Below are 144179 nucleotides of genomic sequence, written 5' to 3' on the forward strand. Positions count from 1 at the left end.
AAAGCCAAAGTCCATTGCCCCAGTTTTAAATCCTGTGGCTCCCGCCGATGGGGTTAACGGCGACATCTTAGACCAATTGCCGTCGTCTTGCCTCATTATCCTCCCTGCTTACACCATATTTAAAACGATTGGACTCTTATACTGTTCGATCACAGATTTCATTTTATCTGTGATCAATAAACTAACTAGCAGACATCTCGACTGCATGGCTTCAACGTGAAGCCAAGTCGACTTCAAATCCCCCCAAACCCAGTCAGTGATATATGCCAACAGGGCGCTTATTTGATATCTCTTCAAGTCTGGCAGGTCCACCCCTCCCTCAGTCTGAGAGCTGCAATTTGGTAAATTTAATTAGGGGATACGTGTGACACCAAACCATTGAGCCTCTGTAACATTCGTCTAGGTAGCAACAACGGGAACATTCTCATGGGGTATAACAGGTGAGGAGGAACATTCATTTTTATCAGGGCTCTCCTGCCTAAACATGCTATTGGTAATCCCTCCCACCACTGCAAATCTTGTTTAACCCTGTCCAGTAATTGTACATACTTAGATTTATACAGCTGGTGTAAGGCAAGGGTAATAATAATTATCAAATATTAAAAAAATGCAACGACCATCTAAACGGGAACGAATTCCATACTTCAGATCAAGAACTTCCACTAGTCCCCTCACTGGCATGCCACTCGATTTTGTAAAGTTGATCATGGATCCTGAAAAACTGTCAAATAAATTAATAGTTTGAATCAGTCGAGGAACGGACGCCTTCGGACTGGCCAAGAATAAAAGGATGTCATCAGCATATAGGCTGAAGTTGTACTCCCTTGTTTCTACCCCGGCCCCACGATTTCAAGTTTACTTTTGATAACCTCTGCTAACGGCTCCATTGCCAATGTAAATAACAGCAGTGAAAGAGGACAATCCTGTCGACGACTTCTCACAATTCTAAAGTTCTCTGACTTCATGCTGTTTGTGATGACCGTCGCCTTGGGATCATTATACAATACCGCCACCCATCTGGGAAAGGATGGCCCCCAACCCAACCCAAGCCAAAGCGGTCTCGGACTTCAAATAGGTATTGCCATTCTATCCAGTCAAACGCCATTTCTGTGACCAGCGAGCCCATCAAACGCTGAATCAATCTTCGCTGGCATACCTGTATCATGTTCAGGACCCTCCTGATATTGTTCCAGGAGGTTTGACCTTTGATATAAAATCTTCTTTTATAATAAGGGGCAACACCTTTTCCAACCTCGCAGCCAGAATCTTGCGTAGAATTTTAAAGTCTCCATTCAACAGTGAAATTGGTCTGTATGAAGCACATGCTTCGGGATCTTTTACCATCTTTAAAATGTGGGAGATATTAGCCTCCCACAGAGAAGGTGGCAGACAATCCTGTGTATATGAAGAGCTAGACATCCCCATAAACGGCTCCACCAACACATTTGTGAATTCCATGTAGAATTCACTTGGGAATCCATATGGTCGCAGTGATTTTCCACCTGGAGATACTTTATTTCTTCCTGCATATCCTGTTACACGTTTATGCTGGGGAGGTCCAGGTTCGCAAAAAAGGACTGCATTCTCACTGCACCGTATTCGCCTCCCTCTGACCGATATAGCTCTGCGAAATATTCACGAAATCTTCTTCAACTCACAGGTAAGTGTGCCAGCCATCTCTCTAACAGGCATAATAGATTGGGAAGCTTTATTTCTTTCTGGCCAGACATGCCAGGTATCTATCTAGTTTACCTCCAAATTCAAACAGTCTTTGTTTAGTGAAGGAGACCGCCTTTTTTGCCACCTGTGTATGCAATGAGTTGCGAGCAGATCGGAGGTCTGTGATCTGCTGCAGCTTGATCAATGAAGGCCTATTATAATAAGCTTCTTCAGATATTTGTCGCCAGGTCTCCACCATCTGTTGTTGCTCCTCCCTCTCCATCCTTCCAGTTGTTGAATGCGAAATAATCAGGCCTCGAAAATATGCCTTAGGGGCGTCACACAGTGTTGCCAGGTTGCTGGCAGTACCTGATTTGATATCCCAGAAGGTTCTGAACTCTTTTATGATGTACTCAATTAATTTGCGATCCCTGAACAGGAATGGGTCTATGCACCAGCGCCGTGCATCCATTCCACCACCCTTGAATTTAACATCTAAATACACGGGCATATGGTCCGAGAGAGCTATATTCCCAAATTTGCTCGCCAATGTTCCGTTCAAACAATCCAATGGCATAAAAAAGATGCCAATTCACGCGTGACACTTGTGTAGTTTGTAGAAAGTAAGGTGTGTTCCATGAGGGTGGAGGCGCCTTTACACGTTCACTAATCACAACTCCTCATACATGTCTACCAGCTGCTTTGATTGCATGGAAGTACCTGCCAAGTCCCTTGACACCCTGTCTACCTTGGGTTCCTTTCGGTGATTTAAATTCCCCCCTCCAAACCATGATCGTTCAGTGCACCCCAAAGCTCATTAATTTATCGACTGCATCAATTAGAAATTTAAGAGTGTGCACAGTGGCACACAACACATTCAGGATGCCATGCTCTTCTACATGAATAACAGCTTTAAGAATGATAAACCGTCCGTGTGCGTCCTTAATTTGCTCAGTTAACTAGAAAGGGGGGTTACTTCTTACCAGTACAACCACTCCTCTACTCTGAGAGATAAAGGTGGAGGAGAATACCCTATTATAACCCCCTGCTGCACCTTCATATCTTCCTGATCAGTTAAGTCCGTCTCCTGTATCAGGGAAATGTCAAAACTTTCCTTCCTGAGGCTTGACAACACCTTTCTTTTAATGGGGAGGGAGGTGGGATGGCTCCCTTTTACATTGCAGGTGCACCCTGAACAAATCATTCGCGATGTTCATCTCGGCAAGCCTGTGATTTCCCAAGGGGAGAAATCTTACCTGTGGTGCGGCAAATGATAAAGAGATTATCTTTATAAGGTCTAAAAGGTTTTCCTATAAAATCTACTGCAGCTAAAAAAAATTAATCACGACATTTGACTTAAGCAAACACCCAAATAACCCCCAATTCACTAGAGATCTCCACCCTTGCACATAGGAGGCACTCCTCTCAATCCTTGCTATCATCTCTCTCTAGCTGAGTCCGTGTCCCAGTCAATTCACAAATGAGGAAAACTAGTTATTTGCATTCTGAAAGTTCACACGGGATGCCCATCACCCCACCCATATAGCTTTAACACAAATATAGCCACCGCAATCCAAAAACAAACAAAAGGACAGCTGTTAAACAAATGTCGCAGATAGTACCCTTGTGACCAATATATGAAATAATTCTGTTTTTACAGCAAGGCAGTATGCAATAGCCGCTAACCACAGAAAAAGGGGGAAAAGGAGAAAAGAAAGGGTTTTTTTAATTTTCCGTAACAATGCCTCCTCCCCCCGCCACCCCGACCAGAGTCATTTAATTCAGACAAATGACAAAGTCTTTCGCTTTTTCTGCAGAATCAAATGTATATACCGCCCCTCGATGAGTGAAACGCAACATAGCCAGGTACCTCAAGGAATATTGAATGTTCAGGTCCCTTTATTTTCCCTAAACTTCATTAAATGCACTTATCTTCTAATTGTGACTCCTGAGAAGTCCTGGATAAAAAAAAGTGGGCTTGAGCTTTTGTATGTTAAAGCCTGTGGATCTCTTCCCAGTCTTCTTGTTTTTTTCAATCATGAATTGTTTTTCTGTATAATGCAGGCGTCGCACGAGGACGCATGTTCCTCCCAGACCGGCCCATTGTGACCCAGTGGGCTCCCTCCATACTCAACAGGCCCGACTCCAACACCAGCCCCAGGAACTTCGGGAACCCCATCTCCAGGAAGCCGACGATGTCTTCACCTCCCTCGTTCCAAAATACTCACAAGCCATACGTGTTTTTTCTCTTCTATTTTTATTTACCAGGTCATCCACTTGCTCCTGAAGGACCCGAACCTTGTCTTCCAGCGTTTGCATCCTTCCTCTTGAGATCTTCACCACCGTTTCCAATACTGCAGTCCCATTCTCCCCTGCCTCCACTCTTCACTCCAGTGTTTGACTTTCCTGCTCATGCATTTTCCACTGTTGCTTCTATCTTTTTCATAGTTTGGCAAACTCCAAGACAAACCGCTGCTGCCCCATTAAATCCAAAGTGGCCGCCGTGAGAGTCTGAGCATTGTTGCAGGCACCCCCGATGCAATATGGGACTGCCCTGCCTGCTGCACTACTTTCGGCCCCTTTCCTTCATTAAAAACCATAGAGTCAGAGATGTACAGCACGGAAACAAACCTTTCGGTCCAACTTGTCCATGCTGACCTCATATCCCAACGTAAACTAGCCCCACCTGCCAGCACCCGGTTCATACCCCTACAAACCCTTCCTATTCACATACCCATCCAAATGGTATTTAAGTGTTGCAATCGTGCCAGCCTCCACCATTCCCTCCAGCACGTCATTTCATCCTAATACCACTCTTTGTTTGAAAACGTTGCCCCTTATATCTATTTTATATCTTTTCCCTCTCACATTGAACCGATGTCCTATAGTTCTAGACTCCCCCACCCCACGGAAAAGACCTTGTCTGTCGTATGCATGCTCTTAATAATTTTTTAAAATCCCTACTACGTCACTCCTTAGCGTCTGAAACTCCAGGGAAAGCAGCCCCAGCGTGTTCAGCCTCTCCCAAAGCTCAAATCCTCCAACATGGCAACATTCTTGTCAATATTTTCTGAAACCTTGCAAGTTTCACAAAATCTTTCCGACAGGAAGGAGACAAGAATTGCACACAATATTCCAACAGTGGTCAAACCGATGTCTTGTATAACCGCAGTATGACCTCCCAACTCCTGTACTCAATACTTTGACCAATCAAGGAAAGCATACCAAGTGCCTTCTTCACTATTCTATCTACCTGCATCTAGACTTTCAAGGAACTATCAACCTGTACTCCCAGGTCTCCTTGCTAAGCAACACTCCGAAGGATCTTACATAAAGTGTATAAGTCCTGCTAAGATTTACATTCACACAATGCAGCACTTCGCATTTATCTGAATTAAACTCCATCTGCCACTTCTCAGTGCATTGACCTATCCGATGAAGACCCCATTGAAATCTGAGGTAACATTCTTCGCTGTCCATTTCACCTCCAAATTTGTTGTTCCCTGTAAACTTACTAATTGTACCTCTTATGCTCACATCCAAATCATTTATATAAATGGCGAAACGTAATTGACCCAGCACCGATCGTTGTTACACTGCACTGGTCACAGGGCTTCATTCTGAAAAGCAAACCTTCACCACCACCCTCTGTCTTCTATCTTTGAGCCAATTTTGTGTCGGAATGGTGCGTTCTCCCTGTATTCCATGAGATCTCAAAGTGCTAACCAGTGTCCCATGGGGAACCTTGTCAAAAGCCTTGCTGAAATCAATATAGATCACATCTACCACTCTGCCCTCATCAATCCGCTTTGTTACTTCTTCAAAAAACTCAAATTTGTGGGATCTGATTTCCCATGCACAAAGCCATGTTGACTGTTCCTAATCGGTCCTTACCTTTCCAAATACATATGCATCCTGTCCCTCAGGACACACTCCAACAACTTGCACACCACCGACTTCAGGCTCACCGGTTCATAGTTCCCTGGCTTTTCTTCACTACCTTTCTTAAACAGTGGCACCACATTAGGCAACCTCCAGTCTATAGCACCTCACCTGTGATTATCGGTGATACAAATATTTCAGCAAGAAGCCCAGAAATTATTTCCTTTGCTTCCCACAGAGTTCTAGGTTACACCTGATCAGGTCCTGGCGATTTGTCCACTTTTATGCGTTTCACGACATCCAGTATTTACTCCCCTGCAATACGGACATTATTCAAGATTTCACCAACTATTTCCCTACATTCTATATCTTCCATGTCCTTTGCCACAGTACATACTGCTGAAAAATGCTTGTGTAATATCTGCCTCATCTGCTGCGGCTTCCTCCTTTATCCTTGAGTGGTCGTTGGTTGTACCTTCTCCCGACTTATTCCCTTAATGTATGGATTAACTGCCTTTGGATTGTTTTTAACTCTAATTGCCGAGTTAATTTCATGATCCCTCCTTGCTCTCCTAATTTCGTTTTTAAGTTTTTGTAATGTTCTCCTTGCTCTCCTCATGCCCTGTTTGAGTGTTTGTCCTCTTGTCTTCATATTCCTTATCAACCTTGTTCAATTTTATCTTCCTCAAATTTGCATATGCTTATGTTTTCCTTTTTGACGAAATTCACAACCTCGCTGTTATCCAAGGCCACCATACCTTACAATCCTTATCCTTCCTATATTCTGGAACTTCCAGGACTCAATATTGAACCCCTGGGAACTCCACTCCAAATAGTTCTCCAGCTGGAAAAAACCTTCTATTGGTCATTACTTTCATTTTCCTTACTCTCAAGTCAATTTTGTGTACAAATAACCACTGCAGCTTGTACCATGACCTGTAACATTCCTCACAACTCTTATGGAAATCCATGTGTACCACATCAGTAACACTGCCATCATCTAGCCTTTCTGTTAATTCAAAAGGTGCAATAGTTACCAATATACACTTTCCCTTGACGTTTTCTAATCAACGCACCTTTTACATGTGACTCCAAATTAACCCTAAATAACTGTTCACAAAAGCTCTCCCATCAACAGAGTTAAGTGGCAGGGCTGTAGCTGCCAAGAATGAGCTTGCAAACCTCTTAAGATCAAAGCTATAATGTCAATCCTCCAGTCTCCTGACACCTCCTCCCAATGCAGGGGGCACTAACGTTGATCTTCAAATCTCCCGGTCCCTGCTCCCATTCCAAGGAGTCTGTAATATCAATCCTTCCGTCTCCTGACACCTCCTCCCAGTCCACGGGAGACCGTAATACAATCCTCCAGTCTCCTAATACCTCCTCCCAGTGCAGGGGAGACGGTAATGTCAATCTTACAGTCCCTTGCCACCTCCTCCGAGTCCAGGGGAGACTGTAATATTTATTCTCCAGTCTCCCGACACCTCCTCCCAGTCCAGGGGAGACAGTAATGTCAATTCTTCAGTCTCCTGACACCTTCTATCAGTCCAGGGGAGACCGTAATACAATCCTCCAGTCTCCCAATACCTCCTCCCAGTGCAGTGGAGACGGTAATGTCAATCTTACAGTCCCTTGACATTTCCTCCGAGTCCAGGGGAGACTGTAATGTTAACCCTCCAGTCTCCTGACACTATCTCCCATTCCAGGGGAGACTGTAATGTCAATCCTGCAGTCTCCTGACACCTCCTCCCAGTCTATGGGAGACTGTAATATTTGGGCCAGTGCCCCCACAGTTTCCCCTCTCACTTTAATCAGAATGCTTGGGAGTGCGTATTCTTGTCCTGATTTCCCATAATCCCCGATTAGCGACATTATTTGAACAGTTACATGGATAGGAAAGTTTCCCTCCTCAGTACCATACATCAGTTTGTTGACCAATATCGAAGCTGTTTTCTCACCTTCATCGGAAAGATTTAAAAATAAACTTCTCCCTGCCCAGCACGAGGCCCCGCATCCCGCTAGCTCACACACAATCCTCGAGAATCTGCGTGAGCCCTCAGGGCAGGCCTCAGCTCTCCATCCAGCTCTGATTGGTCAGAAAGTCTGTCCATCTCCTGGTTATGTCCAATAGGAAGTGAGTTGCCGCCCTGGAAATGTCGTTTAGATTAGATTACTTACAGTGTGGAAACAGGCCCTTCGGCCCAACAAGTCCACACCGACCCGCCGAAGCGCAACCCACCCATACCCCTACATATACCCCTTACCTAACACTACGGGCAATTTAGCATGGCCAATTCACCTGACCCGCACATCTTTGGACTGTGGGAGGAAACCGGAGAACCCGGAGGAAACCCACGCAGACACGGGGAGAACGTGCAAACTCCACACAGTCAGTCGCCTGAGGCGGGAAATGAACCCAGGTCCCTGGCGCTGTGAGGCAGCAGTGCTAACCACTGTGCCACCGTGCCGCCCTTGTCGTCTAAAGGTGATTGCTGGAGAAAAGAGATATAGCTGGAGAATCTTGGCGGTTTTGGCAGGATCTGTGCAGTTAAAGCAGAGATAAAGTTTCCGATTCAGAAATGTGGGATATATGCTGAAGATGGCCATATGTGGGGAATGGTGAGGTCTGTTACTCCTGCAGTATGTGGAGGTGGAGTTCAGGAAGAGAGAGAAAAGCGGCCAGACACAGAAAGAGCTGGATCATTGTGAGGTAGGACGAAAGAAAAGGTGATCATGGGGCTGGCTGTGCCTGAAGCAGACAGTGTCATGACAAGGGCCTGGGCTCTGGGTAAAGGACATTGCAGAACTTGAAATTGAGCCCTGAAATCTTCAGGGAAAGTGCCTTGGAGTGTTGTGTTTCAGATTGTGCTGAGCCTGCTGGAGCCCTGCACAGGCCCTGACTCAGATGCTGGGGAGAGGGAAAACAGTGCTGGTGTGCAAGTGGCGGAAAAACCCGGAAGCTCAAGCTCATTACTCCGAAACGTGGGTGTTCCCGCAAAGGGGTGCCCCAGTCTGTGTCCCGTCTCCCTGGTGTAGAGGAGGTCGCATTGTGAGCAGCGAATATAGTAAACTCTACTGAGCACAAGTCAGAGTGGAGATTGTAGTGTTGGGAAAGCACAGCAGGTCAACCCACATTACAGCACCAGGAGAATCAAGCAAGAGCGCTTCGCCTGAAACGTTGATTCTACTGCTCATCGAATGTTGTGCTTTTCCAGCATCACACTCTTGACTCTGATCTCCAGCATCTGCTGTCCTCAATTACTGCTGAGCAAAGTGCACGTAAAACGCTGCTTCACCTGGAAGATGTCAGGGATCTTGGATAGTGAGAAGGGATGAGAAGAACGGGCAATTGGTGATTGTATGGGAAGTTGCCATAGGAAATGGGCTGGGAGTGGAGAGTGCCCATGGTGTCCCTGAGTGCACGATCCCTGCAGGATGCTGACAAGGCAGGGAAGGGAAATATGTGTCTTGTGTTGGCATTGCACTGGGGGGTGCAATGGAAAGAGCAACTAATTATCCTTTGGATAAAGATAGAAAGCATCTTATCAGGTTGCATTACAGCGGTCTGTAGCAGTTGCTGTGCCCAAGACCGCAAGAAACTGGAAAGAGTCATGAACACAGCCCGTTCCATCACTCAAACGAGTATTCCACTTAAAATTCCCGCTGCCTCGGGAAAGCAACCGACATCATTAAGGATCCCTCGCCCTTGATTGTACTCTCTTCCACCTGCTTGCATAAAGCAGGATATATAAAACTGTATACACACACGTGCAGATTCAAGACCAGCTTCTTACCCACTACTATTAAACTTCTAAAGAAACCTCCCAAATTGTACATTCACTGTTAATCTCACTCACTGTTCACCTTCTCTCTGCAGCTGAAACATTGTATTCTTTAGTCTGTTCTATTATCCTCATGGATTTTGTATGGTATGTGACGATCTGCCTGTACTGTACACAAAACAAAACTGTTCACTGTGCCTGAGTAAAAGCGAAAATAATAAATCAAAGAGGTTGGTGGCATTGGAATCCACATTTAAGGTTAAGAAGTGGATCTTTCTAGGGCCAGCTGGGATTGACAGGGCATTAGCCATGACCCATCCATTTCCTGAACTTCTGCCCTCACCACCATCTTCTCCTCTCTCACAACACTGATAGAATTCCTTTGGTCCTCACTTTGCACTCCATAAGTATCCGCATCTGAAGAATCATAAGCTACCATTTCAGCCACTCCCAATGCAGTTGTCCCATGGCCACTAGCCAACAGAATTGGGCCACTGGCCAAACGAACACAGTGTAGGTTACCTGCCCCTGGAAATATTGTATAGTAATAAGATCTTGTGCAGAGGGCAGTTCTCTCCAAGGGCGGTTCTCATCTCGCAGACCTTTTAGGAGGTACATCTCATCAGTTGTTCCCCAGAGAGCAGTCTTCATTGAACAGTCCTCACCAGGCAGGTAAAGATAGACCAGAAGAAGAAGAGGAAGACCTAGAGATGAGTTCACTACCACGACGATCTTGTCCCCAATACTTGAATGAAATTGGAATTTTTCATGTCGATAGTCTCTTTGTCCTCTGGTAACAATTGTCACTGTTGTACACTTCCTTTATCACCTTCCTGCACAAAGGATGTTGTGAAATTTGAAAGAATTCAGATAAGATTTACATGAATGTTGCCACGGTTGGAGGTTTGAGCTGTAGGAAGTGGGTGAATTGGCTCAGGTTATTTTCCCTGGAGTGTCGGATTCTGAGGACTAACTTTATAGAGCTTTATAAAATCATGAGCGGCATGGATAGGGTAAATAGATAATATATTTTTCGTTGGGGCGGAGGAGTTCAGAACTGCAGAATAGAAGTTTAGGGTGTGAGGAAAAAGATTTAAAAGTCACTTAAGGGGCAATGTTTTCACAATGCGCGTGTGGAATGAGCTGCCAGCTGAAATGGTGGAGTCTGGTATAATTACAACATTTAACCACATCTGGATGGATATATGAATAGGATATGTTAAGAGGGATATAGGCCAAGTGTTGGCAAATGGGACGAGATCAATTGAGGATATTTGGAAGGAATGGATAATTTGACCGAAGTGTCTGTTTCCGTGCTGTACATCGCTGTGACTCTATAATTAACTAATGCATCATACTGAAAGTGATGCTTTGCAAACTCAATAAAGCATGAAAAATACTTAAAATTGTCGACTATTTGTCCTAGCTGCCTGTGATCACGAACTCCCCCCAAAAATCAATAAGAGTGCATCATTTGGAAGAATTGTGTTAGATGTCAAGTGAGGCTTTTCTTGCCATTGAGACTATCAAGTCGCCTGACCAAGTAAATCTTGGTGGCTGAGATGAGATTATTACTCGTAAATGGCAAGAGACCCATTCTTGGGCATTATTGCTCATTCCGATGCTCATTATTACTTAATCTTGTCTCATTAATACACAGGATCCTATTGTGCTATCTGCTGAAAGGAAACTAGATGTCAAGAATGTCTGATGCAAATGTTAGTGAATCCCTGCGATACCAGCTCACCACTTACTTCTCTGGATATCTACCTTGGACACCTGGCATCACCATCTCAGGGTGTGCTCAATTGGCATCCAGCATGTAGTATCAGACATGTGCTCGCATTTCTGCATCATCACAGCACAGCAACAACCTCCTTACAATACACGTTTGTATGCCAGGCTGCTAGGGCAATTTATGCAAAAGAATAGGTACCCAGCTCACAAACCAGATGGGCATGCATTTCTGTTGATGTCTTAGTGTTCAGTTTCTTGTGCATCCCTGGTGTGTTGCTTTGCCTTTTTGCATTTTGGCCCCTCTGCTCGACCTTAAAGGATCACAATATGTTGTCTTGTTGTGCTGTTTAGTGAAAGCAGCTTCGGCAGCAACGGTAGGGAGAAAACAGAGTTCGCGTTTCAAGTCTGGTGACTTTTCATCAGAGTGCCAAATATGCTGCATGCTTTACAAGCAGTACATCATGTTTCAAAAACTAATGAGAGTAGGCCTCAGTCAAGTCTGGGATGACCGCCTTCAGTCAAGAAATACACTAAGTCAAAAACAATATCTGATATCTGTCCAGCAGTTTGGATGTGGTCAGAGAGCTAGCTGGTCATCAACATTCAGGATAAGGGAATCGCACATCTTCTGTGACTTTCAGTGGGTCAGAGTCTGCCTTCTGGATCCAGGTGCAACCGTCATGGAACACAGCTGGGGAGTCCTTTGTCGAGCTAAGTGCCGCTTGTGGGCGGCACGGTGGCACAGTGATTCGCACTGCTGCCTCACAGTGCCTGAGTCCCAGGTTCAATTCCCGACTCAGGCGACAGACTGTGTGGAGTTTGCACGTTCTCCCTGTGTCTGCGTGGGTTTCCTCCGGGTGCTCTGGTTTCCTCCCACAGTCCAAAGAAGTGCGGGTCAGGTAAATTGGCCATGCTAAATTGCCCGTAGTGTTAGGTAAGGGGTAAATGTATGGGTGGGTTGTGCTTTGGCGGGTCGGTGTGAACTTGTTGGGCCGAAGGGCCTGTTTCCACACTGTAAGTAATCTAATCGAAAAAAAAGTCTCTCAAGAGAATGAAACCTGATTGGTCCTTGAGCGCCATTCACTAAAAGTCAAGAAGGGTGATCAGGACTGCTGTTGCAGGAAGGAAAATACGAATTTAACTGTGGGATGAGAGTCTAAATGTTGGGATGCAAAGGAAATTACAATGCTTAAAGGGGATACCTATATATAATGTGGAGAGATGATAGAGAGTGGGAAGGGATTATGCGAGGTGAGGAGAAAGGTGGAATCCAACGTGGATCTTTGGCTAACCACTGAGCCACCGGGCTGCCATTTGTTTGAGAATGCATCAAAAATTGAATTCTATCACATTGCACGACTGTTTCATGTTTCAAATAATGTCCTTGGAGATATAGAGCAGTTTTTCTAATCCCTTGTAATGTCGACCTTGAGGTATTCCAGAAAGAGATTGACATGCCCAGGGATGACCAGCCTCCACCACTGCGTATGATTAAATAATTTCTAACTTATTTCTTGCCAGAGTGCATCACAACAAAGCTGTAAGTTGCAATTAAAATTCATCTCCTTAAGTGATGGTTCACTCGGAAACATCTGAGCACAATTGCCATAGAAATACATCTTAATCTATCCACTATGTATCAGGAATACTACGCAAAGAAAAATCTTTTCCAGATTGCAGAGGAATAGGGTTGTTGATTTTACTTAGCATCCTGGCTTCCATGGGGAGAGAGTACACTTCCAGACCTGGCATGTTTTCTTCATATGTGTTGCTGGAAAAGCGCAGCAGGTCAGGCAGCATACAAGGAACAGGAGATTCGATGTTTCGGGCATAAGCCCTTCTTCAAGAATGAGGAAAGTGTGTCCAGCAGGCTAAGATAAAAGGTAGGGAGGAGGGACATGGGGGAGAGGCGATGGAGATGTGGTAGGTGGAAGGAGGTCAAGGTGAGGGTGTTAGGCCAGAGTGGGGTAGGGGCGGAGAGGTCAGGAAGAAGATTGCAGGTTAGGTAGGCCGTGCTGAGTTCGAGGGATTTGACTGAGACAAGGTGGGGGGAGGGGAAATGAGGAAACTGGAGAAATCTGAGTTCATCTCTTGTGGTTGGAGGGTTCCTAAAAGGAAGATGAGGCGCTCTTCTTCCAACCGTCGTGTTGTTATGGTCTGGCGATGGAGGCATCCAAGTACCTGCATGTCCTTGTTGGAGTGGGGGAGAGTTAAAGTGTTCAGCCACGGGGTGGTTGGGTTGGTTGGTCCGTGTGTCCCAGAGGTGTTCTCTGAAACGTTCCTCAAGTAGGGGGCCTGTCTTCCCAATATAGGGGAGGCCACATCGGGTGCAGCGGATGCAACAGGTGTTGTGTGTGGAGGTACAGATGAATTTGTGCCGGATATGGAAGGATCCTTTTGGGCCTTGGAGAGAAGTATGGGAGGAGGTGTGGGCGCAAGACGTTGGGTCAAGACACTGTTCAAAAGGGCCACAACACACTGCAGTACGCCAGAACTGCAAAAAGTGGAAGAAGAACACCTATACAATGTATTCGCCAAAAACTGTTACTCCCACAATTTCATCAACAGATGCCCTAAGGGAAAGACAACGGAATGAGGACATGACACAACCTAAAGGACTAGTCAGACAACCATACATCAAAAACCTTTATGACCTGACAGCCAGATTACTGCGACCACTAGGACTCATAACCGCATACAAACCAACAGCCACTCTCAGACAACAACTCCCCAGGACGAACGACTCGATAGCCAGCATGAGCAAAACCAATGTAGTGTACAAAATCCCACGCAAGGACTGCACAAAACACTACATAGGACAAACAGGAAGACAGCTAACGGTCCGCATGCATGAAAGTCAACGAGCCACGAAACGACATGACCAGCTATCCTGAGTAGCCACAAACTCAGATGACAAGCAATATGAGTTCTACTGGGACAACACTACTGTTATAGGACAAGCCAAACAGAGAACAGCCAGGGAATTCCTAGAGGCATGGCACTCATCCACAGATTCAATTAATAAGCACATCGACCTGAACCCAATATACTGACCACTGCAGCAGACAGCTGGAAATGACAACCGGAAGCGGCAGGTACAAATTAATCGCAATGCCAGAGGAAACATCACAGAAGCGCTTCACAGGAGGCTCCCAAGCACTGAGGATGTCACGTGGACAGGGGACGAAACGTCTGCAACACAAATTCCAGCTCAGTGAACAGAACCACAACAATGAGCACCCGAGCTACAAATCTTCTCCCAACCTTTGAAGAACATTTATATTTACAGTTCATGTACCCATCGAGCGGGATTGGTAGTAAGTTGCGGCCCCTGACTACAGGCATCAATGAACTTCCCTTCTTCATTTTCCAGATGAGTGTGTGTGTGTGTGTGTGAGAGAGAGAGATTTTACAGCACTGTGTGATGTGAGTGTGACAGTCTGTGTATATCTATGTATGTGTATAAGACAAGGAGAGAGAGCGTATATACAACAGTTGAAGTGTGTGATTGAGCTTCGTGCTTAATGCGTATTGTCAGAGACGCTCATCTTGGAAAGTTGCTGCAAATGGACACAGGGCACATTTGCTCTGTCACTGTCGAAACATCTCTGTCACCGGCTCTCTTCTTGACATTCCATGCCACGTCTTAGTGCCCCTCCACATCCTTTCTCATGTCTCGATGCCTCTCTTTCAGCTCCTCTCCACATCTATCCTTCCCCCCTTCCCGGGAAACGCAGGGAAAAAGAATAAGCGCATTCACCCTTTCTATCCCTCTCATGATCTTACACACTTCTGCAAGATCCCCCTGCAGTCTCCGATGCTAGAAAGAAAACTGTTCGGGCATATCCAACCTCTCCCTATTACTCAGACCGTTGAGTCGTGGCAACATCTTTATAGATAATTTTCTGCACTCTTTCCGGTTTAATAGCACCCTTCATATAGCAAGGTGAACAGAACTGAACACAACATTCCAAGTGCGACCTCACCAATTTTCTGTACAATTGCAACATAACTTCCCTGAATGATGAAGGCCATTGTTCGAAAAGCCTTTATCACTGCCCTGACTACCTGGGAATGCACTTTCAGAGAACAGTGCACCTGAACTCCAAGATCCTTCTGTTCCATTACACTCCTTAAGGCCTTACCATTCACCATAAAACTCTGACCACAATTTGACTTTTCAAAATCTAACACCTCAGACTTACCTTTATTAGAATCCATTTTCAATTTCTTGGCGCATTTACCCAGCTGATCAAAGTCCTGCTGAAATTTCTGATAATCTTCTTCACTGTCCACGGTACCGCCTATTTCAGTGACATCTGCAAACTTACTGATCATGCCTTCTGCATTCTCGTCCAAGTATTGATATAGATAACAAACAGCGATGGGTCCATCAGGAACCATTGAGGTACACCAGAAGTGACAGGCTTCCAATCCGACAAGAATCCTTCCACTATTACCCTCTGCTTCCTACCTTCAAGCCAATGGTGAATCCAATTTGTCAGCTCCCCAAGGGTTCTATGCAGTTTAACATGTGGAACCTTATCAAAGGCCTTACTCAAATTCACATAGATCGAGTCTACCACCCTTCCCGTATCAACCTTCCTGGTCACTTCAGCAAAGAACTGTCACAAATTTGTGAAGCACGTTGTCCCACGCACAAAGCCAGGCTGACTACTCCTAATCAAACCCAGTCTTTCCAAATGCATGAATGTCTTTTCCTTCAGAATCTTCTCAAGTTACTTACCCACCAAAGATGTTTAGCTTACTGGTGTTTAATTTCATTTACTCACAGCGTGTCAGCTTTACTGGCGGTCAAGCAGTTATCCACTATTTCCAATCCTTGAGAAGGTGGTAGTGAGCTGCCTTATTGAAGCACTGACAGAATTGCAGAGTCAAATTAAGTTTTTGGGAAAATGAAATGCAGCAGAAATTAAACTGCAGCTTTCTCTGTTTGTGCTTCAGATTTCACATTTATCCAGCTAGTGTGTGCTGAGTCTTCTCAGACTATTTTATAAATAACATCACTTCACATCTCACAGTATTTCAGTTATGTAGATGTTTCTTTCTCCCTGGACTACCTGAACATTCCAAAATTCAAGTAGCATATCATTTGCAAAATCTGAAACTTTGTCTGGGAACCCAAGTCCAGTTTTTTAATATGCAAAGCAACACAGCATACGCAATCTGAAACTCAATGTAATATCACTGTGCAGATCCCTCCAATAATTTCCAGAGATGCTCACGTTGAAAATGTCCATTGAGGGGGGGAATTGAAGTTAATTTGTATCAGTTTAGAACGGTGCTGGACAAATTAATGCGAACTAATATATTACTAGTGTTTAATCTGAAGTCCAGGATGCTGAAGTTTGTGTGTGTTTGGAAGGAAGAAGTGCTGGGCGGGGGAGTGTTGGCTGGGGAAGCGCGGGGGTGTGGCGAGGGCAGGGAATGTCAACTATGTCGCTTCTTCTCCCACCCCTAAGATTTCTGCTGAGGTTGGACAGGGCAGGTGGCCTGGCTTCCTATGCAGGACCTCGAGACACAGGTACTGCAGGAGGTAGGGCTGCAGGAGCAGGTTCCATGGTGTCAGAGCTGGGGCCGGAAGAGTAGGACAGGGCTCAGGCTCACGTTCAGGGATCGCAGGCCCAGGTGCTGCAGATTGAGAGTCGGGCACAGAGGCAGGCACATGCAGGCCGAAATGACGATGGCCAGTGGGCAGACCACACCAGCACTTTGCAAGCCTCAATGGTCTTGCTTGTGTGGGGATAGGCCATTATCCCCAAATGTTTAGTTAGGTGCCTGAAGGGGGATGGGGTCGTAGGCTGTGATGGAGCAGTCGATCCAAAGGCAGTGGTTTCCCAGACATAGGTACTTCTTGGGTCTGCCATTTTGAGTCTTGCCGTTGTGTGCTGCTGGATCGTCTCAGGTGGTTCTCCTTTTCATGGGGCTCAGGCAATGGTGATCAACACTAGACTGAATGGTGCATACAACAGCAGTGACCAACCCGAGACTAATGACTCAGTGACCAACTCAAGACTGGATGACCCAGGAAACAGCAGTGACCAACCCTAGACTGGACGTGCGAGGAAACAGCAATGAGCAGACTGGTTGGCCCAATGCAACAGCCATAATGTTTATTCATTCTCCAGCACCCATCTTGTGCATGTGCAGCTGTAGGACACAATGAAAAACAATGAGTGCAGAAATCTATATTTATATTCCACAAACAGAAAAAAAGGAACCACCTGAATGGCCAGTAACATGCGGTGCCCTTCTTAACAAAAGGCAATGCTACGTGATGAAGAAAGTAAAATAGGAGGGCTGGGATCAAATCAAAATAGAGACATAGGGAGAAGTAAATCACTCCACACCATGTATTGCTGAACAGCTTCTCTCTGAACAGCTCCAGCGTGGACACCACGTGCTTTTTTTTCCAGAGGAACACAGGCTCTAACGTAACCGCAGGAGAGGGGCAGGCAATCGGCCCGAACGACCCTCTTCTCGGCCCGCTGCCTGGGCGTGTGTATGGCCAGTTTGGCCAGGCCCAGGAACAGACCAACACCGAGATCCTGTGACCTACCCTCCAACTCCGCACCGGGTGCCCAAAGGACAGGAGCATGTGGCTGAAATGCAACTAAAAACATAAAAGGTGTCTAAGGAAAGCAAAAAGGCGGAGTAAATTCCCACACCTAAAATATACATGGTCCACGGACTCCACAGCGACACAGGACAAACTGTTGTTCTGGGAGTCCATGAACCTCGCAATCTGCCATTGCAGGGGACTGCTGTATGCAGCACCCTCCACCCGAGATCCCGGAGAAAATCAATTTTTCTGGCCAATGTTCCTAAGACGAGGTGAGGTAAACCCCAGCTAGAGGAGATGGATGGTACTCCAACTGAGCTCCTGTAACTCCTCCGGCAGAGAGTCCACCCGCCACAGACCGGCCGGTTGTCTCGAACATTTAGCTTATCTGATGCTGTCAAAGATGCTGCTGAATGCACTGTCTGGCACTCGTGCATCCTCTTCAGGTCAGCCGGGTCGGTGAAAGTGAGGTGCACGTCGTTGGCGTCAGCCGAGAGGACCACCTCCTTGCCCGCGGCATGCAGAACCAGCCCTGACAACCTCTTCCGCATGACATACAAGAATGGCTCCACGCATAGGGAATACAGCTGGCTGCACATGGACAGCCTTGACGTACTCCTCTCCCAAAGCAAGGGGGCGCCTTCATGGACCCATTAACTTTAACCAGACAGTCGGATTCAGAAGTCAGATCTTGGTGACGAACTGCGTCCTGAACCCAAATGCTCACAGAGTCCAACGAAGATACTCATGGTCGACCCTATCGTTCGCCTTATCCTGGTGGAGAGACCGGAAGGCTCTTGGCAGATAAGCCTGTTGTCAGAAATGGATCAGGTCCCGGATCAGGTGGTCACTGATGTGAATCCTCTGGCTCAGGAGAGTGTAGGACTGGTCCGGGTGAATCATGTGGGTCAGCTCGGAAGACAGTCCAGAAGACTGAAGTCCAGTGGGCGGCACGGTGGCACAGTGGTTAGCACTGCTGCCTCACAGCGCCTGAGACCCGGGTTCAATTCCCGACTCAGGCGACTGACTGTGTGGAGTTTGCACGTTCTCCCCGTGTCTGCGTGGGTTTCCTCCGGGTGCTCCGGTTTCCTCCCACAGTCCAAAGATGTGCAGGTCAGGTGAATTGGCCATGCTAAATTGCCCGTAGTGTTAGGTAAGGGGTAAATGTAGGGGTATGGGTGGGTTGCGCTTCGGCGGGTCGGTGTGGACTTGTTGGGCCGAAGGGCCTGTTTCCACATTGTAAGTAATCTAAGACAACACCTTGGCGAAGATTTTGTAGTCCGTGCTGAGGAGGGAGACATGATACCAGTTCTTTGAGGAACAATGCTCCCCTTTAGTCAGCAGCAGGACGATGACCGCACAGAGCCAAGAAAGAGGCAGATCTCCGCCAGTTAGACACTGCCCACGGCCTGTGCATTATCGCTCCCCAGGACATCCCAGATCGCCCTGAAGATCTCGACAGTCAGCCCGTGCAGCATCGGGGACTTTCCCCTCGGGGAGCCAGTCGAGGGCGCCAGTAAGTTCTTCTAAGGTGATGGGACCATCGAGCCTTCCGGTGTCCTCTGGGCTGACTTGCGGCAGGTCCTCCGACAGAACTCTGCGAGAATCTTTGCTGGGCAGATCCGGAGAGAACTGAACCGGGTAGAGGAAAGTCATCCTTGTGTCCTCATGACACGGTTCATTTAGAGGTGCATGGATACAATTGCAGTGGCAACACTAATGCGTTGTTGTGTCATCATACCCTTGCCAGATCATATTGGCTGCTCTCTCATTAGAGAGAAGAGACTAATAGTGATTTCATCTGAGGGCCACCAGACCTCAGGCGAAGGACGAGAGGTTAAGAAGGAGAGTCCTTCATGGTAACCTGACACCAGTGATGGGAATTGAACCCATGTTATTAGTGTTACACTGCTCTGAAAACTGACAATTCAGGCAAATCAGATAAACTTCTATTCTGTATAATGCCGGAATACTGCTCAAAGTCAAATCATTTCCACATTCCAGAGAGAGAGAGAGCACATTTCTCCACATGAGCATGTTCCACCTTAGTCAACTTTGAGCCTTTCCACATCGGCCTTGTGTGTGTCTCTGTGTTAATGATGCTGTCAGTTTTGGATGGTGCTGTGAGCTGCTGCCCTCCCTCTCTCCCTCGCTGACTGAAATCTTGATGTGTTCCCCTTCCGTGACCCCCAAACAGGGGCGTGGGCAGGCTTGCAGAGTGTGACATTGTATCACGTTCACCACAAGGATGCTCCATTTCATTATTATGACTCTGCTCCCCAGAGCAAAATCACAGCTTTCCATCTCTGCATCTCTGTGATTCGCTCGTTTGCTCTCACCCTTCAGCCTCTTCCACACTCGATTGATTACCAAAATGTGTCGCACTGTCAGAGCATTGAGCAACCGAATTAAAGCGAATGGCAGTAAAGGAATCAATGCCGTGTCAAACCAATCCAAAACCAGCCACAAGGTCTCCGTAAAGTAGCTTGATTTTGTTCTACAGTAGAATGGAACATTGTTGATTATCGTCTGAGACTCATATTGAAAATAGAAGGAGGTGTTTTTCAAACAGAATAGTATGCACGTTGTTACTAGAACCACAGACATAGTTTTCTAAGTGCAATAATTGGTTTTCAGCTTCTCACAACTAACGGTCACAAATCGGAGAAAGTGACGATGAACCAGACAGAGTTGCCTTGGCTGCACGGGACAAGACCCCAGAAACACTGCATACAAGAGTTATGTCCAGGAAACACCCCGGGAAAGAATAACAGGGAAATCTCCATAGTACAACCACACCGATAATGACCAGCAGATCGGAGCTGCCATAATCACCAGGTAGTGTGAAGTGGAAAGGGTAAGTCCACACTTTCCCCGGCAAAGAATTCCAATCGCAAGACAATTCCAATCGTGAGACAAATTGAAAAAGATGCAGTGATGTACTGTTCATAATTCCTCTCGCCTCTCCCAGGGAGCAACAATAAGATTCTAACGAACAAAATTCAGTGCACTGTGCGTTGGAAGTGGTTCGGAGTTTGAATGCTGATGGTTTCAATCGCAACTCAGATTGCTCTCCAGCCCAGTCTTCACAGAGATTATAGAATTTGGACAGAGAATGAGCTCGCAGTTCCTCTTAAGAGAGCAGAGGGACGTCTGTAATTTTGTTTGTTTGCAAGGTCACTATTTAAATTATTGTAAGAGATTCTTCCAGTTCTCAGCTCCAATTCTGGCAGCTGCAGAACCCCATGTGAAACCTCGATCCCAACTCAGTCACACCCTGGAGAATGGACTGTCAATAATCCAACCTCTCCCTTTCTCCTTCGATCTGGTCATCTCCTGCTCTTAGCATTGAAACCAAATCCTGATCACAGCCACAACAGGAAAAGGAAACAGGTCATCAGAAACTGTGTAAAGTTTCAAACAAGACTATTCCATCTGTCTGACACAAGTGCACCATATCAGAACCTGCAGTTCTCCCTGAGTGGCAATGTATGAGTGTTAGGGTTGCTGTGATGTTTACCCTATAAATCTAAAAATTACACAGCAAAAGTTTATAGTCCAACAGGTTTAATTGGAAGCACTAGCTTTCAGAGCGCCGCCCCTTCATCTTGCATCTCCAAATCACGACACTGATAAATTTACACATCTGTACATCACAAATGTCTCAACGTGCAGGGATCAGGAGGGTAATCTATCAATGCTTGAATTCCCTGACCAAAGAGGTTGAGGCGGAGAGGATTTCCAGAAGGGATGGTGGTTTGATGAAGCTTTACAAAACACACAGTGCACATATCCCATAATTCCGTTGCTTAACGAAAAAAAAACTGCATCATTTAAACTGACCAACCAATCCAATATCCACTGCATTTGTGAAAGAGAGTTCCACGTCTCTCCCACCCTTTGTGTATACAAGTGTTTCCCAGCATCTTTCCTGAACATTGTCGAACTCTCATACAATGCTCCCTCATTCTAGAATCGACAACGTATGAAAATAATTTATATTTTCCTGTTAATGTGTTGTAGGACTTTGCTCAGATCATCCCCTAACCATCAAAATTCTCAGGAAAACAGGTCACATTTGTATACCAAAAGCAAAGATTGCTCAGCAGGACTGACAACTTCAGTGGGAGAGAAAGCAGGGACTTGGGTCCAGTTACCCTTCTTCAGAACTAACTTGCTTGATCTCCCCTCAGACCTTCATACGTATGAAACTGGAAAAGATGACAGAACGTTGAGATCAGAGAATGCTGCAGCAGCAGTGACATTGGGAGTCTCTGTCAGTGGAGAATTTTACCGAGAATGCTACTCAGTAAATTTCTGTCACTGTCCTGGTGTCTGGATGAGGCTGACCAGTCAGTGAGCTCGAGACATTATTGTTCAAAAGATAAAACCAGAGAGTAGATAAGCATCAGATTAAAACAAGTTCACTTGTCATAGTACCGTACCACGGATGCCTATAAAAGCAAGTGTGGTGTAGAATGCCTTCGCCATGTGTTGAATTGGTGACTGCATTTTCCCATGCAAGGAAATCTGTACCTTCAGGCAGCTGACAAACTCCTTGTTGTAACTCTGAGCTGATGTATTCCCAGAGACATTGTGTGGAAGCTCCTTGGGGAGATCGAGGTGGCAGCATTACTCACCTTTGCTGCTGTTTTTCAATTTTCTGTAAAAGAACAAACTAATGACAATAAAAAGTTTAATCCCAAAAAATGAAGGAATGTTGCTGCTCATAAATCATAACGAAATAAAAAGAAAACAGAATCTGGAACCTACCCGTAACACACTGTCCACTTAAACACCATGGGCCCCATCCCGAGATCAGAAAATATTTCAACTGATGCTGTACGGAGACAGTTTACTCCCAGTGTGAAAGTTTGTCTCAGAGCTGTGATTCTACACTCTATGGTGGCAACTGTCCTTTATAAACAAGAACATTTTCCTCAATGACTGAAATGTGAAAATTCTCACACTCTGAATGCGTGCGTTGCTGTTGAGGTCAGCATTTATTCCCTATTCCCTATTTCCCAGGATCTAGAGTCACATGAAGGACCATGGGATGAGAAAATACTGCCTTTCTTGAGGGAAGGGAACTCAATGAATAAGAGGGGTTTCCAATAATGGAGACATCACTTATCTCATCTTACTGTCACTGTCCAATCAGATACACCACTGACCTCCAGCTTACTGTCACTGTCCATCCAGATACATCACTAATCTCTTTGGCCTTATTGTAACTGTCCATCCAGATAGATCACTGACATCCTTCTTACTGTCACTGTCCATCCAGCCATGTGGATGTTCATCTCTTCCTACCACACCCTCGATCATGACCCCACACCGATCACGAAACCATCAACTCCCAGACCATACAATAGACAATAGACAATAGACAATAGGTGCAGGAGTAGGCCATTCTGTCCTTCGAGCCTGAACCACCATTCATTAATATCATGGCTGATCATCCTCAATCAGTATCCTGTTCCTGCTTTATCTCCATAACCCTTGATTCCACTTGAGAGCTCTGTCCAACTCTTTCTTAAATGAAACCAGAGACTGAGCCTCCATTGCATTCTGGAGCGGAGCATTCCACACACCCACCGCGCTCTGGGTGAAGATGTTTCTCCTCATCTCTGTCCTAAATAGCCTAGCCTTATTTTTAAGCTGGATCCTCTTGTTCGGCACTCACCCATCAGCTGAAACATGTTTCCTGCCTCCTGACCCTCATCACCTCCGGAGATCTCCCACCCTCAGCTTCCAAACTCATAATCCGGGAATACCGCACGGCTATGTTCCACCTCCTTCCCAAGTCCACAAGCCTGACCAGCCTGGCTGACCCATTGTCTCAGCATGCTCCTGCCCAATGAACTCATTTCTACCTACCTCGACACTGTCCTATCCTCTAGTCCAGGAACTCCCCACATATTAGCCTGGGCAGGAAGCCTTTACGCATCATTTTCTCATTGTGCTTTCACTATGATTTCATTTAACCATTACTGCATATGAGACATAGGTTCAGAAATTAGGCTGTTGGGCCCATCGAGTTTACTCCGCCATACAATCATGGCTGATAGGTTTCTCAACCCCATTTTCCCTCTTTCTCCACGTAACCCTTAATAATCAAGAACCTATCGATCTAAGTCTTAAATATATACAATGACCTGGCATTCATGGCCTTCTGTGGCAGTGAATTCCACAGATTCACCACTCTCTGAGTGAATAAGTTTCACCATATCTCCATTCTAAAAAGTGTTACATTTATTCTAAGGTTGTGGGTCCGGTGCTGCTCTCTCCTATCAATAGAAACTTCTTCCTATCATTCACACTGTCCAGGCCATTCAGTTTACTGTAAGTTTCAATTACACGCCCCATCCTTAAAAATTCCATCGAGTATTAACCGAATGTCCTCAAACGTTCCTCATGTATTCATCTTTTCTTTCCTGGCACCATTCTCATGAAACTCCCCTGAACACGTTCCAGGGCCAGGACTGCCATCATGTGAAATGAGGCCCCAACTAAACACAATGCTCCAAATGTAGTCTTACCAGACCGTTATACAGCTTACGAAATATGTCATGCTTTTGGATTCAAGTCCCCCCCAAACTAAATGCCATCATTGCATTTGCCTTCCTAACGACTAAATCAACCTGCAAGTTTACCTCGAAAGAATACTGGACTAGACCTCCCAAGTCTCTTTGCACTTTTGACATCTGAATTTTCTCCCCATTTAGCAAATAGCCTATGCCTCTATTTTGCCTATCAAAACAAATTTCCCACATTGTACTCCATCTGCCACTTGTTTGTCAATTCGCCTAAACTGGCCAAATCCTTCTGCAGCCTCCCTGCTTCCTCAATGCTACATTACCCTCTCTCTAACTTAACGTCATCTGCAATCTTAACCAGAATGCTCTCAGACGTTTTACCTTTTAATTTATAATGTCAAAAGATGTGGCCCCAGCACTGAGTGTTCCTGAACACCACTTATCACCACCTTCCAGCCTGAGAAGCACCCTTGTTATCCCCACTTTCTGCTTTCTGCCAAACAGATGAGCTTCTACCCATGTTAGCTTCTAGCGTCTGACACCATGGGCCCTTTCCGTCCGAACTAACCTACTATGCAGTCCCTTGTCTAAGGTCTCCTTGATGCCCAAAGATGAAAAATTACTCCTTCCTCAAACTGTTATATGAAGTTGTATTCATTTAGTTTGAACCTGTGAGTAATTATTTACTGAAACACACTAGTTAAGAGATTGAGATTCTGAAAATTAAATTATCGACCACTCAGTTGAAATACACAGGTACACAGATGTGGAATTGAGATCACAGGATTATTATTGGGGATTACTGCTAAATATCACCCTCATTAACTGAAAATCCCAACTCATTACAATCAGTTTCCAATTCCCTCATCTGTCTCATACAATCTGGAACTCCTGACGTGTATGTCACAGCAGACTCTAACTGATTCCAGCTCACTGCTTGTTCCTCCAGACCTCTGTCATGGTCGCCAGATGTGCTTCATAATTATCGACCCCATGCGCTCCACGAGACTTGGTGCTGGTATGTGACAACAGTCAGGTTGGATACTCATTGGAAGTTCGCTGCAGACTCTCTTGTTCGAAAGGCCTATTGTGCACTGTTGGGATTCGATGATTCCATGTTGGATGACTGCAAGAGGTTAAGATCCTCTCCTGGCATAACTAGAGGAGGCAATGGCCTCGTGACATTATTGCTGGTCTGTTAATATAGTGACTCAGTAAATGTACTCGGGGCATTGGTCTGAATCACGCAAATGGTGAAATGTGAATTCAGTCAATATCTGTAATTAAGAGTTTAATGATAACCAAGAATAAATTGTCGATTGTCATAGAAAAAACATCTGACTCACTAATGTCTTATTGTAAAGAATCTGATATCCTTAGGTGGTCTGGCCTACATATGATACCAGATCCATCGCAACACGGTTGACTCTGAACTACCATCTGGAAAATTAGCGATAGGCAAGAAATGACACCTCATCGTGTGATTGATTTAAAAAAAAATACAGGGCCAAAAGTATTTTGCTGTTCACGTTCACAGAATCTTTGAGGTAGCAGGACAGCAGAATAGGAGACAGTACTGTGGCTCAGTGATTAGCACCAGGGTCCCGGGCAGGGTTTCACCGTCAGGTGACTGAATGGAGTTGGCACAGTCTCCCCATGTCTGCGTGATTTTCCACCGAGTGTTGTAGTTTCCTCCCGGTCAAAAGATGTGCAGTTATGTAGATTGGCCAAGCTAAACATATCTCAATTTCCAACGAGGTGCAGAGTCTCTGGATTAGCCAAGGGAAATTCAGGGTTACAGAGGTAAGGTGGGTTTGAATACCATGCTCTTCGGAGAGTTGTTGTGGAGTTGATGGACAGGCCTGCTTTCACACTGCAGGGATTTTCTGTTTCTGTTTGATGATAAGGTGGTGGCAAAAGCACACAGGTTACTTTGCTTTCTTCATTTATGCATACAATACAAAAGCTGGAAGGTTATGATGGAGCTCTATATGATGTAAGTTGGTCACGGTTCATGTACTGTGTTGGGTTCTGGTCACCAAGCTCTAGGAAGGATCTAACTTAAATGAACAATTGAACAAATAATTTATTTGAAAGTCACATAATACCAGGTTATAGTTTAGCAGGTGTATTTGGAAGTACAAATGTTTGGAGCACTGCACCTGTATCATGTAGAGAGTGAGGCAGGGTCGTAGGACACAGAGTTTATGGCAAAAGATCAGAGTGATAAAACTAATTCGATATATTAAAGATTTCTTGAATCTTTTAGAATGGGTTGCAACTTTTGATTCATTAAGATGTAAATCCCAGAAATTCTTTCAAGCCACATTCCTGAGAAAACTTAAGATTTTATAAAAGAAGTGACTTCTCATCTTGGACAATGTGTGAAATGAGAGTCTGTATGCATTCCAACATTGCATTAGACTGATCCCACTTTAAAAGTATGAATTTGTAAAATGTCACATGAATTGACTGCCTGCAGATTGCGTACTTTTGAAAAAAAATGTATCTGCAAAAAAAAATTCTAAAAATAGAATTGTATTGTACTTATTGCATCCTACAGAGAGGAATGCCAAAACTAGTGTGGGCCCACATTGCCACCGTCGTGCAGGCGCCAGCATGCCACAGCGACTATTCCAGTCCAGTCCCATCACTGTAACTGCAGACAAATTTCTGATCCAAGCCCACTACACCACTGCAGCCAGGAGTCCTGGTCCAGGTCCTCCACACCGCTGCAGCCAGGAGTCCAGGCATAGGCCCATCACACCACGGCAGATGAGAGTCCTGGTAAATGCCAACTGCAACACTGCAGCCAGGAGTCCCTGTAATGTCCCACCAGACCATTGCAGCTGGGAGTACCAGTCCAGGCCCCCACCAAACCATTGCAGCCAGGAGTACCAGTCAGGGCCTATCACACCACTGCCGCCAGGAGTTCTGGACTGGGGCCACCGCAGCATGGCAGCCAGGAGACCCAGTCCAGGCCCAACACACTGCTGCAACCAGGAGTCCCGATCCGGGCCCACCACTCCACTGCAGCCCGGATTCCCAGTCTGGGCCCACCAGACTGCTGCCGCCAGGAGTCCCGGTTCGGGCCCATCACAACGCTACATCCACAAGGGCCAGTCTGGGCCCACTGCACCACTGCTGCCAGAAGTCCCAGTCCAGGCCCATCACAATACTGCAGCCAGGATTCCAAGTCCAGGCCCACCACACCACTGCAGCAAGGAGTCCCGAACCGGGCCAATCACTTTGGTGCAGCCAGAAGAGCCAGTCTGGGCCCACTGCACCACTGCTGCCAGAAGTCCCAGTCCGGGCCCATCACAATGCTACAGCCAGGATTCCAATTCCAGGCCCACCACACCACTGCAGCAAGGAGTCCCAAACCCGGCCCATCACTTTGCTGCATCCAGAAGGGCCAGTCTGGGTCCACCGCATCACTGAAACCAGGAGTCACAGTCTGGGCCCACCACACTGTTGGAAACAGAAGCCCAGAACGGGCTATTCATCCCGGTGCAGCCAGGAGTCGCGGTCAGGGCCCAACACAACACTGCAGCCGGGAGTCCCATTCAGGGCCCACCACATAGCTGCAGCCAGATTTCAAGTCCAGGCCCACCGAAATATGCAGCCAGGGGTCCCGGTCTGGGTCTATCACACCGCTGCATTCAGAAGGGCCAGTATGGTCCCGCCAAACCACTGCAGCCAGGAGACCCAGTCTGGGACCACCACACTGTTGCAACCAGGAGTCCCAGAACGGGCCATTCTTCCCGGTGCAGCCAAGAGACCCAGTCAGGGCCCACCACACAGCTGCAGCTAGGGGTCACGATCAGAGCCTAACACACCACTGCAGTCAGGAATCCCAGTCAGGACCCAACACATAGCTGCAGCCAGGAGTTCCAGTCCGGGCATATCGCAGAGCTGCAGTCAGGTCTCTAACTCGGCGCCGACAACACTTTTGCAACGTGGAATCCCGTATAGGCCCACCGTACTGCTGCAGTCAGCAGTATCAGTGCAGGACGATCGCATCGCTGAAGTCAAAGGGCCAGTTTGGGAACATCACACCAATGCAGCAAGGAGTCATCATACTTCTGTAGCCAGGATTCCAAGTCCAGGCCAAGACCCAGCTGCAGCCACTAGTCCCAGTCTGGCCCCACCACACTATTGAAACCAGGAGTCCCGGTGCGAGCTATTTATCCTGGTGCAGACAGGAGTCCCAGTCAGGGGCCACCACACAGCTGCAGCCAGGAGTCCCAATCTGGGGCCATCACACCGCTGCAGCCAGGATTCCAAGTCAGGGTCGACCAAACTGCTGCAGCATGGAGTCCTAGTCCAGGCCAAACACACTGCTGCAACGAGGAGTCCTGATCCAGGCCCATCACACCGCTTCAGCCAGGAGTCCTGGTCTGGGCCCATCACACTGCTGCAGCCAGGTGCCCCAGTCTGGGCCCACCACACCACTGCAGCCAGGAGTCCCGGTCAGAACGCATCACACCACTACATCCAGGAGCCCCAGTCTAGGCCCACCACAAAGCTGCAGCCTGTAGTCACAGTCTGGGCCTCCCACACCGCTGCAGCCAGGAGTCTCAGTCCGGGCTCTTCATCCCAGTGCAGCCAGGAGTCCCAATCAGGCCCCACCACACAGCTGCAGCCAGATGTCCTGGTCGGGGCCCATCACACTGCTGCAGTCAGGATTTCTGGTCTAGGCCCTTAACACCGCTGCAGCCAGGACTCCCACTCTGGGCCCACCACACCGCTGCAGCCACGAGTCGCAGTCTGGGCCCACCACACCACTATTGCCAAGAGTCTCGGTCCAGGTCCATCACACCACTGCGGCTAGCAGCCCCAGTCAAAGCCCATCACACCACTTTGGCCAGTCGCCCTGTTCTGGGCCCACTGCACCGATGCAGCCAGGAGTTCCTGTTTTGCCTCAACACACTGCTGCAGCCCGGACTCCCGGCCCAGGTGCACCACGCCACTGCAGCCAGAAGTCGCAGTCTGGGCCTACCACACCACTGCAGCCAGAAGTCCCAGTCTGGGCCTACCGCACCACTGAAGCCAGGAGTCCCAGTCTAAGCCCACCACACTTTTGCAACCAGGAGTCGCGGTCAGGGCCCAACATACCACTGTAGCTAGGAGCCCCAGTCAGGGCCCACGACACGGCTGCAGCCAGGAGTCCCGGTCAGGCCCCAACACACCACTGCAGCCCGGTGTCCCAGTCAGGGCTCACCACATAGCTGCAGCCAGGAGTCCCAGTCTGGGCCCACCACAGCACTGTAGGCAGGAATCCTTGTATGGCCCCACCAAACAACCGCAGCCAGGAGTGCTGGTCCAGGTCCATCACTCCACTGCAGCCCTGAGTCCCAATCTGGGCCCAACCACACTGCTGCAGCCAGGAGACCCAACCTTGGCCCATTGCACCGCTGCAGCCAGGAGTCCCGGTCAGAGCTCATCACTCCACTGCAACCAGGAATCCTGGATGGGGCCCACCGCACCAATGCAGCCAGGAGTCCCAGTCCAGGCCCAACACACCGCTACAGCCAGGAGTCCCAGTCCGGGCCCACCACCCTGCTGCATTAGGATTCCCAGTCTGGGCCACGACACCGCTGCAGCCAGGAATGCCAGCCTGGGCCACCAAACCACTGCAGCCAGGAATCCCAATCCGGGCTCACCACATCGGTGCAGTCAGGACTCCTGGTCCAGGCCCATCACAATGCTGCAGCCAGGAGTCCCGGTCAGGGCCCACCACACCCCTGCAGACCGGAATCCTGGTATGCACCCACCACGTGACCGCAGCCAGGAGTGCTGGTCCAGGTCCATCACTCCACTGCAGCTCTGAGTCCCAGTCTGGGCCCAACCACACTGCTGCAGCCAGGAGACCCAGCCTTGGCCCAATGCACCGCTGCAGCCCGAGTCCCGGTCCGGGCCCATCACACTGCTGCAGCCAGGAATGCCAGCCTGCGCCTCCAAACCACTGCAGCCAGGAGTCCCAATCCGGGCCCAGCACTCCTCTGCAGCCAGGAGTCCTGGTCCAGGCCCACCACACAGCTGCAGCCAGGAATCCTGATATTTGCAAACCATACAACCGCAGCCAGGAGTGCTAGTCCAGGCCCAACACTCCACTGCAGTCCTGAGTCCCAGTCTGGGCCCAACCACACTGCTGCAGCCAGGACTCCCAGTCTGAGCCCATTGCACCGCTGCAGCCAGGAGTCCCGGTCGAAGCCCATCACTCCACTACAGCCAGGAATCCTGGGCTGGGCCCACCGCACCACTGCAGCCAGAAATCCCAGTCCAGGCTCATCACACCGCTGCAACCAGGAGTTCCCGTCCGGGACCACGACCCTGCTGCAACCAGGATTCCCAGTCTGAGCCCACAACACCACTGCAGCCAGGAGCCCCGGTCCGGGCCCATCACACCAATGCAGCCAGGAATGCCAGCCTTGACCACCAAACCGCTGCAGTCTGGAGTCCCAATCCTGGTCCACCACACCGTTGCAGCTAGGATTCCAGGTCCAGGCCCATCACAACGCTGCAGCCAGGAGTGCCAGTCTGGACCCACCACACCGCTGCTGCCAGGGGTACCAGTCCGTGCACACCACACTGCTGCAGCCACGAATCCAAGTTGAGGCCCACCAGACCGCATCAGACAGGATTTTCAGTGTGGGCTTACCACACTGCTGCAGTCAGGAATCCTGGTTTGGGCTTTTCACCCGCTGTAGCCAAGGAGTCCCAGTCTGTGCCCACCAAACAGCTGTGGCCTGTAGATCTGGTCACTGCCCATTACATCCCTGCAGCCAGGAGTCCCGGTCAGAGCCCAACAGACTACTGCAGCAAAAAGTCCCAGTCTGGGCCTATCACACCACTGCAGCATGGAGTCCACGTCCAGAGACGCCAGGAGTCCCAGTCTGGGCACACAACACTGTTGCAATCAGGAGTCCCGGTGCGGGCTATTCATCTTGGTGCAGAGAGGAGTCCCAGTCAGCGGCCTTTACACAGCTGTAAACAGTAGTACCGGTCAGGACCGAACTCATCATTGCAGCTCGAAATCTCATCCGGGCCCATCACACTGCTACAGCCAGGAGCCCCAGTCAGGGCTGACTACAACTCTGCAGCGTGAAGTCACAGTCTGAGCCCACCTCACCACTGCAGCCAGGAGTCCCAGTCAGAGCCCATCACACCACTCCTGCCGGGAGTCCTGGTCTGGGCATATCACACTGCTGCAGCCAGGAGACTCGGTCAAACACCAACACACTGTTCCAGCCAGGAGCCCTAGTCAGGGCCAAATACATCACTGCAGCTCGGTGTCCCAGTCAGGGCTCACCACATAGCTGCAGCCAGGAGTCCCAGTCCGGGCCCATCACAGAGCTGCAGCCAAAATTCCAACTCCTGGCCAACCACAACTCTGCACTGTGGAGTCCAAGTCCAGGTCCACCACTCTGCTGTGGCCAGGAGTCCTGGCCCTGGCGCATCAAACCGCTGCAGCCAGGAGTCACGCTCCAGGCGCACCACAACACTGCAAACACGAGTCCTGGTCCAGGTCCATCACACCACTGCTGCCAGGAATCCGGGTTTGGGCCCACCACACAACTGAAGCCAAAAGTCCTAGTCCGGGCTCACCACACTGCTCCAGCCAGGAGTCCCGGTCCGGGTCCATCACATCACTGCATCCAGAAGTGCCAGTCTGGGCCCACTGCATCACTCAGCCCGGAGTCCCAGTCTGGGCCCAAAACACTGCTGCAACAAAGAGTCCCGGTCAGGGCCCAACACACCACTGCAGCCAGGAGTCCCAGTCAGGACGCACCACACAGTTGTAGCCAGGAGTCCCGGACAGGGCCGCATACACCACTTCATCCCGGTGTCCCAGTCAGGGCCCAACACATGGCTGCAGCCAGGAGTCCCAATCCGGGCCAATCACAGAGGTGCAGCCAAGATTCCAAGTCCGGGCCGACCACACCGCTGCAGTGCAGAGTCCCAGTCCAAGTCCACCACACCGTTGTGGCCAGGAGTCCTGGTACGGGCCCATCTCACCACTGCAACCAGGAGTCCTGGTCCAGGCCCTTCACACCACTGCAGCCAGGCATCCTGGTATGGGCCCACCACACATCTGAAGCCAGAAGTCCTAGTCTGGGCCCATCAGACCGCTCCGGGCAGGAGTCCAGTCTGGGCCTAACACTCTGCTGCAACAAGGAGTCCCGGTCAGGGCCCAACACACCACTGCAGACCTGAGTCCCATTCTGGGCCCAACCACACTGCTCCACCCAGGAGACCCAGTCTGGGCCCATTGCATTGCTGCAGCCAGGAGCCCTGGTCAGAGCCCATCACACAACTACAGCCTGGAGTCCTCGACTGGGCAAACCGCACAACTGCAGCCAGGAGTCCCGGTGCAGGCCTACCACTCCGCTGCATCCAGAATTCCCAGTCTGGGCCCACCACACCGCTGCAGCCAGGAGTCCCAATCCGGGCCCACCACACCACTGCAATGTGGAGTACCAGTGCAGGTCCACCACACAGTTGTGGCCAGGAGTCCTGGTCCGGGCCCACCACACTGCTGCAGCCAGGAATCCAAGTCGAGGGCCACCACACCACTTCAGCCAGGATTCCCAGTCTGGGCGCACTACACTGCTGCAGCCAGGAATCCCAGTCTGGGCTTTTCACCCCGCTGCAGCCAGGAGTCCCAGTCTATGCCCCCTACACACCTGCAGCCAGGAGACATGATCAGGGCCCAACACACCGTTGTGGCCAGGAGTCCCGATCAAGTCCCATCAAACTACTGCAGCCAATTTTCTGAGTCCAGACAAATCACACTGCTGCTGCAAGGTTTACAAGTCCAGGATCACCACTCCGTTGCAGACAGGAGTAAGAGTCTGGGCCCACCACACTGCTGCAGCCAGGATTCCAAATCTGAGCCCATCACAACGCTGCAGCCAGGATTCCAAATCTGAGCCCATCACAACGCTGCAGCCAAGAGTCCCAGTCAAAGCCCACCACACTGCTGCAGCCAGAAGTCCTCGTCAAATCCCAACACACGACTGCAGCTAGGAAACTTGATCTGGGTCCACCACACAACTGTAGCCAGGAATGCTGGTCCAAGCCATCACTCCACTGCAGCCCTGAGTCCCAATCTGGGCCAACCACCCGGCTGCAGCCAGGAATCCCGGTCCGGGCTCTTCAACGTAGTGCAGCCAGGACTCCCAGTCAGGGGCCCACAACACTCCTGCAGCCAGGCGTCCCGGTCAGTTCCCAACAGACCACTGCAGCCACGAGTCGCAGTCATAGAACATGGAATATAGAAAAGTACAGCGCAGTTCAGGCCCTTCGGTCCTCGATGTTGCACCGATGCAAGCTCGCCTAACCTACACTAGCCCACTATCCTCCATATGCATATCCAATGCCCGTTTAAATGCCCGTAAAGAGGGAGAGTCCACCACTGTTACTGACAGGGCATTCCATGAACTCACGACTCACTGAGTAAAGAATCTACCCCTAACATCTGTCCTATACCGACCACCCCTTAATTTAAAGCTATGCCCCCTCGTAATATCTGATTCCATACGTGGAAAAAGGTTCTCATGGTCAGCCCTATCTAAACCCTTAATCATCTTGTACACCTCTATCAAGTCACCCCTAAACCTTCTTTTCTCCAATGAAACACAGCCCCAAGTGCCTCAGCTATTCCTCATACGATCTTCCTACCATACCAGGCAACATCCTGATGAATCTCCTCTGCACCCGTTCCAGTGTCTCCACATCCTTCTGACCGTATGGCGACCAAAACTGCAAACAATACTCCAGATGCGGCTGCACCAGTCTTACACAACTGCAACATGATCGCAGGACTCCGGAACTCAATTCCTCTATCAATAAAAGCCAGTACGCCATATGCCCTCTTCACAGCACTATTTACCTGCGTGGCAACTTTCAGAGATCTGTGTACATGGGCACCAAGATCCCTCTGCTCATCCACACGACCAAGTATCTGACCATTAGCTGAAAATGTGTTGCTGGTTAAAGCGCAGCAGGTCAGGCAGCATCCAAGGAACAGGAAATTCGACGTTTCGGGCATACACCCTTCTTCAGGAATGAGGAACGTGTGTCCAGCAGGCTAAGGTAGGGAGGAGGGACTTGGGGGAGGGGCGACGGAGATGAGACAGGTGGAACGAGGTCAATGTGAGGGTGAGTGGGTGGGGGCAGAGAGTTCAGGAAGAAGATTGCAGGTTAGGAAGGCAGTGCTGAGTTCGAGGGATTAGACTGAGACAAGGTGGGGGAGGGGAAATGAGGAAACTGGAGAAATCTGAGTTCATCCCTTGTGGTTGTAGGTATCCCAGGCGGAAGATGAGGCGCTCTTCCTCCAACCGTCGTGTTGTTATGGTCTGGCGATGGAGGAGTCCAAGGACATGCATTTCGTTGGTGGAGTGTGAGGGGGAGTTAAAGTGTTGCGCCACAGGGTGGTTGGATTGGTTGGTCCGGGTGTCCCACAGGTGTTGCCTGAACCGTTCCACAAGTAGGCCTGTCTCCCCAATATAGAGGAGGCCACATCGGGTGCAATGGATGCAATAGGTGAAGTGTGTGGAGGTGCAGGTGAATTTGTGGCGGATATGGAAGAATCCCTTGGGGCCTTGGAGAGAAGTAAGGGAGGAGGTGTGGGCGCAAATTTTGCATTTCTTGCTGTTGCCGGGGAAGGTGCCGGGAGTGGAGGTTGGGTTGGTGGGGTGTGTGGATCTGACGAGGGAGTCACGGAGGGAGTGGTCTTTTCGGCACGCTGATAGGGGAGGGGAGGGGAGGGAAATATATCCCTGGTGGTGGGGTCCATTTGGAGGTGGCGGAAATGATGGCGGATGGTACACTGTATATGAAGGTTGGTGGGGTGGCAGGTGAGAACCAGTGGGGTTCTGTCCTGGTGGCGTTTGGAGGGGCGGCGCTCAAGGGCGGAGGAGCAGGAAGTGGAGGAGATGCGGTGGAGGGCATCATCGATCACATCTGGGGGGAAACAGCGGTCCTTGAAGAAGGAGACCATCTGGGCTGTACGGTATTGGAACTGGTCCTCTTGGGAGCAGAGACAGTGGAGACGCAGGAATTGGGAATAGGGGATGGCGTTTTTACAGTTGGAAGGGTAGGAGGAGGTGTAGTCTAGGTAGCTGTGGTAGTCAGTCAGTTTATAGTAGATGTCCGTATTGATTCAGTCATCCGAGATCGAAATGGAAAGGTCTAGGAAGGGGAGGGAGGAATCTGAGACGTTCCAGGTGAATTTGAGGTCGGGGTGGAAGGTGTTGGTAAAGTGGTTGAACTGTTCAACCTCCTCGTCGGAGCACGAGGCAGCACCGATACAGTCATTGATGTAGCGGAGGAAAAGGTGCGGGGTGGTGCCAAAGTAATTGCGGAAGATGGACTGTTCCAAATATCCTACGAAGAGGCAGGCATAGCTGGGGCCCATGCGGGTGCTCATGGCAACTCCTTTGGTTTGGAGGAACTTGGAGGATTGGAAAAATAATTTGTTCAGGGTGAGGACCAGTTCAGTCAGTCGAAGGAGGGTGTCAGTGGAAGGGTACTGGTTGCTACGGCGGGAAATGAAGAAGCGGAGGGCATGGAGTCCTTCGTGTTGGGGATGGAGGTGTACAGGGACTGGATGTCCATGGTGAAGATAAGGCGTTGGGAACTGGGGAAGCGAAAATCATGGAGGAGGTGGAGGGCTTGGGTGGTGTCCCGAATGTAGGTGTGGAGTTCTTGGACTAAGGGGGTCAGGACCGTGTCGAGGTATGCAGAGATGAGTTCGGTGGGGCAGGAGAAGGCTGAGACAATGGGTCAGCCGGGGCAGTCAGGTTTGTGGATTTTGGACAGGAGGTAGAAACCGACGGTGCGGGGTTGTGGGACTATGAGGTTGGATGCGGTGGATGGGAGATCCCCTGAGGTGATGAGGTTATGGATTGTCTGGGAGATGATGGTTTGGTGGTGAGAGGTGGGGTCATGGCCCAAGGGGCAGTAGAAGGAGGTGTCCGCGAGCTGGCGTTTGGCCTCAGCGGTATAAAGGTCGGTGCGCCAAACTACTACCGCGCCTCCCTTGTCTGCCGGTTTGATGGTGAGTTTGGGGTTGGAGCGGAGGGAGTGGAGGGCTGCACGTTCCGAGGGTGATAGGTTGGAGTGGGTAAGAGGGGTGGACAGGTTGAGGCTGTTAATGTCGCGGTGGCAGTTGGCCATAAAGAGATCGAGGGCGAGTAAGAGGCCAGCACGGGTTTCCAGTCTGATGGGGTGCGTTGGAGGCGGCAGAAGGGGTCGTCAGAGGGTAGGCAAGAATCTTGATTGAAGAAGTAGGCACGGAGGCAAAGGCGGCAGAAGAATTGTTCAATGTCTCGCCGCGTGTTGAACTTGTTAATCCGGGAGTGTAGGGGAATGAAGGTGAGGGCTCTGCTGAGGACTGATCTTTCATCTTCAGAGAGGGGTAGTTCTGGAGGGATGGTGAAAACACTGCACTGCTGGGAGCTAGGACCTGCTGTGGGGCTGGAGCTGGTAGTCGGGCGGGGTTAGGCGCGTGGACGGTGACGGAGTTAGGCGTGGGGACGGAGTTAGGCCTGGGGGCGGGGTTAGGCGTGGGGGCGCAAATCGGCGTGGGGGCCGAGATCGGTTTGGGGGCGGGATTTTCGCGTGGTGACCGATCCTATCCGACCATAAGCCCAGGACCCCATTTTCTTGTTACTTGCAGTCAGGGCCCACCACACAGCTGCAGCCAGGAGCCCCAGTCAGGGTCCATTACACTGCTACAGCCAGGAGTCACAGTCTAGGCCCACCACAACACTACAGCCACGAGTCAATGTCCAGTCCCACTACACCACTGCGGCCAGGAGACCTGGTCTGGGCCTATCACACCACTGCAGACAGAAGTCCCGGTCAACGACCATCATGCCATTATGGCCAAAAGTCCTGGTCTGGATCCCACTGCATCACTGCAGCCCGGAGGCCCAGTCCAGGGCCTGCATACTGCTGCAGCTAGGAGTCCTGATTCGGGCCAACCACACCACTGCAGCCAGAAGTCCCATTCAGGGCCCACCACACTGGTCCAGGATTCCAAGTCCAGGCCCACTGTACCGCTGCAGCTAGGAGAACTGTTTCTGGCCCATCACATAGCTGCATCCAGAAGGGCCAGGCTGGGCCCATCACACCACTGCAGCCAGAGGTCCCAGCCTGGGCACACCACACTGCTGCAACCAAGAGTCCCGGTCAGGGCCCAACATACAACTGCAACCAGGAGTCCCAGTCAGGGCCCAACATACAACCGCAACCAGGAGTGCCGGTCAGGGCCTAATGCACCACTGCAGCCAGCAGTCACAGTCAGCTGCAGCCAGAATTCCACGTCTGGCCGTCCACAGCGCTGCAGTGTGGAGTCCCAGTCCACGCGCACCACATCGTTGCGGCCAGGAGTCCTGGTCCGGGCCGATCAAATCGCTGCAGCCAGAAGTCCTGGTCCAAGCCCACCACAATGCTGCAGCCAGGAGTCCTTGTCCAGGCCCACCACACCCCTGCCAGGAATCCTGGTCCCATTCCACCACACAACCGCAGCCAGGAGTGCTGGTCCCGGAAAACCACTACACTGCAGTCAGTAGACCCAGCCGGAGCCCATTGCAACACTGCTGCCAGGAGTCCTCGGTAGAGCCCATCACAACACTACAGCCAGGAATCCTCGACTGGGGCCACTGTACCACTGCAGCCAGGAGTCCCAGTCCAGTCCCAACACACTGCTGCAGCCAGGATTCCCAGTCCGGGACCACCACATTGCTGCAGCCAGGATACCCAGTCTGGGCCCACCACACTGCTGCAGCCAGGATTACCTGTCTGTGCCCACCATACCTTTGCAGCGAGAACTCCCAATCTGGGCCCACCACACTGCTGCTGCCAAGAGTCCTCGACAGAGTCCATCACACCGCTGCAGTCAGGAATGCCAGCCTGTGTCCACAAAACCACTCCAGCCAGGATTCCAAGTCCAGGCCCACCATACCGCTGCAGCCAGGAATCCCATCTAGGCCCACGATACTGCAGCAGCCAGGAGTGCTGGTCTGGCCTCATCACATTGTTGCTGTATGCAGAAGGGCCGGTCTGAGAACTCCAAACCTAAGCAACCACGAGTCCCAGTCCGGCCCACCGTCCTGCTGCAGCCAGGATTCCAAGTCCAGGCCCACCACACAGCTGCAGCCAAAAGTCCCAGTCTGGGCCCACCACACGGTTGCAACCAGGAGTCCCGGACAGGTCCCAACACATCACTGCAGCCAGGAGTCGCAGTCAACGCCCACCACACAGCTGCAGCCAGGAGTCCCAGTCTGGGCTCATCACACCGCTGCAGCCAGGAGTCCCGGTCTGGGCCCACCACACCACCGCAGCCAGGAGTCCCGGTCAGAGCCCATCACACCATTATGGCCAGGAGCCCCAGTCTGGGCCCACCACAAATCTGCAGCCTGTAGACCGTGTTTGGGCCTACCACACCGCTGCAGCCAGGAGTCCTGGTCCGGGCTCTTCATTCAAGAGCGGCCAGGAGTCCCAGTCAGGGCACACCATGCAGCTGCAGCCAAGAGTCCCGGCAAGGTCCCATCACACCGCTGCAGTCAGGATATCTGGTCTTGACCCAATACACCGCTGCAGCCTGGAGTCCCGGTCAAAGCACATCACTCCACTCTGGCCAGGAGCGTTGGTGTGGGACCACTGCACCACTGCAGCCAGGAATCCCACTCCAGGCCCAACACACTGCTGCAGTCAGGATTCCTGGTGTAGGCCCATCACACCGCTGCAGCCACGAGTGCCAGTCTGTGCCCACCAAACCACTACAGCCAGGTCCCCCACTCTGGGCCCACACACCACGACAGCCAAGAGTATCGGTCCAGACTCACCACACTGCTGCAGCCTGCAGTGCTGGTCTGGGCCCATCTCACGACTGCAGCCATGAGTCCCGGTCAAAGCCCATCACACTACTATGGCCAGGAGTCCTGATCTGGGCCTACTGTATCGCTACAGCTAGGAATCCCAGTTCTGGCCCACACACTGCTCCAGTCAGGAGTCCCGCCCGGGCCCACCACTCTGCTGCAGCCAGGATTCGCAGTCTGGGCCCACCGCACTGCTGCAGCCAGGAGTCAGGGTGTGTGCCCATCACGGTGTTAAAGTCAGGAGTCCCAAACATGGCCCACCATACCGCTGAAACCAGGAGTCCTTGTCCGTTCCTATTTCATCGCTGCTGCCGGGAGAACCAGTCTGGGCACACGACACCACTGCAGCCAGGACTCCTAGCCCATGTCCATCACACCACTGCAGCCAGGATTCCAAGTCCAGGCCCACCACACCGCTGCAGGCAGGAGTCCCGTTCTGGGTTCTTCACCCGTCTGCATCCAGGAGTCACAGTCTGGGCCCACCACACAGCTGCAGACAGGAGACCCGATAAGGGCCCATCACACCGATGCAGACAGGACTCCCGGTCAGGGCACAGCAGATTACTTCAGCTAGGAGTCCCAGTCTGGGCCCACCACACCGCTGCAGCCAGGAGTCCCTGTCTGGGCCCACCATACCACTACAGCCGAAAGTCTCGGTCCAGGCTCCCCACACCTGCTTCCAGGAGTCCCGGTCTGGTCCCATCACACTGCTGCAACCCGGAGTCCCGGTCAAAGCCCATCACACGACAAAGGCCAGGAGTCCTGGTCTGGGCTCACTGCACCGCTGCAGCTAGGAGTCCCAGTTCTGACCCAACACACTGCTGCAGCCAGGAGTCCCAGTCCGTGCCCACCACTCCATTGCAGCAAGGAGTCCTGGTCAAAGCCTATCACACCACTATGGCCAGTAGTTCTGGTCTAGCTCACTGCACCTTTGCAGCCAGGAATCCCAGTCCCGTCCCATCACACCACTGCAGCCAAGAGGGCCAGGCTGGGCCACCACATTGTTGCAGCTAGGAGTCCCAATCCTGGCCCACCATGCCGCTGCAGACAGGATTACTGGTCCAGGCCCACCACACCGCTGCACCCAGGAATCCCAGTCCATCCCCACCAAACCGCTGCAGCCGGGATTCCATGTCCAGGCCTACCACACTACTGCAGCCAGTAGTCCCGGTCTGGGCTCTTCACGCCGCTGCAACCAGGAGACCCAGTCTGGGCCGACAACACAGCTGCAACCAGGAGATCCGATAAGGGCCAATCACACTGCTGCAGCCAGGAATCCCGGTCAGAGCCCAACAGATTACGTCAGCCAGGAGTCCCAGTCCGCGCACACCACACCACTGCAGCCAGGAGACTCGGTCCAGGCCCACCACACTGCTACAGCCAGGAATCCCGGTTAGGGCCCATCACACCGGGGCAGCCAGGAGTCCCACTTAGGGTCTATCACACTGATGCTGCCAGGATTTCCGATTCGGGCCCAGCACACCACTGGAGCCAGGATTCCTCGCTTCGGCCCACCACACCTCTGCAGCCAGGATTCCATGTCCGCGCCCACCACATGGCTGGAGAGAGTAGAGCCAGAGTGGGCCCAACACAACACTCCAGCCATCATTCCCGTTCAGAGCCCATCACACTACGTCAGCCAGGAGTCCCTGGCAAGGCCCACCACATCACTGCAGCCAGGAATCCCGGTCTGGGTGCAAAACACAACCGCAGCCATGAGTCCTGGTTCAGGCCCATGACTCCACTACAGCCCTGAGTCCCAGTCTGGGCCCACCACATCGCTGCAGCAACGATTCCTGGTGCTGACCCACTTTACTGCTGCAGCCAGGAGACCCAGTCTGGGTCCATTGCACGCCTGCAGCTAGGAGTCCTGCTCCAGGCCCATCAGGTCGCTGCAGCCAGTAGTTCCAGTGCAGGCCCTTCACACCACTGCAGCTAGGTGTTCCGGACTACCCCCGCCACAACGTTGCAGCCAGGTTCCGGATCCAGGCCGACCTCACCAATGTAACCAGGAGTCCCGGTCAGGGCCCACCACGCTCCTGCAGCCAGGAGTCCTGGTCCTGTCCGACCACACCACTACAGCCAGGAGTCCAGGTCCAACATCGTCACACCGCTGTGGCCAGGAGTTCCAATCAGGGCTACCACTTTGCTGCAACCAGGAGTCCTGGTCCAGGCCCATCACGCCGCTGCAGCCAGGAGTTCCAGTCGAGGCCCACCACACCGCAGCAGCCAGGAGTCCCGGACCACTCCCACCACACTACTGCAGCCAGTTTCCGGATCCAGGCCGACCACACCAATGTGACCAGGAGTCCCAATCTGGGCCCACCACACCGCAGCAGCCAGGAGAGCCAGTCCAAACTCACCACACCACTACAGCCAAGTGTCCCAGGCTGGGCCCATAACACCACTGCAGTCAGGAGTCCCAGTCCAGTCCATTCACAACGCTGCAGCAAGGAGATCCAGTCCAGCCCATTCACAACGCTACAACCAGCATATATAGTCTCCAGGGTATAGGTTTGCTCGCTGAGCTGTAGTTTTCATATCCAGACGTTTCATGACCTGGCTCGGTAACATCATCAGTGGAGACCTCCAAGTGAAGCGAAGCTGTTGTCTCCTGCTTTCTATTTAAATCTTTCTCCTGGATGGGATTCCTGTGGTTTCTGGTGATGGCATTTCCTCTTCATTTTCTGAGAGGTTGATAGATGGCATCGAGAGCTATGTGTCTGTTTATGGCGTTGTGTTTGGAGTGTCAGGCCTCTTGGAATTCTCTGGCATATGTTTGCTTAGCCTGTCCCAGGATAGATGTGTTGTCCCAGTCAAAATGGTGCTTTCTTTTCATCCGTGTGTAGGGCTACAAGGGAGAGAGGGTCGTGAAGTTTTGTGGCTAGCTGGTATTCGTGTATCCTGGTGGCTAACTTTCTTCCTGTTGGTCCTACGTAATGCTTGTGGCAATCCTTGCATGGAATTTTGTAGATGACATTGGTTTTGTCCATGGGTTGTAGCCAGGAGTCCCAGTCAGGGCCACCACTTCGCTGCAGCCAGGATTCCCAGTCCAGGTCCATCACGCCGCTGCAGACATGAGTTCCGGTCCATGCCTATCACAGCACAGCATCCAGGAGTCCCTGGCCACTCCCACCACACCGCTGCAGCCAGGTTCCTGCTCCATGCCGGCCACACTGATGCAGCCAGTCGTCCCAGTCTGGGCCCACCACACCACTCTCGCCAGCTGTAATGGTCAGGGCCCACCACACTGTTGCAGCCCGGAGTCCCGGTCCCAGCCTTTCTGATAAGCTGATACTCAGTCACTCACTCGACAAGCAAACTCCCGTGATTTACTCACAGTTCACTTTGCATTGCCAGACCGTTAAAAGCCTGTTCTCTTTATTTCACAAATTTTAGCTAACGGTCTGATGAGATTGATTTCCCAGCCCAACAATTCGGATCAAGGAAACGAATAGCATAGGGATTCTGACTAATCTTTCTGTTTCTGATTTCCCTTTGTTTTAGCTCAGTATGATGTTTAACATCAGTCAGATTTTAAGGTACGTCACGCACAGTTTTATCCATTATTATTATCATTGATATAAACACAATCAAATGCAATTTGGTTTGCTTTTGATTAGATTACTTACAGTGTGGAAACAGGCCCTTCGGCCCAACAAGTCCACACCGGAGCGCAACCCACCCATACCCTATATCTACCTCTTACCTAACACTACGGGCAAATTAGCATGACCAATTCATCTGACCCGCACATCTTTGGACTGTGGGAGGAAACCAGACACAGGGAGAACGTGCAAACTCCACACAGTTAGTCGCCTGAGTCAGGAATTGAACCCGAGTCTCAGGCGCTGTGAGACAGCAATGCTAACCACTATGGCACCGTGTCGCCCATTTTGGCGTTCCTTCAGAAACTAGTATTTAATCTTTTTTATCATCCAGAAATTTGACTAAAATTATTTGTCAATAAATGTGCTCTTGTGTCGTTAGCCATCCGATATTCTGGATAATATTCACCATAGCAATTAGGGAATGATGAGCAAAAGTTTGTTATTTTAAAGATGTGCCATCACATGATTGCATGACACTTGTAATATATAAAAAAACAAAGATTGGTAGCTAACATTAAAAGGAATCCAAGGGTCGACTATAAACTGACATTCAGCATTATCAGTACAAACTTATTTGCTCTATTCTCTCATATCAGGTTGGATCTGAAGTAAACGTTGTTTCATTAATATTGTAATGCTTGGACAATTTCGTGAGATTCACAGAGTAAACCATCACCTCCGTGCATGGTGAAAGTAATGATTTCTCCAGAGTCAGTTCTAGGTTTTCCGACGTTCAGGATATCTCCTGAAGCTGGGTGTCATTCTGAATATTGCTTTCATTATCCACCGTTTCATAAATGTATTAATTAACTCTCAAAGCCTAAATTACAGGAATGTGCAAAGTCCAATGTTCATTTCGGAGATTTAGAGACCAAAGGAAGGGCATACAGTTCTTTGTTTACGATCAGCAGGTTTTTTTCCACTGCCAGTCATATACCTATATATATGAAATTATTGAGCAAATATGTTGTGATTACTATGACAGATTTGCTTATTGTACTGGAATGACAGAGTTGAATAACTGGGCAAGGACGAGTCGGATCCTATCTGTACTAATCTTAGTTTTCAACCTTTTTATCCATCACAGATTATGTTTTGATTAGGAACAGAACAATGAGCCAAGTAGTCTTATATAGAAACAGTACGAGTTTCTCTCAGAGGATCACCAGTAATTGGACCTGAAGGATGCTGGATGCAGAATCCTTGAGTAGTTTTAAGGCAGACATAGTTTGTCATGCAGAGGAGTGGAAGGTTTTCAGGAGAAGATGTGAATGGGGATTTGAGGTTAAAATCAGATCATTAGATCTTATTGAATGGCTGAGCAGGTTTGATGAACTGAATGTTGTAATCCTGCTCTATGTTCTGAAGTATGTTTTAACATTAGTAACTTCTGGGTTTATATTCTCTGCTTCATAATCAGCAATGCAAACTCTGTTTGGAATGGTTACAGCCATTCATTTCAGACTGTAAACATTTATCAACAAAACGTTTGAAAATGAAATCCATATTAGTAAAACAATTATTCGGCTGAGCAACAAGCTTCAATGCAACATTTTCTCATTGTTTTTTTTGTTCTGATTTCATTGGACAATTACTGCATATGAGACATAGGATCAAAAATTTGGCTATTCGGCCAATCAAGTCTACACTGCCATCGAATCATGACTGATACGTTTCTCAATCCCATTCTCCCGCTTTACACATGTGCTCCTTGATCCCCTTGATACTCAAGAATTTATCTGTCTCAGTCTTAAACATAGTCAATGATCTGGCTTACACCGCCTTCTGAGGCAATGAATTCATCAGATGCACCACTCTCTGACTGAATACGTTTCACAACACCACTGCAGCCAAGAATTGCAGTCTGGACTCATTATACCGCTGCAGCCATGAGTCCCAGTCAAGGCCCATCACACCGCTGCAGTCAAGAGTCACGGACAAGGCCCAACGCACCACTGCAGCCCCGTGTCCCGGTCATGGCCCATCACACCGCTGCAGCCAGGACTCCCAGTCCGTGCCCACCAAACCGCTGCAGCCTAAATTCCAAGTCCACGCCCACCACACCGCTGCAGCCAAGAGTCCCAGTCTGGACATTTCACCCCGCTGCAGCCAGGAGTCCCGATCAGGGCTCCAGATTACTTCAGCCAGGAATCCCATTCGGGGCACACCACAGCACTGCAGCCAGGATTCCAGGCCCGGGCCCAATACACAGCTGCAGCCAAGAGAGCCAATCTGGGCCCGTCACAGCACTACAGCCATCATTCCCAATCAGAGCCCATCACACCACTGCAGCCCGGAGTCCTAGTCTGTGCCCATCACACCGCTGCAGCCAGGATTCCCGGTCAGGGCCCAACAGATTACTTCAGCCAGGAATCCCAGTCCGGGCACACACACCACTGCAGCCAGGAGACTCGTTTGAGGCACACCACATCGCTACATCCAGTAATCCCGCTTAGGGCCCATCACACTGCTGAAGCCAGGAGTCCCGCTATGGGCCGATCATACTGCTGCAGCCTGGAGTTCCGATCGGGGCCCAGCACACCACAGCAACCAGGAGTCCCGTCCAGGCCCACCACACCGCTGCAGCCAGGATTCCAGGTGCAGGCCCACCACATGGCTACAGCCAGGAGAGCCAGTCTGACCCCAACACAATGCTACAGCCATCATTCCCAGTCTGTGCCCATCACACCACTGCAGCCAGGAGTCCCCGCCCATGCCCACCGCATCACTGTAGCCCAGAGTCTCTATCCAGGCCAACCACATCGCTGCAGCCTGAAGGCCCGGTCAGGGCCTACCACACTGCTGCAGCCAGCTTCCCGGTCGAGGCCCACGACACCGCCGCAGTCAAGAATCCCAGTCCAGGTCTATCATTATGCTATCGCCAGGTGTTCCAGTCCGGGCGTTGCTTAGCAACACCGCCATAGCAGCCTTGCTGCCACCATCACTGCCATTGATACCAAGAATCATGCTCGAGGCCCATAATGCATACACAATGTTCCTCTCCTGTCACCTCTGAACGGAAATGAAGGTGAAGATGAGAAAAAGGAAGTCCATAAGAAAGATGAATGATATTTAGAAGTATACTGTGCCATGAGCTGAAACTCTGCCTACCCTGCTGCTACTGCCATCTTAAAAATAATTCATAAGGAATGGCGCTCGGCCAGAATGTTTAACCTGAGAACTGAGACTAGAGAGGATGGAATTGTTTTCTTTAGAGCAGGGAAGCTGAGGGAAATGCTGACTGAGGTGTACAAAATTATGCATCGATTGAGTAGACAAAAATAATCCTTTCCCCTTAGAAGTTGAGACAGTAACCGGGACACATCCATTTAAGGTAAAGGATAGAAGATGTTGGGAGACGTGAGAAAAATATTTTTCACTCAGAGGATGGACGAAATCTGGAAGTCACTGTTTGTAAGGGTGATCGAGGCAGAAATCGTTGGAAATTTTAATCAGTACAGAGATATGCACTTGAGATTCCAAAGTATACAATGCCATTGGCTAAGACCTGGTAAATGATATGAAAATAGGTAAGTGGGTGTTGTTGACCAGAGCAGATGGAATGGGTTGAAGGACCTTGATGTGTGCTGTAGATCCCGATGACGGCATAACTCTGAATTCTAATTTCAAACTGACTCCCTGTACACTGGACTGCCCACTATTCTCTACCCTGGATTTCCCACATTTCGCCTCTCCTGGAACTCCCTTCCCCTTCCCCAGTCTCTCTCTCTTGCCCACTCCGCCTGAACTCTCCTCCATCCTTGTTCCTCTGGATTCTCCCCCGTCCTCTGGATTACACCCCTTTCCCTTTCTTCTGGACTTCCCCGGTTCCTCTGGACTCTCCTTACATCCCCTGTCCACCGCACTCTCCTCACTTCCCCCTTCCTCTGGATTCTCATCCCCATCCTTTTCCACGTTCTCCGGAGTATCTACCCCTCTTCCCACTTCCTCTGAAATCTCTCCCTCTTTCCACGTCCTCTGGACTGTCGCCATAACTAGTGGACAGTGACGATGGTTGCCTCAGGCAACAATGGGATCTTGTTCGGATGGGCCAATTGGCGAAGAAGTACCAGATGGATTTTAACTCAGATAAATGCGAGGTACTGAATTTTGAGAAAGAAAATCTTAGCAGGACTTATATACTTAATGATAAGGTCCGAGGGAGTTTTGCTAAACAAAGAGACCTTGGAGTGTTGGTTCGTAGCTTCTTGAATGTGGAGTTGTAGGTAGATAGGTGAGTGAAGATGGCGTTTGGTATGCAAACTTTTAATGACCAGAGTACCGAGTGCAGGAGGTTGTAGGTCATGTTGCGGCCATACAGAGCATTGGTTAGGCCACTGTTGGAATATTGCGTGTAATTCTGCTCCCCTTCCTATCGGAAACACGTGGTGAAACTTGAAAGGGTTCAGAAAATGTTTACAAGGATGTTGCCACTGTTGGAGGATTTGAGCAATGGGGAGAGGTTGAACCGGCTGGGGCTGTTTTCCCTAGAGAGTTGGAAGCTGAGAACTGACCAGATAGAGGTTTATAATTTCGTGATGAGCATGGATAGTAGTGGGGGAGACCTGAACTAGAGGACATGCATTTAGGGTGAGGGGTAAAGATTTAAAAGTGAGCGGAGGGGTAACTTTTTCACTCAGAGAATGGTACGTGCGTAGAATGAATTGCCAGATTAACAGGTGGAAGCTGGTACAGTTGCAACATTTAAAAGCAATCTGCGCGGGAATATGAATAGGAAGTGTTTGGAGGGATAGGGGTCAGGTGCTGGAAGGGGGGACTATATTAGTTTGGATTATCTGGTCAACATGGTGAGGGTCTGTTTCCGTGCTTAGGTCTCGATGACTATAATTCCCCCTTTCCACTTTCTTAGGAATGCACCTTTCCGTTTTTGTTCTCCACCCTTCTCCCTCCTCTGGAGTCCACACCCTTTCCCCGCCTTTGTATTCCACTTACTAACTGTACCTCTTATGCTCGCATCCAAATCATTTATGTAAAATGACAAATAGTAGAGGATCCAGTACTGATCCTTGTGGCACTACATTGCTACAGTCCTCTAGTCTGAAAAACAACCCTCCACCACCATCCTCTGTCTTCTACCTTTGAGCTAGTTCTGGATCCAAATGTCTAATTCTCCCTTCTATTCCATGAGGCCTAACTTCGCTAATCAGTCTCCCATGGAGAATTTGCCGAATGCCTAACTGACGTCTATATAGATCACATCTACCGCTCTGCCCTCTTTAATCCTGTTTGTCACTTCTTCAAAAACCTCAATCAAGTTTGCGAGATATGATTTCCCATGCACAAAACTATGCTGACTATCCCTAATCAGTCCTTGCATTTCCAAATTCATGAACATACGTTCATTCAGGATTCCCTCCAACAACGTGCCCACTACCAAGGTCAGACTCACTGGTCTATAGTTCCCTGTCTTGTCCTTACCATCCTTTTTAAACAGTGGCACAACGTTTGCCAACCTCCAGTCTTCCGGCACCTCACCTGTGACGGCCCTGCAATCACTTCTCTTGCTTCTCACAGAATTCCTGGGTACACCTGATAAGGTCCTGGGGATTATTCACCTTTACCCGTTTCAAGCCATCCAGCACGTCCTCCTCTGTAATCTTGACATTTTGCAAGATGTCACCAGCAATTCCCTGCAGTCCAAATCTTTCGTATTCTTTTCTACAGTAAATACTGATTCGGAATACTCATCTTCTTCGGTTCCACACAAAGGCCACCTTGCTGATCTTTGAGAATCTCTATTCTCTCCCTCGTTACCTTTTGTCCTTAATGTATTTGTAAAAACTGTTTGGATTCACCTTATTTCTATTTGGCAAAGCCACCTCATGTCCCCTTTCTGCACTCCTGATTTCCCTCTTAAGTATACTCCTACTTTCTTTATACTCTTCTAAGGATACACTCAATCTGTCCTGTCCATACTTTACATATGCTTCCATCTTTATCTTAACCAAATCCTCAATTTCTTTTGACATCCAGCATTCCCTATAACTACCAGCCTTTCCTTTCACCCAATCAGGAATACTTTCTCTGGCTTCTCGTTATCTCATTTCTGAAGGCTTCCCATTTCCCAGCCATCCCTTTACCTGCGAACATCTGTCCCCAATCAGCTTTCAAAAGTTTTTGCTTTATAATACCAGCTAAATTGGACTTTTTGTCCAATTTAGAACTTTAAGAGTTAGATCTGGTCTGTCCTTATTCCTCACTATTTTAAATCTAATAGAATTATGGTCATTGGCCCGAAAGTGCTCCCTCACTGATACCTCAGTCATCTGTCCTGTCTTATTTCCCAACACGAGGTCAGGTTTTGCATCTTTTCTAGTAGGTACATCCATATACTGAATCAGAAAATTGTTTTGTATGCACTTAATAAATTCCTCTCCATCTCAACCCTTAACACAATGGCTTTCCCAGCCTATGTTTGGAAAGTTAAAATCCAAAACCATAACCACCCTATTATTCTTACAGACAGCTGAGATCTCCTTACAAGTTTGTTTCTCAATTTCCCTCTGACTGTTAGGGGGTCGAGAATACAATCCCATACATCCCTTTCTTATTTGTCAGTTCCACCCAAATAACTTCCCTGGATATATTCCTGTGAATATCCTACCTCAGCACAGCGGTAATGCTATCTGTTATCATAAACGCCACTCCTCCTCCTCTCTTGCCTTTCTTTCTATCCTTCCAGTAGTGTTTGTATCCTGGAACATTAAGCTATTGCTGATTTTTCTATTTCTTTACTTTTTTCCATTCTTGCCCTCAGAATTTGTACGTCGGATTGTGTACCTCGTTACCTTTGTATCGAAGTATAACTTTGTATACGTGATAACTGATGAACTTTCCACTGGATTCATGTAATGTACAAATGATAATAAAACTAATTCTTCCCCTTGGCAGGGAGTGGCCTTTCAGACCACTGTCTCGTCTTTAACAGGTATTTCGGCTGCATATTGGCTGGTCCAAGTTAATTGGCAGTTGTTCTGACGAATCAGAACAGGAACAATACCGAAACCCCGCCATTGGCTTCGCGCAGCCTTGGTCACAAGGGGGATGGCCGTTCAACCGACACTACACGAGCCGCACAGCTCATGGGTAAAAATCGGGGATGTGTAAACAGCGCATTCCCACAAACTCCACCTTTTGGGAGAAAGAGAGAGACAGAGAGGGAACCAGCGGGAAGCACACACCACTGAGCATGGCGGAGATCAGAGGCAAAACAGTTCAGTGCTGATAGTGGAAATATTCAGCTTATAAATAAAGGATGTTGTAAATCAGAAATCAAAAGTTCGTGGGAACGTTCAGCAGGCCTGGCAGCATCTGTGGAGTGAAATCCGAGTTAACATTTTTAATGGAGTGATGAGGAAGGGTCTGATTTCTCCTCATTGATGCTGCGAGACTTGTGTGAGCTTTTCCAGCAATCTCTGTTTTTGCTTCTGAATTTTTTTTGTTCGTGAAGGTGAGAAGTTTATGAAATTTTCACAATTGGAGCGTCGAAGAGGAGTGTTCATTGCATTGATTGAATTACCTCTTTTTGCGAACTGAATAAAATTCAAAGAAGATATTCACTTTTACAAAGACAGGTGAACTTTTTCCCATATAAATGAATGCTTCTTCGCTTCTTCGCTTGGACTTACGAAATGTTTCATGAAATGCTTCACGTTTGAACAGTGGAGTTACCTGTATTGACTTCAGAATAAAGGGAGAACGTACTCCCTTCTATCTCAATGGAATGGAGGTTCATAGAGTGGACAACTAACAACAACTAGTCACCACAAGACATGACCCACTATCACCGGTATCCTTATACACTGACGAATAAGGACACTACTGTGATTGGGACAGCACTTCCATACTAGGACAGACAAAATAAAGGCATGCACAAGAATTCCTAGAGGACTGGCAGTCAAACTAGAACTCCATGAATAAACACACCAATTTTGAGAGAAAGCACTGAAAATGATTACACCCACCTAAACAGACGGAAACACATAAACAGAAAGTGGGACCGAACACAAGCGCTTCACCAGATGCTCACTAATGATGTCTCTGAGTATGGCGACGAAATATCTAAGAACAAACCTTGCAGTTCAACTAGCAAACTTACAACCTGTACCTCAACCTGAGCTGCAAATCTTCTCAAGAATTGCATTCTCTGTCACACCTGACGTTTGACCACATATCGCAGTGATTGTGCCTAGATTAGACTCACCCCACATGGATGCCGATTCCAGTTTCATCCCTTGTGGTTTGAAACCACACAGGATCACAGCTGTCTTCGTGATGTTCAATGTTCTCCAAGCATCAGTTCTCTCCGTGTTCTGAGATCCACACTCAGTGCCATGTGGTGTCACGTGCGCACTCTCAACTCCTGTATCCAACTCCACCACATCACACTGGCTCAAGGCTGTGCCACTCTGCAGTTCCACTTCATCCTCCAGCTCATTCACCCTGCTAACAGTAACCCTTTTCTTTTCCTTTCAGGCATCAAGGCACTTTGATAACCAAATATAGAATGACAATGGACCATCTTATTCAATTAGAAAATTTCTGATTTGTATATGAATACCCAAATATTCTGAAACTCACTAAAGCCATACGTACACCTCACCAGTGGAAAAACTTTAGACACTACCAATGCATACACACTTAATTCTCTTCAGGAAAATGTCTAACTTACTCTATACCCTGGTGAATAATTTATCATGCAATCTCATGTGATTGCTATGATTTGGAGGTATCAGTGTTGGACTAGGGTGAACAATGTTTCAAAGAAAATCGCACAACAACAGGTTACAGTCCAACAGGTTTATTTGGAAGCAATGGCTTTCAGGAGCGCTGCTCCTGATGAACCTCATGTTGAACCACCTGATGACGGAGCAGTGCTTTGAAAGCTAATGCTTCCAAACAAATCTATTGGATTACAAACTGAAGTTGAATCATTTCATTGCCACCTTAGTTTTCCCTTTGTTAGTGTGGTGGGTGTCACACCCACCACATATGAATGCTAATGGGCCACGTTGCAGTCCAGTAAATCGCACCGATAGGACTTAGGGGATTAGTTAGCTCAATTGGCATTTCAAATAAACCAAATTTGGATATTCTCAGTTATTGGTCTGGTCCAAGGGTGAGCCGGACATTATGTCCTGAGAGTAACTGGATAGTTTGTGAATGGGGCAAAATTGACAAGCCAGACTCTATTAGCACAATGTGTCAATGGGGTAAGTGTGTCTTTTCAGGGGCAAAATACCGAGATGTTTGTGATTGATGTATGGAGTTGGATTGACAGAGCTACAGTCAGTTCTGCTATAATGCGGTAGTTCCTTTATTATGCCATCTCATGCTGTTTCAAATTGTGTAATAGCAGTAAAACTTCAGCAAATGGGACCGGAAACATATTATAAACAATGCATGCTTTAAATTTGACACTTGAGAAACAGTGACCCAGTTTGCCAATCGTGTTATGATTAATTCATGTTAACAAAAGACGCCTTAAGGCAGAACAATCTATAATTAATTAATTTGAATGGGATGTCTTCCATTCAGTTGTGGGTTGGGGGATCCGTCTGATTGTATGTGGGCAGTAATCGGATAGTCCATTTGGCCAGTGTGCATCCGCAGTTTCATTTTAGGGTTAGTCAGGAGGGTAGAAAGGCTGGGTCTGTGGAATAGCGAGCTCATAGTGTCACTGGATGTTTAATAAGTATTGCGTTCGTTTGGATGTTAGTCACATGGACAAATGAACAAGATGTAAGATGTTAAGAGGGACTCAGTCCATGCAATGATGGTTTCCCGAGCTTAGGTACCCAAGGTGTGGTTGAAGCTTTCATTCAGCCAACAGGTCCTGGGCATACCTATCATGAAACTAATTAGGACTTTGCAATGTCTGTGACTCAATCTCAGAGCAGAAGACATGGATTGCTTCGACATTTCTAAAGAAACTAAGGTAGGATACTGCGGGCTGCTGAGCTGGTACATTATTGAGCTTGTAGTTAAGTTTTGGGTGTATTCGATTGTTAGGAAGAGAGGTCATAGAAATTTGTAACTTTCAGTCATTGCATCAGAATTTTCGCATGTATCTTGCAGTTATGTCTCATTTTCAGTAATCCAGAGACCACAATAGTTTGACAATAGTTTGACAATATCTCCGTTCGTTTCCATCTGTATTTCAAAGGTCACCACAGAAAACCTTCACTGTCCTGTGCCCTCAGAATAATTTTATTGCTCACTATAAAATGAATCATCGAAATTTAAAAAAACGACACACAGGTGCATTGTTCACTGTCATTTTATTATGTTCAGATGGAAGTGTAAACTGAAATTGAAGATGAAAACTTATCAATTTATTGCTGTCTGTTTGCCCTTGGAATTTGCCCAATGGAAATGCAATATTTTCGATTGTACCATGATTAAGCTTGGTAGACGAGCTTTTATTACACAAACCTGATCTTTACTACCGAAAGTTGCACAAGTTTTATTGCTTAATCTACAATTGTGTAAGTAGGACCAGCCCTTCCTATAAAACATGAACATGCTGAGATGCCAGTGCAGAACTCACGAGAGACATTTCATTCAGATGCAATGTTAAATTGTCTCAAAACGTCCATTCATTTAGATGAGATATTAAATTGTCTCAAAGAGTGATTGGATTCTAAATGGTAACTCTGTTTTGCCCTCCAGAGATATTGCCAAATGCACTGTGTCTCCAGCACATTCTGGTTTTGTTTGTTCTTAATTGTCTCACACCTGCGTAGACAAATGTCTTTATTTTTTAATATATCAGCCATGGATTACTTGCTAACACAATTTTTTCACACAGATGTCTGCAGCTTTGATTTCCGACCTGACTAAAGGCAAGATGCTGGTCATCAGAAACAAACGTAGAGTACGCTGGGGAAATGTAGCAGGTCTTACAGCACCTGAGAAAAGGGAATGAGTTAATATTTTGAATTCAGGATTTCTCTTCTCCCGAACTCAGAAAATGCAGAAGAAATAGAGTAAACATTTTGAATTCAGTATGACTCTTCTTCAGAACTCTGTTTCTTCTCTCTGCCAAAGCTGCCAGACTGGCTGAATTTCTCCTGCAAATTCGGAATTTAGTTCTTTCATATCTCCCCCTCCATCTGCAGTTCGTTGTTTTACTTTCTAAATGCAATATAGTACAACATATTTCAAAACACATGCCATTCAACAATTACTATTCAAAACTTGCACTTTACAGTCACTTATCCTGCATCCCTTGAAAACCCAAACCGTCCAGTATTGGTAACATCCTTGAGAAAGATTAACCACATGTAATTAACCAAAATTCTCTAGGAAAGTATGCAATCAGAATGTTTCGCATTTATTCATGGGATGTAGGCAAAACTGTCCAGGTCAGCACTTATTACCCATCTCTAATTTCCCAGGGGTCAGCTAAGCACCACATTGCTGTGATTCTGAAGTCACATTAGGCCAGATCAGAGAGGGACAAAAGTTTTCATCTGTCAAGGACATTTGTGAATCAATTGTTTTTTTTTTCCTGACAAACATCAATGAATTCATGGTTATCATTTGAACTCTAATCCTAGACATTTTTTGAATTCTAGTTCCACAAACTGCCATGGCAGGATTTGAACCCAGGTACCCTGAAATTTACCAGGGTCTCTGGATAAATAATCTGGTGAAAATACCACAATGTCATGCCTCACCTTCTCAGGCATACATAGCAAAAAATTCCAGCAGTGGGCCAAAGGATTCGAAATTGTCTTTTAGGAATATGAGTAAGTAATTCATAACTTAGAAGAAAACTGGTTATGAATATAAATTGACAAATAATATATAGTCAAACAGCAAAATCTGCTATTTATAAACAATACATAGGTGGCTTGGACAGGCTAGGTGAGTGGCAGATGCAGTTTAATGTGGATAAATGTGTGGTTATCCACTTTGGTGGCAAGAACAGGAAGGCAGATTACATATAAATGGAGTCAAGTTAGATAAAGCGGCAGTGCAACGGTACTCAGGTGTTCCTGTACATCAGTCAATGAAAGTAATCATGCAGGCTCAGCAGGCAGTGAAGAAAGCTAATAGCATGCTGGTCTTCATAACTAGAGGAATTGAGTTTAGAAGCAAAGAGGTTCTTCTGCAGCTGTAGAGGGCCCTGGTGAGTCCGTACCTGGAATATTGTGTGCAGTTTTGGTCTGCAAATTTGAGGAAAGACATTCTGACTATTGACGGAGTGCAGCATAGATTCAAGAGGTCAATTCCCGGAATAGCGAGACTATCTTATGTTGAAAGAACGGAAAGACTGGGCTTGTATACCCTTGGGTTTAGAAGGCTTAGAGTGGATCTGATTGAGATATATAAGATTACTAAATGGTGGGACAGTAAGCATGTTTCCGCTGATGGGTGAGTCCCGAACCAAAGGACACAGTTCAAAAGTAAGGGGCAGGCCGTTTAGAACAGAATTGTGGAGAAACCTCTTCACCCAGAGAGTGTGTGGTGTGTGGAATGCTCAGCCCCAGAAGACTGTGGATGCCAAGTCTCTGGATACTTTCAAGAAAGAGTTGGATACAGCTCTTAAGGATAATGGAATCAAGGGTTATGGGTATAAGGCAGGAAAAGGATATTGTTTGAGCCATGATCTCAATGAATGGTGGTGCTGGCTTGAAGGGCAGAATGACCTATTCCTGCACGTATTGTCTATTGTCCATTGTCGATAATACCGAAAAAGATTGGTTAAAATATATTTAGTATCCTTGGAATATTAATTTTGGAATTGAATAAGTGTAGTGGGGAAATGTTTTGCATCATTTTTTACTGCAGGGTAGACTACAAATATTCGGAAGATAGGAGATAAACTCAAGGAAGGAAAATATTGCAATGGTGTCTGTTCTGATGGATAACATATTTGACAAACTTATGAAACGAAACCCAGGCCAGGTTAACAGGGCCTGATGGACTACATCCAAAGGGAGGAACTGAAGAAACAATTGGTGTATTGGTCAAAATATCCCAAAATTGACTGGATTCTGGGTTCATGGAGAGTGGAAAACTGATAATGTCAAAACCCTGTTCAGGTACGATGGAGAAAGAAATCAAAGGCTAGTTAGCCTTACATCTGTTGCTTTATCAATCGTTCTGTCTGTTCCAAATACTGTTAGCACTTTGATGCCGATCTTGTAGTTTCATTAATTTATTATTTGTGCAAGATTTGGACTTGTATTTTATTTTATTTTTATATGCTATTCTTTCCTGGTTTGATTTGTTTAGCATTTCTCATGTTTGGAACATTCTCTGCCACCGTGCTTTTGTTCCTTGATTCAATATATTACTCCAGATTTGACTGCTTGTGCCAACATTTCGTTAAAATGTCACTCTCTTGCCTGAGTTACTTAACTCACCAGAATATAGACAGTAGAAAGTTTTGTTGGAGACCGTTCCAATTACCTCAGTAGCCTGAAGACACGTTTGTACAATTTTTTTAAGCAAAAATTATTTTTCGTTTTAGTTACCGATTTCAACTTGTTGTTTTGCGAAATTATCATTACTTTCTGGTTTTGCTTCTTGATTTCGTGCCTTGTTCATTATACTGACAATGTAGCAACTCTTTATTTGTCCTATCTATGTAGTTGGTAAAAAATGAGGTCTGCAGATGCTGGAGATCACAGCTGCAAATGTGTTGCTGGTCAAAGAACAGCAGGTTAGGCAGCATCTCAGGAATAGAGAATTCGACGTTTCGAGCATAAGCCCTTCATCAGGAATAAGAGAGAGAGCCAAGCAGGCTGAGATAAAAGGTAGGGAGGAGGGACTAGGGGGAGGGGCGATGGAGGTGGGATAGGTGGAAGGAGGTCAAGGTGAGGGTGATAGGCCGGAGTGGGGTGGGGGCGGAGAGGTCAGGAAGAGGATTGCAGGTTAGGAGGGCGGTGCTGAGTTGAGGGAACCGACTGAGACAAGGTGGGGGGAGGGGAAATGAGGAAGCTGGAGAAATCTGAATTCATACCTTGTGGTTGGAGGGTTCCCAGGCGGAAGATGAGGCGCTCCTCCTCCAGCCGTCGTGTAGTTGTGTTCTGCCGGTGGAGGAGTCCAAGGACCTGCATGTCCTCGGTGGAGTGGGAGGGGGAGTTAAAGTGTTGAGCCACGGGGTGATTGGGTTGGTTGGTTCGGGCGGCCCAGAGGTGTTCTCTGAAGCGTTCCGCAAGTAAGCGGCCTGTCTCACCAATATAGAGGAGGCCACATCGGGTGCAGCGGATGCAATAGATGATGTGTGTGGAGGTACAGGTGAACTTGTGGCGGATATGGAAGGATCCCTTGGGGCCTTGGAGGGAAGTGAGTGTGGAGGTGTGGGCGCAAGTTTTACATTTCCTGCGGTTGCAGGGGAAGGTGCCGGGGGTGGAGGTTGGGTTGGTGGGGGGTGTGGATCTGACAAGGGAGTCACGAAGGGAGTGGTCCTTGCGGAACGCTGATAGGGGAGGGGAGGGAAATATATCCTTGGTGGTGGGGTCCGTTTGGAGGTGGCGGAAATGGCGGCGGATAATACGTTGTATGCGCAGGTTGGTGGGGTGGTAGGTGAGAACCAGTGGGGTTCTGTCTTGGTGGCGGTTGGAGGAGCGGGGCTCAAGGGCGGAGGAGCGGGAAGTGGAGGAGATGCGGTGGAGGGCATCGTCGATCACGTCTGGGGGGAATCTGCGGTCCTTGAAGAAGGAGGCCATCTGGGCTGTGCGGTGTTGGAATTGGTCCTCCTGGGAGCAGATGCGGCGGAGACGAAGGAATTGGGAATATGGGATGGCGTTTTTACAGGGGGCAGGGTGGGAGGAGGTGTAGTCCAGGTAGCTGTGGGAGTCAGTCGGTTTATAATAGACGTCTGTGTTGAGTCGGTCGCCCGAGATAGAAATGGAAAGGTCTAGGAAGGGGAGGGAGGAGTCTGAGACAGTCCAGGTGAATTTCAGGTCGGGATGGAAGGTGTTAGTAAAGTTGATGAACTGTTCAACCTCCTCGTGGGAGCACGAGGCAGCGCCGATACAGTCATCGATGTAGCGGAGGAAAAGGTGGGGGGTGGTGCCAGTGTAGTTGCGGAAGATGGACTGTTCCACATATCCTACGAAGAGGCAGGCATAGCTGGGGCCCATGCGGGTGCCCATGGCAACTCCTTTAGTTTGGAGGAAGTGGGAGGATTGAAAAGAGAAGTTATTCAGGGTGAGGACCAGTTCAGTCAGTCGAAGGAGGGTGTCAGTGGAAGGGTACTGGTTGGTGCGGCGGGAAAGGAAGAAGCGGAGGGCTTTGAGTCCTTCGTGATGGAGCGGAGGGCTTTGAGATTGGTAGTTGGTACCTGCATGGACAACCATGATTCGATCCAACCACCATGTCTTCCTATTCAACTTCATTTTCAATGTTGAGCAGATATCCCAAACTCGGATACCTGGTAAGGAAAACAGATTCACTAATTCTCACTTCTTTGATGAAGAGACCATTGTCAATCCTGAGCAACAATGTATTTATATTTTCCTTTTCATTACCCCCACCCCCCCACACCACCTAGCCATGACTTGAATGCCATCCTTGCCTGCAATACCAATATCAATATTTTACCCTAGCCCCCTCTATCATTTGAGCAATCGGAAATCACCCGAAATATGTCTCTCGGAAGACTTCGCGACGGCTGGTGGGTAAGTTTGGTCGTTTATTTAATAGTTGTAAATTTAAAGTTTTCCTTTAAAAAAGCGGTAGCAGACCCGGAAGGCGCGCTAGGTTACCTGGGTAAGGTTATTTTTTCTCTCCCCTTATTTAAACGCGGGCTCCGAGTTTTAGGCCTCAGTCTCTCGGAAGACTTCGCGACGGCTGGTGGGTAAGTTTGGTCGTTTATTTAATAGTTGTAAATTTAAAGTTTTCCTTTAAAAAAGCGGTAGCAGACCCGGAAGGCGCGCTAGGTTACCTGGGTAAGGTTATTTTTTCTCTCCCCTTATTTAAACGCGGGCTCCGAGTTTTAGGCCTCAGTCTCTCGGAAGACTTCGCGACGGCTGGTGGGTAAGTTTGGTCGTTTATTTAATAGTTGTAAATTTAAAGTTTTCCTTTAAAAAAGCGGTAGCAGACCCGGAAGGCGCGCTAGGTTACCTGGGTAAGGTTATTTTTTCTCTCCCCTTATTTAAACGCGGGCTCCGAGTTTTAGGCCTCAGTCTCTCGGAAGACTTCGCGACGGCTGGTGGGTAAGTTTGGTCGTTTATTTAATAGTTGTAAATTTAAAGTTTTCCTTTAAAAAAGCGGTAGCAGACCCGGAAGGCGCGCTAGGTTACCTGGGTAAGGTTATTTTTTCTCTCCCCTTATTTAAACGCGGGCTCCGAGTTTTAGGCCTCAGTCTCTCGGAAGACTTCGCGACGGCTGGTGGGTAAGTTTGGTCGTTTATTTAATAGTTGTAAATTTAAAGTTTTCCTTTAAAAAAGCGGTAGCAGACCCGGAAGGCGCGCTAGGTTACCTGGGTAAGGTTATTTTTTCTCTCCCCTTATTTAAACGCGGGCTCCGAGTTTTAGGCCTCAGTCTCTCGGAAGACTTCGCGACGGCTGGTGGGTAAGTTTGGTCGTTTATTTAATAGTTGTAAATTTAAAGTTTTCCTTTAAAAAAGCGGTAGCAGACCCGGAAGGCGCGCTAGGTTACCTGGGTAAGGTTATTTTTTCTCTCCCCTTATTTAAACGCGGGCTCCGAGTTTTAGGCCTCAGTCTCTCGGAAGACTTCGCGACGGCTGGTGGGTAAGTTTGGTCGTTTATTTAATAGTTGTAAATTTAAAGTTTTCCTTTAAAAAAGCGGTAGCAGACCCGGAAGGCGCGCTAGGTTACCTGGGTAAGGTTATTTTTTCTCTCCCCTTATTTAAACGCGGGCTCCGAGTTTTAGGCCTCAGTCTCTCGGAAGACTTCGCGACGGCTGGTGGGTAAGTTTGGTCGTTTATTTAATAGTTGTAAATTTAAAGTTTTCCTTTAAAAAAGCGGTAGCAGACCCGGAAGGCGCGCTAGGTTACCTGGGTAAGGTTATTTTTTCTCTCCCCTTATTTAAACGCGGGCTCCGAGTTTTAGGCCTCAGTCTCTCGGAAGACTTCGCGACGGCTGGTGGGTAAGTTTGGTCGTTTATTTAATAGTTGTAAATTTAAAGTTTTCCTTTAAAAAAGCGGTAGCAGACCCGGAAGGCGCGCTAGGTTACCTGGGTAAGGTTATTTTTTCTCTCCCCTTATTTAAACGCGGGCTCCGAGTTTTAGGCCTCAGTCTCTCGGAAGACTTCGCGACGGCTGGTGGGTAAGTTTGGTCGTTTATTTAATAGTTGTAAATTTAAAGTTTTCCTTTAAAAAAGCGGTAGCAGACCCGGAAGGCGCGCTAGGTTACCTGGGTAAGGTTATTTTTTCTCTCCCCTTATTTAAACGCGGGCTCCGAGTTTTAGGCCTCAGTCTCTCGGAAGACTTCGCGACGGCTGGTGGGTAAGTTTGGTCGTTTATTTAATAGTTGTAAATTTAAAGTTTTCCTTTAAAAAAGCGGTAGCAGACCCGGAAGGCGCGCTAGGTTACCTGGGTAAGGTTATTTTTTCTCTCCCCTTATTTAAACGCGGGCTCCGAGTTTTAGGCCTCAGTCTCTCGGAAGACTTCGCGACGGCTGGTGGGTAAGTTTGGTCGTTTATTTAATAGTTGTAAATTTAAAGTTTTCCTTTAAAAAAGCGGTAGCAGACCCGGAAGGCGCGCTAGGTTACCTGGGTAAGGTTATTTTTTCTCTCCCCTTATTTAAACGCGGGCTCCGAGTTTTAGGCCTCAGTCTCTCGGAAGACTTCGCGACGGCTGGTGGGTAAGTTTGGTCGTTTATTTAATAGTTGTAAATTTAAAGTTTTCCTTTAAAAAAGCGGTAGCAGACCCGGAAGGCGCGCTAGGTTACCTGGGTAAGGTTATTTTTTCTCTCCCCTTATTTAAACGCGGGCTCCGAGTTTTAGGCCTCAGTCTCTCGGAAGACTTCGCGACGGCTGGTGGGTAAGTTTGGTCGTTTATTTAATAGTTGTAAATTTAAAGTTTTCCTTTAAAAAAGCGGTAGCAGACCCGGAAGGCGCGCTAGGTTACCTGGGTAAGGTTATTTTTTCTCTCCCCTTATTTAAACGCGTAGGCGAGTCACCCGAGGCACTACACGAGTAGTGTCTCCCACCCTTCCACCTCCTCTAACCTAAATAATAAGACCAATTGTGACTAGCGGGTAAGTGCTGCATTTTCCTTGTTTGTTTCTTTAGATTTAGTTGGTTTTTGTTTTTTTTTAAGGAAAGCTTACTTTTAGAGGGATGGCAGTGCAGAGAGGGCAATGTTCCTCTTGCAACATGTATGAGGTGAGGGAAGCCATTAGCGTCCCTGCTGATTACACTTGCAAGAAGTGCACCCATCTCCAGCTCCTCCAAACCCGTGTTAGGGAACTGGAGCTGGAGTTGGATGAACTGCGGATCATTCGGGAGGCAGAGGAGGTCATAGATCGGAGCTATAGGCAAGTAGTTACTCCGAAAGTTCAAGATAGATGGGTGACAGTGAGGGGGAGTGGGAGGAGGAAGACAGTGCAGGGACCCCCTGCGGTCATTCCCCTCAAGAACAAGTATACCGTTTTGGATACTTGTGGGGGGGATGACTTACCAGGGGTAAGCAACGAGGTTCAGGCCTCTGGCACGGAGCCTGGCCCCGTTGCTCAGAAGGGTAGGATGGAGAAAGGTAGAGCAATTGTTCTTGGGGACTCGATAGTGAGGGGTACAGACAGACGGTTTTGTGGGGGCGACAGGGACTCACGTTTGGTATGTTGCCTCCCAGGTGCAAGGGTACGTGATGTCGCTGATCGTGTTTTCCGGGTCCTTAAGGGGGAGGGGGAGCAGCCCCAGATCGTGGTCCACGTTGGCACCAACGATATAGGTAGGAAGAAGGGTGAGGATGTAAGGCAGGCTTTCAGGGAGCTAGGTTGGAAGCTCAGAGTTAGAACAAACAGAGTTGTAGTCTCTGGTTTGTTACCCGTGCCACGTGATAGAGAGTCGAGGAACAGGGAGAGAGAGCAGTTAAATGCGTGGCTACAGGGATGGTGCAGGAGGGAGGGATTCCGGTTTCTGGATAACTGGGGTCCTTTCTGGGGAAGGTGGGACCTCTATAAAAAGGATGGTCTACACTTGAACCTGAGGGGCACCAGTATCCTTGGGGGGAGGTTTGCTAGTGCTCTTTGGGAGGGTTTAAACTAACTCCGCGGGGGCATGGGAACCAGGACTGTAGCTTTAGGGTACAGGACCTTGAGTGTAGGGAGGTTAGGAATAATGCAGCGATCTCTAAGGAGGGTGCCTGTAACCAGAAAGGTGGATTGAAGTGTGTATACTTCAATGCCAGAAGTATAAGGAATAAGGTAGGTGAACTTGCAGCGTGGGTTGGTACCTGGGACTTCGATGTTGTGGCCATTACAGAGACGTGGGTAGATCAGGGACAAGAATGGCTGTTGCACGTTCCAGGGTTCAAATGTTTTAGTAGGATCAGACATGGGGGTAAAAAAGGGGGAGGCGTGGCATTACTTGTCAAAGACAGTATCACAGCAGTGGAATGGACGATGGAAGAGGACTTGCCATCTGAGGTAGTTTGGGCTGAGGTTAGAAATAGGAAAGGTGAGGTCACCCTGTTAGGTGTTTTCTACAGGCCTCCTAATAGTCCTAGAGAAGTAGAGGATAATATTGCGAGGATGATTCAGGAAAAGAGTGAAGGTAGCAGGGTGGTTGTTATGGGGGACTTTAACTTCCCAGATATTGACTGGGAGAGCTATAGCTCGAGTTCATTAGATGGGTCGGTGTTTGTACAATGTGTGCAGGAGGGTTTCCTGACACAATATGTCGACAGGCCAACAAGAGGGGAGGCTATATTGGATTTGGTTCTAGGTAATGAACCAGGCCAGGTGTTAGACTTGGAGGTAGGTGAGCACTTCGGGGACAGTGACCACAACTCGGTGACTTTTACTTTAGTGATGGAGAGGGATAATCGTGTGCCGCAGGGCAAGAGCTATAGCTGGGGGCAGGGAAATTATGATGCAGTGAGGCATGACTTAGGATGTGTGGATTGGAAAAACAGGCTTCAAGAGAAGAACACTAATGAGATGTGGGCAGTGTTCAAGGAGCAGCTACTGCGTGTCCTCGATAGGTATGTACCAGTCAGGCATGGTGTAAAGGGCCTTGTGAGGCAGCCGTGGTTTAGTAAGGAATTGGAGTCCCTTGTGAAAGGGAAGAAGGCGGCATATGTAAAGATGAGGCGTGAAGGTTCAGTAGGGGCGATTGAGTGTTATAAGGTAGCCAGGAAGGAGCTAAAGAGGGAGCTAAGAGAAGCGAGAAGGGGACATGAAAAGTCTTTAGCTGGTAGGATTAGGGAAAACCCAAAGGCTTTCTATAGGTATGTCAAGAATAAAAGGATGACTAGGGTAGGTATCGGTCCAGTCAAGGATAGTAGTGGGAAGTTGTGTGTGGAGGCGGAGGAGATTGGAGAGACATTAAATCAGTACTTTTCCTCAGTATTCACTCAGGAACAGGACACTGTTGCTGATGTGAATATGGAATCACAAATAATTAGAATGGATGCCCTGGAAATATGCAGGGAAGAGGTTTTGGGAATATTGGAAAGGATGAATATAGATAAGTCTCCTGGGCCTGATGGCATTTACCCCAGGATCCTATGGGAAGCTAGGGAGGAGATAGCAGAGCCATTGGCCTGGATTTTTATGTCGTCGTTGTCAACAGGAATAGTACCAGAGGACTGGAGGATAGCGAATGTGGTCCCATTGTTCAAGAAAGGGAGTAGGGATAGCCCTAGCAACTATAGGCCAGTGAGTCTGACTTCAGTGGTGGGCAAAGTCTTAGAGAGAATGGTAAGGGATAAGATTTATGAACATCTGGGTAGGAATAACGTGATCAGGGATAGCCAGCATGGTTTTGTGAAGGGCAGGTCGTGCCTCACAAACCTTATTGAGTTCTTTGAGAAGGTGACCAAGGAAGTGGATGAGGGTAAAGCAGTAGATGTTGTGTATATGGATTTTAGTAAGGCGTTCGATAAGGTTCCCCATGGTAGGCTAATGCTAAAACTTCGGAGGTATGGCATTGAGGATACATTAGAGGTTTGGATTAGGAATTGGCTGGCTGGAAGGAGACAGAGGGTAGTAGTTGATGGATTATGTTCATCTTGGAGCGCAGTTACTAGCGGTGTACCACAAGGATCTGTTTTGGGACCATTGCTTTTTGTTATCTTTATAAATGATCTAGAGGAAGGACTTGAAAGCTGGGTAAGCAAGTTTGCGGATGACACAAAAGTCGGTGGAGTTGTGGATAGTGAGGAAGGAAGTGGTAGGTTACAGCGGGATATAGATAAGTTGCAGAGCTGGGCGGAAATGTGGCAAATGGAATTCAATGTAGCTAAGTGCGAAGTCGTTCACTTTGGTAGGAATAACAAGATGATGGATTACTGGGCTAATGGTAGGCTACTTGGTAGTGTGGATGAGCAGAGGGATCTTGGTGTCCATGTACACAGATCTCTGAAAGTTGCCACCCAGGTAAATAGTGCTGTGAGGAAGGCATATGGTGTACTGGGCTTTATTGGCAGAGGAATTGAGTTCCGGAGTCCTGAGGTCATGTTGCAGTTGTATAAGACTCTGGTGCGGCCTCATCTGGAGTATTGTGTGCAGTTTTGGTCGCCATACTATAGGAAGGATGTGGAAGCTTTAGAACGAGTGCAGAGGAGGTTTACCAGGATGTTGCCTGGAATGGTAGGAAAATCTTATGAGGAAAGGCTGAGGCACTTGGGGCTGTTCTCATTGGAGAAGAGAAGGTTTAGGGGAGATCTGATAGAAGTGTATAAGATGATTAGGGGTTTAGATAGGGTAGATACTAAGAACCTTTTACCGCTAATGGAGTCAGGTGTTACTCGGGGACATAGCTTTAAATTAAGGGGTGGTAGGTATAGGACAGATGTTAGGGGTAGATTCTTCACACAGCGGGTTGTGAGTTCATGGAATGCCCTGCCCGTATCAGTGGTGAACTCTCCTTCTTTATGGTCATTTAAGCGGGCATTGGATAGGCATTTGGAAGTTATTGGGCTAGTATAGGTTAGGTAGGATTCGGTCGGCGCAACATCGAGGGCCGAAGGGCCTGTACTGCGCTGTATCCTTCTATGTTCTATGTTCTATGTTCTATGTCAAATATTTGAAAAGATTGAACTTCTTGCCATCTGGTGTCCTCCTTACCTCCATGAATTAGTGTCGCATTCACATGTCCCAGTACACTTAGCAACTCAGATTCCAAAAGTGTTCCTAAGGAATTCTGTTGCCTCCTTACATAAAATATCCAGGTTTTACTCCCACCCAGATGTGTCGCAGAGTCTGTACTTGGAGCTTCAGCTCATAAACTCTGCACTGAAGTGTTTCTGGTCATCAGTACCTACTGCAGATGCATTCACCCTGGATCGGAGTGGTTTCCAAGAACACCCACACACTGCAGTCATGACGCATAAACTGTCCTCCTATCTTTAATTGTTCTAATGAAGTACTTGTTCATTTTGTCTTGACAGAATAATTATAAGTTGCATATGACTGATTAACCATAACACCAAATGGTATATTATATTGTAATATAACTGATCCTTGGAAACTCGCCAAACAACTACCCTGCGATTTAATCATGTTTTGTAAAGCATGTTTATTTTAGAAAAAAAAAGAATGCAAATGATAACTCCTGCTCCTTTGCTAATTCCCGTAATCACCAATTTATCTGAATTTGAAAGTCAAATGATAACCATGAATTCATTGTCAATTGTCAGGAAATAATCACATCTTGTTTACTCATGTCCTCTGGGGGAGTGAGATCTGCCATCCTTGCCTGGTCTGTACTACTCCAGAACCACAATAACGTGGTTTAATCTTAGTTGCCCTCTGGGTAATTTTGGGATGGGCAACAAATGCTGGCCCAGCTGGTGACACTCTCATCCCTTTAATAATTGAAAAAAACTGCCCAGCATTCTGTGCAGATATACTATGTCATGTTAGCTGACCCCAGTTCTCGGAAGAAAATAATCCATTGTTTTCATCTTAATTCATTCATGGGATTTGGGCATTTCTGAACTACCTGGCTTGCTGAACGAAGTTGCCATATTTCTCACGGTCCTTGAATCTGATTTAGAACAGATTTCCATCCTGAAGGGGCATTAATGAGTCAGATGGGGTTCTTATCAGTCACTGAGAGGATATTGGTCATCATTTCATAGAGTAGCTATAGGTTCCAGCCCTATCAACAGAACATAAATTCCATCAACTGTATTTTTGAGATTTGAAGCTCTCTGCTCAGGGAATCTGCCTGGGCCTATGCCAATTAACGTGCCATCGGTACACCATTATCAAGGAAGAATCATAGAGGTCTACAGTACTGATAAAGGCCCCTTAGCCCATCAAGTCTGCATTAAGGTAACTCAGCGATCTTGGAATGATTGAATTTAAACTGCACTTGGAGAGTTACAGTACAGAAGGAGGACTTCAACTCATCATGTCCATATAAACACCTGGAAGAGCAACCCAGCTGGTCCCATTCTCCTGCCCCATCTATGTAGCCCTCTAAATTCACCCCTGTCAGTACATATTTAACACTCCTTTGAAACCACCGAAGGAATCTGCCTTCAATACTATCCCAGGCAGCACATTCCAAATCCTAACAACTTTCTGAGTAAACAAGTTTCCCCTCATTTCACTCCTAGCTCTCTCACTGACGATTGTACTTGTGTCGCCTAGATACTGGCATAAGAAACAATGAAAAATTAATAACCTTCTTTACCCTGTCAAAACTGTTATAAATTTTACACACCTCAATAAGGTCACATCTAATTCTTTTCTGCTTCAAGGAAAATAAGATCAATTTCTCTAACTTTTCCTCATATCTAAGATGCTTCATTCCTGTTATAATTTTAGTAAATCTCCTTTGAACTCTCTCCAGAGCTTTAGCAGCCTTCCTTTAAAAATATCTTCTACTTTGCATTGAGGACATGAGGAGGATAATATTGCCTGCAGCAATCATCGATTATGGTGGCTCACAGACTCCCAGCCCAGTTGTTAATTTTGCAGAGCTGTGGAGCCAGTGGACCATGTGTGGGCGACATCACGCCCTTTTCAGTTTACTCGATAAACCTTCCGTTGTTCTTTCGTTGCTCTTCATCTGCAAACTCCTGAGTGGTGTAGGGGAGCAGGGAAATTCAAAGGACTATCTGACAGGTCTGCTCCTAATCCTGGATAAAGTGGTTATTAATAGACGCAGGCATCAAGACAGTTGAAGAAACAACTCATGTTTGACAAGAAATGTTATTCCTAAAAGTAAAAAATTTATCTTGCCATATATTCTGTCCTTCCCTAACATTTGATCCAAATAAAATTGTAAATGCATTTGTCATTGGTTGCTTGGTTCCTTTAAAAAAAACCAGCTCATGTAATGCATGAAGAAATCGAACTGTGGACATGACTTTGATTCCAGCTACAAAACACAGTTTCTCTGTGCTGTCTTCATAGCCACGGTTGGAACTGTTGATCTCAAATGGTCAACGGTTTTGTAAGTATTTACATGACTTTTGTAGGAAAAATATTATTCATTCATCAAATTAAATATATCTGAATAAGACTGTCTCCTACACTGGAGATCACGATGGGAACTGATATGATGATCATGCTGATTTTCATTCTTTTATGATTGTGTAATGAACCTAACTTACTTTGTAAGAGTTATTCATTAACTGATAAAATCCATGAGGTCAATTTGTGCAGACTCTGAAACCAGCACAACGAGCCACAGCAGAAGGTAAGGAAGAGAAAATAACAATAGTTTTCCTTTGCTCTAGTTTAATGTATAAACATCCCTTAAATGTTCAACTGTATTGATACATGACTGCATCCAGATTATGTTAGACTGAACAAAAAGAAGTTCATTATGAGAGATTAACTTTGAGCGATTTAATTTCAGAGTCAAACTTCAGAATATAATCACATTCTCTATACACTGCAATTGTTTTCGTTTATGTGTTCGTTCATGGGTTGTGGGTGTCATTGCTGACATCAGTTTGTGTAAACATTTCTCATCGACGCTAGGAAAATACTGGAGAAATTTCACATTTCCAGCCCTAACTGCAGAAAAAAACAAGAGTTAACATTTCAAGCCCAATAGTTCTCCTTTAAAACTAAAGACTTTGTTATTTTTGTCTTGGTGTAAAAATATAGATTCGTTAGCTCTGAATAACTGCAACGAATCATCACAAAACAGTTCTTCATTAGAGTGCTTTGGCTAATCGGGTTAAGGAGAATCCAAAGGAATTTAAAAAGACATGAAGGACAAAAAGGCAATTGGGGTGAGAATAAGGCACCTTAAAGATCAGCATGGCTGCTTATGTGTGGAAATGCAGGAAATGGGGGAGATACTAAGTGAATGTATTTCATCATTGTTTACTGTGGAGAAGATGTAGATACACATTGCATCGACTTTATCTTTTACTATAAATTCTGTGGCCTCTGATCCTGCCCCACTAGTTACCTGACAAAGGACGAGCTCTGCAAAAGCTTGTACTTCTAAATAAACCTGTTGGACTATAAACTTGTGTTGCATGATATTTAACTGTGGAGAAGGACATGGGCGATATAAAATGTGGGGAAATAAATAGCATCATCTTGAAAAATGTCTGCTTACAAAGGATGCGGTGCTGGGTGTCTTAAATGCATATTAGTGGACAATTCCCTGGGTCGTGAATAGGTGTAACCTAAAAGTTTGTAAGAAGCTAGGGCAGTGATTTCTGGGCCCCTTGCTGAGATATATGTACCATCAATAGCTACAGATCAAGTGCCGGAAGACTGGAGATTGGCTGATGTAGGGCCACTATTTAAAAACGTTGTAAGGAAAAGCCTAATAACTATAAACTAGTGCGTCTGACATTGGTAGTGGGCAAGTCGTTAATTTAGATAAATGTAATGTGTTGCATTTTGGAGATCTAAACCAGAGCAGGACATTTACACTTAATGATAAATTCCTGGCGTGTGTTACTGAACAAAGAGACCTTGGAGTGCAATTCCTTAAATGTGGAGTCTCAGGGAGCTAGGATAGTGAAGAAGGGTTTTGGTACGCTGCCGTTTTTTGGTCAGTGCGTTGATTATAGGAGTTGGGAGGTCACGTTGCAGCTGTCAAGGACATTAGTTGGTCACTTTTGGAATATTGCATGCAATTTTTGTATCCCTGCTATAGAAAGGTTGTAAAACCTGGAAGGGTTCAGACAAGATTTACAAGGATGGGTTAGAGATCCAGGGCGAAGCTGAACAGGTTGGAGTTGTTTTCCCAGGAGCATTGGAGGTTGAAGTTATAGAAGTTTATAAAATCATGAGGGGCATAGATTGGGTGAATGTCCAAGGTCCTCTTCCAGGTTCGGCGAGTACAAAACTAGAGGGCATAGGTTTAAGGTGAGACACGAAAGATTTATGAGGGAACTACTGGACAACAGTTCACACAGAGGAGAGTGCAATGAGCTGCCAGAGGAAGTGGTGGAGGCTGGTATATTTGCAACATGTGAAAACGATCAGGATTGATTTATGAATTGGAAGTGTTAAGAGGGAGGCCTCCTCTACATTGGGGAGACAGGCTGCATACTTGCAGAACGTTTCAGAGAACACCACTGGGCCACCCGCACCAACCAAACGAATCGCCCCGTGGCTGAACACTTTAAATCCCCCTCCCACTCCACCAAGAACATGCAGGTCTTTGGCCTCCTCCATCGCCAGATCATGGAAACACGAGGAAGAGCGACTCATCTTCCGCCTAGAAACTCTCCAACCACAAGGAATGAATGCAGATTTCTCCAGCTTCCTCATTTCCCCTTCCCCCACCTTATCTCAGTCCTAACCCTCGGACTCAGCACCGTTCTTCTTGACCTTCAATATTCTTGTCGACCTTTCCGTCCCCACATCCTCTCCGGCCTATCACCCTCACCTTCACCTCCTTCCAACTATTGCATTCACAACACACCTCCCCCAAGTCCCTCCTCCCTACCTTTTATCTTAGCGTGCTTGGCACAACTTCCTCATTCCTGAAGAAGTGCTTATGCCTGAATCGTCGATTCTCCTGCTCCTTGGATTCTGCCTAACCTGCTGCGCTTTTCCAGCAACGCATTTTTCTGCTCTGATCTCCAGCCTCTGCAGTCCTCACTTTCTCCAAGTTGATTTTAACTGACTGTGAACCCTCTTGCAAGGATTCCTTCCTTGAAGAAGCTCTCTTCCTCCCTCTACAAGGATTTCAGTGAGTCCCTCTCTCACTGCACTCTCTCACTGAGGTCATCTCCTCTGCTCTGAAGCTCTTCAGCCACGTACTCAAACAGACACGACACCACAGCCTCATCTCCTTCCACAGCACCTGCCTGTGGAACCGACTGACCCCGCATGGACTCTGGACTACGTTCAGACCAACAAAATTTGGATCCGACCAGGACAACCAGTACCTAGAACAAATCCTAAGCCACCAACAACAGACCTCCCTCCGAATCCTCCACTCCATGCTCGCAGCCATGCGCCGCTACCTACCATCCCTTAAGTCAGCCCTGCCCCAGCTCAGGACAACACTCTCACAGACCTGCAATTCAGCTTTCCGGAAAGACAACTCCCTCGTGAGGTCCACACACCCCACCAACCCAATCTCCATTCCCGGAATCTTCCACTCCAACCGCAAGAAATGCAAAACTTGCACCCACACCTCCGCACTCACTTCTCTCCAATGCCGCAAGGGATCTTTCCAGATCCGTCACAAATTCACCTGCACCACCACACACATCATTTACTGCATCCGCTGCACCCGTTGTAGCCTCCTCTTCGTTGGGGAGACAGGCCGCATACTTGCAGAACGTTTCAGAGAACACCTCTGGGACACCCGCAACAACCAACTCAATCACCCCATGGTTGAACACTTTAACTCCCCCACCCACTCCGCCGAGGACATGCAGGCCCTATTCGTCCTTCAAGGCCAGAACAAGGCAACACGTCGCCAGGAGGAACACCGCCTCATCTTGCGCCTAGGAACCCTCCAGCCACACGGGATGAATGCAGATTTATCCAGCTTCGCCATTTTCCCTCCCCATACCTTATCTCAGCCCCAACCCTCGGACTCAGCACGGCCTTCTTCACCTGCAATCTTCTTCCCGACCTCTCCGCCCCCACTCCCTCTCTGGCCTATCGCCCTCACCTAATCCTCCTTCCACCTCCCAATGACCCTCCCCCTAGTCCCACCTCCCTACGTTTTATTTTAACCTGCTTGGCACAACTTCCTCATTCCTGAAGAAGGGCGTATGCCAGAAACATAGATTCTCCTGCTCCTTGGATGCTGCCTGTCCTACTGTGATTGCCAGCAACACATTATTCACCTTTTGCTCAGTCCATTGGGAAGGATGCCAGCCTGAGATGGGCGACTATTCCTGGCAGTGGTGGCCTGCAGGTCAAAGCTTGTCTACATATTGACAACTTCGCTGTTTTCCGGATTGGGACCATTCAGCGCAGCCATTTTGGCGTGAGCAATTTGGTGCGGCCTGTTTGGTGCAGCAGACCCACTTAGGTGCAGAACCATTTTTGCGCAGCTATATGGTGGTCATCAACAAAAAATAAACTTAATAGTGGAATGATTAAATGGCTAGTTTCCAGTAGTTTGTAATTATTATTGAGATAACTAGTCATCAAAGAAAATCAACATAATAGTATAATTATTTAATGTGTAGTTTCTAGTATTTTGTAGTTATTTGTGTATCAATTGTATTTAGTCTGTGATTAGTCCACTCCTAACCGTGGTTCCTCAATATTTCTAAAAAAGAAGGAAATATAACCCATAAAATTCCCTGAATTTCTTTAATTTCATGGAATATTGTGCCTTGCTATGCGATGTTCAATTCAAAGTCACAGTTGATCATGTCAGGGTGGCATTCAGGCTATATTTCTAGAACAATTTCAATTAATTTATCGTGTTTTTGGAACTTATTTGGGAGTAAAGCATGCAACAGCACCTTAATGCATTTTCTCTAAAATAACATAAACATGTGAAAATGTAGGTGGTGAAATTTTGAATGTTTCATCAACATTATAATCTTTTTGATTGTTTCAGAACCTCGGCATTCCTTTTTCTTCCAAATATAAGAATTCTGTGATTGGTGCTATCGCTGTTGGATGGTAAAAATTGTTCTTCATTATATTAATTAACACCATGTGCTTTGAAGCTATCTGGATTTACAAGTTATTCTAAATTTCTTGGATTTACTGGGGAAACAGCCATTTCTTATAGACATGCTGAAGTTCTGAAGTCACCTTTGGAAGAAGTGGCAATTTTGTGCTTTCTGGACCATCACATCTTTATTGGTTATCATCACTACTCGGACCTGGACACTCTCCACTGAAGCTCCACAGAAGTACATAGAGGCTTCCTTCCATTCTTCATGAGTCAATGATCGATACTGTTGTTTTGCTGACACTGAAAGAGAGAAAGGTATCATTGTACTGTGACACCAAGCATTTTCTCTGTTTCCTGTATTCTGACTCATCATTTTTTGATATCTGGCCTACAACGAGGGTGTCATCAGTAACAGCGGAGATGGCATTCATATAAAATTTGGCCACACAGTCATGGGAGTGCAGTGGGGAGCTGAGTGCGCATCCTTGCGTGGTGCCAGCGTTGAGGATTATCGTCGAGGAGATGCTACTGTCTTTCTTCGCTGATTTTGGTCTGTGGTCAGGAAGCTAAGGATCTCGCTAAAGAGGGTGGAGCTGAGACATAGCTCTTGGAGTTTTGAGATCAGCCTGGAGGGGATAATGTTGTGGAAGGCAGAGCTGTAGTCGAAACATAGGAGACTGAAGTCGATGTCCTTGTTGTCCAGATATTCCAGAGATAGGGCGAGGGATATGGCACCTGCTGTGCATCTGTTATGTCGGTCGGCAAATTGCAGGAGATCGAGCTGGCTGTGAGGTTGGAGTTGATGTGGCCGTGATCAGCCCGTCAAAGCTCTTCATGATTATTGAGGTCACAGCCGCTGGGTGGGAGGTGTTGAGGCACATTGCCTGTACATTCTTTGGTATTGGGATAACGGTGGTCTACTTGAATCAGGTGGGAGGTCTACATGGTAGCAGGTTGAGGTTAAAGATGTCAGTGAATAGCTCCGCTAGTTGAGTGCTCAGCCACGGACACTGTCTGAACCCGTTGCTCTCCTTGGATTGATTCTCACGAAGACTATGGAATAGCACAGCAGGTCAGACAGTGTCTGAGGAGCCGGAGAATCGACGTTTTGGGCATAAGCCCTTCATTGCTCCTGAAGCATGGGCTCGCCTGCTCTTCGAATCCTGCCTGACCTGTTTTGCTTTTCCAACAACACACTTTTCGACTCTGATCTCCAACATCTGCAATCTTTCTTTCTCCCAGGAAGACCGAACTGACATCTGCAGCGGTGACCAAGGGAACAAGTGTCTCTGGGGCTGTCAGGGCAGACATCACTGTGCCATTGGAATTCTGCTCAAACTTAGCATAGCATGCATTGCAAACATCAGGAAGGGATGTGTTTTTGTCTGTTATTTTGCTCTGCTTCAGCTTGTAACCTGGGATGTCGTGTAGGACTTGCCACAGGTGTCCGTGTGCTTAGTTTGGTTCTGTAACTTGGTCTGCTCCTGCCTCTTGGCATCTCTCATGGCTTTGCAGTGGTGGAGCAAAGTTGGCAGAGGACACTAAAAGTCTGAAGACGGATGGAGATAGGTTAAGTGAGTGGGCTAGTGTCTGGCAGATCGCGTACAATGTTGGGAAATGTGAGATCAACCATTTTGTTAGTAATAACAGCAAAACAGAAAAATTGCAGCAAGCTGCCGTGCAGAGGGACTTGGGTGTACTTGTGCATGAATCATAAAAAGGTGTATTGCAGGTACAGCAATTAAAAGGCCATTGGAATATTGTCATTCGTTGCTCGAGGATGGAATTTAAAAGTAGGGAGGTTATGCTGCAGCCGTTTAGGGAGCTGGTGAGACAACACCTGGAGTACTGTGTCCGGTTTTGGTCTCCTTACTTGGGAAACGACTTACTAGCAGTGGAAGGAGTAGAGAGGAGGTTGACTGGGCTGATTCTAGAACTGAATGGGTTGGCTTATGAGGAGAAATTAAGTAAACAGGGACTGAACTCATTGGAATTTAGAAGAATGAGGGAGGAATCTTACAGAGACATCTAAAGTTATGAAGGGAATAGATAAGATAGGAGCAATGAGGTTGTTTCCACTGGTAGATGAAACGAAAATCAGGAGGCATAGCCTCAAAATAAGGGGGTTCCGATTTAGGAATGAATTGAGAAGGAACTTTTGCGCTCAAAGGATTGTGAATGTGTGAAACTCCCCCGCCCAGTGAATTAGTTATGGCTACGCCATTGAATGTTTTTGAGGCAAAGATATATTTTTGAACAGGAAAGGAATTAGGGCTTGAGTGAGCGTGTGACTAAGTGGAGCTAAGTCTACGAAAAAAATCAACCATGATCTTATTGAATAGCAGAGCAGTTAGCCTGCTCCTACTCCTGCTTACTTTATTCTGGTCAGGTTAAAATGAATAAGAAACTTTGCAGCACGGAAAGAGGCCCTTCGACACAACTTGTCCTTCCAGACCAGGTTTCCTGAAATGAAGAAGTCCCATATGGCTGCTTTTTTTTTCCCATATCGCTCTAAATCTTTACAACCTGGGGAGAATGAAACCCCCTCCTCCAAGTTCAAACATTGTATGAGACAGGGCGTAATTGTAACCTTTTCATTTAATTTGTGCTTGTAGGGGTCACAGGCTTAGGTATATGACAAAATCAAGATTCCTGTTTACACTATTTCGTTATGTTTTCTCTCCAGTCATAAGCTACATCCAAAGTGAACAACAGGGTGAGAAAAATTATCCATCTGGAGGGAAACGGATTTTGAATGAAGAATTCTGGTTAATCTAAGATGGAGAATGGAAAAAACATTGTGGCTGTAAAAGATGTTCTTTTTGGAGATATTTTAGGTGTTGGAGGTGATCTCCTCAAATTCCAAAAGTAGCAATTACTGTTTTATATACTATTGGATCGCTTTGAAACTTTTGGGGGAAAGTTCAAAACAGTGGCACTTTTAAAGGGGAGAAAGACAGACAAAAGACATTGACCACACTGTCAGTCAGGGAGAGTGAGAAAGAAATCTACACTGCTAACTGACACAGCAGTTAGTCTGCACAGCTACTGCCTTTGCTGTTTGAATTCACGTATCTCTGCACATCAGAGTACATACAGGGAAAATGAACAAACAGCGAAATCCAAGCTAACCTCGGAGAAACCTGTGTGGGAGATCTCACAGCAGAAGAGCTGGTGTGTGTGTATTTCTACATATATATATATATATATAGATAGATAGATAGATAGATAGTTTTTAACCCCTAATTTTGCTGTATGTCTGCAGTAGTGAGTAGAGTGGGTTCTTTCTTGATTATGTATTTTATTGAAATCTGCCTTTTGATTAAACTGTTAAAATATATACCATAAGTAGTAAGTTAGACAGGAGCGCTGATAGTTAGAGGAAAACGACAGTTCTGTTCTTTGTGTCTGCCGGTTGCGAAGTATCAAAGATGGTCTTGAGGAGAGTGATGTGCTCATCTTGTCGGATGTAAGAGTTTAGGAAGAGTTTTCATATTACTCTTTATTATGTCTGCACGAAGTGTCTTTGGTTGCGAATCCTGTCAAATCGTATAGGTCGGTTTGAGTGACATTTGGAGGCAATGAGAAATTGAACAAGAGCTAGAGACGATGATGCATGGCTATTGGTGGAAAGGAGAAGAGCCGCAGATACAGTCAGGAAAATTGATTAACTCCAGGAAAGTAGAAGAGGTGAACAGGTAGTGCAGGAGTCTTCTGTGGCGATCTCCATTTAAAACAAGTATGCTGTTTTGGAAAACGTAGGTGGTGATAGACTTGTCAGAGGAATGAAGCATGGACAGCCAGGTTTCTAATACCAAGACTTGCTCTAATGTAACTTGAGGTACATCCGGTTCCAAGTGATCGACTGTGTTCGGGGACTCCCTGGTCAGAAGCACAGATGGACGTTTCTGCAGCCAGCAGCGAAGAATCAGAATGGTGTGGTGCCTCCCTGATGCCAGGATCAAGGCTGTTTCAGAGAGGGTGCAGAATGCTCTCAAAGAAAATGGGGGCCAGCTGGAGATCATTTTACACATTAGAACCAAAGACATCATAAGATAAAGGATAAGATTCTAAGGAAGAATATAGATAGTTGGGTCGGATTTTAAAACAGGAGGTCATTGAGGGTAGTAATATCTGAATGAAAGCTGGTGCTTTAAGCTAGTGAGCGTAGGAGTAGGAGGACAGAGCAGATGAATGTGTGGCTAAGGAGCTGGTGCATGGGAGAAGGGTTCACATTATTGCATCATTAGAATCTCTTCTGGGGTATAAGTGACTTGGACAAGAAGGACGAATTGCACCTGAATTGGAAAGGGACTAATATACTTGCAGGGAGATTTCCTAGAGCTTTTTGGGAGGATTTAAACTCGTAATATGGGGCGTTGTGTTCCAGGGAGAGAGTGAGGAAAGAGATCAATCTGAGACTGATTTGGAGTTGCCGGTGTTGGACTGGGGTGTACAAAGTTAAAAATCACGCAACACCAGGTTATAGTCCAACAGGTTTAATTGGAAGCACACTAGCTTTTGGAGCTACAATCACCTGATGAAGGAGATAGTGTTATGTGATTTTTAAATCTGAGACTGGTACAGTTGGGAAAAGGAGCGAGTGAAACAGTCAGGCAGGCAGGGACAAAGCAGAAAACGAGGTACGATTGATAAATTAAACTACATTTACTTCAATGCAAGAGACTTAACAGGGAAGGCAGATGGGCTCAGGGAATGGTTAGGAACATTTGACTGGGATATCATAGCAATTACAGAGCCGTGTTTCAAGATGGGCAGGACTGGCAGCTTAATGTTCCAGGATACAAAAGCCACAGGAAGGATAGAAAGGTGGCAAGAGAGGAGTGGAGATGTAATTTCTGTTAAGGGATCACATTACAACAGTACTGAAGGAGAATATGCCTGTCAGTACATCCAGGGAAGTTGTGTGGGTGGAACTGAGAAATAAGAAAGGGATGATCACCTTATTGGGATTGGATTATAGACCCTCTAATTGAGAAACAAATTTGTAAGGAGATCTCAGTTATCCGTAAGAATGAAAGGGTGGTTGTGGTAGAGGATTTTAACATAGACTGGGACTACTATAGTATTAAGGATTTAGAAAAATAAGAATTTGTTTCGTGTGTGCAAGGACATTTTCTGATTCACTCTGTGGATCATCCTACTGGCGATGGTGATAACCATGACCTACTCTTGGGAACTGAGACAGGGCACGCGACTGAGGTGCCAGTGGGGGATTACTTGGAGGCTAGCGACAATAATTAGATTAGTTTTTAAATAATGATGGAAAAGGATAGACCAGATCTAAAAGTTGAAGTTCTACATTGGAGGAAGACGAATTTTGACGGTATTAGGCAAGAACTTTCAAAAGCTGATTAGGTGCAGACGTTTGCAGGAAAAGGACGGCAAGCAAATGGGAACCCTTTAAAATGTGATAATGAGAGTCCTTTCACCTGTTCTGGTGAAAGGAAAGGCTGGTTGGTGGGGAATTCGGGATGACTGGAGAATTTCTGCTTTTGTTTAAGGAACAGAAGGAAGCATGTGTCAGGTATAGACAGGAGAGATCAATTGATTACTAAGAAGTGTGTATGTAAGAGTACACGTAAGAGGGAAACCGGGAGAGCAAGAAGGGGACATGAGATAGTTTTGGCAAACATAATTAAGGAGAGTCCAAAGGATTTTTGCAAATACCAAAGACAAAAGAGTAACTAAGAGGAGAACAGAGCTACTCAAAGATCAAAAGACAGCCTTTGCAAGCAGCCGCAGAAGACGGGAGAGATATTAAACTTGCGTTTTGCATTTGCGTTTACTGTGGAGAAGGACAAGAAATAAACAGAAAATGGGGTAATACATGGTGACATCTTGAAAAATGTCCATATTACAAAGGAGAATGTGCTCGATGACTTGAAACGTATAAAAATAGATAAATCGCCAGGGCCTTATCAGGAACACTGTCGGAAGCTAGGGAAGTGATTGTTCGGCTTCTTGCTGAGATAGTTAGAATTTTGTATCATTGCTAGTCGCAGGTGAGGTGCCGGAAGACTGGATATTGGATAATGTGGTGTCAACTATTGAAGAAAGGTGGTAAGGAAAAGCTAGGGAACGATAGACTGGTGAGCTTGATATCAGTGGTGCGTAAGCTGTTGGAGAAAATCCTGAGGGACAGGATTTGCTTGCATTTGGAAAGACAAGGACTGATTAGATATAGTCAACATGACTTTGCGTTTAGGAAATAATGTCTCACAAACTTGATTATGTTTTTTTGAAGAAGTAACAAAGAGGATTGATTAGGGAAGAGTGGCGGACATGAACAGTATGGACTTCAATAAGGCGTTTGACAAAGTTCCTTATGACTGACCGATTCGCAAGGTTAGATCTCACGGAATACAGACAGAACTAGCCATTTGTTTACAGAACTGGCTCGAAGGTAGAAGACAGAGGGTAGTGGTGGAGGGTTCTTTTTTCAGACTGGAGGCCTGTGACCAGTGGAGTGCCACAAGAATCGGTGCTGGGTTCTCTACTTTTCATCATTTAGATAAATGATTTGAATGTGTATATGGGACGTATGCTAAGTAAGTTTGCAGATGACAACAAAATTGCAGGTGTAGTGGACAACGAAGATGACTCGAGTACAATGTGATCTTGATCAAATGGGCCATTGGAATGAGAAGTGGCAGGTCGAATTTAATTTAGATCAAAGTGAGGCGCTGCATTTTGGAAAAGCAAATCATAGCCGGACTTGTACGCTTAATAGGGAGTAAAAAATGAGGTCTGCAGATGCTGGAGATCACAGCTGCAAATGTGTTGCTGGTCAAAGCACAGCAGGTTAGGCAGCATCTCAGGAATAGAGAATTCGACGTTTCGAGCATAAGCCCTTCATCAGGAATAAGAGAGAGAGAGCCAAGCCGGCTGAGATAAAAGGTAGGGAGGAGGGACTAGGGGGAGGGGCGATGGAGGTGGGATAGGTGGAAGGAGGTCAAGGTGAGGGTGATAGGCCGGAGTGGGGTGGGGGCGGAGAGGTCAGGACGAGGATTGCAGGTTAGGAGGGCGGTGCTGAGTTGAGGGAACCGACTGAGACAAGGTGGGGGGAGGGGAAATGAGGAAGCTGGAGAAATCTGAATTCATACCTTGTGGTTGGAGGGTTCCCAGGCGGAAGATGAGGCGCTCCTCCTCCAGCCGTCGTGTAGTTGTGTTCTGCCGGTGGAGGAGTCCAAGGACCTGCATGTCCTCGGTGGAGTGGGAGGGGGAGTTAAAGTGTTGAGCCACGGGGTGATTGGGTTGGTTGGTTCGGGCGGCCCAGAGGTGTTCTCTGAAGCGTTCCGCAAGTAAGCGGCCTGTCTCACCAATATAGAGGAGGCCACATCGGGTGCAGCGGATGCAATAGATGATGTGTGTGGAGGTACAGGTGAACTTGTGGCGGATATGGAAGGATCCCTTGGGGCCTTGGAGGGAAGTGAGTGTGGAGGTGTGGGCGCAAGTTTTACATTTCCTGCGGTTGCAGGGGAAGGTGCCGGGGGTGGAGGTTGGGTTGGTGGGGGGTGTGGATCTGACAAGGGAGTCACGAAGGGAGTGGTCCTTGCGGAACGCTGATAGGGGAGGGGAGGGAAATATATCCTTGGTGGTGGGGTCCGTTTGGAGGTGGCGGAAATGGCGGCGGATAATACGTTGTATGCGCAGGTTGGTGGGGTGGTAGGTGAGAACCAGTGGGGTTCTGTCTTGGTGGCGGTTGGAGGAGCGGGGCTCAAGGGCGGAGGAGCGGGAAGTGGAGGAGATGCGGTGGAGGGCATCGTCGATCACGTCTGGGGGGAATCTGCGGTCCTTGAAGAAGGAGGCCACCTGGGTTGTGCGGTGTTGGAATTGGTCCTCCTGGGAGCAGATGCGGCGGAGACGAAGGAATTGGGAATATGGGATGGCGTTTTTACAGGGGGCAGGGTGGGAGGAGGTGTAGTCCAGGTAGCTGTGGGAGTCAGTCGGTTTATAATAGATGTCTGTGTTGAGTCGGTCGCCCGAGATAGAAATGGAAAGGTCTAGGAAGGGGAGGGAGGAGTCTGAGACAGTCCAGGTGAATTTCAGGTCGGGATGGAAGGTGTTAGTAAAGTTGATGAACTGTTCAACCTCCTCGTGGGAGCACGAGGCAGCGCCGATACAGTCATCGATGTAGCGGAGGAAAAGGTGGGGGGTGGTGCCAGTGTAGTTGCGGAAGATGGACTGTTCCACATATCCTACGAAGAGGCAGGCATAGCTGGGGCCCATGCGGGTGCCCATGGCAACTCCTTTAGTTTGGAGGAAGTGGGAGGATTGAAAAGAGAAGTTATTCAGGGTGAGGACCAGTTCAGTCAGTCGAAGGAGGGTGTCAGTGGAAGGGTACTGGTTAGTGCGGCGGGAAAGGAAGAAGCGGAGGGCTTTGAGTCCTTCGTGATGGGGGATGGAGGTGTACAGGGACTGGATGTCCATAGTGAAAATAAGGCGTTGGGGACCGGGGAAGCGAAAATCCTGGAGGAGGTGGAGGGCGTGGGTGGTGTCCCGAACGTGAGGTCTTAGTGAGTGTTGCTGAATAAAGAGACCTTGGAGTGCAGGTGCATAGCTCCGTGAAAGTAGAGTTGCAAGTAGATAGGATAGTAAAGACGTTTGCTAAGCTTTCTTTTATTAGTCAGAGTATCAAGTACTGGTATTCCCTGCTTTTGATTGTTCGCTTTATGCAATTTCGCTTTTCCTGAATTCAAACCTGTTTTCTCAGATCTGAAGAGGATTTTTGCTGATATGAAAAACAGTGATACGTTTCCCCATATAAATCATGCATCTTCGCTTTGTGCCATTTTCAGCTTAAGCAAGGTCTCGGGGGAATTCTCTATTTTCGGATAGTACTGGCTACCTGATAGGAGTTGGGAGTTCATGTTGTGGCTATACAGGACATTGGTTCAGCCACTCTTAAAATGTCCCATGTAATTCTGGTCACCTTGCTATCGGAAGGATGTTGTGAAACTTGAAAGGATTCTGAAAAGATTCACAAGGATGTTTCCAGGGTTGGAGGATTTGTGCTATAGGGAGAGGCGGAATAGACTAGGACTATTTTCACTTGAGTGCCGAGGGCTGCGGGGTGACCCTATACATGTTCATAAAATCATGAGGGAATTGATAGAATAAATGAACACAGTTTTTTTTTCCATAGGAAGTCAAGACGTAGAGGGCATCAGTTTAGGGTTAGAGGGGAAAGATACAAAATAGCCAACTTTTTGACACAGAGAGTGGCGCGTGTATGGATTGAGCTGCCAGAGGAAGTGCTGAAATCTGGTACAATTACAACATTTAAAAGGCATCTGGATGGGTATTTGAATAGGAAGGGTTTGGAAGAATGTAATACTCCTGCTGGCAAATGGAAATAGAATATGTTTGGATACCTCGTCGGAATTAATGAATTGAACTGAAGGGTCTGTTTGTGTGTTGCCCATCTCTACGACTCTATGACTGTATAATAACAGTAGATTAATCAGTACAGGACTTTGAGAATGTAAACTAGATATAATCTTTCCGAATCAAAGGGCTCCCATAGATCGAGATTTATAAAAGGTAAAAAAAAAATTGTTTAATGTGCTTAATATACTGATTCTATTGAACTTGGACAAGTTTGAAAGCTGGGGAAGGAAGCTTTAGACACATAATTGACAAAGTATTTAGAAAATGGTGAGGCGGTCAAGGTGAGAACAGTAATACAGTATAAGGCTCTGTAGCTAACTGTGAACTCAGGTCATTTTCTGTTTCATAACACTATTACAAGGTTGTTTTTGTATCATAACATTTGACCACAAACATAACTTTATTTTCTGGCAGACTAGTACCAATTGACAAGACACTATTTATTTGGCGTCTGTGAACTCTTTCACCATTTAATTCTGATTATTAAAATGTGTCTAACGAATCAAGTGGAAGACTAAAGTAAGAAATGGAGTTGCAGGTGTTGCACTGGCTTGGATGTAATCAAAAATCACGTGGCAACTTGTTGGCCTGTAAGCTGGAGTTGTGTGATTTTTGACTCTAAACTACGAAGTTACTTGCTGTCAATTCACATGATGCAGGGAAAACTATCTAAGATGAGCTAGCCTTTGCCCACAAGCTATGGAGTCTTGTTGGTTTGTGAATGTTAAACACAGTTTCATGATTATCTGACAATTGCAGTTTGTAGCCCAACGGTCAGTCACTTTCAGAGTAGCTCAGTCGTTTGCATGGTTGCCTTAAATACCAGCAACAAGGGCTCCATCTCAACCTCGGGCGGCGATCTGAGTGTATTTTGCATGTTCTCCCTGTGTCTGCATGGTTTTCAGCCGGGCATTCCGGTTTCCTCCCCCATTCCAAAAATTTGCAAGTTAGGTGGATTGCTCAACATGGACGAATTGGACTGAAGGGTCTGTTTCATTGCTGTACACATGCATGACTCAATGATTCTATGTCTAGGTTCGATGCAAAAGGCACCGGAAATGCAAGATGGGGATGGGAGAGAGTGGGATGCTCTTCAGAGATTCAATAAGGGCTTTTTGGGCCAAATGGCTTGTTTCTACATTGCAGGGATTCTATGATGTCTTTGGTCACGGTGACGCAATGCTGAAGTAGAATGACACAACAACACAAGGTGGCATAATCCATTCCCAAATAAGAATTCTCAATTTTAAATAAGAACAAAGAAATAAATGTCGTCCCAATGATGTCGAGATTAAATGAGAACTGAATAAAACTGATACTGTAACTAACCTAAAGATATGATGAGTAAACAGCTTGATACATTTAAAATATTATCTTCTCTTTCATGTATTCGCTTAGAACACAAACTGAGCAGAAAGATCAATCTGTGATTCATTCGGGAAATGTCAGGTTTTTTGAGGCAGTGAAAGGATCAGTTTTGAGCATAAGATAATGATGGATACACTGAATGAATCCTTCCCAGAAGACGTCAATGGACGAAAAAGAATGAACAAACAATATATTAAGAATAGAAAGAATTTTCTAGATAAAATTAGGGAACATTTTTTATTGATGCTGCTTTGTACGAGTTTCCGGCTCAGTCAATATTTGTTGCCCTTGAAATGAGAGTTTTTATTGTCAATTCCAGTGGGTTATCAATGATACAAATGCAGAAATAGTGGTCATGATTTTCCTTACTTTTCTTGAGTCTGGATTAGCTTTACAAAATTTCAACTTAACAAATGGAACGGGGCAACACAGGAAACCAGCGCAAAAAAGAACATGAAACCTGTAGGCAGAGAGCTTGACTTCAGCGAAATGCTAGAATCTATTATATCCGGAAATCTTAATGCATTTTTGAAAAGTGTAGTCTTAGTAGAATATGTCACTGTGGTTCAACAAAAAGAAACCATGTTATATAAATTACTTTTTTTGTGTGGTGTGACTAATCAGGGAGATAAGGGTACCTATGGATGTTGTACACTAGGATTTTCCAAAGGGATTCTATAAGGTGCCACACAAAAGGTAAATAATTAAGTTAAAATATCTTAAGCTGGGTTAGTGTATTAATATGAGTGGAGGATTGATTTGTTGGTGTAAGCATTGCCAAAAATGGTTGATATTTAACAAGGCAACGTTCTCCCTTTTCATTTTTAGTAATTCTGTCTAATCTTACTTTATTTATTACAGAGTACCAGAATCTAGGTCAACCGTAACTATTGTGGCTGAAGGCTCAAGTGGGGAGGAGGTTCAAATGAAAATGGACACAGGTAGGTTCACAAGACGCTTTAACCCAACTGAACTAAAACCTGGTGCTTGACGGTGCTAGCACACAAGGAGAGCAGTCCGACATGTGCCAAATTGTATAGTCTAACAGACTTTTCCAGGGACATGACCAGCTCCTGTACAGTATATGCTGAATTCTATCAAAGACTTTGGCTTTCCTGGTAGCCTTTCTGCTAGCACAGTGTGTTCAAATTCTTTAAAGCAAAACTTCTTGCAATCCTTCCTAAGTTGGGTGTTTATCAGTACTGATGGAACATTTAGGATCCTTAGCAAAGTATAAATTATTTGGATTATATCCTCCCAGCATGTACAATGGTTTCTTAGCAGGTAAAGCTCTCACCACTGCAGATGATAATTTATGCCAACGTTCATGAGCATTTTGTCCACCACTGCATCGTACCTTTCAGATAACGCACTACTAAAGGGGTTTTCTGTTTGATATTCAGGCCTGGTGAAGTGATGGCCTGTGCTACAATTGCTGGTGTGTCAATCAAGAGACCCATGTTTTTGGGGATTTGATTTCAAGTCCCGCAAGGAAGATGGTGGAATTTGAACCCAACTAAACAAAAAATCTGGAATTCAGAGTCTAATAATGATCATAAAAACATTGTTGATTGTCAGAAAACCCAACTGGTTTACTCGTATTGTTTATGGAAAAAAACTACTGTAATTTCCTGGTTTTACCTACATGTGATTCCAGACCCACAGCAATGTGATTGACGCTTAACTGTCGAAAACTTTGAAGGTTAAGGACGATCGATTAAAAGCTTTCAACATATCAACAGAAACCAAAAACGTAATAACGATAAACTACTTCCACTTTTTGTGGAATTATCGATGTCAAGAGTGTTGTCTGCGAATTATGAAAAGACTGTTCACTTCTACATAAAAGAGATAGCTATTTGGAAATGTCTTTCAAAAGCATTGATAATGCATGCTGAGTCAGTTGTTAATCTTAAATTTGAAATCAGTCAATTTTTCTTAATCAAAGTATTAAGGTATATGGGCAAAAGGGATGTGTATGGCATTAGGTCACAAATCTGTTTGAATGGTGGACATAAGAGATGTAGTTAGTAAGTTTTCAGATAACACCCAAATTGTAGATACAGTGGACAGCGAAGAAGGTTACCTCAGATTAAAGTGGAACCTTGATCATATGGGCCAATGGGCTGAGAAGTGACAGATGGAGTTTAATTTAGATAAATGTGAGGTTCTGTGTTCTAAGAAAGCAAACTTTAGCTGGATTTATGCAGTTAATGGTAAGGTCCTAGGGAATGTTGCTGACAAAAGAGATCTAGGAATACAGGTTCATAGCTCCTTGAAAGTGGAGTCAGAGGTAGATAGGATAGCGAAGAAGGCGTTTGGTATGTTTTTCTTTATTGGTCGGAGTAATTTTGAGTACGAAGCTGGGAGGTCATGTTGCGGCTGCACAGGACATTGGTTAGGCCACTGTTGGTATATTGCGTGCAATCCTGGTCTCCTTCCTATTGGAAACTTGCTGTTAAATTTGAAAGGAGTTCGGAAAAGATTTACAAGGATATTGCCACGTTTGGAGGATTTGAGCAGTAGGGAGACATTGAATAGGCTGGGGCTGTTTTCAATGGAGCATCAGAAGTTGAGGGGTGACCTTATAGAGTTTTACAAAACCATGAGGGGCATGGATAGGATAAATAGACAAAGTATTTTCCCTGGAGTGAGGAAGTCCAGGACGAGAGTGCCTAGGTTCAGGGTGAGAGGGGAAAGATAGACCATTGGGACAACGTTTTCACGTGGAAGGTGGTACGTGTATGAAGTGAGCTGCCAGAGGAAGTGGTAGAGGCTAGTACAATGGCAATATTTAAAATGTATCTGGATGGGTATATGAATAGGAAGGGTTTGGAGGGGTATGGTTCACATGCTGTCTTGGGGGACTAGGTTGGGTTGCGATATCTGGTCGTCATGGACGAGTTGGACCGAAGTGTGTGTGTTTCCTTGAAGTTCAGCTCTGTGACTATGACTTTAACAAGTTAAAGAGGCTGAATGAACTAAAACTGCCCACTGGGCAGTTATATTTTTGTTCGTTTTATGGACTGCTATTTGAGTACAATTGGATGAGGTAAAATCTGATCAAGGTTTTAATTCTATATCTTAAGATTTCCAGGAAATCATTAACAGTTTGGGATTAAAACAATGGAAATCAAATGTATATCATACACAAACATGGGCGGCTTTAGAGAGACACTGGGAGCATATGGTCAGTTGGGGTGGACGCCAATAACAGGAAAGGAGCAGTCACGTCATTGGGTGTTTTCTATAGATCTCCCCAATAGTAGCAGACAGATGGAAGAACAGATTGAATAGCAGATCTTGGAGCGGTGCAGATGGAACAGAGTTGTTGTTCTGGGTAACTTCAACTTCCCATTATTAATTGGAACCTCATTACTAAAGATGGTCCGGGTGGAACCGAGTTCATCAGGTGTGTCCAGAAAGGATTCCTGACTCAATATGTCGACAGACCGGTTGGGGGGTCAGCCATATTGGATTTGGTGCTAGGCAATGAGATCTCTTGGTGGGAGAGGATTTTCATTGACAATGACCCCAACTGGCTCATCATTACCATAGCCATGGAGAAGGATAGCAATAGACACTTTGAAAATGTACTTATTTGGGGGAGGGAAAATTATACTACTATTAGACAGCAGCTGTGGAATATAAAATGGGGACATTTGTTCTTCGGAAATGCACATCAGAAATGTGGATGCTATTTCAGGACCACTTGTTGCAAGTATTGGATAAGTGTCCCACTCAGACAAACAAGCAATGGTTAGGTGGAGGCGCCTTGAAGACAAAAGAAGAGGAGCTTCTTGTCAAGAGAAGAAGGAAGCTTACTTAAGGTTGAGGAAGCAAGGATCTAGCACAGTTTTAGATAATTACAGGGTTGCTAAGAATGAACATTTAAATGGACTGAGGAGAGCTAGCAAGGGGTAAAAATAATTGGCAGGATGATTAACGAAAATCCAAAGCATTCTACACTTACGTGAGGAATAACAAAATGATCAGAGAGAGATTTGGGTCGATGAGCGATAGTGGAGGGAACTTGTGCCTGAATTCTGAAGAGGTAGAGGAGCCCCTAAATGATTTTTCAGTATTCACCAGAGGGAGGCGTCTTTTTTTTTTAGATTAGACTTACAGTGTGGAAACAGGCCCTTCGGCCCAACAAGTCCACACCGACCCGCCGAAGCGCAACCCACCCATACCCCTACATTTACCCCTTACCTAACACTACGGGCAATTTAGCTTGGCCAATTCACCTGACCCGCACATCTTTGGACTGTGGGAGGAAACCGGAGCACCCGGAGGAAACCCACGCAGACACGGGGAGAACGTGCAAACTCCACACAGTCAGTCGCCTGAGTCGGGAATTGAACCCGGGTCTACAGGCGCTGTGAGGCAGCAGTGTGTCTTGTGGATAGTGAGAACACTTTGGACCAGGTTAATAGGCTTGAACAGATTGATATTAATAAAATGGATGTGCTGGAAATTCTGGTAAGCATCGGGAGAGATAAGTGCCCAGCTCCTGACCAAGGTTACCAGGCGAAGCGAGGAATAAGATTGCTGTGCCTCTGATGATGATATTTGCATCCTCACTCTCCACAAGAATAGCACCGGATGATTGGAGGGAGGTGAATGTTGTTCGTCTCTTCAAGAAAGTGAATAGGGAAGTCCCTTGGAATCGCTAGACCAGTCAGTCTTATGACTGAGTTAAGCAAGGCATTGGAAAGGATCCTGAGAGATAGGATTGATGACTATTTGGAGATACTTTGTCAGCATGGCTTTGTGAGGGCCTGGGCATGCCTCACCAGCCTTATTGTGTTCTTCGAGAATGTGACGAGACAAGTTGATGAAGGTCGAGCAGTAAATGTGGTATATATGGATTTCAGCAAGACATTTGATAAGGAGACTCAAATCAGAGATTTAGGAGGTATGGCATCCGGCGGAATTTGGCTAGGAGAAAGTGAGGGCTACGGATGCTGGAGATCCGAGCTGAAAATGTGTTGCTGGAAAAGCGCAGCAGGTCAGGCAGCATCCAAGGAGCAGGAGAATTGACGTTTTGGGCATGAGCCGTTCTTCTGTGCGTTTCCAGAGAAATTTGGCTGTCTGGACACAGAATTGGCTGGCCAAAAGGCTGAGTGATAGTGGATGGAAAGTATTCCGCCTGGAGGTCAGTGACCAGTGGTGTCAGCCAGAGATCTGTTCTTGGGCCTCTGCTCTTTCTCATTTCAATAAGTGACTTGGAAAAAAAAAGTAGAAGGGTGGGTTAGTAAGTATGCCAATTACATTTTGCTAGAGCAGTGAGGGGAGAAGCGAGGGTTGCCTGGCAGGGTGAGATTTCCCACATAAAAAAGGACTTATATCGTGAGTCGAGCCTCCATTTTGCCAGAGAGGCAAGGAGAGAAGGAGGAATGAAGCGAGAGCTGCTGGCAAGGGTGAGTTTTCCACCCTGAAAAGGGACTTGCCTCAGGAGTCGGGCCTCCATTTTGCCATCACAGCGAGGAGAAAAGGAGAAGTGAAACTGCCAGGAAGTTAAGGGAATGATTTATATTTGGACAGTAGCTCGTTCATACAAAGCTAAGCGACCAATGGCAGGGGATCTCAGAAAGGTGGCATGTGACTCTTGCCGTGATGTGGGAGCTGAAGGACGTGTCTGACGTTCCTGACTCTTACACTTGCAAGAAGTGAGACCAGCTGCAGCTGTTGTTTGACCGCATGACGGCTCAGGAGTGTGGATGAATTTATTGTGGAGCATCCGCGATGTTGAAGAGGTCGTGGAAGGCAGCTTTAGTGAATTGCTCACACTGCAGGTTAGGATTGCTGAGAGAGTCAGCGAATGGGTGACCAAAAGACGGAAAAAGAGTAGGAAGGCAGTGCAGGTGTCCACTCCAGTCATCTGTCTCCAAAGCAGGTATACTAACTTGGATACTGTTGGGGGAGGTCACTCAGCAGGTGAGGGCAGCAGTTGTCAAGATCATGGCATCGTGGCGGGCACTGCTGCTCAGAAGGGTGGAAAAATAACTCGTAGGGCATGAGTCATAGAGGATTCTATTGTGAGAGGAGTAGATAGACGGTTCTGTGACCAAAATCGGGACTCCCGCATGGTATGTTGCCTTCCAGGTGCTCGGGTCAACGATGACACTGATCAGCTGCAGGGCATTCTAAAAGGGGAGGGTGAGCAGCCAGTTGTCTTGGTGCGTATAGGCACCAACGGTATAAATAGAAAGCGAGATGATGTCCTAAAGAAGAATTCAGGGAGCGATGAGGGAAGTTAAACGAGTGGACCTCAAAGGTAGTGATGTAGGGATTACTCCCAGTGCCACGTACTAGCCTGTGTAGAAATAAAAAAAGACAGGAGGAACACGTGGCTTGAGAGATGGGAAAGGAGGGTGGAGTTCAGATTTGTTGGACATTGTGACAGTTTCTGGGGAAGGTAGGACTATTACAAAAAGTGTCGGTCTACATCTGAACCAGACTGAAACCAATGTCCTTGGGGGAGATTTTCCTACTGTTGTTGGGGAAGTTTTAAACTAATGTGGCAGGGTATTGGGAACCAGAAGCTAAAACAAGTACGCAGCGAGGTGGAGACTGCAGACTGTAAAAATTATGAAGACAGCACTAATAAAGTGATGAATAGGCAGAGAGCAGGTGAGAGCAAAAGAACTCGGGCCTGAAATGCATCGACCTTAATGCAAGGAGTGTCGTGTGTAAGGCAGCTGAACTTTGGGCTTGGATTGATGTCTGGGAGGATGACATTATTGCCATCACAGAGACTTGGCTAAAGGAAGGGCACGATGATTGGCAACTGAATATTCCAAGATGTAGACGTTTCAGACAAAACAGGGAGGTAAGTAAAAGAAGGGGTGGAGTTGCATTGCTGGTCTGGGACGATATCACGACTGTGCTAAAGGAGGACACTATAGCATTTTTGGGAAGTGAGGTGTCATGGGTGGGAAATAAGAAGGGTGCAGTTACATTGTTTTGGCTGTATTACAGACCTCCCAACAGTGAGCGTGAGACAGAAGAACAAATAGGTAAACAGATTATGAGTAGATGTAGAGGCAATAAGGTAGTGGTGATGGGAGATTTTAATTTTCCCAACATTGACTGGGATACATTATCATCATAGATCTGGATCGAGTAGAATTTGTATGAACCGTCCAGGAGAGTTATCCAGAGCAGTATGTCAATAGTCCGACAAGAGAAGGCGCCATATTGGATCTCGAACTGGGGAACGAGCCAGGACAAGTGGTAAAAGTTGCGGTGGGGTGATTTCTTTGGGAACAGTGACCACAGTTCTGTAAGTTTTACAATACTCGTAGATAAGGAAGAGAGTGGTCCCAAGGGAAGACTGCTAAATTGGGCCAAGTCCAATAATATCAAAATTAGGCAGGATTTGGGAACTGTGGATTGGGAATAGCTATTTGAAGGGATGTCCACATTTGAGATGGGGGAGGCATCAAAGAAAGGTGAAAGATAGCGGAGGATAGGCACGTCCCATTAAAGGCAAAGGATATGAATGGCATGGTTCGTGAACCGTGGATGACAGGAGAAATTGGACGACTAGCCAAGAGGAAACGGGAAGCGTACATAAGGTCTAGGCTGCTGAGAATAGAACGGGCCGTGGAGGAATATCAGAAGAGTAGGACAAGTCTTTATTAACGAATCAAACTGACTAAAAGGGGTCATGAAATAATTTTAGCTAGCAGAATTAAGGAAAATCCCAAGGCATTTTATTCTTATTTAAGAAGCAAGTGGGAAACTAGAGAAAGGATGGGTCCACTAAAAGATAATGAGGGATGGCTATGTGCCGAACCTGAGAGAATGGGTGAGATTCTGAATGATTACTTTGCATCAGTGTTCACTTAGGAGAGGAACATAATGAACTTTGAGATTAGAGGTAGAGGTTTGACTAGTTTGGATCACGTTGGCACATGTAGGGAAGATTTATTGGGTATGCTGGAAGTTATTAAGGGGGACAAATCGCCAGGACCGGATGGGATCTATTCCAGATTGCAGAGGGAGGCGAGAGAGAAAATAACTGGGGCCCTGTCAGATATCTTTGTGGCATCCTTAAATGCAAGTGAGGTGCCAGAGGACTGGAAGATTGCTCATGTTGTCCCCCTGTACAAAAAGGTTTGTAGAGATATTCCGGGTAACTACAGACCAGTGAGGCTGAGGTTGGTGGTTGTGAAATTGCTGGAGAAGGTCCCGAGGGATATGATCTATTTATATTTGGAAAGAAATGAGCTTATCGACGATCGTCCACATGGTTTTGTGTGTGTGTGGAGGGGGTGGGGGGTAGTTCATGCCTTACCAACTTGACAGAGTTCCTCGAGGAAGTGACCAGGTTGTTCGAGAAAGGAAGGGCTGTTCATGTCATATATGTGGACTTTAGTGAGGTGTTTGATAAGGTTTCCCCTTGTAGACTAATGGTGAAAGTGACGTCACATGGTATGCAGCGTGTTCTGGCTAGATGGCTAAAGAACTGGTAGAGCAACAGGAGACAGAGTAATAGTTGAAGGGAGTTTCTCAAAATGGAGAAAGGTGACAAGTGGTGTTCCACAGGGGTCAGTACTGGGGCCACTGTTGTTTGTAATATGCATAAATGATATGGAAGAGGGCACTGTTGACATGATCAGTAAGTTTGCAGATGACACAAAGATTGGTAGAGTGGCAGAAAGCATGAGGGAATGTCAGAGAATACAGGAGGACATATATAGACTGGTGAGTGGGGCGGAAAAGTGACAGATGGCTTTCAATTCACACCAATGTGAGGTGATGCATTTAGGCAAGTCTAATTCTAGAGCGAATTCTACAATGAATGGAAGAGCCTCGGGAAAAGTTGATGGACAGGGAGATCTGGAAGTGCTCGTCTGCTTTACCCTGAAGGTTGCTGCACAGGTGGATAGAGTGGTCAAGAAGACATACAGTATGCTTGTCTTCATCGAACGGTGTATTGAGTATAAGACCTGGCAAGTCATGTTAAAATTGTACAAGACGTTGGTTCGGCCGCATTTAGAATACAATGTATAGTTATGGTCGCCACATTACCAAAAGAATGTGGACGGTTTGGAGAGAGTGCAGAGAAGGTTTACGAGAATGTTGCTTGGCATGGAAGGTGTTAAAAATGAAGAGAAGTTGAGAAGGTTAGGCTTATTGTCACTAGAAAATATGAGATTGAGGGGGCACCTGATTGAGGTTTAAAACATCATGAAGGGGAGAGACATTGTGGATAGAGGAAAGCTTTGTGCCAGGGTGAAGGATTCAATAAGGAGAGGTCATGCTTTCAAAGTGAGAGGTGGAAAGTTTAAGGGGGATACACGTGGCAAGTATTTCACACAGAAGGTGGTGGGCGTTTGGAGTGCGTTGTCAGAAGAGCTAGTAGACGCAGGCACAGGAAATTCATTTAAGAAGCATCTGGACAGATGCATGAGTAGTTGGGGAGCTGAGGGAAACGTATGGTTAGGAATTTACTGACAGGTTTAGACAGTACTTTTGATGGGCTCAGGCTTGGAGGGCCGAAAGGACTGTTCCTGGGCTGTAAATTTTCTTTGTTCCTTTTTTGTCTCTGTTGTGGTGTTGTAAATAGTGTCGAGGGCTGTTCCAGGCTTCAAACATTGAGAGGATGCAGAGCTCGGCTGAGAACGTGCAGATAGAGTTCAACCTGGATAAATATGAAGTGATTCATTTTGGAATGTCTCATTTGAATGCTGAATAAAGAGATAAATAGTTAAGGATAGATTTCTTAGCAGTGTGGAGTAGCAGCAGGATCTAGAGGTCCATGTATATTGATCTCTCAAAGCTGTCACCCAAATTAATCGGGTTGTTAAGAAGGCGCAACGTTTTTTTGAGTTTCATTAACAGTGGGATTGAGTTTGAGCCCTGCGATTTTACTGTAACTCTATAAAACCCTGGTTGGACCACACTTGGAATGTTGTATCCAATTCTGGATTCTTCAGCATAGGAAGGAATGTAGATGCATTAGAGAGGGTTCAGAGGAGATTGACAAAGATGCTGCCTGGACTGGAGGATTGTTATTATGAAGAGACGTTGACTAAGCTTGGGCTTTTCACAATGGAGAGAGGAAAGAAGAGAGGTGACTTGATAAAGGTGGACTAGGTAATTACAGGCATAGATAGAGTAGACAGCCAGAGTGTTTTCCCAGGGCAGAATGGTTGTTGAGAGGGGTCATAATTTTAAGGTGATTGGAGGAAGGTAAAGGGGAGATGATAAAGGTAGGTTCTTTACTCAGACAGGATGCATGGAATGTACTGCCAGCAGTGATAGTAGAGACATTAGTGGCATTTAAGCGACTGCTGGACAAGCACATGGACGACAATAAATTGCGGGGAGTGTAGATTAGGTTGATCTTAAATTAAAAGAAATGCTCAGTGCAACATCGTGGGCCGAAGGGCCTGCACAATGCTGTACTGTTCTATGTTTTGTGTTCTATAAGTCCAAATTTGAGAAGTTGTAGTGATTGACGAATGGGGAAAATGCAACATAGGAAGAATTTAATGTAGAAAATGACCAACAGAAAATGACAGCAAGGGATGAAGGTTGCAGATCTAAGGCCAAATCAGCAGATAACATGAGAGGATACAAAAGTAATAAAATAACTTAAAACAAAAAAAAAACTGAGGCATGCATGTAAGAATTGAAACAAAGCAAATGAATTCGTATTAAAGTTTGGATTGTGCTATGTCCAATCCACTAGCCATTGTGGCTGTCGGGTTACCAGACTGGGATGTGAATACTGAAGGGAATCCTTTATTCATGATGGACAAATAGCTCGGAAAGGGTGGGGGAGTGAATTCAAGATAATATGAGCACAATGGAGAGGGGTTACCTAGAATTCAGAAAACCATGAGACAGAAGTCGTCTGGGTGGTGATAAGGGATTGTAAAGGCAAGAGCTCACATGTGGGAGTTGTGTACAGTGCCGCTACCAGTAACCCTATGAGGGGACAGGACATGAAGCAAAAAATAATTTGACCTTATGAAAAGGCTGCAACAATTATCATGGGGGATTTTAATCTCCATATAGGCTGGGGAAAAAAGAGGAAGAAGTGTCTAAATGAATTAATTGATTGTTTTCAGGGCCATTTCTTAGACCAGCATGTTTTGCACCAGAGAGCAGACTATTATTAAATCTGGTTTTGACTAATTGAATAAACTTCATGACTAACCTCATAATGAAAGCGTTCTAGGTGGCAGTGACGTTAATATGATTGCATTTTTCATGCAGTTTAATGGAGAAAGGTTTGGGTGTAGCTCAACTGGTTTTTTTAATGATAAATCAAGGGCAATTTTGAGGCAACAAAGCAAAACTCTCAAAAGTGGACTGCAATTCAGATAAGGCATGGGTCAGTGGCAAACATTTAAGGGAATATTTTATGAAGGGCAAGACAAATACATTCCGATAAGTAGGATTTCTGGTTATGTGAGAAAGACGATAGCCTTAAAACCTGTTTTTTTTACATTAAGACCAAATGGTAATGCTGAATTATATAACGCAGTTACTGCACTAGAAAATAGGAGAAAGTGAGGACAGCAGATGCTGGAGACCAGAGTTGAAAAGTGTGGTGCTGGAAAAACACAGCAGGCCAGGCAGCATCCGAGGAGCAGGAAAATCGACGATTCGGGCATAAGCCCTTCTTCAGGATTAAGGCTGGTGTGCCAAGCGGACTGAGGTGAAAGGTAGTGCGAAGGGAATTTGGGGGATGGGCGCTGGGAATATAATAGGTAAAAGGAGATGAGGGTGAGGGTGAAAGGCCAGAGAGGAGGTCGGGGCGGAGAGGTCGGGAAGAATATTGCAGGTCAAGAGGGCGATGCTGAATCCGGGGGTTGATATAAGGTGGTGGGAGGGGAAATGAGGACGTTAGAGAAATCTACATTCATCCCGTGTGTTTGGAGTGTTCCTAGGTGGAAGGTGAGGCGCTCTTCCTCCAGGCGTCGTGTGGCCAGGGTCTGGCGATGGAGGAGGCCAAGGACCTGCATGTCCTTGGCGGAATGGGAGTGGGAGTTAAAGTGTTCAGCCTCGGGGCGGTTGGGTTGGTTGGTGCGGGTGTCCCAGAGGTGTTCCCTGAAAAGTTCCACAAGTAGGCGGTCTGTCTCCCCAATGTAGAGGAGACCACATCAGGTGCAGAGGATACAGTGATTGATGTGTGTGAAGGTGCAGGTGAATTTGCGATGGATATGGAAGGATCCATTCGGGCTTGGAGGAAGGTGAGGGGGTGGTGTGGGCGCAAGTTTTGCAATTCTTCCGGTTCCAGGGGAAGGTGCCGGGAGTTTAGATTGTGTTGGTGGGGAGTGTGGAGCTGACGAGGGAGTCACAGAGGGAGTAATCTCTCCCGAACGCTAAAAGGGGTGTGGAGGGAAATATATCACTGGTGGTGGGGTCTATTTGGAGATGGCGGAAATGACGGAGGATATTACGATGTATCCAGAGGTTGGTGGGGTGGAAGGTGAGGACCAATGGCGTTCTGTCCTGGTGGCGATTAGAGGGGCAGGGTTCAAGGGCAGAGGAGCGGAAAGTGGAGGAGATGCGGTGGAGAACATCGTCGACCACGCCGGAGGGGAAATTGCAGTCTTTGAAGAAGGAGGCGATTTACGTTGTTCGGTACTGGAATTGGTCTTGCTCGGAACAGATGCGGCAGAGGGGAAGGAATTGGGAATATGGGGTGACGTTTTTCCAGAAGGCAGGGTGGGTGGAGGTGTTATCCAGGTAGCTGTGTGGAAGTAGGTCGGTTTGTTGCACTAGGAAATAGACAGGCAGGAAGGCTCGGAAAATGGGAGAACTTAAGGAATGCAGAAGAAAGGGACACCTGTGCTCACTAAGTGAGATAACAGGATGTTGTAAGGCAATTAAGAACATTTGCCTTTGCATCGGTGAATCTGTGTGAGCAGGGTGCGAAGTCATTAAATTCACAGCCGTTCCCTTGTGAAATTAATGACAATGTTAAATTCTGACACTGAAGCGAAACTTTGTAATTAACCATCAGATGCTGCCAATCATAATGGATTATTATTACCCCTTGCAAACGGGGAAGACACAGAGAAATAAAAACTTTGCTGTTACAAAACCGTGACTTGAGACTTCAAAAGTACGCGAGGGAGAGCGAGAGAGACCATTTTAGTGGTGAGGCTGTTAAAGTCAGTAGAAAATTAACTCTTCGTGCTGATCTGCTATAGATTGCACATAGAACATAGCACAGTACAGCACAGAACAGGCCCTTCACTCCACGATTTTGTGCCGGCCATTGATCCTCATGTATGCACCCTCAAATGTCTGTGACCATATGCATGTCTAGCAGTCTCTTAACTGTCCCCAATTACCTTGTTACCTTGTTTCCACAACTGCTGCTGGCAACGCATTCCATGCTCTCACAACTGTCTGCGTAAAGAACCCGCCGCTGACATTCCCTCTATACTTTCCTCCAACCAGCTTAAGACTATAACCCCTCGTGCTAGCATTTCTGCCCTGGGAAATAGACTGCCTATCGACTCTATCTATGCCTCTCATTATCTTGTACAGCTCAGTTCGGTCCTCTCTCGTTCTTTTCTCCAATCAAAAACGTCCGAGCTCTGTCAACCTCTTTTAATAAGATAAGCCCTCCAGTCCGGGCAGCATCCTGGTAAACCTCCTCTGAACCCTCTCGTAAGCATCCTCATCTTTCCTATAAATGGCGACCAGAACCGAATGCAGAATTCCAAAAGCAGTCTAACCAAAAATTTATACAGCTGCAAAAATATCTCACGACTGTTAAACTCAATCCCCCTGTTAATGAAAGCCAAAACACCATATGCTTTCTTAACAACCATGTCCACTTGGTGGCCATTTTAAGGGATGTATGTACCTGCACACCAAGATCCCTCTGTTGCTCCACATTGCCAAGAATCCTATCCTTAATCCTGCACTCAACTTTCAAATTCGAACTTCCAAAATGCATCACCTCGCATTTATCCATGTTTACCTTCATCTGACACCTCTCAGCCCATCTCTGCATCCTGTCCACGACACCTCCAGCCTTTGTGTCCTCTCCAAATTTGCTGACCCATTCTTCAATCCCCTCATCCAAGTCATTAATAAAAATTACAAACAGTAGAGGCCCAAGGATAGAGTCCTGTGAACACCACTCACCACTGAATTTTCAGGCAGAATATTTTCCTACTACTACCACTCGTTGTCTTCTGTTGGCCAGCCAATTCTGTATCCGGACAGCTACGTTCTCCTGTATCCCATTCCTCCTGACCTTCTGAATGAGCCGACCATGGGGAACCTGATCAAATGCCTTGCTGAAGTCCATATACACCACATCCACAGCTCGACCCTCATCAACTTTTCTAGTCACACCCTCAAAGAACTCGATAAGGTTTGTGAGACATGACCTACCCCTCACAAAGCCGTGTTGACTGCATTCAATCAAGCCATGCTCTTTCAGATAGTCATAAATCCAATCCCTCAGAATCCTTTCCAACATCTTGCAGACGACAGACGTGAGACTTACTGCTCTGTAATTGCCGGGGTTTTCCCTATTTCCTTTCTTGAAGAGAGCAATTACATTTGCCTGTCTCCAGTCCTCAGGTACGACTCCAATGGAGAGTGAGGATGCAAAGATCTTCACAAATGGCGAAGCAATTGCATTTCTCTTTCCCAAAGCAGCCGTGGACAAATTTGGCCCGGCCCTGGCGACTTGTCAATCTTAATGCTTGACAAAATTTTCAGCATATCAGCTTCCTCTTTTTCTATCCATTCCAGCATGCACACCTGCTCATCAAATGTTTCATTCACTACAAAGTTTGTTTCTTTCGTACAGACAGAAGCAAAAATCTCATTTAGGGCTTCCTCTACCTCCACAGACTCCACGCACAAGTTTCCTATGCTATTCATGATTTCTTTCTTTGACCATTCTCTTGTTCCACACATAAGTGAAAAATGCCTTTATGTTCTCTCTAATTCGTTCTGCAAAGCCTTTCTCCTGCCCCCTCCTGGCTCTCCTCAGACCAATTTCGAGCTCCTTCCTCGTCTACCTGTTATTGTCTAGAGCTGAGCTTAACCCTAGCTTCCTCCACTTTATGTAAGCTACCTTCTTCCTTTTCACGAGAAGTTCCACCATTGTCATCATCCAAGGTTCCTTTATCTTACCCATTCTTGCCTGTCTCAGACGGACGTATTTATTCATTCCTCGCAACAACTGTCCCTTAAACAGTCTCCACACGGCTATAGTACCTTTACCATGTAACAATTACTCCCAGTCCATGCTTCCTAAATCATGTCTAATTGCATCAAAATTTCCTCTTCCCCAATTAAATATCCTCCCACTTTGTCTAATCCTCTCCTTCTCCACAGCTATGTAACATGTGAGGCAGTTTTGGTCACTATCGCCAAAATACTCTTCCACCACAAGATCTGATGCTTGCCCCGGCTTGTTTCCGAGCATCAATTCTAGAATGGCCTCTCTCCTCGTCGGTCCTCGTTCAGGAGAGTTAGTAAACCCTCCTGAACACACCTTAAAAAAAAGCAGCTCCATTCCAGTTTTCTGCTCCAAGGAGGTTCCAATCAATATTGGGTAAGTTAAAGTCACCCATTACAACAAATCTGGTTCGATTTTTCCAAAATCTGCCGACCTATGCTTTCTTCCATCTCCCTGCTGCTATTGGGGAGCCTGTAGTAAACCCCTAACAAGGTAACTGCTCCCTCGCTGTTCCTAATTTCCACCCACACTGACTCGGTAAGCAGATGTTCCTCGACAATGGAAGCTTCTGTAGATTGCATATTATCTCTGATTAGTAGTGCTCCACCCCCTTCTCTTTTTCCCCACTCCCTATTCTTTCTAAATGCTCTAAACTCTGAAACATCCAGCAACCATTGGATTTAATTGCATTTGTGGACTTTATGATGATATTGTGTTGCCATTGTCAGTTATTAAATACAAACTTTGTTAAAGGTAATATTGATGAAGCCCTAATTTACTTACTGATCTTGAAGACTATTCTACAGACTGCCCCACTGTCAATTCTAACTAATCAGATCGTATGTTTTATTTGAATTTGAATCACAAACTTGACAAGAAGGCATGTTTAATTTGAGACTAATTAACATTTTGAATACAATTTTGCAGTAACATTTCAGCCTCAGGTACAGAATGATTCTCTGCTTAAGATAAAAGGCAGAAATCTGCTCCCAGCTTAAAATTATTCTCAACCTTAAAAGTGAAGAGATTCTGACACAATCTGTCGGGAAGCCATTTTATGGTCAAAAGTTTCCTCACCTTGCTAAGAATCCCTTTCTTAAAACAATGATATCAGACATGCGAGCTGTCCAAGGTTACCTTATGAACTCACAAATTATCTCAGACTGGTACCTCTTTATGATAGGAGTTTGTCTAGCTAGCAGGCTGGATCTGTTTTCCCAACTGATGAATGGCGTAGGGCCTGTAGCAGTGACTGGTCAAGCGTACACAGACCTATCAATTAACTTTTCTTCCTTATAAATGATAGTTTTCCACTGTTATCTGTCTAATTAAGAACATGCAACGTTTTTATAAACCTTTGTGTCAAATAAGCCACTTTGTATCAGTACATCGCAATAGCCTGCTGAGGCACTGGAAGAGCTGGTGTCCTACTCTCCTAGGTTGTTAGAACCTAGTTAGTTTAGCTTATAGGTATCAGTATTATTTTGTAACAGTAATGTTGTTAGAGAATAAAGGGGATGACGAAAATTAAACTAATTGTCTGTAAGAGGTTTTTAATTGCAGACTTCCAAAGTGGACGATCACCAGGACGAATCAAGTGAGAGGCTTTACAGGTCAGAGTGCACAAGGGATTCCCTGGGACAACTCTAATCTGTACTTTAACAGATGGACCTGCTATCTGTGCTGAACTAAAGAAAAGATAAAAGCTAGTATTGAACTTTACAAAAATCTAATAGTGGAAAGTGGCAGGTCAGAAATATGGAAACAACACAACAGAAAGCAAAGAATCACAAAATGATGAATGGGAGGGATTGGGAAGTTAGTGAATTTGAAAAAAGTTGGACAACAATATTAAAAATAGATAGGAAACGTGTTTTTCAGTTAATTCATAAGAAATAACTTTGCAAAGGTTTTAAAAATGGGTCTGGGTAATTTGTAAGGTAGGATAAAGAGAAGGCAGATGATTTGAACAAATACTGTTCAGTTTTCAGTCGAGAGGTTACAAGTAGCATGCATGAAATAGCTGTACATCAGGAATTGATAGAGAGAGAGAAACACAAGAAAATGTATAATTACCGGGCAAGCAGTCCAGAGCAAATTGTTGGAACTGTGATTTGGCAAGTTCCTAGCTCTTGATGGGTTTTATTCTGGAGTTTTTAAGAAATCCAGTGAGTTAACAATGTGTTAATTTAATTTTCTAAAACTCATCACGTTTTGGAAAAGTTTGTTTATATTGGAAAATAGTCAAAGTAACTCCTTTATTCAAAAATGGATGTCAGCAGGAAACGATTATTCACTTAGCTTGACATCCATCATTGGGAAAATGTTAGAAACCTTCATTAAAAACATTGTTATCCAGCATTTGGATCGTTCCAAGGTAATCAGGCAGAGCCAACCTTTGTTTTGCAGGAACATCTCCTTAAGCTAATTTATTGGAGTTTTCTGAGATCGTAACTTGTGCTGAAGATTAAAGGAAACCTGAAAATGTACTATACTTGAATTTCAGGGAGCGGCGTTTAATGCAGAAAACTGTGAGGTGATTCACTTTGGAAGGAGCAACAGGAATAATGAGTACTGGGCTAATGGTAAGATTCCTGGTAGTTTAGATGAACGGAGAGATCTTGGTGTCCATGTACATAATCCCTGAAAGTTGCCAACCAGGTTGAGAGAGTTGTTCAGAAGGTATCCAGTGTGTTCGCTTTTATTGCAAGAGGGATTGAGGCTCGGAGCCACGAGGTAATGCTGCAGCTGTATAAATCTCTGTTGCAGCTGCAAATGGAGTATTGCATACAGTTCTGATCACCGCATTGCAGCAAGGATGTAGAAGCTTTGGAGAGAGTTCAAAGGAAATTTACTATGATGGTGTAGGAAGGAAAGGTTTTGTGAGGAAAGACTGAGTGACTTGAAACTGCTTTCGTTTGAGAGAAGAAGGTTCAGAGATGACTTAATTGAGACTTAGAAGATGATTGGAGGGTTAGATAGGGTAGACAGGAAGCGCCTTTTTCCTGGAATTGTTATGGCTCACACGAGAAGACTTACCTTTAAATTGAGAGGTGATAGATATGGGAGCGATGTCAGAGGTAGTTTCTTTTCTCAGAGAGTAGTAGGTGCATGGAACACACTGCCTGCAACAGTAGCAGACTCGCCAAATTTAAGGGCGCTTAAGTGGCCATTGGCTAGACATATGGATAAAAATGGAATAGTGCAGGATAGATTGGCTTCAGATTGGTTCCAAGGGTCGGCACAACATTGAGGGCCGAATTGCCTGTACTGCGCTGAAATGGTCTATGTTGTATATCCTAAGGGACTTAATAATTGTCATATCAAGTTTTATTGCAGAATATAAAAACTTGTGGTGTTGAGGGTAACATATTGGTAGAGCTAGAAGACTAGCCGGCGAACAGAAACTGGAAATAAATGGGAGTGCATCAGGCTGGCAGAATGTCAAGAGTCATGTATCACAGTTGTCAGTGGTGGAACCTCAGCTCTGTAATTTTTTACATATGCTTTGGATGAAGGAATAGAAAGTATGGTAGCTAACTTTGCTAATGACGCAAGATAGATAGGCAAGTGAATTCTGACAAGGATATAAGAAGCCTGTGTGTAAAAGGAAAGCACATAGGATTTGAGGGCAATATCTTGAGATGGGTAGGAAATTGGTTGGCCTACAGGAAGCAGTCGGAATAAATACCCCTTTTTCGAATGGCGAACTGTGACCAGGGTTGTACCGAATTTAAAAAGCAGTGCTAGGACTGCAGTTATCACAGTTAATATGAATGGTTTGGATGATTTAACTAAATATAATATCTCCAAATTTTTAAATGATTAAAAACCTCAATAGAAAGGTGAGCTGTGAGAAAAATGCAGAGAAGCTTGGATAAAATGCTTGTAGCCCAGTACTACAGGAAGTATATGAGATTTTTTGAATCCAGATTTGGGAGGTGACCCTTCGGTCCAACTCCTCCATGCCGACCAGATATCCGAAACCAAGTACTGGCAGTGCTTATACTTACTGCACAACCTCATTTGCTATTGAGAAGGTGATAATGAGCTGCTTTCTTGAATCAATGCATATCTAGTGATAAAAATGCTCCCACGTTGTTTGAAGGGAGGAAGTTCCCGTCTTTGAACCTGTTGACAGTGAAGGAATGGTCTGTATAATTACAAGTCAGGCTTTTTTGTGACTTTGGTAGGGAACTTCCACATGCATAAAACAATATGAAGTGGAACAAGAGTAGGCAATTTGGCCTCTCGAGCCTGCTCCAGCATTCAATCGGATCATGGCTGATCCAGTATCCCTCACATCGACGTTCTAGACATTTCCCCATAACCCTCGGCTGACTGACTCATTCAGAATCAATCTCTTTCAGCCTTAAATATATACAAAAATATGCCCTCACAGCTCTCTGTGGTAAGGACTTCCAAAGACACTCAACACTCTGAGAAAAGAAATTCTTCCCTATCTAAATCTTAGGTTGGTAATCTTTTTATTCTGATTCTATACCCTTTTGTCCTTGACTGCCCATGAGGTGAAACACCCTCTCAGCATTTACCTGACTAGTCTCTTAACAATCCTGTATGTTTCAATGAGATCATCACTCATTCGTCTAAACTCCAGTGAGCAGAGTCCCAATATTTTAAACCTTTGTTCACAAGATAGTCCCTCCTTATCATGGATCATCCTAGTAAACCTTCTCTGAACTGCCTCTAATGAAGTAATATTTCCTCATGAACAAGGGGATGAAATCTCACCATGCTTCAGACGTCGCACCACTGGAAACCTGTACACTTGCAGTGAAACTTCCCGATTCTCATCCGACCAATCCTTTGAAAGAAGGGTCAATATTCCATTAGTCTTCTTGATTGCCTACTGCACCACTGGGCAAGCTTTATGTTCATAAGTCTCTCTGTGCTTCATCTTTCCTCCATTTGATTAGCCCTCTGTTCTCCCGCCCAAAATCAACAACTTCTCATGTTCTCACATTGTACTCCATTTTCCAACTTCTTAGAGTCATAGAGTCATTGAGATGTACAGCATGGAAACATACCCTTCGGTCCAACCCGTCCATGTCGACCAGGTATCCGAAACCAATCTAGTCCCCCCTGCCAGCACGCGGCCAATATCCCTCCAAACCCTTCCTATTCATGTACCCACCAAAATGCCTCTTAAATGTTGCAATTGTGCCAGCCTCCACCACATCCTCTGGCAGCTCATTCCATACACGTACCACCCTCTGTGTGAAAAGGTTGCTCCTGAGGTCTGTTTTATATCTCTCCCCTCTCACCATAAACCTATGCCCTCTAGTTCTGGACTCCCCGACACCCGGGGAAAGGCTTTGTCTATTTATCCCACCCATGCCCCTCATAATTTTGTCAACCTCGATAAAGTCATCCATCAGCCTCCGACAGTCCATGGAAAACAGCTCCAGCCTGTTCAGCCTCTTCCTGTAGCTTAAATCATCCAACTCTGGCAACATCCTTGTAAATCTTTTCTGAACCCTTTCAATTTTCACAACATCTTTCCGATAGGAAGGAGACAAGAATTGCACTCAATATTCCAACAGTGGCCTAACCAAAGTCCTGTAGAGCCACAGCATGACCGCCCAACTCCTGGACTCAATACTCTGACCAGTAAAATAAAGCATACCAAACGCCTTCTTCACTATCCTATCTATCTTTGACTCCACTTTCAAGGAGATATGAACCTGCATTCCAAGGTTTCTTTGTTCAGCAACACTCCCAAAGACCTTACCATTAAGTGTATAAGTCCTACTAAGATTTGTTTTCCCAAAATGCAGCACCTCGCATTTATAAGAATAAAACTCCATCTGCCACTTCCCAGCTTATTGGCCCATCTTCTGAAGATCCTGTTGTAATCTGAGGTAACTCTATTCGCTGTCCACTACACCTCCAAATGTTAGTGTCATCTGCAAACTTACTAACTGTATCTCTTATGCTCGCAAGTTCTTACCCACTTGACCTATCAATATCTCTCTATGAGCTGTTTTATTCCTCTCACAAGTTACCCGCCCAGGTATTTTATGTTGTCTGTTAATTTGACTACTCTGCATTTGCTTTCTTCTTCCATGTCATTGATTCATATAATAAAACAGATTCAGTTGGACTGAAAATCATTTATCAAACAAATCACATTACCAATAATAGATATAAAATATGGTATTTAGTTGACTCCATGTGACTCCTCTCTTTGTTGTTCTACATTGTAGAGAGCGTATGGTTTAGATGGTGCTGTCGAAATAACTCTGGGGATGTTCTGCAGTATACCCAGTGGATTGTATACTCTCTGTCATTGTGCACCAGTTTTGGAGACAATGGATGAGACTGTTGATGAACTGATCAAGTGGCCTGCTTTTTCTTGGTGTGTGGTGATCGTTTTGACCGTTGATTGAAGCCATACTCATTTGAGCCAGCCATGTGCATTTGACCACACTCTATTCACACGCCTGCTGGACTTTGAAAGTCAGGAAATGAGAATACATGAAATCGCCACTCACTAGAGTGTTTCCATTCCCCTTCTCTTGTTATCCACAAAGGGAACGAGTTGAGTTTATATTTAATAGGAGCAACCAGGATATTATGTAGACATTGCGTGTCCAGGGCAGTTGGGTAGAGCTTGTCTCACACGAACTTGCTTAATTCACTCCATCATTGACACGTTTTCAATCTTTACGCAATTTGCTCATGGATGTGGACATGTCTGACGAAAAATATTTATTCCCCAATCTTAATTGCAGTCACAAGTCAACCACGTTGCTATGGGTATGAAAAGGGACCGCATAAGGACCGCTTTTTTTTTCCTTAAAGTATGTCAGTGAACCCTTAGCAATTGTTTTACAGTCAGTGAATCCATATTCTGCTATCAGTTCAGGATCTACTTTTCAATCGCACCAGTCTTCCATTTCCTGCTCTCAGATATCTATCCTGTGTGGTATTCAGTCTTAATAATTTGGGTAATATGCTTTAATGCTTTATACCCTTGCTATCCCTTATCATAATCACTCGCCCTTTAACAGTTTGTTGTTATCCAGGACATGGGGCAAACTGGGCAAAAAATAATTGGTTCACAAATCAGTTGCGATTCCACTCAATTTTACTGAGTTTAAAGGAGATGTTTAGTAATATAGATCACAAGAGAATTCAACAATTTGTACCAAGGAGAATTGTTCCAACCTACGTAGAAACACAAAGATATGTTTTATTTTTTTCTGTTTCTATTCTCAGATCCGAACTCTACAATCAATGTGTTCCTGACAAATTGTGATGATTATGATTTGTTCCAGTTAACAAAATTCTATCGAGACAGACTTGAACAAGCAATTGAAACTGGAGTAGAAGGCCTCGTGTCCGTGTTAACAGGTTCCAACCAGTTCACTGGAGACGAATATAAAGTAAGTGAAGGCTGTATTCAAATTGCATTGACAGTAGGCTAAATGGCCAAGGAAAATTCAATCACTGAAGTGACCAACCAAAACAAAGATGACCCTGTAAATAGAATGAAACAAAACTGTGAGAGCAAACTTCTTCAATCACAGGCGAGTTTTCTCCCATGTTTGCTCCGATAGGTTCACTAGTGAAACATAGAATCCTGATGGAAAGAGTAAGAATTGACCTAACTCTGAAAATTCAGTATGGTCCTGGCTGATCATATTCATTAATATATACAGTATAAAAAAGGTCCATGTGCACTTTTCATCCACATTAATTATTTAAAAAATTCTAACTATCCCAATTCTCGATTTCAGGATTGGGCGTATACCTTGGCATCGCAAAAACACGTTTAAATACGACTTAAATGTTTTGAGGGTTTCAGCGTCCACCATTCTTAGAGGCAGTTAATTCCAGATTCCCACCGTCCACTGGATGGGAAAGCTTTTCCTCATATCTTGTTTAAATCTTCTGTCCCTTGCCTTAAATCTGTGCTTGATGGTCATTGATCATTCTGACAGGGGAAAACGTTTCTTACTGTCTATCCTATCTCTGCCCCTCATAATGTCGTGCACCCCACCCCTCAACCAACCAGGTCGACCATGCTCTGAGGGAAACAAGTCCAAACTGTCAATCTCTGTTCATAAAGGAACCTCTCAACCTCTCAAAAACTCTTTTCGCTCCCTTGCCAGTGCTTTCATCTTTCCTATCGTATGGATTCCAGCACTGCACAAATTACACAGTGTTCTTAACTCTCTGCTGCTTCTTATGGTCTTGAGAAGAACAGTAGCCATACCACACTGTGACGCATCCAGGAAGGATACTTTGATGGTGTAGCTATATAAATTCATCAGAACTCTTGTGGACATAAGAGACAGTGAGGACTGTAGATACTGGAGCTATTAGAGTTGATAAAGCATGGAACTGGAAAAGGCATAGCTGAACAGGCAGCATCCGAGGAGCAAGACAGTCAATGTTTTGAGCAGGACGTTTCGTCAGGATTGGGGAGGGCGAAATAGATCGAGAAATAAATCGGGAGAAGTCTGGGTTGGTAGATGAAGATAGGAGGTAATAATGATAGGTCCGTGGGAAAGGTGGAGCAGATAGGTGGGAAGAAAGATGGACAGGTAGAACAGGTCAAGTGAGTGGATCTGAGTTGGAGGGTTAGATCTTGGATGGGGTAGGCGTTGGGGAGCTTTGGAGACTGGCTGATTCAATGCTGTGTCCATGTGGTTGTAGGCTCCAGAGTTGGAAGGTGAGGTGTACTTCCTTTAGTTTACGGGTAGCCTTGTTTAGGCAGAGGAGAATAGACATGTTCTTCGGGGAGTGGGAGGGAGATTTGAAGTGGATGATCACCGGAACGTGGGATTGGTTGGAGCATACTGACCAGAGATATTCCCTGAACATGTCCGTGAGCTTGACCTCACTCTCTCCGATGTACAGGCAACCACATCGAGAGCAGAAGATACAATAGAACAGCTTGGAGGTATGCAAGTAATTCTCTGCTAGCTTTGGAATGATCCTTTGGGACCTTGGATAGACATGAGGGGGAGGTGTGTGCACAGGTTTTATACCTCAAGTAGTGGCAGGGGAAGGTGCAGAGAGGGGTTTGGTGGGGAATGTGGACCTAACAAGAGACATCTGGGATATTCTAAGAGCAGATACAGGGGAGACTGAGGAATTGGGAGTAAGGGATCATGTTTTTACGGGAGGGGGATTGGGAGGAGTTATGTTCAATGCAGCTGTAGGAGTTGGTGTGTTTGAAATGGATGTCAGTTTTGAGTTCGTTACTGGAGACAGAGAGGTACAGGAAGAGGAGGGAGGAGTCAGAGATGGTCCAGGCAAAGTTGTGATCGGAGGAGAAGGTGTTGGTATAGCTGATAAACTCTTCAAGCTCCTCATGGGAGCACGAAGCAGTGCTGGTGCAGTCGTTGATGAAGCGAAAAAAAGGTTGGGGAATGGTGTCAGTGTAGGTGTGGAAAGCGGGACTGTTCCATGTATTCTACGAAGAGACAGGCACAGCTGGGACTGATGCAGTCACTCGTTTGGTAGCAAGTGAGAGGATTTATAGCAGAAGATTTTGAAGTAAGGAACAATTCCAGTAATAGAATGATGGTGTTGGTGGTTGGGAATTGGGTGGGTCGGGGGGAGAGGAGAATATGGTTGGCTTTTAGTCCTTCACCATGTGGGATGGAAGACAGAGGGACTGGATGTCCATAATGCTTGGGTCGGGGAATCGGAAACCAGGGAGTAAATGGAAAGTGAAGGTGGTGGTCCCAACATATGTGGGGAGTTCTTGGACCAAGGGAGGCAGAGTTGATACAAGAGGACCAGGCGGAGATAATATTTTGACAGGAACAATCAGGTTTTTGCATGTTTGACAAGGGATAGACCCAGGCACTGTGTGGTTGGGTCACATGAAAGTGGAGGCTTATGGAGGGAGATCACCTGTGGTGATAAGATTGTGGAATGGTGTTGGATATGATGGCTTAATGATGAGAGGTGGGGTTGTGGTCAATGGGGCGGTAGGAGGAGATGGCAGAGAATTTGTGCATGGCTTCAGTGAGGTCGAGGTCAGTGCACATTACTACCACTGCAATCCCCTTGTCAGCTGTTTTGATGGAGAGGTTGTGCTGAAGTGGAGGAAGTGGAGGGCTACACGTTTTGAGGTGATTGGAGTGGGTGAGAAGGTAGACAGGGTCAATATCACAATGTCAATGGAAATGAAGAGGTTGGGTGGGGGTGGTGTGGTAAGAGGCCAGAACAGGTTGTTCTGGTTTTTGGAGTAGGTTGGAGGCAGGAGAAGGCATCCTTGGAGCCTGGGTAGGAGATACGATTGGAAAGGTAGGTATGGTGGCAGAGCTGACGGATAAAGAGTTCAATATCGCAGTGTGTCCTTGCGGTGATACCAAATTTCCTTAGCCTATTGATGAAGCAAGTATGTCGTTGTGCTTTCTTGTCTATTGCGTCAACATGGGTGGACCAGGCCAGATCACTCCCAGGAACTTGATGCTCTCGACCTTCTCCTCTTCAGCACCAATGATTGATATTATTGCATTCTTTATTAACATCTCTAACATTTTCACCGTGAGAAATGTTTGCTAACCAATCTGAAATGTGGTTTTCCTACTCTGCATATAGACTAAAATCACCTATGTTTACTATAACATCCCTGTAGTTTGCATTTCCAACATTATGTTTCATACCAATACTCATCTTACTACAACATTTGGGTTCCTGCAGACAGCTTCCATTTATGCTTCCCACTCCCTGTTGCTTTTTAGCTCTGCCCCAAATGATTCAAACTCCAAATTTTCTGAACCAATGTCCTGTGTCAACGTTGCACTTATTTCTTCTTCCACCAGCAACACTACCTCACCTACTTTCTCCCATTTACTTCTCCATTTTCAGATCAATCAGCTTTAAATTCTCATTTTCGATCCTTTGTCACTCTGCAGTCAGCCCTCCATTCAAGCAATTGTATTGCTCCCATTTGCAAACATTTGCATTGTTTATTGTGAATGCCCCATGTATTAAGAAAGAGTACATTTAGATTCGTCTTATGTCAACGATCCTACATTATTTTTTGTACGATGGCCCGTTTTTGGTGCTACCCTTTATTTCTGTGACTTACTACATAAAATTGTGTAAAATTGTCAAAAAGAGCATATCAAAAGTTAATACATTTGAATGCACAACGTTTTTTTTGTAACTGGTGCATGAATTAATGGCACAAATAGTTGCAAATGGATACAATGTGATTGTGAGACATGATTGCAGGGGACCAAACATGTAACTGCACGTACAAAGGTGTTCAAACTTCAGCAAGCACAAGGAAAGAAAGGAAAGAAGGAGGATGCGCCTTGTTAGTGAAAAATGAAGTCACATGAATAGTTTTCTGGTGTAAGAAATCGAGATACAGAGTAATTCAGAGTGAGCTAGAACTCGAGGCCTGGAAAACATAGGTGGCAGTTTTACATGGGCTTCCAAACAGCAATGGTACGGTTTAAGGATGTCATTTTTAATTAAATTAGATATGTATGTGACAAGGATGTTATAGCAATCATGAATTATTTTTGACCAGTCAAGCCACTTCAGAGTAACTCTGTGGCAAATAAATTCCTGAGCTAAGGACAAGAAATTATTTTCTGTCAGTATGTTGAGGAACCAAACAGAACAGGCCATTCTATATTTGGTTTTATGTAATGTTAATCGTGTTATGAAAGACGCTTTAGAAAGATTACCATAAGGTGATTGAATTCTTCATTGGAATAAACAGTGAAGTGATTGAAAGTTACTGGAAAAAGTGGAAATCTTGGGAACTGGAAATGGTTTTCAATTCAGAAAAGAAGAACCAAGCGGTCAATTTAGGATAAACTTACAAGCAAGATGAAAGTGTCCTTTCAGAGTTTCAAAGAAGATAAAGGAAAAGGAAAAGCACACGAAAATGGAGGCATCTTACAGTCTGAAACAGGAGAGTTTACACTGGAGATTGTGGAAATGGCAGAAAAACTAATTAGCTACTTTAGGCTGTCTTCATAGAACAAAGAACAAAGAAAATTTACAGCCCAGGAACAGGCCGTTCGGCCCTCCAAGCCTGAGCCAATCCAAATGTACAGTCTAAACCTGTCGGTCAATTGCTAAGAATAAGTATCACTCTGCTTCCACCTAGACATACATTTGTCCAGACGCATCGTAAATGAATTTACCGTGCCTGCCTCAACCACCTCTGCTGGAAACGCGTTTCAAACGCCCACCACCCTCTGTGTGAAGTATTTGCCACGTGTATCCCCCTTAAACTTTCCACCTCTCACCTTGAAAGCGTGACCTCTCATTATTGAATCCTTCACCCTGGGAAAAAAGCTTGTCTCTATCCAACTTGTCTAAACCATTCATGATCTTGTAAACCTCAATCAGGTCCCCCCTCAATCTCTTCTTTTTCTAATGAGAATAATCCTAACCTACTCAACGTCTCTTCATAGCTAGCACCTTCCATATCATGCAACATCATCGTGAACCTTCTTCGCATCCTCTCCAAAGCGTCCACATCCTTTTGGTAATGTGGTGACCAGAACTGTACACAGTATTCTAAGTGCGACCGAACCAATGTATTTTACAATTTTAACATGATTTGCCAGCTCTTCTGCTCAATACCCCGTCCGATGAATGCAAGCATACTATATGCCTTCTTAACCACTCTATCCACCTGTGGAGCAAACTTCAGTGTACAATGGACCTGCACTCCCAGATCTCTCTGACCATCAACTTTTCCCAAGGATCTTCCATTCATTGTTTATTTCGCTCCAGAATTAGGCTTGCCTAAATGCATCACCTCACATTAGTCTGGTTTGAAAACCATGCGCCAATTTTCCGTCCAACTCTCCAATCTATCTATATTCTCCTGTATTCTCTAACAATCCCTTATACTTTCAGCCACTCCACCAATCTTCGTGTCATCTGCAAACGTGCTGATCGTACCAACTGTGCTCTCTTCTGTAAAGAATAAATCAATTGGCAAAGAACTGATATTAATAATGCAAGAACATCAGGACTGATTGGAATAACAGGTCAGCAGGTAAAAATGCAACTGAACAATGGGATAGCTTCAAAGCGCAGATACAATTGCTATATAATCCCTTGAATGTAAAAAGTTGGTCAATTAAGCCCAGAGCTCTGTGGGTGACAAAGGTGGTAGAAATTGACATTAGAAAGAGGAAATGTATTTGTGACTAGTGTAAAGCAGAAAGTACAATTGAGTATCCCAAAGGTTTTGGGATAGGTGACAAAGCCAATAAGAGGAGTAAAGAAGAATGATGAGGTAAGACTAGCAGCGAATGGAAATGGAAATCCCAAAGTGTTTGATAGGCATATCAACAGTAAGAGAGTGCTTAATATAGGAATATGACTGATTGCAGACCCAAAAAGTAAATTTCTACATGGACACATAACTGAGGTATTAATTGATATCTTGCATCATTTTTTTCCCAAAGAGGGAGATGCAGCGCAGACGATGGAGATGGAGGAGAAGAATTTTTTCCTCTAGAAGTGTTCAACATTAATTTTGGATTTATTGTTGACAGGTAAATTTAACAAAGCACAGGGTCTGGATGTGATTCATCCAAGGATTTTAAAGGATGCGAGGAATGAAATGGCAGGTGCACTGGCCACAATATCTCAGTCTGATCTGGAGTGATGAAGTGCCAGAAAACTGGAAGATTGCAAACATGTAATCTTGTTCAAGGAAAGTTGTCAGGACAATTCCGGCAACTAGAGGCCAACTTGGTTACCCTTCAGTGGTGGGAAAACTTCGAGTTACAGTTATTTGGGATAGAATTGGTAATCACACGCGAAGGGTGCATTAAGAACAATCAGCATGGATTTTTAAAGGGGTAATCATGCTGGAGATTTTTTTTAGTAGATCATGGACATGTTTGATGAGGGTAATGCTGTTGATGTAATAAACATGGATTTCGAAAACGTTTGGCAGTGCCACACCACAGACTTCTGAAGAAAGTTATAGTAGTTGGACTAAGTTAATCGTAGCAATATGGAATACAAATTTGTTTGAGTGAGAGGAAATAGCGAATAATGGTAAATAAATATTTTTCAGACTCAAGGAAGATTTATATTGAGGTTCTCACATGGTCAATGTTTGGACCCTAATTTTAACTGAGGTCTATTAATGGTATGCAAGGATATCTTTAAAAAACTGGCATTTAGCACTTAAGTTAAGAAGTTTTAGCAGTGAGGAGAGCAGTTTGAAACTCTAAAAGGATGCTGACAAGTTGGCAGAGTAAGATAATAGGTAGTAAATGAGGTTTAACACAGAGAATGGTGAGATGATGTACTTTGGTCATTAGAACATTAAAAAAAAACCAATGCAATGTGTGGGTACAATGTTAAAGCAATGCAAGAGTGGAGGGGCCTGAGTGTATGTGTACACAGATTACTGAAGGTGGCAGGAGAGGTTCAATGGTCAGTAAATACAGCATTGTGTTCTTGACTTTATTAATATGGACACATAGAGCAAGAACAAGGAGGCTATTTTTGAACGTATGCAGTTTTTAGAGTTGTTAGATCTCAAGTAAAGTATTGTGTATAGTTGTGGATGCCACATTCCAGAAAAAAAATGGAAATGCATTGACTAGTGTACGAATCAATTTCAAGCATGATTCCAGGAATCAGAAAGTTCAGTGGTGAGGACAGATTGAAGAAGTTGGAACTGTTCTCCGTGGAGAAAATAAGGCTGAGTGAAGATTTCATTCGGGTTTTCAAAATTGCGAGCTGCCTGGATAGAGAAACTGATACAAGAAGAAAAAGATCAAAAGATTTAAAATGATTTGGAAAAAAAAACGAGGCTTGATTACAATTTTTCTTCACATCACAAATAGATCAGATATGGAATGCGATGCCTGAAAATGTGGTTCAGGCAATTTCAACTTAGACATTCAACAGGCCATTGGATGATTGCTTGGATAGAAATGCAACACAGAGGAGTGAAGGGAAAGGAATGAAATTGGCAGTGTGGAATAGCAGTGTTGCTGGGCATATGGCCTTCTCTAATGTGATAATTCTGTGAATTTTCGAGAAATGCGATGAAAGGAAACTTCTATTAAGAAGGCAGAGCTGAACAACATTTATAATGCATACAAAAGGAAGTTGTGGAGAAATTAATTGAACTGAAAGTTGATAAATCCCCAGGTTATGGTAATCTATATTGTGTGATAATGAAGGAGGTGACCATGGAAATGATGCATTCAAGCATTGTCATCTTTTAAACTTCAGTAGATTCTGGAAAGTCCAGCAGTTTGGTAGACGGCAAATGTAAGCCAATGGTTTAAAAATAAAACTGAGTCATTGATATTCAAAGTGCAGATGGAAGCCATTTGCTCCTTTGCGCCTGTAACGGCTCCGAAATAGCTACCCAGGTAGACCCATTCTTTATCCCTCTCTCCATAGCCCTCTCAATTCATCATTTTAATGTACATATTTCGCTGTCATGTGAACCCTGCTGTGGAATATGCTTCCGCCACCCTCAGGCAGTGCAATACAAATTGGGCAAAGATGATTTTCCTCATCTCACTCCTCACTCACTCTGCAGACAACCTTAAAGTTGTGACCCCTAGTTATTGACATATAAACTAGTCGAAATAGAATATCTTTCTTTAGCCCATCAAGGTTATTCATAATTTTGAACACCTCAGCAATCATTCCTCTAAATGCTGTCTGCACCAAACAAAATAAGATCAATTTCTCTCATCTTTTCTTGTACCTAAAATCCCTCATTCCTGGTGTCATGCTTATAAATCTCCATTGCACTCTGTCCAGGGCTTAAATGAGATGCCCCGAACTGAACAAAAGATTCCAAATGCGGTCTGACCAAGGATGTGGAGAGGTGCAGCATCACTTTCCTTGTTTTTGTACACTATCCTTTATAAGCACAGGGATTCTATAAGCCTTAGCAACTGTTTCACCTTGCCTGCCCACCTTCAGGCACGTAAACCCTGAAGTACACCTCAAAATTGTACCATTGAGGCTGTATTGTCTCTTCATGATCCATTTACGAAAATGCATTGCCTCACATTTCTCTGCGTTCCACTTTCAACTCTACTGCCCAGTCTATGGAACGTCTGTCGACACCTACCCTCTGTTTATTTTAACTTAACCAACTTTTGAACAATGCTGCTCCAGTCTGTGAAATGTACGTCTACACCTATCTTCTGTTTCTTATAATTTAGTCAGATTCTGACCAATGCTGCTACAGTCTGTGGAATGTCCATCTGCACCTATCTAATAATTTAATCAGTTTTTGAAACCTGCTGCCAAGGGCTTATCAATTCCAAATATTTCTAATCTGCCACATGACACAGGATCAAATGCTTTCTGAAAGTCCAAATACACATCCACAACACTGCCCTCATCCACTGCCTGTATTAGCGTGTCAAAGAACTCAATTAAATTTGCTGGACATAACCTGTCTTTGAAAAGAATCGCACTGACTGTTCGGTATTAGCTTGTTTTTATCTGTGTATATTTATTATATTATGAACTCCATCAGTTTTAGCACTACTGATGTAAAGCTGACAACAATGAATTTTCCTGTTTCTTTTCTTTACTCCTTTCTTAAACATTTGCACTCCTAGGATTAATCCTGTGTTCAGAGAGACCTGGGAAATTTCTGTCAACATTTTTGCAATATGCTTCCTTATCTCTCTCAGCAATCCAGGATGCATCCCATCCAGGCCTGGTGACTTCTCTACTGGTAATTCTGCCAGCCTTTTGAACAATTCTTCTTTATTTATCATTATACTGCTTAGTTGCTCAAAACCTACAATTTCAAACGGGCGATTGTCACCATTTTCTTATTTGATAAAGACAGAAGCAAAATCCTCATTTATTACCTCTACGATATGATTTGCTTCAATGAGCAGCTTGCCCTGCTTGCACCTTATGGGCCCCACTCTCTCCTCAATAATGTTTTACTAATAAAATGCTTGAAGAGCATTTTGCTGTTTGTTTTAGTGCAGCCTACCATCCTTTCTTCATGCTTCCTCTCAGTCTTTCTTATTCTCGCCTTAGCCTCTCTTCAGCAGTTGAGGCACGCTTCCTGATTCCTATTACTGTCTTGATTAGTCCAGTCTGCATCAAATGCTTCCCTTTCCATCGTTACTTGCTCAACAGGACCCCAAGTCACCCAGGGTATTCTAGCTTTGGATACGCTGTATTTATTTCTGATGGATATGTACCTAGCTCTCACCATATTTATCTCCCCTTTGAAAATTTCCTATCTTTCATCCATTGCTGTATTGACTGCAATTGTTCAAGTTCACGTTCAATTTGAGAACCTTAAACTCTTCACTTTTCTAAACCGTGATCTTAAACTGACATTTTTACAAATCTTTTTCCAACTTAATATTATACTTTATGATCGTTATTTCCTGAATTATCACCAACTCTGTTCTCCACTTGACCTGCCTCATTTGCGACGACTAGATCCAGTACAGTTGCCAGCCTGGTAGGTCTGGAAATGTACTGTTCCAGAAAATTCTTCTTCACACATTTCAGGAGGTCTTCCCTTCTGTGCCCCACACTGTACCATTTTACCAGTGTACCCTATGTAATTGGAATCACCAGCTATCAAATCTCTAGGCATTCATCAGACTTCCATAATCTGCCGACACATGCTCTCTTCTACTTCCTCCCCACTATTTGAATGTCTACAATAAATTCCAAACAAAGTCACCCCTCCAATTCTGTTTCTCACCTCAAATTATCGATTCTTATTCAAGGACTGTATCTTGTTAAAGGGCAATGTTGCTATCCTTAACGAAGATTGTTGGACCACCTTCCCATTTACCCATTCTATTTCTGCTCAAAGCCTAGTAACCTGGGATATTAAGTATCCAGCCGTTCTCTGGCCAAACCAAGTTTCTGTCAATGCCATTATATGACATCCACAAAGAGCAATGTCTGCTTCCAGTCTCCAGATTTAATTACAATACTCACTTATTTGCAAACATAATATTTAACCCTATCCTTTTAACCATATCATTTTTTGTCCATCAGAGGGTGACCATTTCTTTGTTCACTTTCAAAATTCAAGCCTTTCCTCAATTCGTTTACACAATTCTCCATCTTCTGTCTTTCACTCTCATTGGTAGTGTTATGAAATGGGGTAAAGCCTTCTGCTTAAGTTAAACCAGCAACACAGACAATTTTCATCTTGTGCAGTAATCTTTAGACACCAAGAACTATTTAAGATAAAAATTAACAACTTTATTTCTTAAATTATAACAGAATACTTAACTCACAACTATTAACATCTACTTTCTCTAACCTATCTTTACCTTCCCTCTTCAATACTAGTCCGGCAAAAACCCTAGTTAAGATTTACAGATAAATTCAAATTTCAAAAACAGCCAACGGTCGAATCGTTTCTTTATATTCCTCAATAGATTGGCTCTCCAGGTCAGTGTTGAGATTTATCTCTGTGCAATCTCATTTTCTACACAGGTATCTCTCAGAGAGTTCTGACTAGCAGTCTACATCTTTTGGTCTGGGGGCAGGTCTTCTCCTAACTGTTCATTTTTCACCGGTGTTATGCCCTAAAGCATTGGATTGTGTCCTTGCCTTTTCTTAAGATTACCAATATACATTTCAAATTTGATTGGAATTTGGTATTTTTCAGGGTATAATTTAAACTGATTGGACTAACTCGATTCTGTTTTGTCATTTCCAGGCAACCAGTTCCCCCCATAGCTAGATTACATGTTACATTGTGTCTTATTGAGAACTTGGTGCTGTCGCTGCTAGCTTTTACTTGAAGGAATAGTGCACCCACATCTTCATAACAATAGTTCCAAAACTAAGCCCATGAGTGAACCTGCCTAACATGTTTAAATCTATTCCTACTGCAATATTTACTCTCTCATCCTCCAGATTATTTCCATTTCTGTTCAGTAAAACACATCTCTTCTGAGTAACGTTTTCCTTTCCCAAACTGATCCCAGTGTCCCAAAGATCTAGACCACTTCTTTCTCCTTCGTCCTTCAAGTCACACATTTGCTTCCCTGACCTCCCTTTGCAGAAACAGTGAAGCTCAAGGCAGTATTCCTGAGATTCCAATCCTGGATGTCTTGCATGTCAGACCCCACTCTATCTCCTGAAATTGGACCAGCGAGATCTCCAAGCTGTCTCTCCTTACGTCATTTGTTCCCACATGAACTACAGCCACTGGTTTTTACCTTCCCTTTCCAGGCATGTATCTGATCATTCTGTTCTCTCCTGAAACTATTTACCTGAGAGACAGCAGACTATATGTGATTCACGATCTCGGCTGCAAACTAGAGCTGGTGAGTCCCTCACTACAACCACCTTTATAATCTGCCTACCAGCCTCCCTCTTTTTGTTCCAAGATAGTCTCCGGCACTATGGTACTGGGGCTTTCCCTCAAGTCATCCTCCCCTGAATCAGTCGTGTAGCGCACTAAATGGTCATCTACGATTACATGCCATTTACAATGAGGGGAGAAAGCAGGGAATCCCCAACAGGTTAGCCCACCGTCAGTAGTGGAAATATACTGGGATTTTAGATTTCAATCGTGGGACATGATGTCACTTATTGCCTGTCCCCAATTGATTTTGAGAAGGTGGTGGAGGAGAGCTGTGTTCATGAACTGCTACAGCCCATGTGCTGTAGGTAGACCCACCATGCCTTTGGGGAAGGAATTCCACTATTTTTACCCAGTGACAGTGAACAAAGGATGATATATTTCCAAGTCAGGATGTTTACTGGCTGGTGTTTATTGGCTGGGGATGAGTGTTTTTCTGTATTTCTGCTGCTCTTATCCTTCTAAATGGAAGTGTCATGGGTTTGAAAGGTGCTTATTAAGGAGCCTTGGTAAATTCCTGCAGTACGTGGTTTAGTAAGGAATTGGAGTCCCTTGTGAAAGGGAAGAAGGCGGCATATGTAAAGATGAGGCGTGAAGGTTCAGTAGGGGCGATTGAGAGTTATAAGGTAGCCAGGAAGGAGCTAAAGAGGGAGCTAAGAGAAGCGAGAAGGGGACATGAAAAGTCTTTAGCTGGTAGGATTAGGGAAAACCCAAAGGCTTTCTATAGGTATGTCAAGAATAAAAGGATGACTAGGGTAGGTATCGGTCCAGTCAAGGATAGTAGTGGGAAGTTGTGTGTGGAGGCGGAGGAGATTGGAGAGACATTAAATCAGTACTTTTCATCAGTATTCACTCAGGAACAGGACACTGTTGCTGATGTGAATATGGAATCACAAATAATTAGAATGGATGCCCTGGAAATATGCAGGGAAGAGGTTTTGGGAATATTGGAAAGGATGAATATAGATAAGTCTCCTGGGCCTGATGGCATTTACCCCAGGATCCTATGGGAAGCTAGGGAGGAGATAGCAGAGCCATTGGCCTGGATTTTTATGTCGTCGTTGTCAACAGGAATAGTACCAGAGGACTGGGGGATAGCGAATGTGGTCCCATTGTTCAAGAAAGGGAGTAGGGATAGCCCTAGCAACTATAGGCCAGTGAGTCTGACTTCAGTGGTGGGCAAAGTCTTAGAGAGAATGGTAAGGGATAAGATTTATGAACATCTGGGTAGGAATAACGTGATCAGGGATAGCCAGCATGGTTTTGTGAAGGGCAGGTCATGCCTCACAAACCTTATTGAGTTCTTTGAGAAGGTGACCAAGGAAGTGGATGAGGGTAAAGCAGTAGATGTTGTGTATATGGATTTTAGTAAGGCGTTCGATAAGGTTCCCCATGGTAGGCTAATGCTAAAACTTCGGAGGTATGGCATTGAGGATACATTAGAGGTTTGGATTAGGAATTGGCTGGCTGGAAGGAGACAGAGGGTAGTAGTTGATGGATTATGTTCATCTTGGAGCGCAGTTACTAGCGGTGTACCACAAGGATCTGTTTTGGGACCATTGCTTTTTGTTATCTTTATAAATGATCTAGAGGAAGGACTTGAAAGCTGGGTAAGCAAGTTTGCGGATGACACAAAAGTCGGTGGAGTTGTGGATAGTGAGGAAGGAAGTGGTAAGTTACAGCGGGATATAGATAAGTTGCAGAGCTGGGCGGAAATGTGGCAAATGGAATTCAATGTAGCTAAGTGCGAAGTCGTTCACTTTGGTAGGAATAACAAGATGATGGATTACTGGGCTAATGGTAGGCTACTTGGTAGTGTGGATGAGCAGAGGGATCTTGGTGTCCATGTACACAGATCTCTGAAAGTTGCCACCCAGGTAAATCGTGCTGTGAGGAAGGCATATGGTGTACTGGGCTTTATTGGCAGAGGAATTGAGTTCCGGAGTCCTGAGGTCATGTTGCAGTTGTATAAGACTCTGGTGCGGCCTCATCTGGAGTATTGTGTGCAGTTTTGGTCACCATACTATAGGAAGGATGTGGAAGCTTTAGAACGAGTGCAGAGGAGGTTTACCAGGATGTTGCCTGGAATGGTAGGAAAATCTTATGAGGAAAGGCTGAGGCACTTGGGGCTGTTCTCATTGGAGAAGAGAAGGTTTAGGGGAGATCTGATAGAAGTGTATAAGATGATTAGGGGTTTAGATAGGGTAGATACTAAGAACCTTTTACCGCTAATGGAGTCAGGTGTTACTAGGGGACATAGCTTTAAATTAAGGGGTGGTAGGTATAGGACAGATGTTAGGGGTAGATTCTTCACACAGCGGGTTGTGAGTTCATGGAATGCCCTGCCCGTATCAGTGGTGAACTCTCCTTCTTTATGGTCATTTAAGCGGGCATTGGATAGGCATTTGGAAGTTATTGGGCTAGTATAGGCTAGGTAGGATTCGGTCGGCGCAACATCGAGGGCCGAAGGGCCTGTACTGCGCTGTATCCTTCTATGTTCTATGTTCTATGTGGATAGTAGCAGCAGTATATATTAAACAGTTGAAGGTGGAGAGTGTGAACTTTTGTGGGTTGTGGATATCTCTACAGTGCTCTCCGTGTAGTGCCTTATTCCCAATCATCTTCAGCTTCTCCGATGACCTTTCTTCTCTCATGACTATTTCTAAAAGGAGACTACCTAAACACTGCTTTCTGATATTCAATGATGCTACATTCATTGCACTCCCCAGTTTCAATCAGTTACCAATCAACCGGCTGCTTTGACCTGGATGATGTCAAGTGTCTTGAGTGTTGTCGGAGCTGCATTCATGCAGGCAAGTGTTACGGGGAAGCATCCCATCACACTCATGAGCTGTGCCTTGAAGTTGAATTGAAATGCTTTTGGAAATCATGAGGTGAGTTATCCGAAGGAAAATCCCCAATCTCTAATCTATTCCTGTAGCCATTGTGTTTATATGGCAAGTCAATTTCAGTTTGTGGTCAATGGCAACTCGCATGATTTTGATGTTGGGAGATTCAGTAATGGTAACACCATTGAATGTCAAGGGGCAGTGTGTTAGATTTTCACTTATTGGAGATATTCATGTCTGGTGTTTAACTGGTATGAATGTCACTTACCACTTTTCTGTCGGTGTCTAGATATTCTCCAGGACTTGTTGTATTTGGACATGAATCTGCATACAATGCTTGATGTAAAGTATACAGATGTCCCTCACCCAGGCCTGTAAAATCGGAGCATGATATCCCACATCCTCTACTCGAATACTTTCACTGTGATGGCTAATGAACCATTTGCCTTGTTCACTGTTGCTGCTTCTTCATCCTTACTTGCAGTGACCAGTGTACAAAGACACGCAAATCTCGACACACGTTCCCCTTTCCCAACATATATTGTGAATAGCAGGCGGTCCAAAGACTGATCCCTGCAATATTTTCTAAGGTTGTGTGATTTTAGAGCAGCCGATTCAAAAGAGTGGTAGTCAGATCATTGAATAGATTATTATCGGACAAGGGGGTCAAAGGATTCCGGGGGAGATGTGAATGTTTAATTCAAAACTCACACAATTAGCCATATTCTTATTGAATGGCAGAGTGGACTTGAGGAACCAAGTGGTCTACTTCTGATCCTAATTAGAATGATTTATTTTGGATTCGTATTTGATCTATTCATTATGTATTTGAACACAAATGACAGAATGGATGAGTACGTACTCCAGTGGCTCCGAACAATATTCATCTGGAAAATCCCTTCAATGAACAGATCCTTTCTTTGCCATTCTCAGTTGTTATCTTTTGCACTGTGCATCAACATACTCACCTTGGTTTTATAACAGAAAGTCACTGAGCTTATGGAGAAGGGAAACAGACCAGACAGTTCCAAACTTCTCCTGAACCTGGTGATGGAGAAGGGCTCTCGAGCCCGAAGAGTGATGTGGGAATCGTTTGTGAAAATTCAAACCGGGGTTCCAAAGTTGAGTAAAATACTGAAAGAAGTGCAGAAACATGGTATGTAAAATGACAGAAATCTGTTTCCGATTCAAATACTTCAGACTGATATTAGATTTTTTTCATAAATATCAATTGATTTTAACAGGTTTGGATCGATTTGATTATATGAACATTGCACAAGGTTCATTTGAAGTACGCAGTCAACTGAAAGGTAAGGAATTAGACAATTTTCAAACTGCTTATTTCATTTCTGATAATCTGCATGATTGGCTCCAGCCATTTGTTATCAAAGGATTGTCAGAGTTAGAAAACAAAGTCAGGGAATAATGATTAAACATAGTTTGTTTGGATTGGTCTTTAATCCCTAACTATTCTAAGTAGATTTAAGTTTTTAAAAAAATCATATGACATGATATTTCTGTTATTTTCCTGGAAATATGTCGACATTATTGCACTTCTTTTGTTCATTCGTTGAATGTGGATGTAGCTGGCTGGTCACACAGTGCTGATAGTAGATAGTACGCACTCCTGTAACTGAGAGCCGGTGGGCGAGGGAGAGGATGTTTGTGGATGCAGTGCCAGTCAAGCAGACTGCTTTGTCTGGGCTGGTGTCAAGCTTCTTATGCTGCTGGGGTATATCCAAACACACTCCTCATTTGTGACTTGTTGATGACGGATAGGCTTTAGGGAGAGTGGAGGTGAGTCATTCATTCCTATTCTCAATAATATCGTTGTCATCAGCAGGTCCTTAATTCCAGATTTCTTTTTATTACCTAATTCCATTTCCACTATCTGCCATTTGGGGTTTGAAGAGCAGAACGTGAGCTGAGTTTCTGGATTAATCTTTTCGTGATAACACACATAATTCATCTGCTCATTTTTAGTGTAGCTGATGGCTTATATCTGGCAGGATCACCATTTGCTCTGAATACATCTCCTGTCTGCCACAGACTCTGGGTTCATAGTAAAAAAAGAAAGGACCAGATATTGAGGGTTTTCAATAACCAGAAATTCATTGCAATCCTAAGCAAATCAAAATAGGCCACCTCGTCCTTTCATAGAACATAGAATACAGAATGCTACAATGTAGTACAGACCCTTCAGCCCTCGATGTTGCGCTGACCTGTGAAATTAATCTGATGCCCATCTAACCTGCACTGTTCCATTCTTATCGGTATGTATGTCCAATCCATTTAAATGCCTTAAGGTCAGTGAGTTTACTACTGTTGCAGGCAGGCCATTGCATGCCCCTACTATTCTCTGAGTAAAGAAAATACCTCTGACATCTGTCCTGTATCTATCAGCACTCAGTTTAAAGCTATTCCCGGCTCGTGCAAGCCATCACGGTGCGAAGAAAAAGGCTCTCACTGTCCACCCTATCTAACCCTCTGATCATCTTATATGCCTCAATTAAGTCGCCTTTCAACCTTCTCTATAATGAAAACAGCCTCAAGTTCCTCAGCCTTTCATCATAAAATCTGTACTCCATACCAGGCAACATCCCAGTAAATCTCTTGTGAACCCTTTACAAAGCCTTCGCATCCTTCCTATAACATGCTGACCAGAACTGCAAGCAATACTCTCCTTGTAGCCGCACCTTTAATTCTGCAGTCCACCTGCTTGTGGGCACTGATCATCGTTTCTGTAGGTCAACAATAAGCTACGGTTCTCTCACCAGGTACCTTTTGAGTCATGTGATTTCTTGGAAAAGATGTTTTTAGCTCACTTTTCCAACGACATTTTGAACTTTTGTTTGTGCTGAAACCTGATTTATACATAGCACAGGAAACCAAATTCCTCCTTACCTCTACTTTAGAACCCACGACCCAAAAGGATATATTATTCATATGAATCTTCATGATAACATTGCTCATGACTTTTTCTGCGCTGTCCATAACATCAAGATCTTTTTTCACACATCACCCTCTTTTTCTTACCTCCAAATAATACTTATTTTCTGCTTTATTCTGACCAACATTAATGACAATATATTCACCAAAATGAAATGAGCGAAAAACTCATTTAAATTTTTTTCTGAATTTTATTGTCCACTTGATTTTCAAAAATGCTGATATCAATTTAAATGTAGTTACTATGCTTCCAACGCCATTATACAGTTCATTCATGTACGCTTTTTTTTAATGCTGATCCCGTGGATAGATCATTTGAAACATGTCTTCAAGCTGAAAAGTCCCTATTAATTGCCAAGTTTTAAAACAGGATTGAATTCTGTTCCTATTTTGGACTTTCAGATTTCTACCGATATGAAAACGTTTCATAGGATAAAGCAAGCTTAATCAACAGCTTTCTGAAAATTTTGCTACAGATTGATCCACCAGATTGTCCTCAGCCAATGTACTTGTGCCTTCCTTAAAACATCAAATTGGTTAGATAGAGCTTGAATTTCTTCTTCCCGAAACTATGTTAAGAATTTCTAATGACCTTTTCCCTGATCTAGAAATCATAAAGGGCATCTCTTGTATTTCCAGTATTTTTCCAAAAAAACTGATGCCAGTCTTATAGGCCCACTGATCTGGCTCTGATTTATACCAATTTAAGCATTACAGAAAAAAAATGAAGAAAAGAAATATATGGAATGTTATTAGTGTACAACACAGAATGAGCAAGTCAAACGGAATTTGTTTGATCTGATCTGAGAAAAGCAATCGAATGAAAATGCACGGAAAATGTGAGGAACAACGTGGGCTAAGTGGTAAGCAATGTGGCTCAATATGGCCACACAGTGCTAGGGACCTAGATTTGATTGTTTTTCTGACTGTCTGTGTGCAGTTTGCACATCCTCTTGGTGCCAGAGTAGATTTCCACCAGGATCTCCACCCACGGTCCCATAGGTGTTCAGCTTACCCGGATTGTTCAAGCTAAACTGTCTGTAGTGTCCAGAGATGTGCAGACCAGGAGGATTAGCCATGGAAAATGAAGACTTATAGGGATTGGATAGGAGGCTAGGTTTGGCTGGGATGTTCTTCAGAAGATCAGTGCAGACATGGAATCATCATAGGAACCTTTCAGCGTTGGAAACAGGTCCTTTGTCCCAACAATTTCACACCGACCCTCTGAAAAGTAATCCACACAGATCCATTCTCCTACCCTATTTCTCTACATTTCCCATCACTAATGTCCATAACCAAAATATCCCTGGATACTATGGGCAATTTGGCATGGTAAATTCATTTTGGGCTGTGGGAGGAAATTGGAGCACCCGGAGGAAACCCATGCAGACTTGGGGAAATGTGCAAGCGCCACACACACAATCACCTGAGGCTGGAATCGAACTCGGGGGGTCCCTGGAACCGAGGTACAATAGTGCTAACCACTGAGCCACCATGCCACTCAATGGGCTAAATGGCCCCTTTCCACACTGTTATGTGTATGATTTTATGATTCTATGAGTAATATTTGGTATGAATGGAAGTTATTAGCAAATTTCCTAATGATAATTAAAAAGCCAACTTTTTTGACTTAAAATGTTCTTAATTTAGTCATTTATTTTAAATCCAGTGTATTGTCTTGATAATACTATTGATGACACCTTCGTCAGTTTTACTGATAATCGAGTGGAGAATGATGGGGCTGGAATTAAGTTGGAATGAATTTGCACTGCCTTATGTGCTCAGGGTAGAGCTGAACAAGTTTCCTCATTGTCAGGTCAATGCCAGTGTTCTGGCTGTAGTGGAACAACTTGTAGAGTCACTATCATACAGTACAGAAACAAGCACTTTGGCTCTACCTGTAATTCCAACAAAGTTTCCTGGGCTGACCTAGTCCTATTTGGCATATAGCACTCTAACTATTTCCTATCAATATACCTGTTCAAATGTTTTTTTTACATTTTGTAATTGTTACCACCTTGATCAATTCTCCTCAAACCTATGCACTCTAGTTTTGGACTCATTTGTACTGGGGGAAAGATCTTGGGATATGCCACTCATGATCTTATAAACATCCCAAAGCTCAGTAATCAGCCTTCTACGCTCCAGACAAAACATCCCGGCCTATCCAGCCTTTGCTTATTACTCAAATCTTCCATTCTTGCTACCTTTCGTGTAAATCTTGTTTGCACGCTTTTCAATTTAAATAACATCCTTGCAATTCCAGGGTAACCACAATTGTACTCCAAATCTGGTCTTAACAATGTCTCTTACATCTGTAAGATGACATGAGAAGTGCACTGCCGCCTCTCAACACCAGGTACCTGAGTTAATTCCAGTCCAGAGCGACTGTTTGTTTGTATGATGTTTACACGTTCGTCTCTGTTTGTGTGGGTGCTCTGGATTCTTCCCACAGTCCAAAGATATGTAAAATAGGTGGATTTACCATGAGACATGCAGATTCTAGTAACAGCGTGAGGGGGGAGTGTCTGGGTGGAATGCTCTTTGGAGTGTCATTGTGGACTTGATGGGCTCATTCCTAATGAAGGACGTTTGCCCAAAATGCCAATTTTCCTGCTCTAAAGTACACTCAAATCGTTGACACACTGCAGTGTGGAAACAGGCTCTTCAGCCCAACAAGTCTACACTTGCCCTCCGAAGAGTAACCCACCAAAATCCCTTCCCCTACCCTATTATCCGATATTTACGCCTGACTAATGCACCTAACCTATACTCCCCAGAACATTATGGGCAATTTATCACGGCCAGTTCACCTAACTTGCACATCTTTGGATTGTGGGAGGAAAGCAGAGTAGTCACATGTAACCCACAGACACTTGAAGAATGTGTAAACTGCAGCCGGAGGCTAGATGTGAACCTGGGTCCCTGGTGGTGTGAGGCAGCAGTGCTAATTACTGAGCCACCATTCCATCCCAAACCTTAAGTACGATTTCCCACATACAAAGCCATGCTAATTATCCCGAATCCATCTTGTCTCTCCAGTTTCATGTCGATCCTGTCTCTCATAATCCCTCGAAAAACTTAACCAACATTGATATTATATTCATCTGTCTGTAGTTCCATGACTTTTTCATAAAGCCTTTCGTAAGTAATGGCACAACATTACACATGCCCCCTCCAGTCTTCTAGCATCTCATCTGTGGCTGTAAATGATGTGACTATCTGCTACGAGTCTAGCAATATCTTCCGCAGCTTCCCATGATATCCTGGGATATACTTGATCGGTTACAGAGGTATTTATCCATCTCACTGCATTTTAAGACCTCCAGCACCAACCTCTTTTGAAATATGTACTCTTTTCATGAGCTCTATTTACTTCACTGGGTCCCCTAGCTGTGTGTCTTTCTTCACGGTGACTACTGATAAGAAACATATGTTTAGGAGCTTATCTATGATTAGATTCCATACAGTGTGGATTCAGGCCGTTCGGCCCAACAAGTCCCCTCCGACCCTCTGAAGAGTAACCCACCCAGACACATTCCCTCTGACTAATGCACCTAACACTATGCGGCAACTTAGCATAACAAATTCACCTGCCCTGCACATCTTTGGACTACGGGAGGAAACCGGAACACCAGAAGAAAACCCATGCCGACACTGGGAGAACGTGCAAACTCCACACAGACAGTCGCCCGAGGCTGGAATTGAATCTGGGACCCTGGTGCGGTGAGGTAGCAGTGCTAACCACTGAGTCACCGTGCCGCCCCCTCCTATGTTCCACACATAGATGGCCTTGTCGAACATTAAGCGTCTCTATTCTCTCCCTAGTTATTCTTTTGCCCTTAATATACTTATAGAATCTTTGTAGATTTTCCTTTACCTTCCCTGCCAAAGCTATCTTATTCCCCTTTTTTGCCCTCCTGTTTTCCTGCTTAAGTGTACCCCTATACCCCCTATATTCCTGAAATGAATCACTCAATCCTAACTATCTATATCTGACATATTCCTCCTTTTTCTTGACCAGAGTCTCAAAATCTCGAGCCAACATGTGTTCCTTACACCTGCCAGTCTTACCCTTCAGATTAACAGGAACATATTGACCCTGAAATAACATTTCCTTGCTTTTGAAGGTCTCCTGCTTGACAGATGTCCCTTTACTTCTGTGAAAAGCTTCTGCAAAATAAATTTTGAAAGTTCCTTTATCATACCATTAAAATTGGCCTAGCCCCAGTTTAGGACTATTGACGTGTGGACTAGGCCTTTCCTTTTCAATCAATATTTAAAAATAATTAGAATCATGGTCAGTGATCCCAAAGAGCTTCCCCCAGTAACATCTCAGTCACTTGCCCTGCCTTATTTCCCAAGAGGAGGTTGCGTTTTGCCCCTTATGTAGGAGGTCCATCTACACATTGATTTCCTGTGTTTTCCTGAATATAGTTAACAACTGCCTCCACGTCCAAGCGCCTCACACGATGACGGCCTCATTCTATAAATGGAAATTTGAAATCCCCTAATGTTACAACCCTATCGGGGAAGCCAGGTGGTTCAGCGATTAGCACTGCTGCTTCGCATCGCCAGGGGCCCCGGATTGATTCCTACCTCGGGCGATTGTCTGAGATGAGCTTGCACATCCTCCCTATGTCTGTGTAGATTTCTTCCGGTGTTCCGGTTTCCTCCCACAGTCAAAACATGTGCAGATTAGATGAAATGGCGATGCTAAATTGCCCATAATTTTCAGGGACGTGTAACTTAGTCAGGTGCAAATGAAAAGTAATAGGTTGTGATAATGTGATTAGGTGGGATACTCCTCAGAGGATCTTTGGACGTGTTGGGCCAAAGGGCCTGTTTCCACACAATAGAGATTCTATTATTCATGTAGCTATCTGTGATCTCGCTAATGTATAATCACATCAATGTGATCAACCAATCTTATTTCTCAATTGCACCAATATAGTTTCACCAGATAATCCTTCAGGAATATCTTCTCTCAGTCCTGAGGCGATGTTTTCCCAAATCAAAATGCTACTCCCCGTCCACTATCTCTAAGTTTCAGCAAATTATGGAGCTCAAGTCTTTGGACTGTTTCTGGAGTATTATCAGGACCCATAGCCTTTGAAGTATCTCATGTCTCCCAAGTGTATCTTGATTTCACGTGAATCGGATTGGCTGAAGATGGTATCTGTAATGCTGGCGACCAGCGGAGGAGGCCAAGGTCCATCATATACTTGACACGTCTGTCTGAAGATTGTTGCAAATGTTTCAGCCTTACCTTTTGCAGAGATGTATTGGGCTCTTCCAACATTGAGGATGGGGTTATTTGTGGACCCTCCTTCCTCTCATGAGATGTTTCATTGCCTGTTACTAATCAGGACTGGTTATGGCAGACCTGCAAAGCCTAACTCGAGTGTGGTAGTTGCGTGATAACGTAGCTCTGTCGGTCACATGTTGCTTATGTTGTTTGGCATACAAGCAGTCATTTTTAGAAACTTTACCATTTTTAGATATGCGTGGTGATGTTGTTGGGATGCCTTCCTATGCTCTCCATTGAATCAGGGTTGGTTCCATGGATTGATGGTAATGGTAGTGTGGAAATGTACTGGATCATGAAGTTGCAGAACGTCTTGGAGTACAATGCTGCTGCTGTTGGCTCATAATGCTTCGTGGATGCTGAGTCTGGAGTTGCGAGATCTGTTCCAAGTCTGTCCCATTGAGCACAGTGATTGCGGCATTCAACCTGATGTATGTATTATCGGTGAGAAAGTGGGACTTCGACTCAACAAGAACTGTGTGGTGGTTACTCTTACCAATACAGTTATGGGTAGATGAGTCTGCAGCTAGCAGATTGGCAAAGATGAGGTCATGTGCATTTTTTCATTCTTGTTTTCCTCACGACCTGCTATGGATGCAATTTTACAGCTATGTCCTTTAAGACTTGACCACTTCAATCAGTATTGCTGCTACTGAGTCACTGTTGATGGTGGATATTAAAATCTCCCATCCAGAGTAATCTGCATCCTTGACATCCTCAGTACTTCTTTCAAGTTTTGTTCAACATGAATACTGCCGAATCAGCTGAGGGAAGACAATTTGTGATTTTTGAGAAGATTTGTAGCTCAGGTTGAGAGTCAAGTTGTAAATCTGCTCGCTGAGCTGGCAGATCGGATTTCAGATGTTTCATCACCATACTAGATAACACCATCAGTGAGCCTCCAGTGAAGCGCGTGTGTTCTGACCAGTTTCTGTTTAAGTATCTTGGTCGCTTGAGATGGGTGATCTGCTTTGCATTCTTTTTCTCAGTGGTTTGTAATTGGAATCCAAATCGATGTTCTTATTGGTAATGCTCCAGTTTGAATGCAAGGCCTCTAAGAATTCCCATGTGTGTCTCTGTTTGGCCTGTCCGATGATGGGTGTGTTGTCCCAATCGAAGTGGTGTCCTTCTTCATTCTCTGTCAGGATACTAGTGATATTGGGTCATGTCTTTTGGTAGCTAGTTGGTGTTTGTGTATCCTGGTGGCTAGTTTCCCGCCTGTCTGATATCGTGACTGTTACAGTCCTTGCTGGGTATTTTGTAAATGGCATTCATTTTGCTGGCTGTTTGCATAGGATCCTTGAGGTACATCAGTAGCTGTTTCAGTGTGTTCGTAGGTTTGTGGGCTACTATGATGTCAAGGGGTTGGAGTAGTCTGGTAGTCATCTCTGAAATGGTCTTTGATGTCGTGGCTAGAGTATTCGGACGTGTTGTGTCTACTTTTTTGGTTTTGTTGTTTAAGAATTTGCAGACTGTATTTATCGTATATCCATTGGTCTTGAATACGCTGTTTCGGTAGTTTTATTCCACCACTCGTAGTTCCTAGGTGGTGCAGTGTTTTGTGGCCCAATTAAGTAATGTCCTTATGTAGCACCGATTGTGGGTTTCGGGATGATTGCTTCTGTAGGAGAAAGTGAAGATTGTATATGCTGGCTGTCAGAGTCGAAGAGTGTGGTGCTGGAAAAGCACAGCGGGTCAGGCAGCATCCGAGGAGCAGGAGGTTCTATGTTTCGGTCATAAACTCTTAATGAGGAATGACGCTTGTGGGCCGGGGGCAGAGAAATAAAAAGGAGAAGGCTGGGGCTGGGGTGAATGCAGCTGGAACAGGTAGATGAAGGTTGGGACAATGGCGACAGGTCAGGGAGGAGGGTGAAGCAGATAGGTGGGAAGGAAGATGAACGGGCAGGACCATTCAAGAGGGTGGTGTCAAGTTGTTTATGTTGGGAGTGAGATAAGGTGGGGAGGGGAAATGAGGATATTTGTGAAATCCCCATTGATCATATGTGGTTGGAGAGTCACAAGACGGAAGATGAGGCGTTCTTCCTCCAGGCATTGTGTAGTCACAGTTTAGCAATGAAGGAGGCCCATGACCGACATGTCCTTGGTGGTGTGGGAGGGAGAGTTAAAGTGTTCAGCTGCAAGGCAGTGGGGTTGGTTGCTGTGTGTGTCCTAGAGATGTACAAGTTAGCGTCCTCGTCTCCCTAAAGTAGAGGAAACCATATCAACGGACAAGGAACAACGGACATAGTAGATGACTTGTGTGGAATTACAGGTAACATTCTGTCAGATATGGAAGGATCCTTTGGGGCTTTGGGCGGAGGTGATATAGGAGGTGTGAGCAGAGGTTTTGCACTTTTTGTGGTGGCAGGGAAAGGTTCTGGGAGGGGAGTTTGGGTTGGTAGACAGGTGAACCTGACCAGGGAGTCGCGGAGAGAATGTTCACTCTGAAACATAGATGGGGTGTGGAGGCATATATATCTCTGCTGGTGGGATCTGTCGGTAGGTGTCAGAAATTGTGTAGTTAAGTATCTGGTCTGAGTGTGTTGTATTCCTGTAGGCTCTGGTCTGCAGTTCTCTGTTATCTGTTCCTTCCACTATGGCATCTCGGAAGTGGAGGCTGTTGTTGCTGTCCTCCCCTTTTGTGATATATAAGCCAGTAAGGATGTTGTTTATGATATTGTAAGTTTCCTTAATTTGGTCTCTTTTGTGATGACAATGGTGTCATCCATGAAGAAGACCCAAGATTTGGGTTGAATCGGGGACACGCTGTTTCTGAAACAACAGATCCAAACAAGTTGACGCAACAAACCCAGAATCTCTAGCCACTACATCAAAAACATCTTGGAGATGACGACCAGACTACTGCAACCTCTCGGCATCATGGTAGCCCACAAACCTACCAAGACACTGAAACAGCTACTGATGAATCTAAAGGGCCCAATACAAACAACCACCAAAACGAATATCATTTGCAAACTGTAACAAACACGACATCAGACAGACAAGCAGGATACTAGCCATTAGGATACACTAACACGAACTATCCACTATCACTTGTAGTCTACCATACGGACACCAATTCGACTGGGACAACACATCCACCCTAGGACAGGGCAAACAGAGACACACACGGGAATTCCCAGGGGCCTGGCATTCAAACTGGAGCACCATCAAAAAAAGCACATCGATTTGGACCCCATTTGACAACCTCTGAGGAACAAAACGCGGAAATTATATTATCCACATTGAAAGACCAAACCATACAAATAGAAACTGGGACAGAACATCAGTGGTTCACTGAAGGCTCCGGATGACTTTACCTAGTATGTTGACCAAACGTCTGAAAGCAAACCTCTCACCTAAGGAAAGACAATATATTCAAGTCAGGCAATTTCCTTGTTGACGTATCACATAATACTAAGAGAGTTCATGGGGTTTCGAATCAATGTTGAAGGTTTGCGGGGCAATTGTGTCCCAATTTTGCTGACACTTCTGCTGGGCCTATACTGCCTGTGGGGCAGGATGGTGGTCTCTGGGACATTGTAATGTTTGATTCCACTGGTATGACTATGTCAGGCTGCTGTTTGCCTCACCTGAGAGCGTTCTCGCAGTTTTGGTGCTGGCCCCGTGATGGTCATGAGGAGGACTTCGCAGGGTTGACAGAAATGTTCTTGGCATTGTCACTTTTAGTGCCTAAGTTGATGCCGAGGGATCCAAATTATTTCATTTCTTTGTTGCAATTGCACAGAAATTGATAAAACCGCGGCCTGCCATGCCATTTCTCAGGGCAATTGAGAATCAAACAGATTTCTGTGGATTCACTGGAGAATTTGTTGACATATTAAAATCACTTGTGAAGTTATATTGAGATGATTTGAGGGTAGAGCAGGCTAACTAATATTAACCATCATGGGGAAAATAAAATCCTAATTGAAATCTCCAAGTGTAGCAAATTTTAGAACCAATTAAGAGTTTCAAATATTTCTTACGAATGTTCAAACATGGTTTTCTTTAAATTACTTTTAAAAATGTCTTTACAAACCTCTATTAAACAGTGAATAAGATAGAAACATAGAGATGTGCAGCATGGAAACAGACCCTTTGGTTCAAAACGTCCATGCCGACCAGATATCCCAATTCAATCTAGCCCTATTTGTCAGCACTTGACGGACATTCTCTAAACCCTTCCAATTTATATGCCCACCATATGCCTTTTAAACGTTCCAGTTGTGTTAGCCTTCACCACTTCCTCTGGTAGCTCATTCCATACACGCACCACTCTGCGTGAAGAAGTTGGCCCTTAGGTCACTTTTATATCTTTCCCCTCTCAACCTAAACCTATTCACTCTAGTTCTTGATTCTTTTTCCCCATGGAAAGTACTTTGTCTATTTACCCTATCCATGCCTCTCATGATTTTATAAACCTCTATGCAGTCAGCCCTCAGCCTCCGACACTATACAGAAAACAGCCCCAGCCTATTCAATCTCTCACTATACCTTATAACCTCCAACCTGACAGCATCCTTGTAAATCTTTTCTGAAGCCTTTCAAGTTTCATAACGTCCTCCTGATAGGAAGGAGACCAGAATTGCAGGCAATTTTTCAAAATTGGCCTCACCATCATCCTGTACAGTTGCAACGTGACCTCCGAACTCCTACAATCAATGCTCTAACCAATAAAGGAAAGCATACACAATGCTTTTTTCACTATCCTATCTACCTGCTACTCTACTTTCAGGGAGCTATGAACCTGTACTCCAAGGTTTCTTAGTTCAGCAACATCCCTAGGACCTTACCATTAAGTGTATAAGTCCTGCTAAGACGTGTTCTCCAAAATGCAGCACCTCGTATTTATCTAAATTAAAATCTATGTGCAACTCGTTTGCCCATTGGCCCATCTGATCAATATCCCATTGTACTCTGAGGTAACCTTCTTCGCTGTCCACTAAACCCACTATTTTGGTGTCATCTGCAAACTTACTAACTATACCTCTTATGCTCACTTCGAAATCATTTATATAAATGATGAAAAGTAGAAGACACACCACTGATTCTTGTGGCACTCCACTGCTCACAGAACTCCAGCCTTAAAAACAACCTTCCACCACCACCCTCTGTCTTTTACCTCCAAGCAGTTCTGTAACCAAATCGCTAATTCTCCCTATATTCCTTGACATCTAACCTTGATAACCAGTGTCCCATGGGGAACCTTGTTGAATTCCTTACTGAAGTTCAGATAGATCACATCATAGATCTGTCCTCACCAATCCTCGTTGTTACTTATTCAAAACACTAAATCAAGTTTGTGAGACAAGATTTCCCACACACAAATCTTGTAACGTTTTACAGATGAATGAAATAGTGTTGAAACGTTATGTCAAAGCGACTAACATTGAGAACCACTTTGTATCTGTTCTAATTGAAGATGTTCAGCAGAAACACAAGGAAAAACTCCGGGTACAAACTGAAACATTGAGAATGAACACTGTCCTGCTAAAGGATAAGGTGAAAGTTTTCCAGCTGGTTGATCGATACACTGAACTAGCGCTCATTTCTCCTGTTCGCAATCGGTCACTTGTAGAAGATGAACTGGTGACACGAGGCAGAGGCCATGAGGAGTGGAGAGAGAAACATCTCCAGAAAGACCTGGAAAAAATCCGAGCTGATCAATTATTCCAGAGTAGTTTTTCCCAGGCACGATCAAAATCTGGGAGTTCAGCGGCAGTGAACGGAGTCCCAGGAATAGGAAAAACAACAATGGTACAAAAGATTGTTTATGACTGGGCCACTGGGCAAATATACCCACAGTTTAACTTTGTTTTCAGTTTCAAATTTCGGGATTTGAACGCTATTAACTGCAGACTAAACCTGAGGAACCTGATACTGAATCAGTATCCATACTTTCGGAATGTTCTGGGAGAGATCTGGAAGAACCCAGAGGGTTTGCTATTTATATTCGATGGTTTAGATGAATTCAAAGATAGTATTGATTTTTCCGACAGTCGAAGAAATACTGAACCTCAGTGCGCGGATCCTGAAAGCTGCTGTGAAGTCTCTGACATTGTGTACAGTTTAATCCAACACAAGCTGCTCCCAGGATGTTCAGTGCTGGTGACAAGCCGTCCAACTGCATCCCATTTACTCGAAAATGCTGGGATCAACGTCTGGGCTGAAATCCTGGGATTTGTTGGGGATGGGCGGAGGGAATATTTCAACATGTTTTTTGAGGATCAGACGGTGGCAGCAGATGTTTTCAAACACCTGGAGGAGAACGAGATCCTGTACACCATGTGCTACAACCCTTCGTACTGCTGGATCCTCGGTCTGTCACTGGGTCCCTTTTTCACAGAAAAAGACAGGAGACAGCAGCAAGTTCCCAGTACCATTACCCAGCTCTATTCCTACTATATTTATAACATCCTGCAAAACCACGGTCGAGAAATTGAAGATCCCCGTGATGTCTTACTGAAGCTTGGTGAGATGGCCTTCAGAGGAGTCTCTGAGAAGAAAGTTGTGTTTAGTGATGGAGATTTGATCCAGTACAACCTGGAACCCTCACAGTTCCTATCTGGATTCATGATGAAACTTTTGGAGGGAGAGGATTCTGACTGCAGTGTCTTTTACACATTTCCACATCTCACCATCCAAGAGTTTGTAGCTGCACTTGCACAATTCCTGATTGTACATCCCAAAAACATCCCAAAGCTCCTTCGTGAATCACTCAGTAAGGAGGATGGGAGATTTGAAATATTTCTGCGCTTTGTTGCTGGTCTCTCCTCGCCACAGGCAGCCCATCCCCTGGTGACGTTTCTGGGTCCATTTCTTCATCAAACAACCTGCGAGGTGATTGAGTGGGTGAAGAAAACCATTGTCAGTTTGGCTGGAAGTGCAACTGGTCACACTGGGAAAAGAAACCTCCTGATGATGTTGTACTGTCTATTCGAGTCTCAGAATGCACTACTGGTCCAGGCCACTGTGGGATACGTTGAAACACTTGACTTTGAGAGATTGCGACTGACCTCAGTTGACTGTGCGATCCTCTCTCATGTTATTGGGTTCTGTGATTCAATAAAACAGCTCCGACTAGAGGACTGCAGTATTCAGTGTGAAGGACTCCAGCAACTGTCATCCGTTCTGCACAAATGCCACACCTTGAGGTAACTGTTTCGTACTTTCAATGTTTATAAACCACTTATTATGCTGCAAAAAAACCAAAGAATGCACTTTTTAAATTGCCACAGAATGGACGGGGTCAGAAAAGACGTTAGAACATAAGCCATGTGTGAAATGCCGAGGTGAGAAGTAAGAATGATGCCTTTGCTACCCAGTGGTTGGGCTGTTCAGTGGATTCTTGTAGAATGGATGTGAGATGAAAATTAACAATGTGATATTCATACACACAACGAAAACATAAATAAACTACGTTAAAAATCACACAATACCAGGTTATTGTCCAACAGGTTTAATTGGAAGCACACAAGCTTTCAGAGCGACGCTCCTTCATCAGGTGATAGACTATCACCTGGTGAAGGAGCGTCGCTCTGAACGCTCGTGTGCTTCTAATTAAACCTGTTGGACTATAACCTGGTGTTGTGTGATTTTTAACTTTGTACACCCCAGTCCAACACTGGCATTTCCAAATCATAAATAATCTAAAGATATTAAACACCAATGCTGTGGAAAAGTAATCTTAAAAAAACAATACAAACGAATTAGAACATCAATTATTAGCTCACGAGGGAAGACGCCTGAAATGTTGCCGGAAATAATACACTGGTTCCTTACGAGGAATAGGAACTATTACAAATTGCGATAATTGCCTACCAAGGCTTTTTGAAGTCTAATTATTTTAATGGTTCACAGTTCAGTAAAATGGGAATCCTGGTGCTTGAAAGACTCCAAAAACACTACTTCCACCACATTCATAGTATCTAGCACATCAGGGACAGCCTCTGATAAAATTTTTCATTTTAAACAACGGGATTTTCTGACAGTTCCCTCCCATACTTGAGCATCCGCTGGGAATTGGGGATTCCTAGAAATTCCTTTGAAATTTTACAATAGCTGCATCCATCTGCAATAGATATGCAGCCAGTTGCATGGTGAATAAAGTGGGAAATTCCCCTTCCCTACAAACCAACAGAACAGCGATACTTCAACGGTATATTGATAGAGAATAAACCTTCTTCCTTTCATAAAATTCAGTGGAAAGGATTTTATAGCAGCAGTTCATATGGTTTGACGATATTACTCACCTGAAAAAGAATGAAAATTAAAACGATTATGAATTTCTACTTTATAATTTGTTGCATTGAAAATTGTGCCGTTGTCATATAATTCCCAGCTTTAAGTACATCCCAAATGAAAGAAATTTACCAAATCTTGGCATTGATAGTCACTGCGTTTATGGTTATCTGATTAACAAGCAATGACCCTAATGTGAAGAGAAAGAAAGAGGTTTTTTTTTGTTTTTACTGTTCTTTTCCCATTGTAATAGATAAAATCACTACAACATGGAAGCAGACCATTCAGCCCATCAAGTCCACACTGGCCTTGCAAAGAGCGTAAGATTCAGATTCACCTCCCTACACTTCCCATGACCAATTTGCCGAGCCTGCACATGTTTGGACCGTGGGAGGAATCTGGAGCACATAGCGGGATCCAACATAGATACGGGAAAAATGCACAAGCTCCACGCAGAGAGAGATTGGAATTGAACCCAGGTTCCTGGTGCTGGGAGGTAGCAGTCCTAACCACTGATCCACCATGTTAACCCGAGGTGGTTGTAGGTTATTTTCTTATTTATCTTAATTTTGGAATTAGGCCATGCTGTTGCAGACAAAATCCATGTTTGTGAAGTTCATTTTTTAAATGACTCTCAAAAACTCTCGGGGGCTAAAACCAAAAAGTAGGTTTTAAACCAGCAGATGACTGTGAGATAGGTCGCAACCAATGCAAATGCAAGCACACACACAGTTATATACAGACACAAGGAAACAAGGAGAGAAAAGAAAGTAAGTTAAAATTACAAACTGCTTCAATAAGTATCAATTTTTTTTTCAATGTGCATTGATGTCCAATCAATGCTTGCAGTTAGCTGGGAGCAGCTGTGCTGCTGGATTGCCGTTGAAGGTACAGCAATGAAATGATTTCCTGTCAGGTGTTAGTTTACTTTGTGGTGATACAAAGGATTCTTACCAGTAGTAATACTTTTGAGAAACAATGAACAGGTGATGCATAATTTTACTAATTAAAATTCTCACATTGTTATAAAATACCCCGATACACACAAAGAGACAGATACGTGGAATTTTGTTTTTAGATATGGTATCATGGATGGAGGCGGGAGAAACTGGAAGATTATACAAAAGCCCGTCTCCATTGACGTCACCGAGATGCTGTTTTCCTTGTCAGGACTTGCTGTTCTGTAATCGCACTACTCTGGGTTCACTCCCTTGCAGGAGGCACTGGTTGATTCACAAATTATAAAGTCTCTAATTTATTGGTTAAAAACAACACTACTCAAAATGATGATGAAAAATGATGTGGCTTTCTTCAAGCATCAAGTACTTTCTGCTGCTAAAATGGTATGACACACCACCTCCCCTTCAAGTGATCAGAAGCCTTCTGGCAGTGTCGTCCACAACGACAAGCTGTTCAGCTCCCCAGGATCCAATCACCCATTTGTTAACAGACAGGTGCCCTTTGACATCCACAGCTGGGCACACTCCATGAACCAATCAGCTACTTGTTGCCGGCCAAATCTCCTGTCGTCCACACCTTGTGGGACAAGTCTGCCTGCAGCCAATCATCTTCACTGATTGAACAAAGCATCAGTGTAAATGCCACGAAAAGTGAATGTCGGTAACTTGCTTTGAAGTGCTTCAGTCCCGTCGACAATTTTTGATTTTACCACCATCCTTTTTCCTATTCCGATTCACAATTAAAAGTACAGAAACATCAAAGATAATGCTTTTATACTTACACAAAATTAAAAGCTGCACCTTTTTTTTAGCATCCTGGTGCAAGTTCTGTCCTCATTAATGCATTTTCGCACTGCGTTTAGATTGAATGATAATGTACTGGAAAATTCCGGAGTAAGGTTACTGCGTGCAGCTCTGCAGAATCCAGACTGTAAAATAGAGAAACTGGGGTAAGTACCAGATTAAATATAACTGCTTCCAAGAACTAGATATTTGACATTGTTTATTATCATCATAATCATCATCAGGAAAAGTGTTATCTATCATGTTATATTCTATGGGTACCTGTTCCAGTATTAATATCAATCAGTTGTAGTGAAGATCGATGTGAGGCAGAATGCAAAAAAAAACAATAGCACATTTGCTGCTGGTTATAAGAACATCTGATATTGAGATCTAATGCTGTAACATATTATTGCATCTGCATCCCTTAACCTCCCACAGTTGTAGGCAAGCAGAAGGTGAGTTGAATTATTAATGACCTTTCTGTTTGGAAGAGCTGACTTTTTAATTTATGATTAATGATCCAATGTGAAGAGAGTTAACAGACTAAAGCTTACTTTTGTCTCAGTGTCAATTTAATCATGTTTCAAAAAGAGTTTCTGACTCTAACACCTTGTGAGCATTTTTGGGCTATCATTCCAATCTCGCCTCATGAAAACGTGGCCGGCCCCGATAGTGCCCCTCGTGTCTGTTACTCGACCGATTTCACTACCCGCCACTGCCCTCATATTCTATAATGGACTGGCATCCCGGGTGCATCTTTAAACCGTAATTATGCATTTCAGATCCTATAATTTGGCCCATACAGAGCGGAAATGTAGAATTTTCCACCCTGCAGATAGGTGACTGGAGGTTCTTCTGAATGGAGTTATGCAAACAACCCTTCTCTTCCACCAAAACTGACACAGTGGGCTACAACACCAGATCCTGCCAGCTTGGTCTGAGGATGCCACCAGGGTCAGTGTGGTCTCAGCTGTCTGGACGAATACCCTGCTTTGTGGGAAGAAGGACAATGATTTTCACTGATGCACTCTCTGCCATCTGATACTCACTCTGTTTTTGCTAGTGAATGCGCCTTACACCCATTCTAGTGTTCACTATTACATGTACCATCTTCCCCGAATCGCTGTTACTCACGCAATGCCCTGACATCATTAACCCTGCATTGCCTCTCTGCTGTCTACTCAGATGACCTCACCACATTTTCTCCATCGTCACTGGCTATAACAGCTCTGGAACCCAATTTTGTTTCTCTTAATCATTCATTTTCTCTGATTTCAGGAGAAAAGCAACCACAATAAGACTGAAAGTGTCAAGACAAGTGGTCGGCTGTGCATTATTCAGCTCCTCGCCCCTTATGTGGTGAGGATCCTGACTCTGTCCACCCCAAGCAGGTGACTGACCATGTCCCAGCTTCTGGACTGGTATCATAGGTTGCTCTGTATTCTCGCTTGACTGTGTACTGTTGACACAAAAAAAAATCTTTGCTTCACATCTGCTGTAAACGGCAGGGCAATAAGCAGTGATCTGTCCGCTTGGTGCCTGCCACTGAGCACAAAGTGTCTTTGCAGCAGCATTACAATGCTAATCTCTGGTGTGCCCTGAGATGCAGCTTGAAAGGTCACAAGCAGATTGTTAATGGATCAGAGATGTGCCACGTTAATGCAGTTAATGAGGCTGACAACAAGGAATGATCTCCCTTAATAGGCATTTTATGACATCCCTAATGAGAATCTCTTCTTAATATCTGGGAAATCCAACGGGTCAGATGTCGAGATGGGCTTTTCTAGACATCTGATGTGACTCAACTTGTTTTCTTGCAATGGTCTACATTTGAAAGCTGGGTACGCAAGTTTGCGGATGACACAAAAGTCGGTGGAGTTGTGGATAGTGAGGAAGGAAGTGGTAGGTTACAGCGGGATATAGATAAGTTGCAGAGCTGGGCGGAAATGTGGCAAATGGAATTCAATGTAGCTAAGTGCGAAGTCGTTCACTTTGGTAGGAATAACAAGATGATGGATTACTGGGCTAATGGTAGGCTACTTGGTAGTGTGGATGAGCAGAGGGATCTTGGTGTCCATGTACACAGATCTCTGAAAGTTGCCACCCAGGTAAATCGTGCTGTGAGGAAGGCATATGGTGTACTGGGCTTTATTGGCAGAGGAATTGAGTTCCGGAGTCCTGAGGTCATGTTGCAGTTGTATAAGACTCTGGTGCGGCCTCCTCTGGAGTATTGTGTGCAGTTTTGGTCGCCATACTATAGGAAGGATGTGGAAGCTTTAGAACGAGTGCAGAGGAGGTTTACCAGGATGTTGCCTGGAATGGTAGGAAAATCTTATGAGGAAAGGCTGAGGCACTTGGGGCTGTTCTCATTGGAGAAGAGAATGTTTAGGGGAGATCTGATAGAAGTGTATAAGATGATTAGGGGTTTAGATAGGGTAGATACTAAGAACCTTTTACCGCTAATGGAGTCAGGTGTTACTAGGGGACATAGCTTTAAATTAAGGGGTGGTAGGTATAGGACAGATGTTAGGGGTAGATTCTTCACACAGCGGGTTGTGAGTTCATGGAATGCCCTGCCCGTATCAGTGGTGAACTCTCCTTCTTTATGGTCATTTAAGCGGGCATTGGATAGGCATTTGGAAGTTATTGGGCTAGTATAGGTTAGGTAGGATTCGGTCGGCGCAACATCGAGGGCCGAAGGGCCTGTACTGCGCTGTATCCTTCTATGTTCTATTTCGTCCTAGTGCTGTGACATTTATTCACAACTAGGAGAAAGTGAGGGCAGCAGCTGCTGGAGATCAGAGCTGAGAGTATGGGGATGCAAGAGCACAGCCGGTCAGGCAGCTTCCGAGTAGCAAGAAATTTTGAGCAGAAGCTATAGAAGAGCTGATGTTCGAAATTTAGACTGTAAATACTGGATACATAACTGATTTTAAGGAATTAAAATTTGCGCCAGCCAGATAAAAGGCAAAGTACGAGAAGCAGTAAAATCGACGTTTCAAGCAAAAGCCGATGAAGGGCTTTTGCCCAAAACGTCGATTTTACTGCTCCTCGGATGCTGCCCGAACTGCTGTGCTTTTCCACCACCACTCTAATCTAATCTCTGGAGCATCTGCAGTCATTGTTTTTATCTATATACTAGCAATGACCGTCTCCAATGAGAGAATTTTTCAAACCACTGTCCTCTTACAAGCACTATTGTTACCATCACTGAATCTCCCAATATAGATATCTTTAGGTTTACCATTGGCCAGAAACTCAAGTGGATCCACCATATTAGGAAAGTGCCTGCAAGAGCAGGTCAGATATTAGGTCTATAGTGGCGAGTAACTCAACAAGGCACAAATCCGGAATGTGATGGAATACAGTTGCCTGGATATATGCAGTTCCACCAACAGTCAAGCTTGACAGCTTCAGAGACAGAACAGCCTTTACGATTGGCACCACATTCATAAATGTCCATTCCACGCTCCCACCAACGCTCAGCAGCTGTATTGTGTATTATCTCCAAGAGGCACTATTGAAATTCACCGAAGATCCTGAGAAAGCACCTTCCAAATCCACGGCCAATTCCACCTTAAAGGGAAAGAGTAACAGAAATGCATGAACACTACCACCAACAGGTTTCTATCCAAGCAACTTTCACATTGAAATCTTTTGCTATTCCTTCGCTATTGCTGGGTCGAATTTTTGAATTACCTCCCTAATAACATTGTGGGTCAATCTGCAGCAAGTGGATTGCAACAGTTCAAGAACACAGCTCTCCACCATATTCTCAAGGGAAACTAGGGTTAGGTAATCCCTAACCCATGCTGACCCGTGAATGTAGAAAAGAAAAATGAGAAGTGTTACGTTTTGGAAAGGCAAATTAGGGCAGGACGTATACACTTAATGGTAACATCCAGGGCAATACTGCTGATCAAAAAGATCTTGAAGTGCAGGTTCATATTTCTTTGAAAGTGGAGTTGCAGTTGGATAGGATATTGAAAAGGTTTTTAGTATGCTTTCCTTTATTAGTCAAAGCAGAGGAGTTGAGAGGTTATTTTGTGGATGTACAGGACATTGATTAGGCTACTTTTGGAATTCTAGGTGCAATTCTGGACTCCCTCCTACAAGAGAAAGGTTGTGAAACTTAAAAGGGATTAGAAAGGATTTATATGGATGTTGCCACGATTGGAGCATTTGAACTACAGGGAGACGCTGAAATGTCTCGGGCTGTTTTGCCTGAAGCACTGGAGCCTGAGGGTGACCTTATAGAACTTTATAAAATCATAAGGTGCAATGGTAGGGAAAACAGACAAAACCATTTTCTCAGGGTGCAGGAGTCCAAAACTAGAGGGCATTGGTTTAAGGCAAGGGGGAAAGATTTAAAAGGGATCTAAGGGGCAACTTTGTTCATGCAGAGGGTAGTATGTGTATGGAATGAGCTGCCAGAGGAAGTGGTGGATGCTGGTATAATACAACATTTAAAAGGCATTTGGATGGGTATATGAATAGGAAGAGATTCGAGAGATATGGGCCAAATGCTAGCATATAAGATTGGATTAATTTGGTGTTTCTGGTCAGCATGGATGAGTTGGACCAAAGGGTCTGTTTCCATGCTGTGCATGCCACTGACTCCACTTAGCCAGAGAGTATGGAGATGGCGTACAAAGCAGAGATAGAAGGCGAGAAAGGAGAAATAACAAAATACAGATGGTGCGAAACAAAAAGAGGATGAAATATCATGAGGCCTGAAGATATAAGCCTGAAATGTGTCAACAATGTCGAGACGGGCTGAGGATGGGATTGGTGTAAAAACTGCTGCAAAGGTGATGGAGGGGAAAGCCCAATGCCTTCACTTTGGAAGTGGATATTACTGGAGTAACTTGGCTGACAGGAGGTCATGCTTTAACCCAGTGGGAAGGGAATTAACCCTCTGACAGGCAATTAACTGATTTCAAAAGATTTACACTTCCATGGCAAGAAGGAAGCACATAGACAATGGAGCATAGAACCTAAGTTTAAGGTCAGTCTTGCGATTGGCAGCCATTATTAAGGCATCACCATTTGGTGACACTGGCTGCACACAGTAGTAATAGTTTAGCATAAAGACCAGTAGTCTGTCACAATGGAGGCACTCTTTATATTGGCTGATCCTGAACCTCTCATCTCAATCCGTGCAGCTACTTGCAGAGCTTTCTCACAATTTGCTTAACTCGTTGTCTTGTGTATTCTCATTCCTTGCTGCTTGCCACAACATCGTCGGTAAGCTCATTGCATTGCTGTCCTTAATTCATACGGAGTTAACCAATTTTGTCCACTGAGTGTGTTCACAAAGTTGGTTTCTTTCTGCTAAAAGCTGTTACTTTTCTTAAGGATACTATACCCTTGTTTTTACTCCGTGGGTAATAAACAACTCTGTGCCAATTAGACTGGTTTGGAACAGAGATAAAAGGCTTTTTTGTTTAAATGTAAACAGATGAGACTTCAGGCCAAAGTGATTATGTTTTAGAAGTGAATTGTATGCTGAAAGGGGAGTGGTCAGCTCTCCAGCTGAGCAGTTTAAATCAGTTCAGAATTCTTCATATCCTGATGCTTCCTGGCTTGCTGTATTCTTCCAGGCTCCTGCCTGTCTGCCTTGGATTCCAGCACCTGCAGTTCCTTTTCTTATCCCTATTCATTTACACTACCATTCCTAAGATCTGCAGGTGATAGGGACTGTGACACCATTCCTTAATTCTCAGCAACTTAGAAATTTGAAAAGAACTGAAGAAATAGAAGCAGACGTAGGCCATTTGCCCCCTCGAGACTACCTACCATTCATAAGATCGTAACTGATTTGCCCCAGGACTCGAGACATATTTTTGCTCCTAAGTCCCTAATATTTCAAAAATCTACCTACTTGTTGTTT

Source organism: Hemiscyllium ocellatum (genome assembly GCF_020745735.1).
Source record: "Hemiscyllium ocellatum isolate sHemOce1 chromosome 40 unlocalized genomic scaffold, sHemOce1.pat.X.cur. SUPER_40_unloc_9, whole genome shotgun sequence".
NCBI classification, from domain to species: domain Eukaryota; kingdom Metazoa; phylum Chordata; class Chondrichthyes; order Orectolobiformes; family Hemiscylliidae; genus Hemiscyllium; species Hemiscyllium ocellatum.